Source organism: Tursiops truncatus, chromosome 10, assembly GCF_011762595.2.
Source record: "Tursiops truncatus isolate mTurTru1 chromosome 10, mTurTru1.mat.Y, whole genome shotgun sequence".
Classification (NCBI taxonomy): domain Eukaryota; kingdom Metazoa; phylum Chordata; class Mammalia; order Artiodactyla; family Delphinidae; genus Tursiops; species Tursiops truncatus.
The window spans coordinates 26137256-26281434 of NC_047043.1; the positions used below are offsets into that span (position 1 = coordinate 26137256).

Below are 144179 nucleotides of genomic sequence, written 5' to 3' on the forward strand. Positions count from 1 at the left end.
TGTGGAGAAAAGGGAACTCTCTTGCACTGTTGGTGGGAATGTAAATTGATACAGCCATTATGGAGAACAGTATGGAGAATATATTAAAAAACTAAAAATAGAACTACCATACAACCCAGCAATCCCACTACTGGGCATATACCCTGAGAAAACTATAATTCAAAAAGAGTCATGTACCAAAATGTTCATTGCGGCACTATTTACAATAACCAGAACATGGAAGCAACCCAAGTGTCCATAGACAGATGAATGGATAAAGAAGATGTGGCACATATATACAATGGAATATAACTCGGCCATAAAAAGAAACGAAATTGAGTTATTCGTGGTGAGGTGGATGGACATTACTTCATACAGAGTGAAGTAAGTCAGAAAGAGAAAAACAAATACTGTATGCTAACACACATAGATGGAATCTAAAAAAAAAAAAAAAAAAAGGTTCTAATGAACCTAGGGGCAGGACAGGAATAAAGACGCAGATGTAGTGAATGGACTTGAGGACATGGGCTGTGGGGGAAGGGTAAGCTGGGAGGAAGTGAGAGAGTGGCATGGACATATATACACTACCAAATGTAAAATAGATAGCTAGTGGGAAGCAGCTGCATAGCACAGGGAGATCAGCTCGGTGCTTTTTGACCTAGAGGGGTGGGATAGGAAGGGTGGGAGGGAGATGCAAGAGGGAGGGGATATGGGGATATATGTATATGTACAGCTGATTTACTTTGTTATACAGCAGAAACTAACACACCATTGTAAAGCAGTTATACTCCAATAAGGATGTAAAAAAAAAAAGAATACAGCTTGAGGGAAGAGGCTATCATTTTAATAGTTAGTACCTAACTAACGCTTTGAAAGAGATGAAGCGTCAAGTCTAGATGAGTGACATCTTAATATAGTCAAGAGTTTGATGTTTTGATCTTGAAATTATGATCAGTAACCTTTGATAACACATGCAAAAGGGAAGCAATGTCTAATAGCTGAGGCTGGAAAAAAACTTCATTTTTCAGAAAGAGGGAAGAAGAGGGGCTCTAGAAGTTACAGGTGGGGAATTACGCTATTGTTTCCTCAGAAAAATGATAGTTTAGGTTGTCAAAGTGGTTAGTCATGCAGTCTGGGAGGGAAAGAGGGGATATCCCAAGGCACCAGTGTGGCTTCAGGAAGAAGAGATCATTCCATGTTTCCTCATGTCCTTTGCTATAGATTTACTAGACTGAGTATCAGGCCCATAATGTATCTGGAGCTCATGGAGGCATTTCAAAACTTTCTCATTGGCTCCCCAGTCTGAGCTGAGTGATGCCATGGTATGTGGAGACGGCCTGCCTTCTGACTCAGGACATGGGCTTTGGAGTGGGACAGACATGAGTGATTGCAGATCCACTCCTTACTCTCTTGGATATTAAAAAATTACTTAACCTCCCTGACCCATAATTTTCCTGTATGAGACACTTGAGGGACTTCCCTTGCCGTCCAGTGGTTAAGACTCAACGTTTCCACTGCAAGGGGTGTGGGTTCAATCCCTGGTCTGGGAACGAAGATCCTGCATGCCATGCAGCCAAAAAATTAAAATTAAAAAAAAAAGAGAAAGAAACACTTGAAATATATTTCCATATAAGAGACACATTCATTATATGAAACACGTGCATAGCAATAATCATTGCATGGGCCTGTTCATGATGATTAAATGAGATAATACATAAGAAATGCTTATGACCTCCAGCATAAGGAAAGCAGTCAGTATGTTGTAGTTACTGTTACAACCACAGATTGGCAGCTATTTGAATAATTCTCTCCCAAAGAGGTTGACTGATGAATGGAAACCAATTTGAGGCAATTGTTTCAATACCTTGCTATGGGGCTCGTTCTTAGTCTTACTCTTTCTAATATTAAAGAAAAATGGTGACTCAGAAGAAGAATTAGAATATGTGTCCATTATTTTTCAGGTGCTAAACATTGGGGAGAAGAGTTAGTTCCTTGGATTACAGGAGGAGGATTCAAAAATGTTTTAACAGGCTAATACTCTGGAACAAATCCCCAAAGCTATAACTTAACAAAGATAAAAGTAGCAAAAACATTGTGTGAAGGGGAAGATCAGAGACTGATAGAGGTGAACATATGTACAGTTTGGGAATTCCCTGGCGGTCCAGTGGTTAGGACTCTGTGCTTTCACTGCCGAGGGCACGAGTTCAGTTTCTGGTGGTGGAACTAAGATCCTGCAAACCGCGCAGAGCAGCAAAAAAGAAAATATGTACCGTTTTCCCCTGCAGAAGGTCCTTGTGGTTTCTGGAACACAATGATCACCTCAGCATCATACCCAACAACTTACTGAGACTGACAAACCCAGAGAGTGAGGGAAATCCCAGGTTACATTAGTAAATTTCAGGGGTGACCTGCTTAAGACCTCACTGATAAATACAAATAACCCTAAAAGAAAGCAACCAGATTAAAGAAAATCCTGGACACCATGTCAAGGGAGAAGGAGTTGAGGAGACTGGGATAGTCATCCTAGAATAGAGAAAACTTAGGGATGTGAACCCTGTCTTCTAATATTTGGGGCTGGTTTTGGGGAAGAAGGTATAGACTGGGGGAGAAGTTGGCATTTGTCGATTTAATTTTACATTGCCAGCATATAGCGAAGTGGCTAGCCCAGATGTGCTCAAAACATTTTAGGTGAAATAACGCTCTTTTCCTGTAAAGATACAGGATAAAGATCAGTACAGAGATGTTACCAGGAGGCCGATTAAACTCAATGTGAGAAAAATTTTTTCCTAAAAATGTAAAGTGCTGGGAAAGGCAGCTTTGATTGTGAACTGACCATCCCTGCAAAATACAAGCAGAGCCTGGGCGACCTCTGTCAGGGGTGGTGTAACACAGCCTGTATAGCGCTGGGCGGGAGGTCCTTAATGAGGCCAAGGTATTGGGATTCTACTCCATGAGCTTAGCTTGACATTCTGTTGCAACTTTAGCAGGTTACTAATTGTAAAGAACTGGCATTGAGAGGAATATGTGGAAGATGCCATTATTTCTGCATCTGTATAAGTATTATCTGACTGGGGAATTACACACATTTACTGAGCCCATGTTTCCATGTACTGCCCATGTTATCTGATTTTTATTAGTAGAAATAACATCACAGTAATTATATTCAGTAGCCTTATTGGTCTGTCAGTCTCTGATTGTTTTGCTTCTGTCATTATCGCTTTTTTTCTATATTTAATTGGATTTCTGTAGGTAACTTTATAGAATTAAAAAAGGAAATTTATTTATTTAGGTTATGGATGAAGGGCACTTAGGCTTTCATTTGTCATCATTTTTGAGGGACGTTTGTTTGCTCCAGAAAAGTAATAAACCCTTTGCAGAGGATTTATCCAATGATCACACTCCAAACCAGTTTGGAGCCAGTTTCAAAACTCTTTAAGCTATTAGAGCTTTGTTGCTTTAAACAATAAACAGTAACGTTTATTTCTGGATTCTTTTGTGTAATCAAATCTTTCTGTTCCCCATACTACAGTAATACTGTGTCAATTTAACTCACAGAAAGGTATATATAAATACTTTTTTTTTTTTTGCGGTACTCGGGCCTCTCACTGTTGTGGCCTCTCCCGTTGTGGAGCACAGGCTCCGGACGCGCAGGCTCAGCGGCCATGGCTCACGGGCCCAGCCGCTCCGCGGCATGTGGGATCTTCCCGGACCGGGGCACGAACCCGTGTCCCCTGCATCGGCAGGCGGACTCTCAACCACTGCGCCACCAGGGAAGCCCCTATAAATGATTTTAAACAATGACAACAACAACAAAATCTTTAGACAATTTAATGAGCACACAATAATAGAAAAGTCATTCTTTCTAAATCTTTCCTTAATTGCTTTCACTATTTTTTCTAAAGAAATTATGAAGTGTGTTCTTTTCCTGTTGTATTGTAAAATATTTTTATTAACTCCACCATCACAACCTAAACAAAGAGTGAAAAAATATTTTAAGACCCAACTAAGCATGGACAGTCAGTTTTTAATCATCTCTCTCTCTCACCAGTTTCCTTCACAATTTTGGTCAATAGATGAAATACTGGAGTTTTTGGCATGAAAACTCTCTGTAAGCTTCCAGGGAATTGAAATGGAAATTGGCATTAGGTCGTATTTGCAACTTCTGAAGCTGATGCTTTTATGGGGCCCATTATTTCAATAAATATTTACCAAGGGCCTATTTTTTTTTTTTTTTTTGCAGCACATTATGCAGATATAAAGGCAAACCAGAGAAGGAAATCGCTTGGAAAGATTTTACTGTCTTATCAAAGGAGGTGAAATATTATAGGATGAGAAGAGTTTGTGATTTTGACTATGAAACTACATTAAATGGTATTTTATATTCTAATGTAAAGCCTTAAGTAACTTATCACTTTCTATCTAGAGTTTAAATGCCCGAGTTCAGACAAATTTTCCTTTTTTGCCTAGGAGTTTTGTTTTATTTCAAATAGAAGTCATGATTAGTGATTAGTAAATGAAATGCATGTGTGTGTTTATGTGTAGGGGTGAGGGTCTATTTGTTCTTCATCAGGTTCTACGATCCCAGAGTTTTCATTTCTTAGTAGGAGAAACTGTTCCCTATTCTGCCACTGGTGATTGTGTCTCATAAAGTCTCACCCTGAGCATCCCCAGATCTTGATTTACACACTCACTAGTGGAAGCCTACCTTCAGGGCCACATCTCTTATCACCCTTGGTCCAAGGAAAGAAAACAGCATTGGACAGTGAACCAAAGAGGAGGCTACTCCTGGCCTTGACACCAGTGTACTTACTATCTGGTCTTTCGACCTCCCTGGGTCTCAGAATCCAAGATCAGGATTCTGTGACTCACTGTGCCTGCCTGTTGCATGACAGATCAAGGAGAGAGCTGGCTCCGGCAGTAACGCAGCAACTAGTCAGTTATTGGAGATGCTAAAAAGGATCTGTTCCAGGACTTAACAGCTTTACCAGCTTTTCTGATTTTCACAGATCTTGAATGCAAGCCTGACCTTAGATCATTCTTAACTTGGTTTCTTGGGACAATGGCTCTTTTTTTTAAATCAGTGGGCTTGATGTTATTTTTGCAAATACTTTTCATTTCAGTTCTAGTATGGCGACAGTACTAGAAAATGAGGAATACAACTTTAAAGCATGTTATAATGTTGGCTGCAAAGTGACCTATTACCCAAGTGATTCCAACAACAACAAAAATGACTTTGGCTACAAAAAGAGGCCTTCCAAATCACATTCAACCTGAAGGGAAGCAGCATATCAGCTCAAGCCTTTGGAAATCAGGGTGTTTCAAAAATTTTCCCCAAACATTATTTAGTGAGTTTAATTATTGTTTCCAGCTAACATTTCTTTCTTCAATAGAAGAAGGGAGCAATTACTTTTGGAATGATTATTATATTAATATATTTTCTAGTACCACTGACTTACATTCAAGAATAAATGCAGTTGTTCCCGTGAAACGGTCACATTTCAGACACTTGGATGGAATTAGCAATTTTTTAATGTAACATGGCAGAAAGACTGAAAGGATGACCATCACTAACTTGGCCCTTTATTCTACATTTATTTTCTTTGGCTAATTAGATTGTACCTGTTTTGACAACTAACAATAATAATGCTTTAATTTTTTTTTATTTCTAAGTTAAAACTTTACTGATTTTTTTCCAGCTTTATCAACATACAATGGACATATGACAATGTATAATTTTAAGGCAAACAATGTGAATTCGATACACATATATGTATATTGTGGAATGTTTACCACAATAAGGTTAGTTACACCCTTCATTTAATGTAATTATCATTTTGTTGTTGTTATGGTGGGAACATTAAAGCTCTACTCATAGCAACTTTCAAGTCTATTATATAATATAATATAATATAATAATATAATACAATCATAATGCAACTATAATTTCACCATACATTAGATCACTGGAACTTATTCAACTTTTAACTGAAAAGGTTTTTTTTGCATCAACATATATATATACATATATATATATATATATATATATATATATATATATATACACACTGTAGTATATACTATATACGGTATATACATATATACTATAGTATATACTATATATGGTATATATATATATATAGTGATAATGCTTTAATTTCTATTGTGAGCTCTTATATTCTTAAAATCTCTTCACTGTGACTGAGGTATAGCTTCCTCATTTCTAGTAACATAATGTTATTAAGTAATAGCTGCTGCCTATTGAGACCTCCCCATGTTTCATGCCCTAAGCTAAGGACATTAAATAGTTTAGCTCACTTAATTTAATCTTCACAAGGTCTATGAAAAAGGCATTTCAGATGAGGAAACCAAGGCCCAAAGAGATTAAGCAACTTTGCCAAATTGTCACAGAACGAGTAAATGTTGCAGAAAAAGGATTTGAGCCCACCCTTGACTTCAACGCTGTCCCCTTAGCCTTATAGCCATTCTATGGGTGCTCAGCAAGGTCCAGAGTCAGCTTCTCTCTGACCTCCTAGTGCCAGTGGTTTGGACAATGGAAAAGCTAAATCAGATGCAGTAGAGACAGAAAAAAGAAACAGAGAAGAATAAAAGGAAGAGAAAAAAAGAAATCAAATGGAGGAAAGGGAACAAAGATGAATAGGGAAAGAAAGTTAGAAAATGGACAGAAAGGGAGGTAAACAGATAGAGCCAGGGGTGGGCTGTTGACTTTCTGTCTAGGAAGTGGTCCTCAATGTGGAGATGATCTTAATGCCCCAAAGACATTTGGAAATGTCTGGAAACATTTTTTAATTGTCACGATTGGGCGTGTAGGGGGTGATACTGGCATCCAGTGAGTAGAAACCAGGAATGCTGCTAAACGTTAAACAATGCATAGGACACCTTCCACAGCAAAGAATCATCAAAAGGTCAAAAGTGCTGAGGTTGAGAAACAGTAGTCTAGGGTTTGCTGGTCCAACCACTAAGATGGGACATTTTGGAATAACTTTGTAATTTTCTAAGAGATTTTAAATCATAATCCTCAAACAAGTCTAGGGCACATAAAAGAAAGAAGCCTTAGTACTGTCAATCTCTTTTTTTTTTTTCCTACAGGATTTGAAAGAAAAATATTCTATAGTGTAGTTTTAGAGTGATACAGTTTATATTTTTAATATAAATTGAAAATATGTATTATTCCATGTAAATTTCAATTCAACTAAATCCAGCCAGCTCTAAGGAAGCAGCCCTAGGTTGAACAGTTAGTTCTAACTGTTCTGTGTGAGGACTTTGGGAGGCCAGTATTGGAGCTGGAAGGAACATAAGGAATCATTATGCCAGGCCCTTCATTTTACAGAGGAGCAAGTTAGGGCTCAGGAAGATGAAATGCCTCGCCTGAGATCACAAGTGCTGGCTGGGACAAAACCCCGGTTCTTCCACCTTCTAATTCTTAGTTTTTCACCTTCACCTAATTTGCTTCTGTAGTTCATTACTAACTCTCACGTGCAAATGACTTTTTAAGCATCTTTCTCTTTAATTCCACGGGTCTACTGATTAAAAGCATCTAAAGACACAAGCACGTCCCCTAACACACACGTTAACATTGGCACACTCTCTTAAAAGCTTTGTGATGATGGATACAATATTTGCTCTTTCTTCTGTGGAGAGAAATATAAGAATAATGAAGTACTGCAGTTGATAGAACCAGATTACAGTTTTGCCATGACTGTAGTTCATGAGCTTTTATAACTCACAGTAACTGATGAAAATACTAATTGAGTGTTTCTCTTCATTTAATGCAGTTTTCAAATGTGTCTGACTTCCGTATCAGTGTAACTTAACCACAGAAGAATGAGCTCAACAATGAAAATCAAATACATGAATGAACTGTGCATTTCTCTGTGTCAGAGCTCTAAGTGTCTAGGTGTTATCCCTAAGTGTCTAGGTGTCATCCCATGTACTGCACTAGCCGCTGGATGATCTGGAAATGAGAAGAAATAGAAGTAGGATTCCTTTGTCCTTTGGGAATATGTATTTAATTAGAGAAGCAATGCATACGAGACTGAAACCCTCTTATATATGTAAATGCCTGACCCAGGGAAACGGGTAGGAGGGAAAGCTAGTACTAGTCAGAACATGATTGTATTCATAAAGAATTTCTAGGAGAATGTAGATGTGCAGCTAAAACTTAAGGGAAGCAAAAAACCAACCAAACAAACAAACATGAACAAAAAACAACTTAAGGGAAGCAGCAGAGAAGGAAAAACACAAAGAGAGGCGGAGGAGGAATGTGTACCAGGCATTGTGAAAATATAAAGACACCCCCTCCCAATGGCAACTGAGAAATCCTGTGAATGATACTGGAACGTGCCCTTGATTGATCTTTTCCCATGGTTATATCTGAAGGTGGAGCTCTAAAGCTAAGGAAATGATTCAAGATGACTAATTCAACTCGACACTCCTGAATTTGGGACCTGAATGAAGACTTCGTGTGTAAGCCAGAGGCAGCCAGAGCTGGGTGGGGCTCCAGCAGGGGGACTGCGCTCTTCCTGGATGCAGAAATGCATGTCCATGCCTCCAAAGTGCATTCAGTAGTTTGTTTCTTCATCCAGCTAACGATCTCACTCAGTGGCAGGAAAAAAGAAAAAAATATATATCTATTTTCCCGGTTGACCAGAAATGTGCATAGGATGGTGGATAATTGGCTTACTGATGTGGTCAAATATTTTTGTTCAGGGGTGTAACTCATTCAAACCTTATATATATGAGTTGATTTTTTAAAAAGCAGCAATAATACCACCTTTGGTTTCATAACACTACTTAATTACTTTAAAATTATTTTAGAGACATTGTAACAAAATCCTAAAACCTAGGTGTGAAATTTCATTATGTGGTTTATTAAAACTATGTTTAAAAAGAATGGTTTTGGTTAAAAAATATAGTCTACTAATTTACTATAATTTTGGGGGGGGGAGCTACCTCTAGTTGAACTAATGCAACAGAGGCCTGGTTATCTTTTTTGTTATGTAAGGAAATCAGGAGGAATGGCAAGGTTCAGGGACACCCTTGGGCCCATGCAGCGACTTGTATCATTAGGGAGTAGACCATTCTTTTGGAAAGCAAATCGGGCTCTACTTTTACTTACTGATTTATGTTTGCTTTTACCTCTTTGATTTTTTTCCCAGCAGTTCTCACGTGCCTATTCCCTGGATCATTACTTTTGAAATCTTTAAAAGAAGGTTGTTATAAGCCTTTGACATTCCCTATCCACAAGATCTCAGGTTAGGAATAAATTATATTAAAAATCATAGTTAGGCAGTCCAGTGGTTAAGACTCCACGCTTCCACTGCAGGGAGCACAGGTTCGATTCCTGATTGGGGAATTAAGATCCCACATGCCACATGGCGTGGCCAAAAAAAAAAAAAAAATCATATTTAAAAAGTTTTGTATAAAGGGGATTTGTTTAAATGTCTGATTAAAATCAGACATTTCAGATTAATCCCTGATACAAAATGAAATAAATAAAATGAATGAAATATGGTGAAGGAAGATAAATAGCAAATGCTGATAAAGAAAATATTTCTTCTCATTAGCATGTAGCTTGGGTTTCATAAGGAATGAAACTTCATATGGCTCTGAAAATTTGAACTTTGGCATAGTTTGCTATTAGACAATGGGAAAAATATAGCTTTCAATTTCTATGCAAATAATAACAATATTATACTTGGAGCATTCATGGGAAAAGAGAAAGAAAATTTACTGTAACAAATATTTTAAAAATATTTTGGGCCTTTTAATTCAACTGAAAAAGTCTACACCAGCTTCAAGGAATCAGATAAAAACTAACATAATAAACAATCTTTTTTTTTTTTTCCAAATTCTGGGACATTGGATAGGAACTAAATTTTCACTTCAACTTTCCAGATTATGGGTGTAAGTATTTACATACAGAGAAATAGTGAGAACATAACTGGTTAGATACAAAAGGCAGAGGAAATGATGGGAGCCTTGACACCCAGATGTGGTTACAAGTGAAAAAAATATTCTTGGAGTTGTCTTTGTAGCACTCACCCTTTTCTTGCTCATGAAGTAAATCATGAAGTAAATAAGGTGGTAGGGGCTTCCCTGGTGGTGCAGTGGTTGAGAGTCCGCCTGCCGATGCAGGGGACACGGGTTCGTGCCCCGGTCCGGGAAGATCCCACGTGCCGCGGAGCGGCTGGGCCCGTGAGCCATGGCCGCTGAGCCTGCGCGTCCGGAGCCTGTGCTCCGCAGCGGGAGAGGCCACGGCAGTGAGAGGCCCGCGTACCGAAAAAAAAAAAAAAAAAAAAAAAAAAAAAAATAGAGGTGGTAGAACTCAGTCCTTGTGATCTGATGATACATGGTTCATTCTGCAATTATGACAGATAGACAAGGGTAGAATGCAAGGAGAGACATTTTGCTTGAATGTTTTGGGCATATTACTAGACATAAAAGAACAAAATTAGATTCATGTTATGAATTTTGGGTAGGAATAGCACAGAAATTATGTGTTCTCATTGCATCCTATCAGGAGGCAAATGATGTCAGCCTCTGTCATGGTTGGTGCTATTAATGCTGATTGCTTGGCTCCAATGGTGTCTGCCACGTGTCTCTACTGTAAAATTGCTCCTTTTCCCTTATGAGGAGGGAACACGGGGCACGTGCAATTTGAGAGATATATGACAAAATAATTGCTCATATAATAAAAGAAAGATGGAGAAACTGTTCCATATTAAAGGAGATTAAAGAGATAGGACAACCGAATGCAGTGCATAATTTGATATTCTCTTTTTCTTTAAAAGAACTTATTGGTATAATTAGCAAAATCTAAATAAGGTTGTAGATTATAAATAGTATCCTATCAATACTAAGTTCCTGACTTTGAAAGTTGTGTTGTGGCTATATAAGAGAATACCTTCGCCTACTGTATATGAAATAGATAACCTAATAAGAACTTACTGTATAGCACAGGGAAATCTACTCAATACTCTATGATGACCTATATGGGAATAGAATCTAAAAAAGAGCAGATATATGTATATGTGTAACCGATTCGCTTTGCTGTACAGCAGAAACTAACATAACATTGTAAATCAACAATACTCCAATAAAAATTAATTTTTTAAAAAAAGAGAATACCTTTACACTTAGGAAACACACACTGAAGTATTCCAGGATGAAGCAGCATTATGCCTGCCGTTTGTTCTCAAATGGATATATAAAAAGCAAATGAGGTAGAATGTTAATATTTGTTCTTCTTTAGGTTTACAGAGGGAGGCTGAGTCAAGACTTTTGTGTCACCTTTGGATCTTCCCAAATAGTTGCAGGTGGAGGACCTAGAGGTATAGTGATGACAGGTTTCTTCTGGTGCACAAGGGGTACATATATTTCTCCTCTTCTTCCAAGACTTCAGAAGTTCACTAAGTCTGGAAAAGGAAGGCTTCTGATCCCTGGGAGAGGCTGACAATGTCAGGACATGCCTATTTTTGAGGGAAACTTACAGCAGACTCAGTACCTAGCTTAGACCCTCCTAAGACAGCACTGTTGGTGTCTCCCCTTCATGCTTGAGACTTCCACTCTATTGCATTAAACTCTCTGTCTGGACTTTAAGGCCTCCAAAATGTTTCTCCATGCCCTTCATAGGGCTTATTGTTTCTCTCAGTCCTTGTCAAGCAATTTTCATAATTGTACATCATTACATAATTGCACATTTCATAATTGTTACATCATTCCAATCCCCATTAGTGACTTTTGTTACTCTCTTCCCAATTTCAATATTATTTAGGAACCAGTCCAAGCTTTACCTTCTCCTTGAATCATCCCCCAGTAGTTAGTGCTCCTTGATTTCTCCAACTGCAGTTAAAGTCAGCAGCACGCAGTTTAGTGATTAATCATTATATATCTCATGGCATAGCCATCTCCTTGCACAAGATTAACACTTCCTTGAGGGTAGACAATACATCTTACCCCTACTGTATCCCATAAATGCCTCCTCTATTCTTTTGTGTACATGGCTTTCTGTATCCTTGCTATTTTAAATTTCAAAACACTCAAATGAGGTGGATGAAAGGTATCTTAAAAAACAATTATTTAATAGGAAGGAAAGCCATAAGGCTAAGAGAAGTGAAATGATCAATGGAGAATAAATTGCACAATAAAGATTCAAACTCAAATCTTGTTTCCTAGATCTTCCCTTAGGTAACACAAGTAAGAATGCAAGCTCCATGAGGGCAGGGACATCAGTTTGTTTTATTTGCTGATACATCCCCAGTGCCTAGAAGAGTGTCTGGAGCACAGTAGGTCCTCAGTAAACATTTACTGATTAACTGATGGGAGCTTTTGAGCCTAGATAATAATTTGCTCTTTATTTAAAAAGACCATATGGACAAATAAGTGTTGGTGAGGATGTTGAGGAAAGGGAACCCTCCTGCACTACTGGTGGGAATGCAAATTGGAGCAGCCACTATGGAAAACAGTTTCCTCCAAAAATTAAAAATAGAAATATCATATGATCCAGCAATTCCACTTCTGAGTATTTACATGAAGAAAATAAAAATACTAATTTGAAAACACATATGCACCCCCATGTTCATTATAGCATTATTTACAATAGCCAAGCTATGGAAGAAACCTAAGTGCTTATCAACAGATGAATGAATAAAGAAGATGTAGTATGTATATATGTATACACAATTGAATATTATTCAGCCGTAAAAAAAGAATGAAATCTTGCCATTTGTGACAACATGGATGGACCTAGAGGGTGTTATGAAAAAAGTCAGATGAAAAAGAAAAATACTTTATGATTCCCTTTTAATGTGGAATCTAAAATAACTAACTAAATAAACAGAAACAGACTTACAGATGCATAGAGAAAACAGGTGGTTGCCAGAGAGCAGCAGATGGAGGGGGGAGGGTGAAATAGGTGAAGGGGATTAAGAGGTACAAACTTCCAGTTATAAAATAAGTCATGGGGATATAGTGTACAAGATAGGAAATACTGCAATAATTTTAAATTATGGTAACTAGACTTATGGTGGTAACCATCTCATAATGTATATAAATGTCAAATCACTATGTTGTACACCTGAAACTAATATAACATTTGTACTTCAAAAAAAAAAAAAAGCTGTTTTCCCATATATTCAAGAAGGTGTCAGAAGAAGTTCAGTCTATTTAATGGCAGGAAGCAAACAAAAACACAAGGTATGTATAAAACAAAGAAAAATATGCATAAATATATATGAAGCACCTATTTCTCTCACGTTCTTAATTAGCTGATAAAATAAGACTTCAAAAACCAGGTTAGTAAAATTGCTATTTTTTGTGTTTACAAAACAAAGCATATTTTTAAGACACTAAAAGATCACTTATAAAAAAGGAAACTGATAATATATTTTGAGAAGTGAAGAATTCTTAAATGTGACTTTATCACCATATAAATTTGTATTATATTTACAGGGGTAGTAATTTAGAGTATTTTTTAAGAAATAAAGATACCACATGCAGTTGGAATGTACTGATCAAGTACCATGGAAACTAACATGAAGTTAAGTGGAAATCCCCTCAAATTTTCCAACTTAGAGTCATAAAAGTCTGTTTCACCAGAGGGTTTATGAATGAACCACATAATTTCGTGGCTCACAAGTAAGGCGTAGTCATGGCACCATCCCATCTGTTACATAGTTATGCAGGTTGGAGCCACAGACACATGAGGAAAGACTTGAAGGATAACATTTTGATCCTTTGGAGGAACCACTTCAGCTGGTTAAGGCAACCAAGGAGAGTAAACATTCTGTACAGGGGAGGACATTATGGAATGATTAATGGAGTAATCTGGGCTGAAGACATGCCTGCTGAAAGGAAATAAAACACATCTTTCCTAAAGCCATTGAACCTGCAGGGAGGAAACCTCATTGCCCAAGAGACTCTGTGAGTCAAGAATGACAACCTAATACATCTCTACTGTGGTCCCCGGATCTCACGTTGCTTCTAAATAATGACTCATGAGAATGGATTGATTTTCACTTGTTCTATGCATTTGGGACATGTAGATTCTTGTAATAAATACCACGTTCAAATAGGGTGGGCTGGTCCAGGTCTTGGTAAGTCATGGGATTACTCCATTAGTTAAGATGTGAGTGCTGGAAGTAGGAAAACCCCACCTTCATAGCCGCTCTGGTTGCGAACATCATCTCAGCTAGGTCGGAGAAAGGGAAACCGTCTTATGGCTGTGTCTAACCAAGCTGGTCACGAATAAATAAGGGGGAAAGAGCTGGGGAAGCAATAGCACATGTAAAAAGAAGGGTGTTTCTCTCTCTCTTCCGATTCTCTACAGGGGCTCCAGTTTCTCCTAGCTGTTCACATGCTCTTGGGTCTCCACCCTCCAAATGGAGGGTCTAGGAAAGGTCATTTTTGGGTTTTCTTCTAGCCCTGAATTCTGCAGAAAGACTCTGCAGTGGCTTTATTGAGTGATTTACTGCTGTTAGAAACTGGATAAATGTCAGGTAGTCCATAAGGACCAAGTCGTTAAGGGACAAAAATACCAGCAACATTTTTTTTCAGCACCTACTAGATACGAGGATCTGTGCTCCACACTCTGTATACGTTTCCCCTCATCCTGCCCCAAATCCAGCAAGCTGTGTCTCTTTACTCTCATTTTATAAATGAGGATAATATAATTCAGGGAAGAGACTGCGTGACTTACTAACTCTGGGGCTTAAGTATGTGAAGGGGCTCTTAAACGCGGTGCATACTACACAAGTGTTTGCTCTAACAGTTATTCAATGTTTTGTTAGAGCCAAGATCAAATTCCAAGTTTATTTGAGTCTAAAACCCATGCCTGTTCCCTGCCTGATGATGGGATAACACCCTTGAGCCAGTGTTCCAGCCCAAACACGACCCCAGTGAGTCATGGATGGAGGCATCGTTCAGAAGGGAGTGTCAGCACTACCTGTCAAGGGAGGATACAGCATGTTCCCAAACTAAGACCTATCAAATTTTTAAGCCATTATATTTCACATAACCCTTCTGGAAACTTTGAGTTAAATCTATGCTTCCGATAATACTATGACATTAAATATAGCATCCATATTTTAAGAAAATTTACACAGAAGCACACACAGTTTATTTGTCACCCTCAGTGTGCTCAGAATGTTGGAGTAAAAACTTTAAAGGTGGGTGATCTAAGGCACAGTGCAATGCAGCTATTTATTAAATGTTGTATGAAGTGCTCTCATGGACTTCACATAAGTAAATGGAGATTTGACAACAATTTTCCTGTGTCTAACCTAGATCTTTCCCCTCTCCTGAGCATCTTCAGCTTATCAGTTATCTGTACATTGGTTAGGAGCATCTCCTTCCACATTCCCTACTTGTCAAGTGCTTACCATTTAAAAAGTGTTATCCTAGATTTATTTTGCAGGTTTATAGAAGTTTGACTTAGACCGGAAAATAGATCTAGTATAGTGGCAGAATATGCTCAGTCTTGTCTCTGAATAATAGTCTATCTATACACCTATCAATTAATTATCTATCATCTCTATCTATCTATCTATCATCTATTATCCATCATCTATCTACCATTCATCTAGTATCTATCTATCTATCTATATCTAGATATCCATCAATCTATTCATATATTGTCTATCTATATCCATATCCATCATCTACATTAGATGATACATTAGCTGTCTGGTGATAACTAGTAGTTGAAGGGATTATGGAGAGAACAGCCATTTCCTCTCCAGTTGATGGGTGATAACTCCATCTTCCAGCAGAGGGCAGTAGAATACGCTCTCTTGCTTATCAAGGCCTTGGGAGCTATTGCTGATATTTGGAAAGGAAGTATACGTCTGAAGACAGTAATGTGAAAATTCTGGGTGCAAAAATTTAGAGGAACAGTAAGGGTTACATTAATTCCTGTTATGAGAATGAGAAATTATTTTTTATTGTAACTTTCTTCTTCTTCAGGGAATTGGTAATTGGTGCATGACTCAAAAACATTCATCATGACATAACCCTGTACTTTTCCTGTATCTTTGTGAATTATCTTCTATATTTGCATAATATTTCATCCATTTTGTATTTCCTTGTGAAATGAGTTATAGGGAAAATAAATATAATCCCTATGGTTACTAGTTTATTTAGTAAGGTAAATCTGTGCCTTATAGTTCCTAAAATATTTAGTAGTCAGATAAACCTGTGCCCTATAATTGCTTGTTTGTTTACTGGTTATTCAAGAAACATTTAAAAATAACTTTAAAAAAGTTTTGGGGGCAGAGATCGTCTTCCAGAGCCCCGCCTCTATAGATGATTTTATCCCAAACCTTGTGTATTTATGCCACTCCTGTAAGTGTGTGAAGATATGCAGGAAGTTCCCTCAGTTTTTTGATCTCACTGCCTGTTTGATCATATTTTCATTCCCTGCCACCTGCATGTACACATCTCCACCATCCACAAATATCCCCACCGCCCTCATCCCTTCTTCCACTGCGGTGATCACTGTCGGTGCCAAGTTTCGATTAGGAAGACAAAGTGCAAGGAGTTAAGAAAATGGAACTGTTCCCCTAGATCACATGTGTTCCCCTGGAACACGCCTTTTATAAAGGGCAGTAAACAGAAGCATGATTATCCCCTGCCCCAGAAGTAGACACTATTTTATCTCCCACGAATGTTTACAATACAAACAACCTCCAAGAGCTAGTTCAGACCAGAGTAGTCAGTGCAAAAGAGAGAAACACAGGAGACCCATGGAGAACAGTCTTCCGACAGATTTGTCTTTGTTTTAGTCAGCTTAAAACCTGGGCCACAATATTATTACATGGCCAAAATAAGACTGAAGTTCATCTGCTCCTTTGATTAGAAACAGTATACCTAGACATATCCTTAGTGGGTCTGTACAGGTGAGCTTTTGTGACTAGCTGGCCTCTGTACATTAGATCTGCAGAGTTTAGTCCTGCCTACAGACATGTTCTGAGGGGCTGGGAGGTTTGGGGTTTTATATACTCCCTTTTATTATTGCTGGAAGTTTGTTACACATTTTAGCAAACTTCAAGGCAGCATTTTCTGTTTATGTGGCATTTATGTGTTTATATAAAAAGATGAGAACAAGGTAGGATAAAATAAAATATACCCAGAAATAGGGGCTTCCCTGGTGGCGCAGTGGTTGAGAGTCCGCCTGCCCATGCAGGGGACACGGGTTCGTGCCCCGGTCTGGGAAGATCCCACGTGCCGCGGAGCGGCTGGGCCCATGAGCCATGGCCGCTGAGCCTGCGCATCCGGAGCCTGTGCTCCGCAACGGGAGAGGCCACAACAGTGAGAGGCCCGCGTACCAAAAAAACAAAACAAAACAAAAAACCTACCCAGAAATAAATTTCTCCTCAAAACTTAGTTAGTAAAATTGTCAGAGAGAACGGACTGGTGGTTGCCAAGGGGGTGGGGGGTAGGAGAGGGTTGTATTCAGAGTTTAGGGTTAGCAGATGCAAACTGGTATATATAGAATGGGTAAACAGCAAGGTCCTATTGTATAGCACAGGAAACTGTATTCAATATCCTGTGATAAACCATAATGGAAAAGAATATGAAAAGAATGTATATATGTATAACTGAATCACTTTGCTGTACAGCAGTAATTAACACAACACTGTAAATCAACTATACTTCAATTTTTAAAAATTGTCAAGGTGGTAGCTATTAAGGAATTGCCACAGAGAATCTGCTGGCTGAACTTTTAATTAGATATTAAATTGGGCATCCTTTTTGATGACTACTTTACTCTGCCAGTGCCTCTAAGTGGTTTTTAATCATATAAATAATATTTTAATTATTACTTTTAATTCTAGAACTCTAGTTAATTTGAAATTTAATGTTACAATATTTTCATACAACATATATTTCATTTCTTATGCAATAATTATTATGAATTTAAAAAATGAGAAATGATACACTTGTCAAACACACAAAACAGCCATTTCGGGGGGTTGCATGGATAAAAGTACTTTAAAATACCAAAGAAGACAGGACCAATGGCTTAATTAGGTAGGCATAGGGTTTTTTTTTTTTGAAAAAACCTCACACTTGAAAGATTCATTTTGTTTAAAACCATTGATCAAACCAAAGCAACATTCAAGTTCACATATTGATTTTACCCCATCTCTGTCCTCTTTTCTTAAAATAAACAATTGTATGCTAAATCTAGATGACTCTTACCTATTTGAATAGGAGTGGCTTTTTCCCATTTTATCTCTGAAGAAGGTAAGGTGGGCATTTTTATACTAATGTCATCCATATTTATATTCCTTGCTATCACAGGAACATTCGTAGTTTTAAAAATTAACACAGCATGAACTGGAGTTCTTTAGGCAAGTCTCAGTATTTTTTGCTTATTTTGTGCATCAGTTTTGGGAACAATCTCATTCATGTGACAATGTTAAACTTTACGGGAGCCCTGTGTTCTTGGGAAACAGCAATGGTTAAGAAATCCTCCCACTCTTCTATGTGCAGGGAAATGCCTTACTGCTAAGAAACATTTTTTCCCATATGACTTAGATAAGAGCCAGATGTCCCCTTGCTGACCTTTGGCAGTGCCAGACACACACCCTCCACATTCTCATTCCTTGTCTCATAAATGATGGGTTGAACTGTTTGTACCCACTGACTAATCTGAACAAAATACCTGACTTGATCAAACTAGAGTGAAGCTGGTCTCCTTCCCCCAAGCCCTTGAACTCTGAGTTACGCTCATTCTGAGCCAGTGTACAAGCCTTCCTTAACCACCCTTCTGAGAATCAGCTGACCCAAAGGAAAGACATTCCTGGATTAACTGTCCTGCCACTCCACTTATTTCCCCACACCAGATTCCTTCTAGCCTTGTTTACTCCCCATCCTTTATTAAAGAAAAATCCTTTCCTGCTGGACCGTTGAGATCCCGCAGATCTTCCAGTTGGGGGGTTCTCCCTACCGCAATAGGCCCCCTTCCCTTCCTGACCCCTTTGAATGACCCCTTTGAACGAAACTTCTCCTTAACTAAGCCCAGATTATTTTTTTTTTTTTTTTTTTTTTTTTTTGTGGTACGTGGGCCTCATGGCTCACGGGCCCAGCCGCTCCGCGGCACGTGGGATCTTCCCAGACCGGGGCACGAACCCGTGTCCCCTGCATGGGCAGGCGGACTCTCAACCACTGCGCCACCAGGGAAGCCCAACCCAGATTAGTTTTTGTTTAACACATGTTTAGTCTCCAATACTGTTCTTTTCACCTCTCTGAAAGGAAATTGTTAACCTTGTTTATATGGAAAATTAAGTTCAGTTCACAGACATGTTCAAAACACTTGACTGTAGATGGTGATGGATGTTAACTAGGTTTATTGTGGTGCTCATTTCACAATACAGACGACTATTCAATCATTATATTGTACACCTGAAACCAAGATAATGTTTTATGGTTTTTGTTTTTAATGGTGGGAGTATGGTTTATTAAGCTGTACCTTAGTACGGGCACTGGGGCTTGCCCATGGTCCTCTTAATGTACAAGGCCCGGACATTCTGCCAGTTTGTCTTGAGCAATGACACCAGGAAGTTGACAACTAAGTGGATGTTGAACACAAGCTCATCGCGTGTCATCTTCAGGTGGCCAACAGCCACTGCCAGACACAGCAGCTTCTTCACATGGAACTTGATTGTGGACTTCACTTCATCAACTTTGGCCACCATGTTCTCATTGTGGGTCAGCAAGGAAGGGAACTTGCCGGCCTTATTCAGGCCTGGGCCCAGGATTCGTGGGATCTGCTTAATCAGAGACTCTGAAGAGAAGAAGGCATCATCCTTCTTGGCCAGCTTCTTGACCAGTTGCTTATTCTTGTTGACTTTCTTCAGTGCCTCGATGTCTATACGCGGAATATTCACAGCCTTCGTCACATCACTACGTTGCTGGTCCCCCAGAACACATACGGAGAACTTGGGACGGGAGTGGATTTAAGCCGGACGGTGCCTGAGAGGCATTTGTCCTTCTGAGGGTCATAGTTCTTCAGGCAGATCTGAAGCTACACCGTCTCCAAAAACTTCCAGCACTCGAGCTGGTTCCCCTGCAGCACTTCCCGCACCACCTCGTAGAGGGAGTCGCCGGAGACTTTGCTGTTCATGGTGCCTCGCGCTGCGATAACCGGAAAAGAGCAATATAATGCTATTTGTCAATTATATCTCAGTGAAAAACAAAACAGAAACATGCTTGACTATACTTTACAAAAATGGTTGGAATACATATAAAATGTCAAGTTCACTTCCCAAGGAAGCCATATACTAAAGATAAAACATGACGTGGCAAATACCCAAACATCAGTTGACTGCCAGATCCACTATCAGCAGCTCCTTCCCGGAAATTCGAAACCTCAACTTCGAAGAAAGTGGCTCTGATGTGATCTTTATGTGGGTGTCTTCACGGAGGGCTTCAGCATCCCTGGTTTTTGCAAATGAAGCTTATCATGCTCACACCTGTTTCTGAGGGTCAGGGGGCCGGGCAGATACTAGCGTCGCCCCCTGGGATCTTGCCAACGTTCTTTGTCCACCTGATCCTACGGACATGCACCTGCTTTTTTTTTTATCAATAATAAGATTTTAAAACACTTATTTCCACACTCCCAAAATCACTCACCTGTTTCCAACGGGAAATGAGCCCTAAAAAGAAAGGAGATAAAGAGTTCTAAAGGGCAGATAGGAAGAGGTTTTGAGGACTGAAAACCCCAATTGGTTTCATCACTTTCTGGATCAAAAAACCCTCACTGGCTGGGGCTTCCCTGGTGGCGCAGTGGTTGAGAGTCTGCCTGCCGATGCAGGCGACACGGGTTCGTGCCCCGGTCCGGGAAGATCCCACATGCCGCGGAGCGGCTGGGCCCGTGAGCCATGGCCGCTGAGCCTGTGCGTGCGGAGCCTGTGCTCCGCAACGGGAGAGGCCACAACAGTGAGAGGCCTGCATACCGCAAAACAACAACAACAACAAAAACCCCCTCACTGGCTCTTTATTGCATTTAATAATGAAACACAGGATCTTCAGTTGGACCGCAGGTCTGGAACATTCCTGCAGTCTCATCCCCACTCCCACCCCTGACTCACCTGCTCCTAACTCACCCCATGGCAGCCACACTGACCTCTGACAGCTCCTACAGACGCCAAGCTCTGTCCCTCCTTGGGGGCTCAGCACACGCAGTTCCTCCACCAGGAATGCTCTCCCCTCCCGCTTTGGACTGGGTAAATACCATCATCCTTCAGGTCATATTCTTTTCCATTCCTGGGGTTTGCCTTATCTCTTCTTGTCTAAATTAAATCTTTGTCATTTTGTCTTCATCATCACACTTAACACAATTTGTCTATTTGTTCATTCATTTCAAAGGTGCCGAGGCTGAGAAACTCTAATCTGCTGAAAGAATGTCATGCGTAGTTCTTTTTCCAAGGATTCTTTTGAAAAACGTTTTTCCTCCCTTAATCTAAGTTTCAGAAATAGTTGTATTTCTGCCGACCAACTGTTTTGGCTTAGTCTCAGGCACAAACACAGTGAATTGAGTAAATGCTCAATTTCCATTTTGCTATTAGAGAAAGCTCAGAGTTAAATTTGTTACTTACCAGCAGTACCGTAAATATTCATAACTCTATTTTGTTTTAGCCTTATTTCTGGCTCTATTTTATACCTTTATCATTAATTTGCCTTTGTATTTCTTGCTGTTCCTAACATGTAGTATGTTATTATTTGTCTAAGTTTCTGAAAGCTGTATTAAATCTTATTTTTGAAGAATCTAGGGGTATACATGAATTAATGCATAAAATAAAATACCATATTTCTAGTCAAGGACTCACTAAAAAATAAGTACATAAAAAGAATTGCTGTATAGCCAGGAAATGAGCATTAATCTCTCAGGTCTAGGACTAGAAATTAATATGAATCTTAAAGAAACAAGACCAATGAAAACAAAAAGTTGAATAGGATTTAAAGTTCCAGGGCTGAAATTATTCAGAATCTTCTATTAAATGTTTAGCATATGACCTGCATATACTAAGTTCTCAATAAATATTTGTTGAATGAATAAATAGATGAATAAATTTGATTAGTTGCCATTCTGATAATGACTGTAAGAGGATTTTATAAGAAAAATTTCTCGGTTCAAGAAAGTCTTTGTTATTCACTATGATCTGTTGCTGATAATTAGAATTTTAGCTTGACCAATTTGTAAAGAAATGTGGAATTCCCAAAGTTACTGTTATTTGTTCTAGGAGTTATATGTCCATGTAACAATTAAATACATGCTTTCATACAGGGTAGCAGGCGTTAGAGGGAGAGCTTATATACAGTATGCTCTGAGCATAATACTGTTCTAAGGCAGTCACAGGCAATCTTCTCCAAAACTCTTTCAATAAAACCATGATAACAGTCTTCTGTCTCAAAGCCTTTATAATGGCTTTATAACCTCTAGGATAAAAGACTATAATTTTCAATGGAATTCTGTCATTCATTAAGAAAACAGAATTTATCTTCCACTGTAAATGGAAGTTAACTAATTAGAGAAAACATTTAGGAAGCCAGAAAGGAAAGGCAGCTTCTCCATACCCTCTCCATTACCCCAGAAAAAAGAAAACATCTTAACTGCTAGTAAATAGGCTTTAAAGAGATAATTAGGATAATGAGGAACAATAAGTATTTATACCCATTTCAGTGCTGTTTGAGGATATGATACTTTGTACCAAGAAGGCTTTGCTGTCCATGAGACAATAAGTTGTCAGTTTTATTTTGCATTGCTCTTTTATTCAAAATCTTGGTTTTAGCAACATGCTTACGGGGTTTATACATTGGAGACTGAATATGACAATGACTTTCTGTGTTAATGCAGGAGATATTTTGCACCTATCACTTTTCTTTCTGGCACTGTGAATCTGAAAACACTTCTGGGGCTCCCAGTAATTTATGATGGTCTCTTTTCTTAGAAAGAACCTTACATATTTTCTCTATAGACCTTGGACAAGTCCTTGAATTTGCCTCATTTGCCCATCATTCGTGTCTTACCAGTCATATGCCAGGTAGGCGCTGGGCTAGTTGCTGAGAGTACAATAATAGGCAAGATATATGGATTCCCACTTCAAAACCTAATGATGTTTAATACTAACAATTCCAATATTTGCAATAATATTAGCAGCTAACATCATTTGGGCCCTTAGTATGTCTCAGGCTCAGTTATTGTTTTACATGGACATTTTCATTTAACCCTTATAACAACCTAATGATGTGAATACTTTAATTATCCTCATGTTACAGTTATGGAAACTGGGGATTATCTGTCTGATAGGAAAGATAATTGAGCAAATTATTGTTAAAAAGTCTTTAATAAGTGACATGATAGGGATAAATGATGGTATGAGGGCACAAAGGAGAGAAAAGCAACCTGGTTTAGGGAATCAGAAAAGGCCTCTGTGGTAGGACCAATTCTAAAGATGAACTCCCATGATTTCCCACCCTAATCCCCGGGGACTCTGAATATAATGTGATATCACATTCATAAGCATATTAACTTGGGTGATCAAGGAATTTTTCAGAAGTAATTAATGCCACTAATCAGCTGAAGCTGAGTTAATCAAAAGGAAGATCACCTGGGTGGGCACCATCTAATCCTGTGAGCCCTTTGAAAGCAGTTTTCTCCGGCTGGTAGCTGAAGGAAAAGTCAGAGAGATACTTGTGATTTGATGTTCTGTCACTGGCTTTGAACATGGAGGGAGGCATGTGATAAAGACTTGAGAGCAGACCCTGGGAGCTCGGAGTGACCCCTGGATGACAGCCAGCAAAGAGATGGGGACCTTAGTGTACTACAACCACAAGGAAATGAATTTGGCCAACCATCTGAACGAGCTTGGGAGTGGATTCTTCCCATCCTGGCTGCTTTCTTGAATTCAGCCTTCTGAGAGTCTAAGCGGAGAATCCAGTTAAGCCTGGCTGGCTTGTGATCTATAGAAATGTGCACAAATAAATGGATGCTGTTTTAAGCCACTAAGTTTGTGGCAAAATGTTATGTAGCAATAGAAAACTCATAAAAGTTGCACCAAATTAGTGAATTCAAAGTTGATACCCCAAAGATAAACAGGAGCCGGCTTGTGAAGGAGCTTAGGTAGAACATAAGGTTTCAAGCTAAGAGAACTAATGAGCTAAACCTTAGATCATGGAGAGTTTCAGGAATTTATAAAAGGCTTGTGTGGCTGGACCATGGAGTGTGTATGTGGTTGGGAGGAGGAGGGAATGTGATGGGGGAAACAGAGATACTAGATAAAGCTGGAGGAGGCTGGAGAAGAGTGCAAACACCAGGTCAGAAGGATGTTGTAAATCTTCTAGAAGAGTTTGACTTTATTGTAAGGGCAACAGTAAGCCATGAAGTGTTTTATTTGTGATGTGCAAATCAGATTTGCTTTTCAGAATGATTTTCTGTGGTGTGGAGAATGGAATAAAAATGAGCAAGGCCAGAGGCTGGAAAAACAGTGGAGATATGGATTTGGAATTCATCAGTACTGTGTTAGGGTAGGCTAACAAATAGACCCTCCTACCCTCCACACCCACCGCCAATTTCAGTGGTTTAATGTAGTAGAAGTTTAGCTTGGAGAAATGTGCACTTCTCTTCCATATGGTCATTCAGGGATCCAGGTACTTTCCATCTTGTGTTTCTGGCAACTCTAAGACAGTGGTTCTTATCTAGGAGTGATTTTCTCCCCCTGGAGACATGTAACAATGTCTGGAGACAATTTTGATTGTCACAATTAGGAGAGATGTTACTGGCATCTAGTACATAGAAGCCAAGGATCTGTTAAACATCCTACAACACACAGGACAGCCCCTCACAATGAAGGTCCAGTAGAGCCAAGGTTGAGAATTCTTGCCCTAGGGCCTCATTGTCATCTCATGCAGCAGGAAGAAGAGGACATAACATGAAGGAAAGTAAGGACAGGGCTGGTTTTTATTGGTAAAATCTGGACATGGCAAATATCACTTCTATTCCTCCAATGGAGAGAACTTAATCATATAGCTACAAACAGCAGGAAATGCTGAGAAATTTAATCTAGGTTAGAGGTTAGCAAACTATAGGAATGCGTGCTCCAATCCATCCCAATGCCTATTTTTGTAAATAAAGATTTATTGGAACAGCCATGGCCATTTGCTTACATATTGTCTATGGCTACTTTCATGCTACAATGGCAGAGTAGTTGCAACAGAGATCATATGGCCTGCGTAGCCTAGAATATTTACTATCTGGCCCCTTACAGAGAAAGTTTGCCAACCCTCGGCATAGGTAAACACCCAGGACAAATGCCCAATGGACTTTCATCAGATGGCTATTGGTCTTTGCCACAAGAAAAGACATGATAGTTGAAATTATACAAGAAGATATTGCCCAGGGAGAATGGGTGTGGTAGGAAGATAAATGATACTAATATTTACGCATACCGTTAGCTTTTTTTTTTTTTTTTTGGTACGCGGGCCTCTCGCTGTTGTGGCCTCTCCCGTTGCGGAGCACAGGCTCCGGACACGCAGGCCCAGCGGTCATGGCTAACAGGCCCAGCCACTCCGCAGCATGTGGGATCTTCCCAGACCGGGGCACGAACCCGTGTCCCCTGCATCGGCAGGCAGACTCTCAACCACTGCGCCACCAGGGAAGCCCTACTTATTTTTATTTTTTTCTGCCTTTTATGGGGGGTTATTTCAAATTTTCTTAAGTGTCTTGGTCCTTTTGAATCCTCTGCGATGCACATGGGAAGTAGCTGAAATACAGTTTTTAAAAGTAGTAGGTATGAATGCCTTTGTGTCAATTTGGATATAAGAGAAATGTCACTTTATTTTATATATATTTGAGCCTTCATTTTAAACGTGGCAGAAATTTTATCTCAGTCCATTCAGGGTCCTCTTGGTTTGCATCTGTGTCCCAGAACTGGGTGGAGAAGGTTTATGTACCACCAAACTGTGTGGGGGACCATGTGGCCTGGATCGCCATCTGTGGACGCTGGCAGCTGCAGAGATGCCCACCTTTCTGTATTGCCTTTCTGAAACTATCTTTCTCATAACCCTTTGCCAGCAAGCTTCTAATTAGGTTCTGACAATGGGAGATACTGCTCAGAATTCGAAGGAAGAGGAGACAGAAAGATGCTCCAGGTATTTCCGATTCCTGTCCCCAACCCTCCAGCAGAATAGGAAGGTTATGGCTCTAGCCTCCAGCTTCTTTGCAATCCCAGCATTAGCCAAACTCTACCCCCTCAGAGGTACCACCAGCATTAATCTCAGACATTCAAGCAACAACTGTGGGGAGGGGGATGTCCTCTTCCAAGCTCCCAGATTCAGGTAACCTCACCTCTTTCCTTTTGTTCTCTCATCTATAGGGTGGTCACTACTTTTTCAAATTACTAGTATTTGGGTGATTCAGTGTCTCATTTTCTCCTCTTTCAACTTTCTAACACCTGTTTCACCTGTTATCTTTATTAAATCCTCTCTCTTTGAAATCCCTAAAAAGGTTTTTGTCCTCCTGACTGGACTCCAAGTGGTACATCTGAATATCCCATCTGGTCTTTGATTGACATGTGTGTCATGTTCCTCCTGTGTGTACGTGGGTCCAACCTGCATTGCCTGCTCGCTACCTGGGTTGCTTCTGGGTGGGCCTGAAATATCCTTTTTTTTTGCTGTATCTCTATGGGTTGCAGGAATAGCTGTTTCTTTGTTTTCTGCTCCCACACACATCATCCTGGTCTCTCCAGGCCATGTTGAGAGAATCTCCTTTGGAGAAACCCTGTGAGGTTGTCTGAGAACCATCTGCCTAGACACACCCCACATAGACAGCACCTCTGCTTCTGCATGATGCTGGGTGGTCTTCCTCCCTGGACCTTCCTCTGGGGTGAAGACGTGGTTCCCTCTATCACTAGATGCACCCCCAGGATGTGGCCCCTTCTCAGAGAGATGCAACGATAGCTACCCTTTCTTCAATTCTTCTTTAATCCTCTCCTTCTTTCACCAAACTGGGAACTGTTTTATGGGCTCCAATGTGTCTGTGTCTGTGTCTCCGTGTGTGTGTGTGTGTGTGTGTGTGTGTGTGTGTGTGTGTGTGTGTGTGTGTGTCTGTGCGGAGGAAGGAAAAAGGTCCGGACTGATATCCTTTTAAACCTCAAGTCCTCCTTAAGGCCTAGGATTTTGAAACTGAAAACTTGTATAAAAGTTCAATTCCTTTGTTGCCTGCATTCCCTTGGGTCAAGTTCCTTCCCTGAGGCAGTCTGGACAAAATGTTAGGTGCCCTCGAAAATGGAGCAGAGGTATAGGAATAACCAGAAATATAAATGGCATTGGTTAGTTTTCAAAATCACATCCTGCCCCAAATATTTTTAATTCGCCCAGAACCGTAAAGTCTCCTCTTCCTGGTTTCCACCTTTCCCTTCCCTTCCACCTTTACAACCCCTCCTTTGATTTCTCCCTCTCCCCTCTCCTCCCCTCAGTTCCCAGGACCTGGGTCTGGTTTGTGTTGGGACAACTCGCGCACATTTACATCAGGGCACTTACCATATTATAATGGCTGGGATCTTCATAGGAGACTGCGAGAAACTCATAAGAAAAATGCTTTATTCCTCGCTTTATCTTCAGTCTCTAAGACAGAGCCTGACATATAGGAAGGATTCAACAAACTGAGGAGAAACTGATATCTAGATAAAAACTATGGTTTGTCCCAACTCTAAGTATTAATGACAATAGCTAACACTCACATAGCACTAACCATGCCCCTATTCTGCTCTTAGCAATTTATATATATTAACTCTGATTCTGACAGTAGTTCTGTGAGTAGGTATCTATTATTATCCTTATTTTACAGATGGAGAAATGGAGACCCAGAGAGGTTCAGCGATTTGCCCAAGGCCACACAGAAGCAAACGAAAGATCCATGATTTGAACCCAGGTTATTTGGCTTTAGAGTCTACGCTCTTAGTCACTATGTCAGGCCACCTCTCATATATTGACCTGGCCTACGTAGGGAGATGGCATATTCATTGTGTAAAGGATGCTGATACATTTTAAAAATTGCACTGGTTGGGCTTCCCTGGTGGCGCAGTGGTTGAGAGTCCGCCCGCCGATGCAGGGGACACGGGTTCGTGCCCCGGTCCGGGAAGATCCCACCTGCCGCGGAGCGGCTGGGCCCATGAGCCATGGCCACTGAGCCTGCGCGTCCGGAGCCTGTGCTCCGCAACGCGGAGAGGCCACAACAGTGAGAGGCCCACATACTGCAAAAAAAAAAAAAAAAAAAAATTGCACTGGTCAAAAATGCCTCCAAAGAAGCCCAAAAGGAAGAAAATATAGGGTAATGAAATTTGAATGAAATTCAATGAAAATATAGGATAATTCATTGACACATTTACTTTAAAAGCGCCAGGTGACAAAAGTCAAATTCTTATCACTGTCACACTAGGGTCAGGATGCTCATAGGTGCTAGAGGGTCATGTTCTGTCTTAGACAGTGAAGAAAACACACCCTCAAAGAAGGGAAAGGAAAAAGGAACTGCAAAGCCAGAAAGAATTACCCATTTTTAAAGCATCTGAAAAGAAGGGTGCAGCAGAATAGACTAGGCATCTTCCCAGGAATCTGATCTTTCCAGAGAAGAAGATATAGAATAATTCAGTTTTCCTTTATTTTTCGAGAACCACCAAACTTAAGTCAAATGGTAACTCTAGTGAAATAGCCATAGAAGTGGCATTTAAATTGGTTATTGAAACAGCCTTAAAATGAACATTTCTTTTTATAGGAGTTTGACTCAATTTCTCCTAAGTTTAAGTACATTAATTTTGAGTATGAGAGGTTTGGACAAATTGTCTTGGCCAGTGGTAGTTAATCTGGAAAGCTTTTTCATTGCTTTATTATTGACTGTAACACTGAAAATCAGATTTTGGTGACCTACCTTCCTTAACTATAAACTATGATACTGATAACAATTATAACTTTACTTTTGTTGAAATTATGATACTTACCTACTTGTTTTTATCGTTTTATATTAAATGCATCTAGTTGCAACTAATGTGATAAAGTGGAAATATTTCCCTGTTCATTAAAATGTGTTATCCATGAATTACCATGGAAGAAGCCAGCCAGATTGAAGCAATGGGTATCAAAAAAAAAAAAAAAATCAAAAGTAAAAAGTCCTTTGGCCCACTTTGGACAAAGAACACACACACATTCATTTACTCATTTATTTAAAAAGTGTTGAGTACCTTATATACAAGGCAAAAGTAGGTATGTTAACAATGTCTATTAAATATGATAATAAATAATTACTCTAAACATGACCAGTCCATTAATTCACTTATGTCCTAATGGCTGGTTAAGTTAAATGATGGGTGCTGTCCATTTAAGGCTCTGAAGACACCCAAAATCCTGGTAAATAATATGCACTGTAGTTATAGTTATACTTCTGTTTCCAAGGCTAATAAATAATAACACCCCATTGAGGTGTTAAGAACCCCAACTAGTCACAACTATGGGTTGAGAAGTAAGCTGGTACTATAAGCCAGATCTAATTTTTTATCTGATTATGGGTAAACATTTGACATGGTATATAACTACATTAAGTACTTAGCAGATATGCATATGAAAATGCCATATTAAATACATATGTATTGTTAAAAGGAATAAAAGTCAATGTGGAAATTTCATTAAGGAAATATTAGTAGCCCACATTATGTGTATATAGCTTTCCTACTACTTATTAAACTGAAATATTCATTTTTGTTTCACATGTATATTTTACAGTATGAGAATTTTCATGTAAATGGAAACAATTTATTTTGTGATGAAATTTGGAACTGCAGCAGAATCTCAGCTTTATTCTATTTTATTTCAAAAAAATTTAAAGCCATGAATAACGGTAAAATTTAAAAAATGGAACTAGATAAACTCATGAAGTCACAATTCATTACTTTTACATTTTCTTTATTTTAAATTCTTCTACTGTGTAACTATAAAACCCCTTTATTATAGAATTCCTTACTAGTGTGTTTTGTTAACTGAATTTAGTCTAGAAAATTTAGATATTCATTGATTATGTTCCTCTTTTCTGTATAAGATTGAAGATAAAAGTCGAATGATTTTAAGAATTATTGTTAGGTAAAAATATTTTCTGTGATCTCTTGATGAAAATTCTTAAGCAATTTTCTCTCAATTAAAAAAATAATAATATTCCTCATCGGGTTATAATGTGGCAGAGACATTCTGAAAGTAATTGATATATGTTAACGAGAGGAGAATATTTTCATGCTAAACGATGTCTGGAGTCCACATATTTTTTAAATGATTTTTTTCATAGACGATGACCTACATCTTTATTTGCTTAGAACTTTGAAAACTGTTAACAGTAGAAAGGTTAATACAATGTGGTACCAGTCAGGTTTCTTGACACATTCAAGTTTTAATGGTCTGAACTTTCATTCAATTAGCCCTTGGCCTTTGCAGCCAGGAACCTCTTGTTTTCAGTATTATAACTACAGGACAATAAAGCTTAAGAACAAGCTATGAAAAAAGGAAGCATCTTAAAAGCAAAAGCCTTCTCTGATCATTGTTTTTGTTTTCTTTATTGAACACAGACCTGAATGCTTCTGTGCCTCTAACGGTTTAGAACACAGCTATCGGGCAGGTTGCAGAATCACAAAAGTAGAAAAAGAATAACGGCTGTCATTTTAACCATACAATCATTGGCCGCTAACACTTTGAGGGGCCTCCACTAGTTCCCTGGGCTCCTCTTCTGTCTCTGAGGGGCAGGGCTTCCTGGAAAGATCGCTGTTCCTATTCCCTTGCTTTTCCAGGCACGACAATACCACAGCTTTCCGTCAGGACCCCAAGTGGCAAAGCTACCCTTTCCTATATCCAGCCTGCCCTGACCCAGTATATGCAGTCTGTTTCCTTGAACAGTTAGGTTGGGGAAGTGAGGAGAATGGATAGGAGAGGTCATCTTTTTTCTCTTCAATATTCTGCTGAGTCTCTTCTTTAAAAAATGGACCTAGGGTGGGGTGGAATAGTCACACAAAGAGGGGACAGAGTTTTCTGGAATTTTTAAATACCACCAAGGCACTGGTAGTTAAGTGGGTTAGCGGTGACCGAAATTTTTAAATTGCTGTCAATTCACAGGACAGAGATTCATGACTGCCCTTTTCAGTTCCCAGAGCATTTATTGATGGATTGATTGCCAGATTGGTCTATTTAATGGAAAGAGGCACTGTTTTGTTATAGGGGATTAAGTCAAGAAAGACTGGCGCTGTATGCGCTGGTGGTGGAGTCCAGTTTGGTCATGCTTTCTGATCCCTAACTACAGAGTTGGATAAGAAAGTGCAACAGTTAGATGTGAAAAAGCATGTGCTGCCTCTCCAAAGTCCAGAAGTGCTTAAAAACTGTGATGTATATAATTCGGAACAATAAATTACGTGCACAAAAGGAGTTTATCATAACATAAAATTAAAAAGTGACAATTTCATCACACAGTTACACTGCTCTTTTCCTTTTTTTTTTTTGTCTTTTTTTTTTTTTTGGTTTTGTCCTTTTTTGTTTCATTTCCATTTTTGTTTTTTATGGAGGGTTGGGGGAGGGCAGAGATTTGGTCCACTGAAGATTAATCACCCTCAATGATATATATATTAGAAAAAATATCAGCAGCAAGACTCTCTGGAAATAGATTCTGTTTGATGTAGCTAGTCTGTCTTTTCTGTTTTGCCCTCTTTCACAGCAGCCTCTGAAGTTTTCCGCAGGGGGGCTTTCTCCGAGGTGCCATGTCCTTGGCCAGAATCCGCCGCTCCGCCATTTTTGTGAGTAGTGTGTTTTTCCAAGTAGTTTAGCATTTCACTGAGGACTGTTTGGAAAGTGCTTAGGGCTGCGCATATTGCTGGGGTCCCAAAGCCATGAGTGATCAAACTGGAAATGAGAAGCGGTAGGAAAAAGAGATGAGCAATTTGCAGTATGATACGGGGCAACAGATCCCCCCATTTAATCCAGAACAGTCCATTAAACAGGCATTTATTGTGATCTGAAACGGCGCCAAGCATTGTGGAAGGTAGACGCAAGTCAATGTATTGCTCTGAACAATAAGAAATTCAGGGACTATCTGGAAGAAAACGTCACTGATAGACTTGATAGGCACTAATAATTAGCAGCTCTGAGTGTTTAACGCACGACTTGACTCTGAGTCTCGATCTCATTAAGAAAGCCAGAAAATACAACTTTCTATTGTGTGGGAATCATCTCGTTTTTAAGAATGGCACGTATGCTTATATAAGCATATATCACACGAGAAGAGATCAAAATTGGCTGAGTGTGCCTGGGGTTTAGCTGCTCCTCTAACTTCATTCTTCTCTTCTTCAAGGTTATGGAGTTCTATCTGGGCACAAGGCCATCCCGCTGGAGACAACATTCCCAAGCTTTCCTTGCCGCTAAGTTTAGACACAGAGCTAATCCTTCCACTATAGACCACAGAGGAAGTGATGTTTGCAATTCCCACCTGCTTAAAAGGAAAGGGTGTGCCTTCTATTTCCTCTCAAAATAGCTATGGAGCTGTGCAGCTGAGGACAAAACAAGACGGCAGGAACCTACTCACCTCCAGTCTCCTAAATGAGAGAAAAATAAAATTCTATCTAATGCAAGCCACTCTTTTTGGGGGTTTCCGCAGCTGACTAATTCATTAATAATCATAACTAGTGAGCCAGCATAGGGAGGGGTGGAGCAACTTCAGCGTCGGTAGCCCTTCCAACCACAACAAATAGCATCTCTAGCTGAACAAATACATAAGTGTAGATTCATTCTTTCTGTGAACAAAACCCACCCAGATGGTTCATTTGCGTCCATTGTTTCTGAAGTGACACTGCCAGGTTCTCCCCATAACTCATATCTTGTAAAATATAGAAAAACACGACTGACATATATCATGCATATATTATATCTATCTATAAATAGCATGGCATATATACTGTATATTCAATATATGAAGCCATTAATTGCTTACAAGCCCTAGGTTGTTCAGTTATTGTGATATTAGCAGTTTTTAAAATTAATTAATTAATTAATTTTTATTTATTTATTTTGGCTGCGTTGAGTCTTTGTTGCTGCGTGCGGGCTTTCTCTAGCTGTGGCAAGCAGGGGCTACTCTTTGTTGCGGTGCATGGGCTTCTCATTGTGGTGGCTTCTCTTGCTGTGGATCACGGGCTCTAGGCAAGCAGGCTTCAGTAGTTGTGGCACTTGGGTTCTAGGGGGAGTGGGCTCAGTAGTTGTGGCGCACAGGCTTAGTTGCTCCGCAGCATGTGGGATCTTCCCGGACCAGGGATCAAACCCGTGTTCCCTGCATTGGCAGGCAGATTCTTGACCACTGCGCCACCAGGAAAGTCCCATTAGCAGTCTTAAAATCAAATAGTACCATCCTTCACAATCTGTTAACTAGCTAATTATCCTTCTTAGGGTATGTAATCTTTTTTTTTTTTTTTTGCGGTACGCAGGCCTCTCACTGTTGTGGCCTATCCCGTTGCGGAGCACAGGCTCCGCACGCGCAGGCTCAGCGGCCATGGCTCACGGGCCCAGCCGCTCCGCGGCATGTGGGATCTTCCCGGACCGGGGCACGAACCTGCGTCCCCTGCATTGGCAGGCAGACTCTCAACCATTGCGCCACCAGGGAAGCCCAGGGTATGTAATCTTTAGGGGCAAAAATTACAAGATCTTAAAATATTGCAGATGAGGGCTTTAGGATCTCCGGCAGCCTATTGATATGCCTCAGTGGTGATAATAGCAACATTAGCACATGGAGTTGTTGCTCTGTTAATATGCACATAAGACTCAAGACGATGCCAGACTTTTCGGAAGTGCTCCAATAAATGGTAGCTATCGTTGGCTGTGGAACGTTCACGCTGAGAGTAAACTTTTCTGCATGTCCTTTATACTTTATAGGTTGCCACCATCTTTCATCCAGACATTTTACAAAGCCTGCCCTATGCCTAAGTCATAATTAACATATGTTAAAAAGAAAAAAAGATTTCAGTCTCCAATTATTTAGAAAACAAGACTGGTCAATGTTTTGCCAACTAGGTATACCAAAGTTTGTAACAGAAGGCATCATCATAGTTCAAAGCATATGCATACGTTGCATTGCTGAGCAGGAAAACTGACTTCAGCTCTATGTCTCCAATGATACAAGTAGAGGGGAATCCAAATGTTTTAGGACTTAATCAGGGAGGAAGGACATAAATGGAATTAACTGAAGTGCTAGAAGAACTAATCATGGTGGCACCTGCAAAAAAGAACCAAATGAAGCCATCTATTAGTGTCTAGATGCTTGGCCCTGGGCAAAACCTGCCTCTTTTCCCTTGTTTTACTCCTGTTCAGGGCTCCTCGTACCATTAGATAATTTGTTTTTCCTCTCTATTGCCGTGTTCTCTCAGTTGTGACTCCCCTTTTCATCTAGGCTGAATATAGAGAATTTAGTTCCACTTGGGTACACATTAAGGTTAATAGCCAATATTTGAGTCCTGACCACATGCCAGGCCCTGTTCTGCTTTATTCTGTACCCTCTCACAAAATCCTGTCAACAACTGTAAGAAGTATTATTATTTCCATTTTACAGGTGAAGAAACTGATATCCAGAAATGTTAAATAATCTGCCTGAGAAATTCCGTACTGCCTCTGTGCTTATCTATGTTCCTCTCAGGCTGTGGGTGCGTTTTACACCTTCTCTGAGAAATCGCATTCTGTTGGCAGTTTTAGCTCAGCTTCTCTAACTTAACTTTGTTCTATGGGCAGACTTGTAGACCTGGAAGATCATTCCTACTCACTTTCCTGTCTAAGACCAGGGTTCTAAAAGGCCAGATACAAAGTAGATGTGTCTGTATAAATGTTTTACTTTTCCATGTTGAGAAGAGTGGTTGCCATAATGAAAAATTCTCAGGCTGGCATCCCTTCTTGACTGATGGCCTTCCTTCCTTCTAAAATATGTACCTGGTCTTTAGTAAACTGCACTGTCACCTTTGCACTGGATTGAGACCTCCTTGCACAGAGTTCTTCACACTGCCTTCAACCTTGGGCACTGTGTGATTTGTGGGAAGTTATGTAGCCTTGTAAGACGACAACAGTCTGACGAAAACATCTGCAAGTTTCTTTCCAGCACTAAGCTTCAATTCACTGGTATAATGCTTAGGGCACACTTCTTAAAACCAAGGACATGACAGAAGGTTATAGATGTTGAAAAAGCACTTATCTCAACAGATAAGTCTCAAACTGTGAAAACAGTCAACATAAGAAAAGTAAGGACTTGGGCTTCCCTGGTGGCGCAGTGGTTGAGAGTCCGCCTGCCGATGCAGGGGACACGGGTTTGTGCCCCGGTCCAGGAAGATCCCACATGCCGCGGAGCGGCTGGGCCCGTGAGCCATGGCCGCTGAGCCTGCGTGTCCGGAGCCTGTGCTCCGCAACGGGAGAGGCCACAACAGTGAGAGGCCCGCGTACCGCCAAAAAAAAAAAAAAAAAAAAAAAAAAAAGTAAGGACTCGAAGTGTTATCATTCTGCATAAAAGACATTATGTAAATGTTGTTAATGTCCTTGATTTCACATTACCTGCACATCAAAATTATGCATGGAACACTACATAGGATGATGCTAAAAGCAAGGTATAGCCTCTGTTCTAGCAGTTTTCGGTAAGGTTTATGAATCTAAATAATTAATCTAATATTATATGAGAACAGCACAGAACAAAATGTGAAATCACAGAATGATTAAAAGAATTTCTGGGAACATCATGTTTTTCTTTTAGCCCCAGCCATTCCAGAAAAATAGGTATATATCTCATTCACAGTGACATACAAAAAGGAGAAAAGGGATAATGCAGAGTCTACAGAAAAATAAGAGAAAAACAGAAAGAAGAGGCTGATTTTCAGTCCTAGACAGAAAATAAACTAAGGTCATCTATCTGTAAGGTAACACACTATAGTCAAATCTCTAAAATCTTTGATAAGGTCATTTTTTTGCCCTTAGAAAATATTTTTTAGCCACAGATTTAATCTTCAAGTTATATTTGGCATTTGCATCTATTTTCATCAGATTAATATCAGAGAGCATTTCACAAGTAAATATTACCTGGGCTAAACAGCAGCCATGATGGTTTGAAGTAGGTTGTCAAAATATAGAAGTCCTTCTAAATTTAAATTCATCTAAAAGTTTGTCCTCAAGTAGACAAGTTAGAGAGACAATCAGCATTGTTCTAGGTGTATCATCTTCATGCCACGTTTAAAACATTTTGCTGAACAGTGGCAGACAATACAAATGCTGTATCATATTTCTTAGTGTATTTGCATTTTCCAGCTCTCCTTCCTTCACCCTTTGTAATCATATGTTCTATTATTTTATTTTTGAAAGGCTTATCTCTTCTCTATCCTCAAACCTACGATGGTCATTCCTGCTTGTGTACCTTTGTTTGTCCTCCCTCTTTTTTTTTTTCAGCCAATCTAAAAATCACTCAACCTTCAAAGTATCTTGGATGATATTGGAAAAAAAGGAGTTAGTTTCCTGTTCCCTTGATTAAGATATTGAAAAAGATGTGCTCCTGCCAAAGGATAGAAACTTGCCAAAGTGATGAGAAAACTTAAATAGAATTCTGAGGAGAAAGGAGTAACATTCCCCACCAAAAGTGTAAAACTAGAGCCCAGAGAAGACAATGGGAAGAAAATAAGTGAGGGCAAGATCTCATCATCAAAGTGGGAGCTATATGCAGCCATGTCACTTAGAGCATAAGTGATCATCGAAGTATCCTAGATTTTAACATAGTGGCAAATAAGAGGTTATATGTATCTCCAACAATCTGTGGCTTGAGTTCTTACCATAAACTGGTAATCAAAAGTAAGAGTCTTGGACTTCCCTGGTGGTGCAAAGGTTAAGAATCCGCCTGCCAATGCAGGGGACACGGGTTTGATCCCTGGTCTGAGAAGATCCCACATGCCACGGAGCAACTAAGCCCGTGCACCACAACTACTGAGCCCGCGCACCCTAGAGCCCAAGTGCCACAACTACTGAGCCCGCGTGCTACAACTACTGAAGCCCGTGTGTCTGGAGCCCATGATCCACAACAAGAGAAGCCACCGCAGTGAGAAGCCGGCACACCGCATCAAAGACCAACCCCCACTCGCCACAACTAGAGAAAAGCCCACGCGCAGCAACGAAGACCCAACACAGGCAAAAGTAAAATATAAATAAATGAAATTAATTTTAAAAGAAAGTTAGAGTCTAATCTTAAGAAAAGAAAAATACGAAGGGTTGTTACAAAATGAAACCAAACCACCAGGCAACAGCAACAACTAAAACAAACAGGACTGAGGTAGAGCGCTCCTATTGTCAACCTACACTCTACCTGACATCGTCTGCTGCCAGCATCTGGGCATTTATCATTTCCAGGAGGCAGCAGCCTTGAGGATGAAGAGGTGGGACTCCCGTGTATGGAATAATTGACTTAGCAAAGACTAAAGTTTCCTCGGTTTCATTCAGGAGACTGTTGCCCAGGCCTATAGGATTTAGTTTGAAGTTCTGTTCCAAGAATGAGGAAGAGGAACAATGCAGAGAGAGGCCTGGGGGAGAGAGTGCTACGTTAGCAAGTGAAAGATTCAATGGTAATTAAGAAACTTCGCTTTCTTTTCAAAGAGTTTAATTTTTAAAACTGGCAATGGTATTAATGGAACTGCAACTTTTTTTTTCAAGTATAGGAAACTCCTATTTCAGGATAAAGAAAACAGAGGCATGTGTTTCTGAGACACTTGAGTGGTTAGGTAACCTTTGAAAACTCATGGAAAATGGGGAGGAAGTAGTGAAATGGAACAGAGTAACGTGCCTTAATAATTAAAGCAGGAGAAAAGAGACAGATTTTAGAAATTCTAGGTTATTAAATTACATTTAATTAGTCCTTAACGAATTTCTTAAAATGGGATATATTAAAAAATCAGGTATACCGACTTTAAATTTACATACGATAATATTAGCCCTTTTAGGTATATAGTTCGTTGAATTTTGACAAACCCATACAGTTGTGTAATGACCACCATTACCCAAAACATTTTCTCGTGATCCCTTTCGGTCAATGCACTTTCCCCACCCCCAGATCTTGGGAATCAGTGTTCTAATTTCTATCTCTATAGTTTTTACTTTTTCCCCCGAATGTCGTATAAATTGAATCATGAAGTCTATAGACTTTTATGACGGTCTGTTTTCACTTTGCCTAATAATTTTGAGATTCATCCATGTTTTGGTGTTTATCAATAGATTATTTCTTTTTATTGCTGGTAGGTGTTCCATTGAATGGGATTATTGCAATTTGTTCATGTAATGGGTTATTACTAATTTAAGGGCTAATATTTAAGAAATAGAAGTGATCGCTGAAATGCTGCATGGCTTCAGTAATAATTGAGTTAACAAGGGCTAAAGGGTCCTCAGTTTCCAGTGGAGTGCTGCAAGACTTTCCCATTAATCCCACTCTCCTCCCCATCTTAATTGACAACGTGATTGACAGCGTCATGGATTTGTAACTTAATGGCTGGTATTAAAACAGAGAGAAAAATTCCTGCACTGGTTAGCAGAACCAAAGTGCTGAAATACCTTCACGTGGTAAAAAGCTTAGTTGGTGGGCTAAATCAATGATGTGAAATTTAGGAAAGATTAAGGAAAACATATCTGTTTGCAGTATGTTGAGAGAGGGAGAGAGTTGACTCAAGCAATTCTTAGGGAAAAGGCACACCAAATCAGTAAGTCTAAACCATAAAGGGAGGATCAAAATGTGAGCTTCAGATCATAGCTCTTCAGGCTTAGAACTCCATTTACCTTGAACTATTCTCTCTCTGTCTAAGCAGATTCCAGCTCATTGATTTAATTTTCCTATTTCACCCTGAGGAGCAGGGTTCTGACAGACACCTGCTGAGAAAATCCAGACTGTTGAAGTTTACGCACCTGATGTTCTAGAAAATGTAACTTATATTTAACAGTCATCTTCTTAATTTTATTCGTGGTTTTAAAAACTCCTATTTTGCTAGACTCCCTAATTAACATTCTTCAGAGCATCTTTCTTCCACATAAACCATCTCTTCAAATTGCCTGTTTGCTGGATCCAGAGGTGAAGCTCTACTTTTGACTTTCCCCCTAAGTGTTAAAGTGTGTTCACATCTCAGCAGCTGGAGAGATACCACAGGGTAGAACCACCCTTTCTAGGGAGACGGTGTTTGTTTGAGTGTGCGTGCACATGTACATGTTGTTGACTTAACACTGTTTTTATTAACCTGAATACGTCCTATAGATATAGATTTTAACTTTTTAGAGGAAAATATATTGCAACAGTTCAAAATGTATTCTCTATCAGTGGGATTAAAAATGAAGAAATTGAGACAGAAATGAAACAGGCAATAGAGGATGGTAGAAAAGAGATTGCTATTTGAAAAAGAATAAATTATAATCCTTTCTCCTTTTTCCCTGTGTAATTTTGCTAATACGGTGTTATTAACAACCCATCTTTAACTCCAACAGTATTTATACTTACAAACTATTTGACATTAATGATGAGGAATTATAATAGAAATTTCACAAACTCCCTGTGACCTCTGGCTAAATGAATTTCTTTTGCTTGTGGACAAGGCCTTACGTATTTATCTTTAGACTCTCCAAAGCTTCAGTGCTTATATAGGTTAATATAGGATTCTGAATGAACATATACCAGAGGAACAAGAGCTGCTTAACTTTCCTTAATCTAAGTAAATATGGTTTACATTTCACCAGCTCTCTTGTCCGCTAGAGACAGGGTACAAAGCTGTTTCCATATTGCTCTAATTGTCCTTTGGAAATGTTTTATCATTACTTTAATTGATTTGTCTAAACGAATTCAAATTAAACCACTCAGGCAATTTTCTAAAACATAGCCTAAAGCAAATTCCTATGGAATCTTCCCCTGAATTCTTCCTATCTTGGCAAGAGTTGGGCCTGGCACATGAAAAGATGCTCAACATTGCTAATTATTAGAGCAATTCAAATCAAAACAACAATGAGACATCACCCCACACCTGTCAGAATGGCTATCATCAAAAAGTCTGCAAATAACAAATGCTGGTGATGATGTGGAGAAAAGGAAACCCTTATACACTATTGATGGGAATGTAAATTGGTGGAAAACCATATGGAGGTTTCTCAAAAAACTAAAAATAGAGCTATCAGTATGATCCAGCAATTCCACTCCTGGGTATATATCCAGAAAAGAAAAACGAGAGCACTGGTGCAAAAAGATACATGTACCCCAATGTTCATAGCATCATTATTTATAATTGCCAACATATGGAAGCAACCCAACTGTCCATCAAGAGACAAATGGACCAAGAAGATGTGGTATGTATTAGCCACACACACAAAATTAAAACCTCCCATTTGCAGCAATGTGGATGAACCTAGAGAATATCATGCTTAGTGAAATAAATTAGACAGAGAAAGACAAATACTGTATGAAATCACTTGTATGTGGAATCTAAAAAATAATACAAACGGATGACTATAGCAAAACAGAAACAGACTCACAGATACAGAAAACAAACTAGTGGTTGCCAGAGGGTACAGGGAAGGGGGGAGGGGCAAGTTAGGGTTATAGGATTAAGGGATAAAACTACTTTGTATAAAATAGATAAGCAACAAGGATATACTGTAGAGCACAGGGAATTACAGTCATTATCTTATAATAACATTTAATAAAGTATAATCTGTAAAAATACTGAATCACTGTGCTGTACACGTGAAACTAATATAATATTGTAAGTCAACTGTACTTGAATTTAAAAAGAAGAGTTGGGCCTGGGCTCAAACACATCCTTTCCACCTACTAAGGGAACACTGATTTAACAGGATTAAAAGGAAAATAAAAGTCTCATTCCTATTTGCCACTGAGGACTGCCTCACTCAGTTGTGTCTGACAACTAAGGATGGATTCTTCTAGCTTTCTTTTGGGATACAAAAAGCTGGAAGTAGTAGATACTATTATACTACAAGCTAGAAGACTGAAAATCAAGAGAAAATACTCTACCATCATCATTTAGATAATTAAAGCAAAAGCTGATTTTTCTTTGTCAAATTTCAACTTTCTATCTGGAGAAGTTTTTGGTTGTGTGTAAAGGTTGAAATAGTTTGGGCTATTGTTCCTATTATTTTGTTATGTTGCATCATTCCAGTGGGTGTTTGGTCTCATGTACCTTTGATTTTTCCGAATAGCATAGAGATGCCACTGTTATCAACCTCAGTTCTGCTTTCCGGCCTCTGGGAGGCATGCAGGCAGCAAGATTTAAAGGGAAGACAAGCCTCCTTTTCCTTCTCTCCTGGATTATTCAGAGACTGCAGGTTTAGGTCCAACTGTAGCCTGAGGCTCAGTCTGTACTCCTCACTACTCTTTTAGGTGGCAGATGGAAAAATGCCTTCTTCCACTCATGAGAACAGCCATGAGGGCAGGAGGCTGGGAGACAGACCCTGGAGAACACCAGCAAAGGATTGTGGGGCTTCTCTGCAAAACCTTAGTTCTTTTCAGAACCATGAGGGGAAGATGCTTCATCTCTCTGAAGTGGCACAACTCCTGAATATAGGTCATGGGAAGAGACCTCCGCCTGAGGAAAGCAGCTGGGTCTTAAGCACCCAGAACTTGATGGCATCTATCCTTTCTAGCCAAACTGGTTGAGGAAGCAGAGAAAAAGGAAACTGACTGATTGTGCTTATTTCCTACATAAATTATATTATCCCCTAGCCCCCAGGGCTTTTAACATGGAGTTTAATTGAGGTGCATAATTAAGGTATATGGTTCTCTGGTAGTGAGTAGCAACCCACTTGTTAGCAAGGCCTTGTCAGCACCCACAAATGTTCTACGGTTTCTTTAGCTGGTGGTTCTCAACCCTAGATACATGCAAGAATCACCCAGGGAGTTTATTTAAAAAAATGCCAACGTGCGGGTCCCACCCCGGAGATCCTGATTTAATTGGTTTGGGATGGGTCCAAAACATCAGTATTTTAGAAACAGTACTGAATAGTTTAAATGTAGCTAGGGAGTTAGGCATGTTCCCTTAGAGCCAAGAAATGACACCTAAATACCGGGTTGGCTAACCTCCCTGGGTAAAAGAGGAAGCTGAACTTTTCCAGCATTTCCCCCAAGAACTTCTGCAGAGCCTTAGTTCCATGGAATGTTAATAGGTATTCTGAGAAAAAAACAGTTTCTGTGATCAAGTTTTGGAGACAGGAAGCTAAGCATTCCTTCCACTCAAAAACAGTTTTGGGAGCTTATAATATGCCAACTGCGTTGGCGTACCTCTAGAGGAGTATGGTAGTCAGGGTTTCTTGAGCCCAAAAAAACACTTGACCATGACACACTTCCAAGGAGCAGCTCATGGGACTGTGAAACTCACTTTGGAGAAGTGCATTTATGACTGTCCTGAACCTCTGCCAGGTTGGGAGACGTGATTGCCTATCCATCACTCTAAGGTCACGTTTCTCCTGTTTTTCTCAGCCACTTACTCTGAGGTCCCAAAGGGATTGAGTCCTTGTGATTCCATTTTACTTCACTCCATCTCATTAGCAAAGGAAGCTAAGGGTATAATCATTGCACACACATTAGGAGAGACCAAAGTCAATCACATCCAAGTCAATTTTTTGAAGGTAAAGACATTTTTTTTGATATCTCCACCCTATTTTTTACATATGGAAATAGAGCTTTTGGGGATAAATTAACCATGTCCTTATATTTCTCCCTATCAGACAATTCGTATTTTCTTTGTAGAATAGGGGAAGGAAAATGCTAAGCTGAGGACTCGTGCTCTCTTAGATGAATTTAGTCAACTGTTGACTTCTGGGGAAATTTTTTTATTGAAGTAACCTTGGTTTATAACATTATGTAAGTTTCATGTGCACATTATATTTCTACTTCTGTATATACAACAGTGTGCTCACCACCAAATATATAGTTTCCATCAGCTGTTGACTTTTTTAAATGAACAAGTTGCTAAAACACATAGAGAGGAAGTGAGATCACATGGAAACACAGCATAAATGATTGACTGAGCAGTAAATGGAGAATGGAATAAGGAAGCTTAGAAGGAGCCTTCAAGATCATCCAGCTTAACTGTTGTCAATTTACAGATGAACCTGCAGAGGCCAGACTGGTAAATGTCTTCTCTAAATCCACACTTCCAGCCGGAAACCAAGAGGAGACTGAGCTAGACGCCCTGACATCCATTCTGAGTATTTCCCATGATTTCGTGCTGTCTCTCCCCCAACCCACAGATCAACAAAGATAGAAATTATTTAAATACAAATTTACCAAATTATTCACATGTAATTGTTAGGGGACAATGTTTGCAAATTTTTGTTAGAAACAGTTGCTTCTGGTTTCTCTTGTTTGAATTACCAGTCTCCTATGTGCTGAACCTAAAACTCCATTAAAGTCATCAAATCACCTGCAATAGATGTTTTTATGTTCGTATCTCCTGCAGCATTTGGTTTGGGGCCACGCACTTTGTGAAGGACAATAAATACTGGCAACTGATTTACACTTTAATTTCTTGCTTAACGTTAAGTAAAGGTAAGTAATTTAATGTAGATTCATGCAAGAAGGGCATCATGGTCCCACTTATCTGCTAAGGAAGTGAAAACTGTTGCCTGTTTTATTTTATAGTCTACATTTTTTTCTATTGAAAGTTTTACTTCAAGGGAAAGAGGTTTTTTTCTCTTATGTAAATACAGGCTGTCCTTTTTTATTTAAGTAGTGAATAAGACCACTTACAGGTATGTTTTTCTTTGAAGTGGAGAATGTAAGTGCACTTTTGGAGTCTAGGTTAAAGTTTTAAAGTTTAATTTCAGCCTTACATAAAGGAGCTTCAGTGTGGAAAACATAGGATTTTTTTTCCTTCACAATTCAGGCCTATTATTTCCAACATTCTTAAATAAAATGGTCTTCGAAGTCCCCTTGAACTGGCAGAACATCCTGAAGGGGTCAATAATTCTGTTTCTTAAATCTAAGCCTAGGCATGTAATTTATTTTACGATGTTTTCTTTTGGGATTAGAGATTTAATTGAAATTTCTTTATTTCTCTTCTGACACTAAAAATGCTTTCACAAGATTAATAAAATCCTCCACTCCTGGTTACCTTCCCCACCATTTTCCCATCCCAAGAAAATGAAAAAATAAAAACAAAAAACAAAAACTATACACATCTTAGGCTCCTTGGAGAAGACGTGTCCACATTTAAATAGAGACACACATCCTATCTTCAGTGTGTTGTCAAGCACACAGCACTCAGAAGATTCTAGTTGAGTTGACTGGAATGCACGTCATACGTAGAGAAAGAGAAGGGGGATGAACAGCCCAGGAAGAGAAAATTCAGAGAGACATGAGCGCTGCCTCTAGAAACCGGGAGGGAAACAGGATTAAACTGACTCTATAGGGCCCCCAAGGAGTGGGAATGTTAGGGAGACAGATCTTGGCCCAACGGAGGGAAGGCATTGCTAATAGAGTTGTCAGAGATAGAAGGGATGCCGAGGCATGAAAAGAGCAGCCTATCACTGGAAGTTATCGAGCCTGGGATGGGTGACAACTTGACAGGGATGTTGGAGGGAAGATTCAAATGTTGGAGGAGAGTGGGGAACTTAAGGGGCCTTCCAACACTGAGAATCAATGAGGAGAATGTAATCACCAGCAAACACAGACATCGGGGACAGCCTATGCATTTCTTATTTCCAAAGCGTTATGGGAGTTGTAGGAGGGTCTATTTCTCAGAAGATGTGATGTCAGTATACTTTGTGACTCAAATAGAAGAATTTAAGCACATTGAATCCCCAGCCCATGGTCCAAAGAAAACACCAAGGCCCTGGGAATGAACCAGAGGAGAATATATCCAAGACAAAACAGAGTTAGTATTGTATTCTACATTTAGTAACATATAGGTATTGGGCACATACTATGTGCTAAGTACTGTGGATAGACAGAGGAAATCCTACAAGGACCTACTGTATAACACAGGGAACTCTACTCAATATTTTGCAATAACCTATAAGGGAAAAGAATCTGGAAAAAAAAAGATACATATGTATGTAAAACTGAATCACTGTGCTGTACACCTGAAACTGACACGGTATTGTAAATCAACTATATTTCAATAAAAAAATATTTACAGTAAAAAAAAAGGGGGGGAAATCCTTTCCCAATTATCCCAGGTAATTACCCGCACTCTACTTAACACTCTTATAATCTCTCTATGTCATATTTTAAGTCTTTGTATGTAACTGTCTTCCACTTCAGAAGTACTTAAAGATGGGACAATCCTTTGGCCATCTTTGCACCACCTGCCCTTAGCACAGTAAAATACAAGAAACAGTAAAATATCACGCTCCCAAGGTGGGTGTTGAGAAAGAAAACAACCTCATTTTCCCAACAGGTTGTTTTCTCTGAACTGAGCATTAAAAATAGTCTAGCTTCCTCCCCTTACTTACGTTGTTCAACGTGCTTTTGCTTGACTTTAGATTCAAGGATATTAGGAGAACATAAGACACAAAGAAGGGCAAAGTTATTAAGATTTCTTGAGATCTCAAAGAAGGGAATCCTAACATTTCAGAAAATTAGGGCTCTGGTTTCCTCTGAGCTGAGTCTGTTCTGTCCGTGAAGTCCCACGCCACCTTGGTCTAATTGTCATCACCATTCTGGGGAACTGTGTCTGTGGGGACTTCCGCAGATTTCAATCAATCGTCTTCCCCTTTCCAGTAGATGCTGTGGTGTCTGCTCTGGTCTCTAAAGCAATATACACTTTGGATGGTACTCAGTAAATTATAAATAATGGATAAACCTGCCTCCTGTCATTTTGATAGAAACAAGCAGCTTTCCAGGCTGTGAGTCGATCACGAGAAGGGTCACTACTCTCCCCACCGTTGCCCAGAGCACCCTGATATGTCAGTTACCACAGAAAACTGGAAGTAGTTATCTGGGCTTTACAAGGCCAGATCATTCCCTAGCTCTACCTAGACATATTCAATCTGCTGAAAGTAAGCCGTGGTTCTCCAGGTACCAAATCAGCCACCCTGGAAGATGTAATTCAAGTGGTTTGCACTGGGAAGGAGATTCTGACGAAATAAAATAGTAGCACAAGTGGATGCTACTAGTCAGAGTCGTCTCTATGCTCATCCAGTCACACTCTCTCCTTACTTCTTTCCCAGACAGCACTCAGCAAAAACAGTGGAAAATCAGACTCTGCTAATGGACTGTTTGCAACATCAGATGTGATATGTTTCCTTTCTAACACATTTTTCTCTTGAGCTGATGCTTCTATCAAATTAAAGTTACCACCGTCAGTAGGAAATTATGAAAGAGACACCTTCCATGCTAACACATTGTTACCCAGCTTATTAGCAGGATAATAGATGTAGAATCTCTTTAATTCATTAGAGTATAAGACAGAACTTTACATAATTCTCAATGTCACTTTAAAAATGAATTAGAGGTTTCCCTGGTGGCGCAGTGGTTGAGAGTCCGCCTGCCGATGCAGGGGACACGGGTTCGTGCCCTGGTCCGGGAAGATCCCACATGCCACGGAGCGGCTAGGCCCGTGAGCCATGGCCGCTGAGCCTGCGTGTCTGGCGCCTGTGCTCCGCAATGGGAGAGGCCACAACACTGAGAGGCCCGCGTACCAAAAAAAAAAAAAAAAAAAAAAAAAAGAATTAGAAATGTTTTTCTTCCAAGGGAAAAGAAGCTAATAGTCTTGGAATATCCTAGGACTGTGAGCTGTCTAGACTTAAAGCTGTCTAATTATCAGAATCAACTTCAGATTTTGCAAATTATACAGATGCCTGAGTCCAATCCTAGACTTGACCTATTGAATTAGATCTTTAAAAGTGTACTTCAGGCCTCAAGATTTTTTTTTTTGGCAACGCCGTGCAGCTTGCAGGATCTTAGTCCCCCAACCAGGGATCGAACCCGTGTCCTCGGCAGTGAAATCACAGAATCCTAGCCACTGGACAGCCTGGGAATTCCCTTTTGTCTTCTTTTTTTGGCTTTTTTTTTGGCCTCAAGACTTTTAAAAAGCTCTAAGGGAAATTCCACTATGAACCCAGGTTTAAGAGCTACACTTCTAAAGTGTGAGGTATTTTTCCAAGGTCAGGCAACAAGCTGATTTTACAGTCCTATTAAGATATTTTATTGAGGCTACTTTTAATAAATACACAGTAAAAACCAAAAGAAACACACACTTAAATTCGGTTTACATCAGGAGACTTAAACTTGGATTTTAATTGGAAATGTCAACCATGTTTAAAACTTTTGTTTAAAAGAATATTGTTTAAGACATGCAAAAAAAATAAAGGTGGACACATCTTACACCATATACAAAAATTAACTCAAAATGGATCAAAGATCTAAACATAAGACCTAAAACTCTTAGAAGAAAACACAGTTGGGGGAAAGCTTCATGACACTAGATATGGCAAGGATTTCCTGGATATAACATCAAAAACACAGGCAACAAAAATAAAAATAGGCAAATTGAACTATATCAAAAACCTCTGTGCATCAAAGAACACAACAGAATAAAAAGTCAACCTACAGAGTGGGAGAAAATATTTACAAATTGTATATCTAATACGGGGTTAATATCCAGAATATATAAAGAACTCCCACAACTCAACAACAAAAAGCAAATAACCAGATTTACAAATGGGCAAAGGATGTGAATAAAGAGCTCTTCTAAGATGCCATAGAAATGGCCAACAAGCATATTAAAAGATGCTTAACATCATATTCATTAAGGAAATGCAAATCAAAACTTCAATGAGATATCACCTCACACTCATTAGGATAGCTACTATCTGCCCCGCAAATAAAATCACAACAGTAAATAACAAGAGGTAGAGGTATTAGAACCCTGTGCCCTGTTGGTGGGAATGTAAAATGGTGCAGGCACATTGGAAAACAATATGACATTTTCTCAAAAATTAAAAATAGAATGACCATAGACATAGTGATGCTACTTATGGACATATATCCAAAAAAAATTGAAAGCAGGATCTTCAAAAGATATTTGTACACCCATGTTCAGAGCAGCACTATTCACAATAGCCAAGAGGTAGAAGCAACCCAAGTCTCCACTAATGGATGACTGGATAAGCGAAATGTGGTATACATGTACAATAGAATATTATTCAGTCTTAGAGGAAAGGAAATTTAGCATGTACTACAACATAGATGAACCTTGAAAACATTATGCTAAGTGAAATAAGTCAATCACAAAAAGACAAATACTGTATGAGTTTACTTATTTGAAGTATTTAGTCAAATTCATAGGGACAGAAAGTAGAATGGTGGTTGCCAAGGGCTGGGGGGAAGGGGAAATTCGTTGTTTAATGGCTATAGAGTTTCAGATTTGCAAAACGAAAAAAATCCTGGAGACTGGTTGCCCAACCATGTGAATATACTTAACATTACTGAACTGTACACTTAGAAGTGATTAAGATGGTAAATGCTGTTGTGTTTTTTTAACCACAATTTTTAAAAAAGATATAATTAAGGAAATTTGCTGTAAAGTGAATTTTGGTTAAGTGATTTTTAACGTCATACTACCCGCCATTGTGAAATCCAGAAGATTTCATCTAAATAAATAATCAGAATGTAGTTAAAGCAAAATATATGAAAAAATCTGACAAACATTACAAAAGCATAATAAATGGGAGTCGTAACTTTCTGATAGCTAACTACTCAACACATCAATAATAATACCAAAGTTTTATAGGTGATACATTTATAAGTAGATATACCATGTAATGGTAAATGTGTTAAGATATGGCTGTACATTTCAAATTGTTGTGACTGAGAATCTGCAGGCATATATCTTCTCAAGAGCTTTATACCCAAAATGTAATCTCTCTTTTTTACGGAGAATGAGGAGGAACAATTTACCATATATTTAGCTTTTCTCTAGGAAACATCAGACTAGCTTCTCTGGGTAATCCTAGACTAGCTTGTTACTATATTTTGCATGGGGAGGAACCAAAGAGCATATAAAGCACATGTAGGAAACATTCAGCTCAAGTTTAGAAATGAAAGTTTTCTCTAAAGAGTTCTGTGGCATTAAGTTGGCAGATGACTCAGGTATCAACAAATTAGCAGATTGTGCGTACGCTAAACAGACAAATCGTTTGCCTATTTATTTTACACTGTAGCTGATATCCAATTTACCCATTGATGCCGTAGTCTGTTTTGAGCCTTGAAAAAGGACAGCTCACTGTCCAATAAAGGCTATGACCTCTGTGATTGGAAATGACCTAGCAGACATGACAGAGAGCCCCAGTTCTCTGTATTCCAACAGTAAGTTCCTTCTTGGAGTAAATCTGTAACTCAACAAACCTCCTTAAATCCAGAATTGAACTTGTATAAAAATTATTAAGCTGTGAATTGAACTTCTGTAAAAACTATTAATCTCTTAAGTATGTATACAAATAAAAATGTGGAAAAAATTTGTACAGATATGATAGTAGGGCAGTTTGTACTTTTTAAACTTGGATCAGTGGTGCAGTAAACAGTATATCATTTATTGAATGCTTACTCTGTATTCATTTTCTCATTTTAGCTCACTACCACCATGTAATGGAGCGGTTCTTATTCCATTAAAAGCTAGGGAAAGAAAAGCTTGAGAAGAGTACATACATTACCCCAAATAACCCAGCTCAGATGTATTAATGTATTAAATACATTAAGGGATGTATTTGAAGACCGTTCTCTTGACTCCAAAGCCTTTTGCTCTTAACTTTTAAGCACTACGCTTTCTCCCAGTTTTAGTACACTCACCTTCACTAACCCAATTGAATGGTAGAAGAAAAGTCCTGGGAACTTATCCTACATTTGGTGCATTTTTAGAAGACAAATCCTTTAATCTTCAGAGAGGTGTCTATTACACCTTGAGGAGTATTGTGACATGATGAAAAATTAAGTATTTTATTTAAAAGTCTCTGATGTTGCAGATAAAATTCCAACTTACTTAAATATCCATTATTTTGTATAACAGAATATCTTCCTCAAAAGCATTATAATCATTGAGAGGTATTGAAAGCATTTTGAAATTTAATTATGTTGGTCTTTCCTTAGCATTGATTTTTTAAACTAAATGATAATAATAAAAAGAGGATAAGTAAAATTTTTTATTGATGAGAAATGTCATGTAGGCATTAGAATTCTAGAGTTTAACATTTGGAAGGCACCTGAAAAATTATCATGTTCGTTTCCACATTGCAACCAGGGCATAAATTAACCAAGAAAAATAGTCTATTCTCTTCCAAAGAATTTCAGAAAATGAAATTTAAGATATACTTTCAATAATACATCCTGGGTTCTTTAAAATATGCTTGTGTGGTCTAACTTAAGAACCATGCGCGGTTTCTAACTGCAGAGAAATCATTAGCGTACTCCTGGAAAATCGGTCTAGGATGTCCCATTAGTTTCTATCACATCGTCTGCCTATTCAACGATTCACATAATCAAGGTAAAGAACTGTTTAAAGGATTTCAGGATCCTGATCTAAAAGTGCTATTGTTTGAAATAATAGTGCTCACAGTCACAGGTTCTTTGAAATCACACAAAGTTATAAATTTTCTGATCCAAAGTGCTTCATGCTTTAGTTACTCTTACAATTTGATCTTAGGTGCTTGGAATTTCAAAAATTTCAGGCAGTCACCATATATATATATATATGTTTTATCTCTAAATGGAACTGTGATAGGACTACACACATGTCTGGGTTAATAAAGACGGTTTTAACAATTTAAAAGAGAGTCTGAACAAATTGAAAAACGATTCTTACCTGAAATGTGTTAAGTGTCTCTGGATGTCAAGGTCTAGAATTGGAGTGGGTCTGGAGGATCCCAGCGGTGATCTATCTTGGCTCAAGAGGTCTTGAAATTCTTTACAAATTTGTCTAAAATAAAAGATTCAAAATTAAAGTTGAACTCTTGAGACGGGGCTTTAATTTCATCCCATGATATTTTTCCAAAGGCTTGTTTTCTCTTTTAAAAGAGGACTAGATAAATATCATAAAGCAACCTCTGAAGTTCCATCTACAACATACAGATGAGGTTACAATGAGTTACAATAGCAACTATGCTCTCAAGTTGATCATGCTCTCAAGATGATCATGAAAACTTACAAGTGAGTAACAGTCCAGGAACACTGACAAAACCAATGTTCATTTTTAAGGTGAATATTCATAGATTAACCTCAGTATAAGGGAAAAATCTATAAAACAGGATCACAATTAATAATTCCTTTAAAAAAATTAAAATGTGATTCTGGGGGTGGGGTATCATGTCTGTAAACAAGTTTAAATCAAGCTATAGGCTTATTTCAGAGCCATGATTCAAGTAGACTTTGGGAAATCCCTTTCCCCAATATTTCATTATAATTCAGACTCTTCTGGACTAAATTTGTGTTTTTAATAATTGAAGTAGACAATCACCCAAATTTAGTCTACTAGCCTCATGCTGTCTCAGAAAAATGATTACATTGTGCTCCACGTAAGATAGTTTCTTGCAAAAAAGTATCAGCAAGGGCATTTTTCTGCTGCTTTTCTTAATTTAAATGATTATGATTTCTGATCATTGGTTTCATATTACCATGATTGTTTGATAACAGTAAAGCCCTTGTGATACATAGTCCAAAAGATATAATTCTGAAGAAGCAAACATATGAAGGAACCATGTGTGTGTGTGTTTTTTTAACAACAAAACACTAGATTAATGCAGAAGCTGAAGAGTGAAGTAAAAGACTGCTGAGGAATTACTCAAAAGAATCCATCAGCTAAGTGAAACCACTCCACATTCAAGGCATACTATGATAGTGATTAGGTTTTCTGTCTGGATTTACAATGGGCAGTCACAAAATGTAATAATGTAGCCCTGACTATAATTACCTATGGAGCCAAAATCAAGTACAGAAGGGTCAAATTATTCCAAGTGAAAGCCACTGCGTGGGCCCAGCCACAAAGTCCTCTCCAAAGCATTTGTGTCATTAAGCAAAAAACTACTACAAAGTGACAAAATGTCTTGAAGCCCAAATAACGTACCATTGAGTTAAAATCAGAGGAGGCTTGTTTATTATAAGGTACCCCATATTTATCGAATTCTTCTGGAGATCATTTGAGACTTTTTTTTTTTTACAAGCAATGAGTCTCAGTTTTAATGCCAGTGTTCAAATATCATCATTTCACAGAATTTGCCTTACTCATTTTGAACAGAAGTGAAAGTAAAAGAGGGTCATAGGGAAAGGAAAAGCCAAACAACAAACAGGTAAGTCTTTACCTGCTCTAAATCAAACAGGATCCTCCACACCACCTGTTAATGTTTGGTTGAGTCTCAGATGTAGCATCTAAACGCATGTTTTAACAGTGCATGTGTGTACTTCCACTGAAAATATTTTATCTGAACTTCTCACTTTTTCTGTTCTGAGTTAGACTCAGTTGGCTGACTTTCAGGTGTATTGCCTATTTTTAATTAACGAGTAGCAACTTAAATGTTGATATTATTTGTTGGCATCAAACGATGACATTTGGTGGGGCATCGTTATCTGTTGCCCTTTATGTTATTTAATAGTTAGATATATTGTTATCTTCGTTTTTAGAAAATGTCTTACTAAATTTTAAAATACAGACTCTTGCTATCACTTTTCAGACTAGCAATGTGAATTACTACATGGTAGGTCATCAGTATGATGCATTATTACAAAGGAATATTGGAGTTGTTTAACGACTGGTCTCTTAATTTTCTATCAGATTAAAATGTATTAAAAATTTAAATGGAGGTTAAAACATTGCTTTAGTTCGTGTGTTATGATATGGGAATTTCTCGGATAATTGAATAAACTAATTTAAAGTTGGCAAATCAACTTCTTTACTGTTTAAACAACAGAGCAAGTTACAATAAACTTAAAGTTGAGGAAGAAATGAGGAAAAGGCAAGTGTGGAAAAATTTAACTTATGCTAAGCAATTCAACTACTCCACATATGAAGCTGTATCAGGAGAAGTTTCAGAATTTTCAACCTTGATATTTGATTCTTCTGCTTAATTCACTGACTTTGGACAGCCTTCAGACTTAAAAACAGATGACAATTTTGTAGATTTCCTTTAGGCAATTATCATCATCACATTATGACAGTTACAGAGTTATTATTTTTATGCTTAGTTTTATTCTTATTTAAATTTTTATCTATGAAGCTACAGTAAGAAATACTCTTATTTCTCCAAACAAAATGTCACATTATGAATTACGTAACACAAGATGATCTTCGATGAATCATAAATTCTAACTTTATCACTTACGTCATTGTCCTTAAGGATTTAATTTTTTAGCTGATGTCTGAATTTAAAGTTCTGTTTCTCCTTTTGACTATTAATGTTATGGTAAAAATTAAAACTCGCTAACTATTCCTCTTTACCCTAATGCAGATCAAGTGTTAATCATATTTAGTTCTAAATTCAATGAAGAGGTTTAAATGTGTTTTTCATAAATCAAATAAATGTTTTGTCCAGTACATTTTTAGATTTCAAAAACTGTCTAACTCAGTTTCTATTACCCCCCTTAAATAATTATCTAATTACACGAAAATGTTTGGTTAATCAACAAAGCACTGGGAATAAAGAGGAATTAGGAGGGTAACGGCACTTAATCAATGAGCCTTTCTTACAATTGTATACTCGGCAATATAATTAAATACAACAGAATCTGTTATTCATAGAGGTAAAAAAGAAATATGTAAGCCATTGTGCCCATGTGGATCAGCAATTGGATCTCTCATCTAAAGAATTTTGAATTTTGTATATATTTTTGATACAATTGTCACAGTCCTGTGAAAAAGAAAGGTGAACTGATTAGAATGTAATGAATATCCAGGTAGATTACTTAATTTCAACACTGAGCATTTTAATCGAAAACAGCCAATGCTTTACCATTGGAAAATTTAGAAACTACTCAGAACACATGTTGGATCCATTAATATGTTGCAGAAAGGCATTTATTCCCACACACCCCTTAATTTATCTACTTATATTGATGACTACTTGTATTGAGTATGTTTGCTATGACTGCATAGTCTCCGATTCTTCAATTCTTGTTTCACATGATCTAATAAGAAGATGGAATGGATATAAATAACCACAAAAACAAAACATTTAGTCTGTCTCCTAATTTCTGGATGTTTATAGTCTATTTACTCTTACTTAAAGTAAGGTAATTGGAATTAGTGAATTCAATTCTTGCTTGACATTTAATGGTCTGCAAATGTCCAGCTACGGGAAGAGGGATCAAAGAGAATTACATGTTCTTGAAATATTTCATGAAATCAAAGTTCAAAATATCACCTAAAATAATATACATTACTTAGATCCCATGTAAAAGGGAAGTACTACTCCCTAGTTGAATCCACTACTATAAAATAGACGTCTCCATACAACTTTGACAAATATGAAAGTACTTCTCCCAAGTTCTTCTAACATTTACTTCTGTGAAAACAAAATCTCAACATCAGTTTGAATGCACTGACTCCCAAACACTTAGACAGAGTGATGGGAATTCCCAAGAAAATGGGAGCTTGTGTTTGGAAATGTAATGGTGGCCTTGCTGTGGATGGTGGGAGTGAACAGTTCTAGAATCTGGAGGAAGGAAGACAAGAAGGATTTCTCTGGATCAGGGGGTGAAAGTCTTAGAAAATGCATGATAAAACCACAACTGAGTAATTTTGAGGTAGGAAACATGAAGGCGTTTCCTCTTGGATAATTAGTATTTGGGGATAATAGTATCATTCAGAGGTATCACATGGGTATGCATGTTGGGAAATTTGTAAAATCCTACCAGCTAGAATGATATGCTTTGGGAACACCTAGGAGATACTACCTAACTTCTAGCACTGTCTATTTCTCCTGATCTGTAATAATTTGTTATAGTCTCTGAGATTACATTAAGGATACAAACGAACGAACTACTTGTACTTTCAGTTCCTTCTGGTAAAATTGAAATATGGAGAATGAAGACCCCTCTGGGTCAAAAACTGTTTGGAAGAGGGAAAAAGTAGAAGCAAAGTAGAAGTGAAGACCACTCCGCCCCCCCAGGGAGATAAACTGCACAAAAAATCTAGGTTTAGGTCTTTCTACTAGCAAGTGTTCAGCAGCTTCCCTAGCACAAAGCTCCTCTCAAAATTTTAAATCCAAGTGTTACATCCCTTATAATGTTCTTTCTCTAACTCTTACTTCTGTCTTTCTGCTATTCCTTTCCCCTTTATCTCCTTGTTTTGTCTTTTCTTTTGCCACCACCTTTCATTTCCCTTTTCTTTGGGGCAAGGTGAGAGAATTATCTAGTACTCTCATAAGAGCAATGAATAAATATATCTGAAACCCAAACAGTGACAGCCACAAGCAGCACAAACCCCAAATAATGGACTTAACGTGTCCTGGGCAAAAGCCTGGTGGGTGGTAGGTATGCCACACAAAACCTTAAATTTGTAAGAAGATCCATGTTACTTTAGATGTAGTAGAAGGAGGAATATTTATTTTTGGTTTTGTGCATTTTGAGACATTTACATTTTAGCCAACATATCGTAAAGTCATTTTAAAAAATCAGTTTCTAAGAAGCAATGTTTCTAACACGATCTATCACATACTTTCTCTTTACAAGTTTTCCCCAAATAAGAAACTAATGTATAAATGATAATTTAACCACCTGGGACTCTTAGTTCTAAAATCTGAATATAGAGTTAGGAAATTAAATAAGATTATTAATGGTTTATCTGTAGCAATAACTTGTTTCAATAAAGAGAAGAGAGCAAGAATTAGCTACCACTTGAAAGATTTTCATCTAAATTTTTTTTTGTCCATGCAGCGCAGCATGCGGGATCTTAGCTCCCCGACCAGGGATCGAACCCTCAACCCCTGCAGTGGAAGCATGGAGTCCCAACATGCACTGTTTTTAGAAGTCCTCTTCTAAAAATTTGAACGTGATTTGAGTAGTACTTAAGGTTCTGCTGGGTTTTCACATAGTAAATGGTAGTTCTTTCATTAATTATCAAAGAACTTTCAAGTTTGAGGGAGTTTGAAGTTATCTTATGAAAGCTTCCCCTTTTCCACATCATTTCCCTCATTATTTTAATTCACATTTTAATTGAACTTTTTACAATTTTCAGGAGCTTTCTCACACATTCTATCTTTTCTTTTCGACAATATCACTACAGGGGCTGTGGCAGTTCTGGGATTATTTGTTTAATTATATACAAGGAAAAATGGGGGCACTGATGCCAATCCTTGATCCCAGAGGTCTCTCTGTTACCTCTCATGCATCTGGGTCCTCAATGTTTCACATTCTCTGAGAACTTATAGCATTTTAAGATCTTTCTCCTCATTTATTAAGGCACAGTGAGTGGCTTAGACCGAATTGCATAGCAACCAACCAGCATATTTGCCTGGAATCTACATCTCCTAAACATGTTAGGCATTCCTACTATTCCGAAGAGGTTTTCTAAGAACTTTTGTCAGTGTCGGTGCAAATCTTGCTATGGGTGCAATGTTGGGGAAGTCCTTGTTTAATACATCTAGCTGCTGGTGTGTGAGACCCCCCTTAGAGACCAGGTGCTTTCTAAACTGTTTCCCTCATTCAAAGAAAATGAAAAAAAAAAAAAAAAAAAAAAACAGGATGAACGCACACAGAGTCTTCCCCATTCTGCTTACTTGGTCGCTAGGATCATCTTTTTTCTTGCTGTCTGTTCTTTCTGTTCCATATGTTGTCTGGCAAGATGTTCTCCTACTGCTTTGGCTGGAAACTCTGTTTCACAAGTGTAGCCAAAATCTCTAGCCAAGTGTAACGCCTCCCCTGTTGGCAGACAATAAAAGTCAGTTTCTCACTAATTTCCTTGGCAGACAATAAAAGTCAGTTTCTCACTAATGTCCAAATTCAACAAGAGGAACACCTTCTCTTTCCTCAAGCCTCATTCCTGGTTGTGGTCATGTGAATCATTTTTCCTATTCATTCTAAATAATCCAAGGAAAGGAGCTTTGGGGGTGGGGTGGGGTTAAGAAACATGCAGAAACAGAAGCTACTTACCCGGCAGGGGTATGTGGGAAATTGAGGGGGAAAATCAGAAGCACAGTCCAGGAGTTTGGATTCCCCTGGAGGCTCTGACCATTAGACCAGATGGACATCTGAGATCTTACACATGAATGCCCTGGGGGAAAAGCTCTATGGGCATGTCATTTTGTTGCTGCCCAACCTACAACCTATTCTCAATGTATCCTAAATATTCAGATATCTTTTCCAGGAGGCCTATCAAAACACTGGCAAAAGGTCCACATAAATTTTCAAAGAAGTGGGAACACTTTGGAAAGGGAAATAATTGAATTATATCAATTTCACAACATTATGTTGCTAAAGAGATTATACTGCCTAATTACAGTACTAGCGTTATCAGGCTTCATGGTGAGCCTCAGTACCTTTTAGTACTATGTATAGTACTTCTTCAGTACCTTATAAAAAATACAGTGCTTCCTAAGTACAGTATAATGATAAATAACTTTTGTTCCTTCACAAAATCTGAAAGACATGGGGTAAAAATGACTTATTGGCAAGGCAAGATTTGGCCATGGACTCCAGTTTGGAAAACAACAGTATTTTTAAAGCTCAATCAAGCCAATACTTACTTGACCATTAAAACTTTAAAAAAGCAAGCTCTCACTACCTATATATTGAGCACCTACTTCATTCAAGGCAAAGTGCTAGGGAGGAGTAAAGGCAGATATAAAAGGGCACCAAAGACTGTTCCTGTTTCTAGGAAGATGACAGTCATATCAATGATAGTAGTCACAACAACAACAAATCCAGAAACACCTCAGTAGCACTTTATAAGTTATATTGCATCTACATAAGCATTACCTATAGTCTGTACATGTTCACTGACATTATATTGATATTATATATCAATATATGTGTTGATATATAATATCAACATATATATGTGTGTATATATATACTTTTTCCCCTCTACTGTTTGTGCAATAGTAGGAGAAGTGAAACAGTGCAAACAGGAGGATGGCAGCGTGCCTCTTAAATTTTGTGTTAAAACCTGATTCTTGAGGATCTGGCCCATTTTAGGCAAACCTCTCACCGTGTGGTAGTTTTAAAAACAGTTTGAATGGAACAGCTGCTATTTACATTTACACTGACAGCCAGATCCTTCCTTCCCTTAGCTCTGTTTACTGCTTTCTCCTGCTTGCGACGTAACATTGTTACTGGATGTATAGCGATGCTACATCAAAAGAAGTGGCAAGTGAAGACACTCTGATGTGTGGTTAAAATGAGTAGACCGTGCCACAAGAGCTTTGTGTGCGAGGACCAGGAATGAATTAATTAATGGATCCATGGATTAAAAGACACACGACATTCAGGAACAATGACAAATCTACAGTTCAATCCTGTACCACAGATATCTTAGAGTCAACGGGTTTAAGAAAAATAGAAAACTTTGGAGCAGAAAAGCATGTGAATAAGACTCTAGGGGATTTGACTGATTTGTGAAAATAAAGAACTACGAGCTTCTCTGTCTCTGTGGGGAGACGAAGTACCCACGTGAACAAGTAGGTGCAGTAATCTGGGGTGACAGGGTGATCCCTGGAGGGCTAGATCCCATAGAGCAAACATGGCAGCAGCTGTCTCATTTCTGTGCACGATGAGGTGGGGTGCCCCGTGGTGGTTGTTTTCCGGAGAGGATTTAAGCTCTTCCTTTATTTCAATGCACTGTGCCACCTGACAAACCAGGACCACCCCACCTCTGCTTCTTTACACCACTGAAGCAACACAGTAACTTTGGCAAATACGTCCATTGTACTTCATGTCATTCCAAAAATTACTGTTTTAGAAGTAGGATACATGCGGGATAGTTTGAGAGCTTGGACAGAATATTCTAAGTGCAAGGCTTTAGGCTCTCTATGCCAAGTAGTGACACCCCCCTTCCAAAAAAGGGGAAAACACTAAGCATTTTTCAATAGTAACAGCAGCAGTTAATGACTCATGTTGAGGACCTCTCTCTCAAAAAACCAACACAAGCAAAGTTACAGAATACGGGAAGAGCATAAAAAGAGACTTTGCTCTTTTTCAGGGCATCCATTTTTCACACTCAAAAGCAAAAGGTAAGAAACTAAAGGTAAATATTAGGAAACACTTACATGGCAATTATTGGTGAAGCCCAGAAATGGAAAGTTAGTGGAAAACATGTTTTCTGAGGAAAGTGGATTGATCATTTTACTGAGATCCCGGGTTCCCACATTATTTTACCTGAAACAGGTCTAAATGCATTTTTAAAATAGAAATGAACACACCTAATTTCAACATTTTATCCGGTCATTAAGGATTTTTTCTCCTTTTAGAATTATTGTATTTTAGAAGAAAATGTACTTTAGACAACTGTAAATCAATATCTAAAACTAATTTGTACTAAGGGATACTTTTACATTGTTATTCGCTAGACAATTCTCACCAACTGTCACTAAATTCATTGCCTTAGAAAGAATTCAGGTTTAACTTCTTACTGTAATACCCAATATTATTAAATGAAAGCAACAATTCGTATGTGTTAAATTCCAGTCACATATCTGTGATTTCAATTTTAATTACATGTATGGAAAATAGCACATTCAAATCTCTCTCTGGGATTATTCTGAGAAGCACCTATTAGATAGCAAATTTGAGAATATTTTCAAATCTGGATGAGATATTTAAAAAGTTATAAAATAATATCAAGCTTCAATAAACCCTAGAGCTGAAGGACAGGTTTAATGTACCTGTTACAGGCTTCCAGAAAGATTCTAAAAGGAGTGCACTCTGTAACACTATATATCATATAATCTACACTATAGGTAAGTGCCTTATAATGTGGTAGTTTCCCTATTTAACGAGGATTTTGTTTAAATACCAACACTTTGTTCCTCAAAGTGATAGTTTTGTTCCCCATTCCATACTCTGTGCTTAGTACAGTGCCCAGTTCATAATAGGTACTTAGTAAACATTTGTTAAATGGAAAAGCTTTCAAATATTTTATTGGTTAATTATAACAATAATCTTGCGAGGCACCCCTTCCAAAGAATATAAGTGAAAAACTAGAGCAAAAGAGAATTGCTAGAGAGAATGAAATATATAAAAAACCCGTTGAGTATATCATTGTATCAGTGGAGCCATTTAGTAAAATAGATTATGCTTGAAGACAGTGCTTTTCAATCCTTGCTATTCCCATAACCTGGGAGTTTGTTTAATATGTGTGTGTACATATGTGTACATACACACACACACACACACACACACACCAGGGTTTCACCCCCTGTCATTCAATCTCTGGAGCCACGGCATCTGCATTTTTTGGAAGCTCCTGACCTCATCTCAAACCAGGGTTGTCCTAAGGTGAAGGGAAAGCATTATGTGGGGATGAAATATACACCTTCCCCCAAAACAAGGATTCTGTGGCTTATATAAATAAAAAAGAAAACAGGGCTTCCCTGGTGGCGCAGTGGTTGAGAGTCCGCCTGCTGATGCAGGGAACACGGGTTCGTGCCCCGGTCCGGGAAGATCCCACGTGCCGCGGAGCGGCTGGGCCCGTGAGCCATGGCCGCTGAGCCTGCGCGTCCGGAGCCTGTGCTCCGCAATGGGAGAGGCCACAACAGTGAGAGGCCCGCGTACCGCAAAAAAAACCCAGTTACCATGGAGTTAATATTAAACTGTAAAGACCTCTGTCTATCTGGGTTCTTGCATACTGAGTTCTGCCTTATTGGCTGATATAATACACACTCTAGAAACAAAAATGGCTATGTGGTGGGGTAAAGGAGAGACACTGTTAGGGGACCAAAGTCATCAGTCGATTAAAAAAGTATATTTGTTTAAGGAGATTTAGTGTAAGATGAAACTTGCTTTTCATAACAGTAGGGGAAAATGGATTATCAATAAAAGATGTTGGGACAACGGGCTGGCCATCCAGGGGAAAAAAACATGTAAAATTAGATCTATATCATACATCCAACAACAACAAAAAGTCCAGATGGATCAAAGATTTAAACATAAAATATAGATCCACAAAGTAATTAGAAGGTAACATGGGAGAAATATTTTATAATCTTGGGATAAAAAAGGACTTTCAAAATATTACAATAAAAATGAAAGGCCATGGAATAAAATATATGAGAAATATGATTATATCAATATAAAAAAGTTCTGCATGACATAGATCTGAACAAATAAGCAACCAAACAAAAAACTCATAATAGTAAACAGACAAACCAGAGCCAGGGGTGGAGACGCTTTGCAACTCATATCAGAGGCACACGGCCCGTTTTCCTTATATACGATGAGCACTTACAAATGAATGAGAAAAATGTAAAACATTACCCTATTGGTACAAAGTAAGTGAACAGACAAAAAAGCTCATAAAATTCTCCTAAGAATATACTCAACCTCCTTCATAATAGAGGTAGTTTATTTTTTTTTCCACTCAAATGAGCAAAGATCAAAAAATTGATAGCACCCTGCTTGGGCTAGAGTATAGGGAAGTACTAACATATCGATGCTTCTTACCCCCATCACTGATAGAATTATAAATTTACAACCACTGTAAAGAGCCATCTTCCAATAATCTTTTTTTTTTTAACATCTTTATTGGGGTATAATTGCTTTACAATGGTGTGTTAGTTTCTGCTTTATAACAAAGTGAATCAGTTATGCATATACATATGTTCCCATATCTCTTCCCTCCAATAATCTTTTAAAATTACAAATGCAAATATCTTTTGACCCTGCAACACATTCTTAGGAATTTATTGAACAGATATACTTGCATATCTGAAGAATTATTTATGTAAGTGTGAGGTTGCTTATTGTAGCATTATCAGTAATAGCCAAAGATTAAAAACACCTATATGATATTTAGTAGGTCACTGGTTAACTAAATTATGATGCACTCAAACAACGGAATACTGTGCATGTTTAAAAGAATGAACAACTTGTAAAAACTGAAAATAAAACTAAGATAATGTGTGAAAAATGTGCAGAACAGTGTGTATAGAGTGCTATAATTTTTAAAATAAAAACCAAAACTATGCATACACATATATATCCTTGGAAGGAAACAGAGAAACCAGTAACATTTGTTTCTTCCAGGAGGGGATCTAAATGGGGAATAGAGTGAAAAGGAGACATTTCACTATATATCCTTTGTAACTTTTGAATTTTTACCATCTAACGAATTACCTACTTAAAACTATATTAATTAAAAAGCAAAACTGCTCTCTGACTCAGTTCTTAGAAAGATTTCATCTAAACTCAAATACTTGTTGTAAATTAAAACCTAAGCAATTCCAAAACTTTCATTACTATTCAGTAGGAGTTAGACATCATTAGGAATAATTACAATCTACCATTTTATTAGAACACCTACCCATTTTGACAAATGTAAACAATGGAGAAAAGCAGAAACTGAGTTTTGAGAAGCGCATTAGTTGGCATGAACTTTGAAAGAGAGCATAGTAGAAAAAAGAAAAAACCTAGGAAAGTAATGCAGAGACGTGCTTCTGAGGAAGCTTCGTGATTTGCAGGAGTGAGTAGCATGCTGGACCAAAGGGGCAAAGGCAGGACTGAGCCGAACAGGCTTGGATACATTTGTTTTTTTGTGCCAGAATAGGAGTAGGAATCCAAGCACACCACAAGCACACAGTCAGACACAAGGGCATATGTGCAATAGCCTATTTCCTCTACCCTCTACATGTAAACACGTTTCTCCCTGAAAATGAATGAAACCGTAAGATACAGGTCAGGGGAGCACTATTAGGAAGTAAGCAAATGATTTAAGAAGATTCCTCTGAGATGATGTCTATTTATCCATAATATTGTAAGATACTGAGATCAATTATTGAAAATTCTGATAGACATGAGTTCTCAGATATTAGACAACAATATCGAATTGTTACCTAATGATCAATTATCAAAGCAGGGTCTCTCGATAGAAACCATTCCATGACTTAGAATAAGAAATTTACAGATAATACCTATAAGTCTGAAAAAAAAAGGCATTTTTCCAAGAAAGACCTTAAAATGACTAACACAGACTGCACTCGCATTTACTTATTGAGTCCAATTCCACTGGCAGCTCTGAAACGCAAAGCTGTGCCCGAGAAGACATTGTCAATGCTAGAGTGTTTGTGTGCAAAAGGGGACACCAGGGTCCCCTAGTGATTAGGCTCTTCCAGGTCATCGTGTGACTAAAGTGAGCACCAGTTAGAACTATTATAACAATATAACAAGGGGTCAATGTATTACCCTTTTAATATCACATACAGTTTTAGAAGAAAGCTGGAAACCTTTATCCCAGAGGAGGGACTTAGGTGGAAATGTGATATCTGGAATGGCTGGTGAAGGAGTTATGTTGGGACGATGGTCCTTTCAGACCTACAGCCATGCTGTGCGTCCTCAGAGATTAGCCCTAAGCTCCACACACCCAGAGAAACCCACTCTGGTACCTGTGTGAAGACAAGGGGAATAGCACCTTTGTCCTAAATTCCGTGAGAAGAGCAAATAATGCTGAGTGTGCCCTGTGCGTGTATTATCACTGATACTTGGCAAAAGGATTTTGGCGTCTGAATCCTACAAGCCTCAAGTAGCGAACAATACCTCTTCCTAAATTAAAAAGCCATGGACAAATCGTACGAAGAAAACTTGCTCCCTAATATCTCGTTTATAGGAAAGCATTCATTGTCAAGTTGATCGTTCTTTTCCCTGGTTTCTTGGAAATGCAATCATATAGGCTCAGGATTAAAGACAAAGGGGAAATAGCACCAAGTGATAACATTCCTGTCTCCTACCTTAGGTTGATTTGGCTGAAGTGGAAGGAAAAGGTTTTGTAGGATAGTCTCCTAACTAACTAACTAGATTGGCACCCTTTTGAAAGTACAAGAGACACTATTGATAATTATTCCAGAAAAACAGAAAGAACCAAGATTTAATGTCATCCTAACTTTGGGGGATTAAGTGGCAGCAGATGGTGCATCAGGATGTTAAAAACAGCTTGTACTATTGGATGCAAAAAAGCCCCACAAGCTTGCCCAGGATTCCTAGCAGCACGGATGTCCAATCCATGGTGAAAAACAGGCTCAGGAATTGATAACTCTTTCTATTCCTTAGTTATATTGTTATAACTGTTGTAACTCTAACTATAAATATATAGTTAAATTCAGAAGTAGTTTAGCAATGCAACTGTTCAGAATCCATGCCACTAACATAAATCCGAGTGGAAAACACATGGTGATGTTGCAAACCAGAAGACCTGGATTCTCCTCCTTGCTGCTCCCGTGATCCTGTGCAAAATGGCTAATCTCACTGTACCTTAGTTTTCTCATTTGAGAATAAAGATAACTAAAATTTATCGACACCAACTTTGTGCTGGGCACCCTGTGAACTGCTTTATAAACATTCTGATTTCGCTCCGGCAACAACCTTATGAGGAGGGTACTATTATTAACACCCCTTTATAGGTAAGGACACTGATGCTCAGAGAGGTTGTGAGTCTTTCCCTAGAGCACACAGCTAGTAAGTGGTAGAAGTGGGTTCAAACAAGGTTATTTGGCTCCAGAAGCATACTCTTTAACCACGTGCGCTATGTCCCACTGCCTTAGACTACTCAATCTTCCATTTCCCTCCAGGGTTAAAGTTTTATGATCCTGAGTAAATTCTGCTATTAAGTAACACTATTGTTTAGGGAGAAAGAGACAAGAGAACAGGTACTAATTTTTATTAAGTGTCTCTTTGCCCCACTGTGTCAAGTGTTTAATGTAGCAAATGTATTTAATTCTACAAAAGACACACAAGACAGATGTGGCAGAAATGGGAGCTGGACCGTCCAAGATTTGTCCTTTCTTTTATACTACAGAGTTGTTGCTGAGAAGATTCTGCCCAGCTAGACACTACATTTTCTGGTATATCTCATGCCTCTGGAATTAGGCATAGCCATGGGACTAGTTGTCATGGAATGTATACGGTAGCAACGTGGGCCAATTCCTGGCCAAGTGGATTGGAAGCTGTGTCCTTTCACCATCGTGTCTTTCCTTATTGTGAGCTGAATGCCTAGGGCTCTCAGGACCTAGAGGAGGGCATAGCTAGAGGTGGAAGTACTCTGGTCCCTGAATGAGACTAAGAGGAAGGAAGGGCCCGGGGGAGAAACACTCACGTCATCTGTGAAGAGTGAGAAATAAGCTTCTATTGTGTTAAGCCACTGAAAATTTGGAAATTAACTGTTATAACAGCTAGCATTACCCTAAACATCACAGATAGTGTGATCCTTATCTGTAAGTTAGGAAAATGAAGCTCAGTCAGGTTAAGCAACCTGCCCAAAGTCAGTCAAATGTCAAAAGTGTTATTACTGGGGGCAGAGGTGGAGGCACTAGGCCAAGGGATGAGGTGAGGTGTGCAGGACAGGGGCTGGGAGCTTACTTTAAAAAGAAAGGAAAGAAAGAAGGAAGGAAGGAAGGAAGGAAGGAAGGAAGGAAGGAAGGAAGGAAGGAAGGAGGGAGGGAAAACTAAAGAAGGAGGCAAAAGGGACTAAAGGTTTAGATTTGAAAAGAGTGAATAGATACCACACACAATATGTGTAAATGGTCCCCTTTCTTTTGCTGATGCATATTTATACCCTTCACTGCCCCATACTGTTTTTTAAATATATATATAAACAGAACTTGATATCTGGTCATGACAAACTGAAAGCCAAGGCATTTATGTTTAAGGACTTAACTATGTTTTTGGAACTCCTGGTGCTGCCTGAGAATGCTCTATGAGCCTTTGCAAGTCCCAGGAAAGCACCCCACTCAAGGGAACAAAACTTCCCTCCAGCAGCACTCCATAACTTTGGCCATCTTGGAAAACCTCAAGTGAGGTGGGAGAGATAGACGGGAATGACTCCTCATTCCTGCCATAATTGACCCCTTATACTTGTTTTAACAACCACCAACATTGCAAAGATTGTTCTGGAATAAAATATAGAGGAAGCAGCTAATTGGTGATTCATAAATAATAAATATATAGCAAGAGTATTAGAACTAGAACAATAATATTGGCCAAACTCTTTGAATGTTTTCCAGATATAGCATTTCTCCCACTCTGGAAGAGTCTGGGATTATCCCAAGATCTCAGGAAGATCAGCGAATCGGGTTAAGCAATTCTAATCCCCTGAATTTTCCAGAAAATGACAACTCTCTAATGTTATAGATACCAGAGTGGACAAAGGAGAAGTCATAGCAATGTGATTAACAAGGGAAAATAAAAAGAACTCCAGGCTTATGATAAAGTGGGTACAAGAAGTTGTACCAACCATTAGTTATATATCTAAACCCCATTAAATGAAGACATATGGGTAAAAAAGGAATATGATCCAGTATTACATTCAGTGGACTCTGAATTCAAATACTCATATCTCATTGTAGGTCAAATATATCTGTGCTACGTGGACCGAAAAAAAATCCCCACTCTAAATATGTGCCTTACTAAAATGTTCACTTTCCAAACAACTTTATCTGGTGAAAAAAGTTAGTCAGTCTTGAGTTCTTCATCCCACTGATTATTAGGCGCAATGCTATTTGTAACAGAAATGTTGTGAATAATTTAAATATTATAAATTTGCATGAAATAGCCCTCTCATAAATTCCTAAAATAGTCCCTAAAATAATGACTCTAAGATGTTGATTTGACAACGATGCTAGAATGGCACTATTAGTAGAGTGACTCCATTTAAAAGAAATACAGGGGGGGCTTCCCTGGTGGCGCAGTGGTTGAGAATCTGCCTGCCAATGCAGAGGACACAGGTTCGAGCCCTGGTCTGGGAGGATCCCACAACTAGCCCCGTGAGCCACAATTACTGAGCCTGCGAGTCTGGAGCCTGTGCTCCGCAACAAGAGAGGCCGCGATAGTGAGGGGTCGGCGCACCGCGATGAAGAGTGGCCCCCGCTTGCCGCAACTAGAGAAAGCCCTCGCACAGAAACGAAGAACCAACACGGCCATAAATAAATAAATAAATAAAAATTTAAAATAAAAAAGGCAAAATTCCTTAAAAAAAAAAAAAAAGAAAGAAATACAGGGGGAAATGATTATAAAATAATTTAAAACAAAATGATTGAAAACCCAAGGCAAATGTGGAAACCTAGGAATATCACGATGAAACCACTGTGAGGTTAGTGACAAGGGTAGTTTTTGAAAATCATACCTTCATTTGCTAATTTCATTCCCTGTTATAAGGTACCTTACTGTTCACTGATTGAATCTTGACAAAGGGTAAATCATGTCTGCATGGAGAGTCTAGCAGGGTCCCCATACACTACTCTTTCTTTGGGATTTTTATCAAAACAGCATCAATGGCAAGGCTGTATTCAAAGCATCCCCACAAAGGGGCCGAGACAAGTACTAAAAAGTCGCAGAAGGTCGACCTTAAGGAGATTTATTTCCAAGTGTGGTCGAGGAGGAATAAAGCCAGTCAGAATTATCTTGTTCTCAAGTGCTGTACCAAAATGGGGAAGGATTGAACCATTGCTGGACTGAACCCCAGCAATGTCTTGGGCCATCAGGAAGATAAAAAGTTTCTAAATGATGAAAACAATTAGTATTCTTTCCTACAGAACCTTAGGTTTATAAGAAAGCTGATGGACCATTTTTGACAGTTGGAAATCTCATTTTAGAATTTCTGGAAAAAACTAATCTAAAATGTCACTGGCTCCCGCAAAAATGTTTGATTGAGGGGCAAAAATATTACCAAAGACATGGTCAATTCAAGGTCTATGAATACCAACCAGTAACCATGGTAAAGTTTTAATTTACCAGCTAAAATGGTATAAGCAAAACAAGCTTGAAATAACTGAATTAAATCCATGTTAGCACAAAGAGGACAAAGGTCACACATATTAGGTTCTCCTCTTGTCCTAAGACCACTTGTAGTTTTTTAAACCATGGGTCATGACCCATGACTCAACAATGAGTCTTGAAATAAATTTAGTGGGCTTACACTCAGCATTTAAAAGTAGTGGGTTTACAATCAGCATTTTAAAAGAATACAAAAATATGAAATAGAATAAAAATACCATAGAACATAGTACATAGTAGTGAAACTTAAGACGCATGTGTGTGTGTGAGAGAGAGAGAATGCACACATTTGAGGGTCATAATGTAACATGTGGGGAGTTGAGGAATGTAAAAGGTCCCTTTGCCCCTAAATCTCATTTCCTCAGTTCCATCAGAATGCCTGGAATTCAACAATAAAATATTTATTTCTCTACACCATGAATATTTGGGGGATTTCAAAAGCATCCAGTTAAAGTGAGATGTATCTGAGAAGGATACAATCTCAAGTTCCATCAGCCAAGGCTGATGTGACACCTCTGTGAGCAGAGGTGAACACAAGCGAAGCACTTTTGTGATAGGAGAGTTTTGCTGGAAGAGTAGACGGCAAGACCACGAGATTGTCCTAGGATTTCACGTTTTAACCTATATCCTTTCTGTGAGCGTCCATCAATGATTCCCACACAGGGTGCTCTGGTGTTTTGGGCTAACATAAAAATCAATAAGAAGAATTCTGAATATACCCTTTTAGGGTTCTTCAGGTTTTACTGGATAGACATTCACAGACACCTTGGATCAAGGTCTCTCTTAGGGCCTTTACTTTTCACACCAGTTACATGAAAAGTATCTCAAGGAACATTTAAGTCAATGATCCTTAAACCTCATTATACATCAGGGGGTGTTTTTGAAAATGTAGATACCTATGCCATACCCCCGGAGACTGCATTTCAAGTGGTTTGGGAATGGGGCCCAGGCCCATGATTTTACTGTGGAATTGGGTTTGAGAACCAATCATGTTCTACGATTCATGTGATTCTTGAATCCACTCTTATATTTTGAACAGATTTTGTTCTTTTGTTAGATAGCTATAATTTTCATGATGTTTTCACTTAAATTAAGCAGGAATCTGTCTCTCTTTAGAATCAATCCATGAGTCATTTTTTTCTACTTTGCTCTTCCTTGAGTATGCCCAGCCCCCATGGATGGATTATGGGTCAACTCCCTTTACCATATGCCAGCTCTTAGTATTAGTACACACAGCAAACAGCACAAGATATATAACATAGTAACAGTTAACACTTATTAAATGTTCATGACCAATAATACTATTGTGGTTGTTATCATTATTACAATTAGGGAGTAAAGCAAAGATACCTGTTAATAGCAAAATCAGGGACTTCCCTGGTGGCCCAGTGGGTAAGACTCTGCACTCCCAATGCAGAGGGCCCGGGTTTGATCCCTGGTCAGGGAACTAGGTCCCACATACATGCCGCAACTAAAGATCCCGTGTGTCACAACTAAGACCTGGTGCAGCCTAAATAAATAAATAAATATTTTTTTTTAAAAATATCAAAATCACCAAAGCAATTTTGCCAAGACCAAGGTCAAGAACACACTACTTCACAGAGTTGTTCAGTAAGTAGTGTGTGTTGATAATTTGGAAAAAGGCAAGATGTTTGTTTGTATGTTTCACTTACCTTTTACTTCCTACAGTGTCTTATGGTCAAGTGAGAAACCAATGCAAGAAAAGTGTCATAGGTGTGTTCAGATAAGTCTTGGCAAAAAGGCTTCTTCGTTCATATTTGAAACAATAGCATTCTAGGTTATGGAAGAACTCTCCTTTGAATTCAAAAGCTCCTCCACAAAGTTTAAAAGGTCTCCAATAATACCTCTTCTTAGAAGACTGAATGAGAATATGTAAAGTTTAGTTCTTACAGAAGAAACACAAGGGAAAAGGTAAATTGGAAAACAAAAACTTCTGGGAGTATGTTTCCACGTCTGCGTCTACCCCACTGGCGAACCTTAACCTTTCTGTGAGTCAGCTTACCCACACATAAAGCCGTGGAACTTCACTGTACTTTAAGAGATGTCTATCGGATTAATACAATGTGCTCTCAGGCTTGGTGCCATGCCTTGAGTCCTGTGAACTCTCTATAAAGGATGATTATTTATCCTGTAGATCATGTTGCACTGAATAACAATGAGTTAAACCAGATTTATCTGAATGCTAAAATAAACAATAATAAAAATGACAATTGCAGAGTTTTTTTGTTGCTGTTATGTGGGGAATACTTGTCTAAGTACCTAAATCTTCTATTGTTATCTTCTCTCCTATTACTGCCAAGATTAGTAAATCAGATGATAGTTTATGAATCAATATCTAAGCCTTATATTAAGTCTAATTTAATCTTCATTATCATGATTAGTTGGGAAATTCACCTGTAACTATCGTAACAGTATAGACAAAAATGAAACAGCATAATCAAACAAACGTGAATTTCAAAGAATTGCTAACCTTCCATCATTACCTTGCGGAGCTAAAAAGTCATACCTTCAACTAAGGAAGTGAGGAGGGTAACGTTGGCTGCTTTCCGTCTTCCGGCTGGCAAGTTCAGGCCAAGCCTATCCAGTTTCTCCCTCAGGCAGCGACCCCCATTCTTGGATTTTGCTCTGTCCGAAAACAAACAAAAGCTAGGTTTTGAAGGTTGACATTCGGAGTAAAATGATGAGAAGACTTGACCACATGGGGTATTCAACATGGGACAGAAAATGTAAGGGCTGAGGGTTGGGGAGCGTGGTACCAGTACAGTTAGAAGACCGCAGTGCCAGAAAACACCTTTTTCTTACCTTCTCAAAATGCCTCCCAAGAGTGAAGCATTGAGGCATTCAGGTGGTGAGAGGCGTCTCTTCACCTCAGCAATGGTCACCTTGTATTTGGAAGTAGAACTGAGAAGGGACAAACGACCAGGGACAGAGCAAAACAAGTCTGTGGGGTTGACCACGCAGGTGCCACCTTTGGAGGGAAATGTATATTATATATTAGTGACTGTGTGAGCAGATAACAACATAAAACACATGTGATAAACTTACTATCACAACACTACATAGGATTTGGAAACACCTGGCACAATCTTCCTTATACATATATCACCTGGATCATCTCAGAAAGCTGCTCTGAAGATGTCCTTTCAAATAACACTCAAGGTTTGTCTTTCAAATATCACACAGAAAATATTTGTGAGGGTATAAAAATTAAAATATTTTAGCCAAAATTAGCATCCTATGGAGTGTTGGCTGGCCCACCAAATTTAATTTTGACATCATCCACAACAAGAAACACTTCAATTAGGTAAATACCCACAAAGGGTAGATATTATATATCCATGGCTCTGTGTGTGTGTGTTTTTGTATGTGCATGCATATACACAATGGATAGGTTTTTTTTTTAATCCATGACTTACTATATAGAGAAAAGTTTTGAAGCTCTTTTCTAAAATGTTTGAGAAGCGCCATCTCTCTCCCCTCGATCATCTAACAACTATAGGCACCAGAGTCATTCAATCCCCAGGTACCACTAAAAATCATGTGCCCATTGCCAGAAACTCCCAACCCATGTGAGTGGATAATTGGTCAAATTTCTCTACATATGTCAGCCGTCAGGATCAGCACACACAATCAAACACAGCACCAGACTTAGAACATAGTAAGAGTAACACATTAAATGTTAATGGCCAATAATGTTACTGTATTTGTTATTATCGTTATTACTAGTAGAGAACAAAGCAAAGTTAACTGCTGTTAGCAAAATCACTAAAGCAATTTCGCCCTGCTGGGGCTCCTGGAGCAGAAGCCTTCTGTCTCCAAGGTCCAGAAAGCCCCCTGGAGCTTTTCTCTCCTCCAGGAATAACAGAGAACATCCCCTAACCTCAGGCAGCTGAAGTAGACTTGAGGACCCAAAGTGATCATCAGTGGGGAGGGTTTCCTACTGCCGGATCCTCCCTTAACGCAAAAATCCTGAGCCAGTGTCCACGCTGCTAATGCAGTGGCTGTACAGCCTCAGGATCCAAGGCTCCTCCCTGTGCCCTGAATATCTGAGGGCAGAGCTTTGGAGGTTCAGTGGCAAGTTCAAATTCAAAGGTTGCTTTTCTGAGCATACATTGTATTTCTTCAGTTATGGGTAATCTTAAGACCCATCTCCAGAAAACGGTCAAGTTCTATGAGGGAAATGAGAAAAAAGTAGGTGGAGGAAGAAAAATGGGCAAGAGAGTGTTGTCCAATATTTTTACTCAAAGGGTAGTTCTCAACTGGCAGCACTGGCATCTCCTTGGCAGCGTGTTAGAAATGCAGAATCTCAGGCCCAACCACAGACCTTCTGAGTCAGAGTCTGCATTTGAACGAGTCCCTCAGGTGATTCATATGCTCACTACTTTTTTTGTAACATCTTTATTGGAGTATAATTGCTTTACAATGGTGTGTTAGTTTCTGCTTTACAACAAAATGAATCAGTTATATATATATATATATATATATGTTCCCATATCTCTTCCCTCTTGCGTCTCCCTCCCTCCCACCCTCCCTATCCCACCGCTCCAGGTGGTCACAAAGCACCGAGCTGATCTCCCTGTGCTATGCGGCTGCTTCCCACTAGCTATCTACCTTACGTTTGGTAGTGTATATATGCCCATGCCTCTCTCTCGCTTTGTCACAGCTTACCCTTCCCCCTCCCCATATCCTCAAGTTCATTCTCTAGCAGGTCTGTGTCTTTATTCCTGTCCTACCCCTAGGTTCTTCATGACATTTTTTTTCTTAAATTCCATATATATGTGTTAGCATACGGTATTTGTCTCTCTCTTTCTGACTTACTTCACTCTGTATGACAGACTCTAGGTCTATCCACCTCATTACAAATAGCTCAATTTCGTTTCTTTTTATGGCTGAGTAATATTCCATTGTATATATGTGCCACATCTTCTTTATCCATTCATCCGAGGATGGACACTTAGGTTGTTTCCATGTCCTGGCTATTGTAAACAGAGCTGCAATGAACATTTTGGTACATGGCTCTTTTTGAATTATGGTTTTCTCAGGGTATATGCCCAGTAGTGGGACTGCTGGGTTGTATGGTAGTTCTATTTGTAGTTTTGCTCATTACGCTTTGAGAAGCACTGGTGTAGGAGTCACCACCTGCCTTCCCTTCCTTGAGTGAGCAGCTCAGATGGAATGTTATGTCCATCAGGTCTGTGGCATTCAGATTCAGGTGTGTTTTCTAGGCACCAGGGCTAAGGAATCTGGGAGGACGTTTAAAAGGACAAAGGGGCCCTGGACCTGGGTGCAGAGAACAGGCTAACTTTGCCCCACTCTTAAAGTGTTTCTACCCCTGTGCTTTCTGGAATTCCTCCTGCTGTCCTACAGTTATCCAAGATTCCCCTGAAAGTGCTAGGACCCGGGTCTTTCTCCCTAAGCATTCCGAGGCTGGAGATCACCCTGAATGCCCCCTACTCCAAAACACAGGACCGGATATTGAGAACATCCAAGCAGCCAGCTCTCTACAGGCTGGAAGACGAGTCCTGTACACTTGGCTAAATTCCCAATGCTGGTGTCTGGAAACCTGCCCTCAGTTTGAAGCCTGAAAGGTCATAGTCTCAATGATCGAATTGAAATTCTTCTTGGCAGTTAAACTTGTGGCCAACATAGCGAAAAAATATACAAATGCCTGCCTCAGGAGCTGGAAAAACAAATTCAACTGTGCTTCCCCACCTCACAATCTCAGAGAGAATTTTTAAACAAATAATAATAATAATAATTTCTGCAGATTTCTGGTCTAGAAACTACCACTATACTTTCACTGATACTCTCACTTTTTACCCCTAGATGCAAAATGTATTTTAAAAGTAAACTCAAGTGACCTGTCAAAAGTTGAGATGAACAGGAAAGTAAGCTAGATATCAGTGAATCTGGGTTTTATTGTTGTGTTGTAAGAATCATGACCCTGTTAGCTTTAGGACTTAGGCAATAGTGAGGTCACCTGAAGCAAAAATATTAAGAAAATAAGGGAGTTCCCTGGTGGTCCAGTGGTTAGGACTCTGAGTTTCCACTGCTGGGGGCCTGGCTTCAACTCCTGGTCAGGGAACTAAGTTCCTACAAGCCGCACGCACAGCCGAAAAAAAAAAAAAAAAGAAAGAAAAGAAAAGAAAAAGAAAGGAAATAAATAATAATGTTTTTACTCAAAATTCACACATTTTCTCCTGAAAATGGGCTTTCAACTATGGTCACCATGAATCATCAGCAAATTTATATTCTTACATAAATCTTCCTCTCTTGCATGCTAGCCAGTACACACACAGTGGAGAACACAAGACTCTGACCCAACCGGTCTCAAGTTCATTATCCGTGTACGTGTTGTTTTCCAGGAAAGGAAAGGGCACAATTTTAGAACTTTCCTATCTCTGTTAATCTGCAGTAGGTTAAAAATCAAATTTAGGGAGTTGCAGAAGATTATAATTTTTGTAAAAGAAGGAGTTATATTGGGCTTTCTCCAACTGGAAAACTGCCCCCTTTGGGCAAAGTGAACCCCCTGTGCTGAAAGCCAGCTGTTCTCAGGGAAGTCACTGAGTCTGCCAGCTAGCCAAGAGAGAACTCTCTGGGCCCTGGGTCTTCTCTCCTGCATCCAGGTTAGCCTTCTGGCTTATGCTCAAATAAGCATTTATTAGGTAAGTCACACAGGCTGCATATTAAGAATATGTTTTATGCACACACAAATCGCCTGGAGGATTTATTTTGTATTCAGGATTAGCCATCAACTCTAGAGTCTTTTATTTTTTATGTCACAGCATCTTTAAAGGGAATTTCTGTTACTTTGATACTTGGCATTGCTGCAGCCTTGGGGAACTCTCTTGTCCTGGTTAAAGATTTGGCAACTTGTAGAGTTTACAGCAGCATGTGGGGAACCTGATGTCTTTCTTCCCAGTGGTTTATTTTTTAAGGAGAAAGAAAAGAGTAATAGGTCAACATAACCAGCGTTTTGCATTTGGAATGAAGGTGGGACGTCTCTAAGGGGCTCCAGACTACAGATGGCAATGATGAGATTTCAGAAAAGGAAAGTCATGAAAGGGTCAACTACGTCAAGCCATTTAGAGTGTTCCTCCCCAGTGTCACTAGCTGAAGTTCCTCTTGGTGCCTGTGTTGCATGTCAGCTCTTATTGAAATTATGCAATATTCATTCTAGACCCAGCACTCCAGTTAGGGGTGTCTCTGGTGCCACAGCTAGGGTTCTCATGCCAAACTTCTCTAGAGTACACCCCTTTTCCATTCATAGTGCACAGACGCAATACTTCCATGGGATTTACTATTTTAAAAATCGACATTTGGAGATAGAGCTTCCTACTTCCAGTGATGCTGCAAACTCAGATGGGTAGCTATAGTAACAGCATAAGAAATCATCTACTCAAGGTCACTTGTTAGGACGTGGCTATCATAAAAGGGATAACTTTGCCACAACTACAGTGAAAAGTCAACCAAAGCCTGTGTGGGGAACAAAACCAGCACAAAATACAGAGATGCAGATCCTCCAGCGGCCAGACTTTGTCAGATCCCGTGAGGCCAAAAAAGCACGGGGATGGGGCTGCACCCGCCTTGGCGTGCTGGGGACGGTGTGGGGGAGGGAAAGAGGTAAAAGGTTGGCCAACTAGTGACCCATGCGACCTTAGGCGGGTAATTCTGGGCCTCCGTCTGCCCATCTCAAAAATGGGGATGCTCACACCTGCTCCATTTATTTCCCTTATTTATTGTGAGGAGGTACAACGGAAAACGGACGCACGCGTGCTCGTTAACCCGAGTTAAGGCCACTCAACCTTACCATTGTGTTGAACAACCGCCGCGGCGCTGGGCGCAAGCTGCAGAGCGCGACAAGACCCGCCCACTTTTTACGCAGCTACGGAATCGGAAAGCCAGGCGCCTCTGCCTGGGTCCGCTTTTCCTCTTCTCCTTCCAGGCAATTAGGGCAGAGGTAAGAATCCGGGCCCTCTCCCAGGAACTGCGGCTCCCCTGGAACCCCTAAAGCTGCCTCTAAGCTACTCTTCCCCTCCGGGTGCCTTCCCGCCTCGGAGCAGAGCTGAGGACGGCTAGAGGCCCCGCACGCTACGCAGGTGCGATCAATACTTCCCGCGGGCTTCCGGGCGCGGGCCCGTGCGCGCAGCCTCTCCAAAGCCGCAGCGCCGCCCCACTCGCCGCCGCCTCGGTGTTGACATCATTAGACCAAATCTGGAGAGCAAAATAAATGCTCTGTTCGCCTTACAGCCAAACAGATGTTTACAATTCAAATGAAAGAAATACAAATGGCAGGGATTTTTTTTCTCCCCTTCTTCATCTCCAGTGATCGCTCGTTTTTTTCTGACACATTAAAAAATGTGTAAGTGATTACAGGAGTTTCCTGTCCCTGTTTGTTCTGCGGCTGCATTTCTGTGAGGTGCGCGTGTAAACGGGGTAGGATAGGAGCATTCTCGGCTGCTTTCTCTCTAGCCTCTCGCCCTTCTCAGTCCCAATTACCCACCCCTCGCCCCACGTAATCCCCTCCCTCCACGCAAAGCAGATGTTAATTGTAATCAAACAGTAAAGGGATAAGGGGCCTAACTGCAATCAAATAGGCCTCGGATGCCGCATCCGCAGCTAGTTGCACTGTTTGGGGGAAGGATAGGTCGTTACAGGTATTACTGGGTTACCAAGTCTGAATGCGCTTATCCAGGTCGAGATTCCACGCAGAACAAAAGAAAGGGAGGTCTGCACGGAGAGACCTTCTGGTTTAAGGTAGTGGTCGGTGTGTAACGTGTGTGCAGAGAGTGCTTTGGCTTTTGGTGATGTCCAAAGCAATAAAGAAATTAGAGAGACATCAGTAGGCTATGGAAAAGTAGCTCCCCTGCCCCTAAAATAGATTTCCAACAAACCATGCCTCTAGATCCTTCGGTACATGAATTTTATACTTCATATAAAGGAGACTGAATTCTGCATCTGCAGCATCTGTGTTTGGGCACTAAGACGGCAGGCGAAGCCCCAGGTGTATTTCTGACAGTATTTTCACAGTGAATGAGCCACAGGGATGAGTTTTGGTGATTTAAGTAAACAGAGATTCCAGGGGCTCTGACAAAAGAAAAGGAATAGGGCTTCTCACTCCCCCCCCCCCCCGCTTTAATCTTACTCCTTCCAGGAGCTGCTGAAAGAGTCAAAGTCTCTCTCTAACTCCAGTTCCAAAGCCCAGGGCCCTCGCGAAACCCGAAAATACAAAGGAAATCTCATCCTTCTGCTCAAGCCGCCTGTGGGCAGCCGTGAAGGCTGCAGACGGGAAGAGTGGTCGGGTCCATCCACCCGGTTAATGGCAGACTGGGCGACTGATGGTAAGCCCCCTTTCACGGAAGCTTTTTTTTTTTAAATTAAATCAGATCTGACAGTGTTTGCACCGCAGCGTAAATGCCTCCGCTGGTGTGCCAGTCACCTCTAAGCGATCTGACGCACTCCAGCTCTCTTAAAACGTGCAGAGTTCAGATCATATTAATTCCCCCAAAATGTTTTGATTCAAAGTAGTTTGTATTTTGTGTAGCCACGGGCAATCCAGTAAGCGCTCCTTCCTTCCCGTGGCCGGGTCCGCTCCCTCTCCGCGTGGCCCAGAGGCTATGGCGGTATTTAAGCTTCTGAAATTAGCCTGGGGCTGCAAGGCAGAGTGATCACAAAGCGAAACAAGGGCGCTTCCCCTCTTCACTTTTTTCTTTTTTTTTTCTTCCTTTTTTTTTTTTTGAGTTTGCCATCCCGATTTCACAAAAAAAAAAGACCAGGGCCAAAATGTCCCTTTCCACCCAAATATGAAAAAGCTGGGTCTTCTCATCTCATCTCCATCCTCTTCTGAAAGCCATGGGCCAACTGAACCCCTACTCCTGCATTTCCAATCTGGATCCTCTCACTATTAGTTTCATCATCATCATCATCGTCGTCATCAACATTGTTGTCCTACTATTAAATTCTCAGAGCGAGAAATGAAAGGGATGAGCATCTGACAAAGGGGAAGGGGCCATAAGGGAGCCTCGGAAAATTCAAGGGGAAAAGAAGAGTGGGTTTTCCTTTCTTTTTCTTCTTCTCCTTTTTTTTTTTTTAATGATTAAAAACACAGACGACTCCTGTAAATAGAAGCCTCATTTCTTCAAGAGATGCCTTTTGAAACCCAGTATCTGAATATTCAACGAAGGCAAAGCTCCACTCTGTACGTACAACATTAATATGATCTCTGCAGAATTTGCTACTCAGAAATATTAACATATCAAAGCCAGTGCCGGAGGCGAGAGAAGCTATCGATACGCGAGCACAGGGTAAAGTAAAGATTATTGGTTCTGATGGTTGGAGTGGCGGAGCTGCGGGCAAAATCGCGCACACCATTAACCGAGAGTGAGCGCTCGGGGAGCTGCACCTCCGACGCGGTGGCAAATATTTTATCTAGGTGGTAATTACCTCGCCGCTGACCCTCTTCCGCGTTCTTTGGCTATAGGGCTTCATTATAGGCAAAGACAGTGTAACTGCCACTTACCAGAGTGAGTCAGGGAAATGGTATTTTGTTCTTTGCAAACAGAAGTGGCCAAATTTAAAGAACTGAGACACACACCTCCCCCCGACAAGCACACATACCACACTGCAAACAGGACAGCCTCTCCCTGATGAATTCGTGTAGGGCATTTAGGGCACTGTCCTTTTTTCTAAAAGAGCATCCAGGGGTCTTGAGAAGTGAAATCTATTTTTTTCCTCCCACAGTAAATTCTGGAAATCATTAGAAATGTAAGTTCATCCGAGAGCTCAGCAGGAGAGGAAAAATGGCAAAAAGTTTTGCTTTTCAAGAAATCATGTTTCATATGGTGAGTCACCTGTAAAGCATGGATTAGAAGAGAAACAGACTTTTCCATCTGAGCTATTGCACAATATGGCGACATAGCAGAGCTTGAGTTAAAGCCCTCCCGATTTTTGATGAACAAAGGTGACTCGAGCTATTGATGTTAGAATCCTGTGTGCTACCAGTGACAATAGAGAGAAGGGACTTCCTTAGCGTTTCTTCAAAAACGGGGAGTCCTGAGTTGAAAGAGCTGGGCAGGCGGCAGGACAAACATCACCTTTTAATGCAAGACTTCCTTGCTATCCATTTGCAAATTGTCCTGAACATTGATCCTTTCAGAGTAAACAGACACACAGAGACACACACCCTGGTCTCCGAGGCTCAACTAAATTAATTGGCCTTTCTCTAAGACACGTGGAAATGGAATAAGCTCAGCAGCTAAATTCTGAATGCCTTTGCATGGAGGGGGGAAGGCTTAGGCTTTAGTCAAACAATACAGTCGTAAACCCCAAGTTACCTCCCCTCTCTCCTTGGAGCCACGCCGTTCTTCTAAAAGATCAATGTTTGGTTTAAAATAAATTCGGCTCCTATTTTTAGGTGAATGACGCCGAATTCTACAAGAGCAATCAAACGTTACCTAAGGAAGCCCATTTCCATGGCCCTGAGAGGACAGGCACGCAGTTTCCATCTTGTAGTGACTGGAGAGCTTTGGCCTTTCCTGGGCGGGTGGTGAGGGCTATCCCCTAAATCTCTTAACGAAAATTCAACGGATTGCACAGCCGCCTCCCTTCCAGCTCTCCGCCTCGGCCTCATAATTCTCATCCCCTGCCAGCTATTGTACGATCGGATGTAATTGCCAAGCATTTGAGAAGGTGATGTTGGAGCCACTGCGGAACTGAACGCAAAAACGCAGTAGCGCGAGCCGGGCTCTGGGAGGAGACAGCTCCGGGCTCTAATTAGTGGCGCTGTCCTTCAGCACCACCGACATCTCCGGGAGCCCTGAGTACTTGGCCTCACCTTTAGTGTGAGCACCCCAACAGACCCGGATCAGCACGTCACCTGGTCCCTCTTTCACTGTGTATTTTAATCCCTCTCTCCAATAATATGTATATTTTATTTCAATTTTCACTAGTCTGGGCCTATTTCATGTCATTTCAAAATGGCTGAGTATTGGCCTGTCTGACAAGCTTAATACGGCTCATTTTTTAAAATCTCTGTGGAGCAACAGTAGTAGTTTAAAAAATAATAATTTTCAAATCGCCATGGGGTGAAACAAAAGATTTAAATAGCCATTTAATGGAAGTTCCAAATATCCACTCTGACAATAGTCAGTTTCCCAAAGGAAAACTCTGTTTTCTTCCCACCTCAATTTAAACGGAGTTTCACATTGGACATTGGGTTGTAAAACCTGCAGTTTAAACATGGAATAATCCGTTGCTTCCTATAGATGCATTTTTTTCTTTGGAAAAACACTGGAGTCTTTTAACAAGCTTTGAAAGGGGTGGAGAGGGACTGAAGGACATTTATTTGGTGCCATCAGAAATGACTCTGTTTTTAGTGGTTCGGTTACTAGAGACAACTGCGGCCCTGGAGCTGGAATTAGTCCTAGTGAATAGGCCACATCTTATTAATTCGTATGAAGTTGGGGTAACAGCTGGTCCGCCTTGCCTCGTGTGCTCCTCGGGTTACTCAGCTTGCTAGGAAAATAAGCTTCAGAGGCTCTGGGTACAGTGAAGTGGGGAAGCCAGCAAAATTGGCACTGCCTTGAGGCCCTTAAAATGTCATAGTTCAAAACCTTTTGTCAAAATGGAATATTTGAGATGCAGCTCCCATCAGCGTCTGAGCCAAAATCAACAGCTCTCCACTCTTGCCTACCCCCCACCTTCCAATTCCATGGGTAACTCTGGATTCAGATGTTTCCCTCAACAGATGGGAACAAGAAAGCTTTATCCGGTACAGTTAACACCACCTCCTCCTCTCACCCTCCCTTAAAGAAAGAAATGTTCTGGACACTTAGAAAAATGAGGGCAGCTACAATATTGGTGTTTCATTAGCCTTCCCTGAAGCCCAATGAATTTAACCTCTCAAAGCCTCAAGCTAACATCATTACCTCAAACACCCAGGCTGTGGCTGGCACATTTAGGGGTAAAAGAGACCAGAAATTCTGCTCGAGGATGTGGTGATGGGAAAAGGGAGTGTGAGAAGGATTTTTTCCCTTTTTTTTTTGCCTCTAACTTTGGTTCTGTCACTGCTCCATTGAGGAAGAGCAAATCTCTTCTATCACAGCCTTTTGGACACAGGCTGGTTCAAGCCTCAGTGGAGGAAGGGAAACTTTTTAATGTGGGTATGCCTGTGTGGGACAAGAGTAATTGACCAAGAGTCATTGTTTCCTCTATCATCAGATGGGGATCTGATGTTTAAAAGCATCACTGGACTTTGAAGGCAAAGTAACAGATGAGAGAAGAATGTTTAGTTTTAATATGTTGTTACTTACCTCTTCTTATCACTCCACCTTGGCCATTGAGAACGAGCCCACACTGGGCTTCCACAGAGCCCTTAATAAAAGAAAAAGAAAGAAAATCACTCATATAGATACTAATAGATACATTAGTTAAGTCTTTCAACCTGTCCCACCCCGAACCCCATCTCCCCATAACCCCAAAGTAGACATTTAAATGCAACCACTGAGCTGAAGCAAGTTTGGAAGCACACACAATTTTAAGGGGAAAAAGTGTCAGAAAAACCACAATCTAAAAGTTGTATCAATTTTAAGGTATGCATTTCACAGCACCATACAATATTACACTTCAAAGCACAGGAGCGCCTTTTATCTTGGCATAAGAGAATGAGAAACGCTTTGAGTCTCCATCAAGGCACACAGCATATATATAGACAGTTTCCACGGCATTTTCTGCGTGGAGCAAATGACGCCAGAAGCGTCAAGTCTGGCACTGTGGGTTTCTTGGGAGCTCATAGGAGCTATTTCAAGTGCAGGATTCAGGAGATCTTAGGAGGGTTCTGTTTTACCCCAGATGTAGGAGCATCCTATCATGCTACCCAAAGTGTGTCTTATGGAGGAAACACCTTCAGTGTCACTCACTGTAGACCTTCAGCCTCCTAATGGATTGAGGGATCATTTGAGCTGGGAAGGAGGAAAAGGTCTGCTGATTTTTGATTAAGAAAAATAAAAATTTCTCTCTCTCTGTCTTCTTTCTTTTTTCTGAGTCGAAATGTGTTAAAGGCTCATTTTCCTTTACAAACAAACGAGGTATTGGACTTGAAAGAGGCCTTGAAGGGTGTTAACCTACCCAACAGCCCGTGAAGAGTTAAGTAAATGCGGAGAGAGTCGGTGCATAATAAAAACCCACTTTACAAAACAACCTTTACAGCCCTGGCTCCCTTTCGCTTCCCCATTTTCACCATATTGAGGCAGGCCTGTAAGACCCCCCTTTTCAACCTACTCACGAGTTCTTTCTTATTTTAACTGTTCTGCCTTAAAGTGATTATCAAATCAATATGAAAAAAAAAAGTTGGAGACTGAGCATAAATTAAAGCGGTGATGGGAAAAGGTGTGACAGTTTCCTTTGTTGGCCATAGCAAATCTTTTTAGGGGACTCAAAGATGGAACTGAAGCCACAAGACTGTTTGCATCTGTTAGGCAGACTTAGACCGCCCTCCAAACCATTGGACTTTCACTTAAAATTCTGTGCAGGGAAAAGTATATTTACATTTGTTGCATTTGAAATGAGGCATATGCTGATGAATGTTTTAAAAAGGAAGAAATAAAAGGAGAGAGACGGGTTTCTCCCACACATCCCCTCCCCATTTCTCTTTTTAAAAGTAGCTATGACTTTTTTTCTTTTTCTTTTTCATTCTGACAACTAAGTCCAGGAGGAGTGGAAGAAAATAACTTGCCAAACTTACAACTCGCTTCTATATCTGTATCAAAAATGTATATACACCCTTCTGTAGACATAGATGCATAAATATATACCATTCTCCTCTATTTCTTCTAGTGTCTTGGAGTGTTTCTCTCATGATGAATTTTCCCTCACTATGAGCAAAAAATGGCAAAAAGGAGGTTAAGAATGTTAAAAGACATAGGATGAAAGTAAAGTTTTCAAAATGTCTGAAATGGAAAAGGTAGAGGCCAGAAGTTCTCCAAGGAAGTGAATCACTTTCCCTCCCTGTCTCTGGCGCACCGTTAAGATGTTTATTTTCTTAGAGGAAATGAATCTTTGTCTCTTCACTTAACAAACTTTTCCCCCTCATAAGTAAAACATGTTGTTTGGTCGGATGACATTGCATAAATGACCAGTTGAATGGCACTAAGTCGAAAATTGGATAAACTACGGTGTTCTTTTGCACGGGATTCGCTCTTTGTCTCGTGCTTGCAAATGTTCTAATCCCCTCTTTTGAAAAATGCCCGGCTTTGTGCCTAGCACAGGAAAAAAATTTGTACAGATACAAAAAAATCAGCGGCAGACGTGGCTATTAAAAGGAGTAAATAGGTTTTAGTTGAGCTAAGCATTGAATGGCAGATTTTTTTCCTCTTGAGACATAAGGAGATCCTTGTGAAAAATGTAAAAATGCCCTGAGCGTATAAAATTATTTCGTGAATGTAAATGTAGAAAGCAAGGTTTATGGAGCCAAACCTTTTTTCTCGTGCGCGGATTTTGTGGCTTGGGCTCTTTGTTGGGACTGTAAGGGCTTTCGCTTTAATTTTTAAATAATCCCTTGCTCAGAGGTAAGTGAGGGGGAAAGATTTTCTGTGCGCAACGAGGGATCTCTTATGTCTCCGACTCGTGCTCTTCCAGTATCTCTCCTTTCATTGTGGGGACCTTGGAGAAAGTGGCCACCTTCGTGTGGACTCGCAGGCAGAGCTGTACTTTCAGCCAAAAGAATGCACAAACTCGTGTCTTCTGGGTTCTGTTTGGGACATGTGTGGACTTATTTGTTTGAAATGTGGCTGTGACAGTATGTCTGCATAATCATATATTCTATTGTTGGCAAACAATGTGCAAAAATACATTAAGAGAGAAAGTAGGAGAGATCATTTGATTGAGTCATGGCCTTCACCATATCTGAATTCCTTCCTTCCTTCCTTCCTTCCTTCCTTCCTTCCTCTCTTTCTCCCTTTATTACTTTCTCCCTCGCTCCCTCCCTACCTTTTCTCCTTTCTTCCTCCCTTCCTATTCATTTTCTCTCCCCCTCTCTCTTCCCTTGTTTCCTTTCCTTCTTTCTAAGGAGTTGCATCTTTTGTAAAAATTAATGGCTTGGAGAGTGAAAACAAAGTTGTGACTCGTTCAGCCAGGTGACGGGATTGGGTGGTCCTCGGGCAGCGAGAATCAGGCTCATGCCCACACCCCGGCCAATTGCATTGTGCAGAGCCTTTCATTGGGGTAAATTTTTGAGGCTTACATTTGCGATTCTTTACTGTCCACAACGATCTAGGATATTTGGTGAAATTTTAGCTGGCGCTCAGGGTCCCCCAAATGTTCTGAGAACAAACCAGCCCCCTCAATTCATAGTACGCGCCCCACAAGCTCAGTCTGGGACAAATGCCTGGAACACGCGGGTAGACGCAGCAAAGCTCCGAGACTGAGGGTACGATTGGTCATCAACTCATCGGGTCTTACGCTGAGTCCAGTTGGCTCAACCCCAGCCTACGTGATCTCCCCCACCCCATGCCTCAGGGACAGAAATGTGGATTCACAAAAGACCTCAGTGCAGAACGCCGGAAAGTGGGGGGGCCCGCAGCTAGCTGGACTCCCGAGCGTCCAGGTGAAATGCCTGCTCCAATGAGAGGGACAGAGTGGCACACGCCTCCTTTAATTGTTTTGATAACTTTCCCTAAGTGGTGTGTATGTGTGCGTGTGTGTGTGTGTGTGTGTGTGTGTGTGTGAGAGAGAGAGAGAGAGAGAGAGAGAGAGAGAGAGAGAGAGAGAGGTGGCGCGGGGAGACGGCTTACAGTCGGATTATTAACGGCGCGGGAGGGGGAGGGAGAGGAGGGGAGGGCGCAAATTCGCCGCATGCTTATTTACCTGCAAGTCGTCGGCTCCCGCGGCGGCCAGCCCCAGGCTGGGCCCTGGCAGGAGTCTTTGATCTGGGTGCATTCCATACTGAGAGCCATGGCTCATGAGGGACAGGTCGTGGCGGCGGTAGGCATCGAGGCAGCCCAGCTCCCGCCTCTGCTCGTCCAGGCAGGACGACTTGAGCGCCCGCGCATTGTGCAGGTTAATAAAGTCGGTGGGCTCCCCGTGGTGGATCTGCTGGTAGTACTGTTGCGAGTGGTGGAGCGAGTTCAGAGAGTAGGCGTCGGGAGTGACGGCCGGGTGGCTGTGCTGAAACTCGTAATGGAAGGACTGGTGGTGGAGCGGGGTGTACTGGTGGTTAGTGGAGAAGTAGGGGGACGCAAACTCGGTGCCGGTGGTGGAGTAAGTTAGAGGGGAAGAGGAGGAATAGGCGACAGTGGAATTGGCTACGGACTCCAGACAGCCAAGCTGCATCAAACGGTAGCTGTTTGATCCGTCGTGACGTATCTGGAAGGAAGAGGGGGAAAAGGGAGAGCAGAAAAACTTGAGGTTTGTCATTTTGCAACCGAGGCGCGGCTGTCCCGGAGCCGGGAGCTTTTCTCCGGCTCTCCGAGGGGCGCGAGCGCGCAGGGCTCGTGCCGAGCCGCGGCCGGGCTGCGCGCCTTCGCCGGGGAGCCTGTGCGAGCAGGCGGACTGGGGGTGGGCGGCCTCGTCCTCACAGTCGAGAGCTCGGAAAAATATCCCCCACCCTATATAGGTGCGGGTGACACACACGCGCGCGCGCGCACACACACACACACACACACACACACACACACGCACAGCCCCTGCCCAACTTGCACAGGGAGCCGGACCCGGGAGCCAGATTTGCCACTGACTCCGGGGCTGCGGGCAGCAGAACGAGAGCGTCCGCAGGCGCAGCGCCTCGCCACTCCAACCCGCTGCCAACGACGAGATGCCGCGGCTGTGCACGCTGGGATGTTCTGCCAGAGCTGCTCAAAATCTTTTATCTATATATTAAAAAAAAATCCAGTCTGTGCAAATCGCCCAACTTGCTCATTTTCTTAACCATTTGGGGCAGGGAATCCGACTCCCCCCTTTCTGCTTTAGTCTCCTAGAATAAGCCCATTCCAAAAGGGGTGCGTGTTCCCCACCCCCTTGTCCACCTACCGCCCCCCACCCCATCAATCTCTTTGCCTTTCTGAGTATCTTTTTCCCATCTCTATCTCTCTTCTCACCCCCTCCTCCCTTTCTTTATTATTAGGATTATGTTTTTCCCCTCATTATGCCAAATGTTTCTTAACGTGGCAGAGAGTTGCCCTTCCTGGCGACAGATGTCATAACGAACTTTCTCCCTTTTCCTTCCTTAACTTCCCCCGAAAGCCAGATTATAATTAAACGTAACGGTCCGATATAAATTAGAGACAGGGGAAGCTGCCACCGCCGCCGCCACGCCGCCGCCGCCACACACACGCGCGCTCAAAAAAAAAAAAAAAAAAAGTAATAATACCTCGGCATCGTGGACTAGTCCCGGAAAGGTAGTTGACATGTTGGGTTTCTCCGAAAGCTTACGATGCAATTTCCCCCTCCAAAAAAAGAATCGGGAAAAAAATCCAAACTTCTTGTATTTTCCAATTTTTTTTAAGGAAAAAAAATGTTCTATAGATAGAGATCTAAATTGTAATGGCTTTGCCCAGATCAGATATCTCCTTGCCTCGTACCCACTTAAAAACCTGTAGGAACAAAATTTTCCCTCTGCACAAAAGCAGCTCCCTGGAACAGATTTTGTACTTGCTGAGTATTTCTTTGGCTGATGTCGTAGGTCCCTTGGTAATATAGAAGTTTTGAAAATTAAGCATCAGCACTGAGAACTGGGCGGACAATAGGCAGAAGAGATTTATCCCAGGAGACAAGGAATAAATATTGTATCTTCGCCTAATAAGGAACTGGAGGTTCTTTCAACATTTTTATCCATTTTTTCCAACCTTTATCATGCTTTTCTATACCGACTGAGGTGGGGACTCATCTCTGCAGAGAGCATTTGCACACATTTTATTGTGAAGATAAAGATCTAGCCCCGATGTGTGTATATTAGAGATAGAAATATATATTAATTAAAGCTTCCTTTTACACAAGTAAGTGTTCATGCCTATTGGTTCCACTCCCTGGATGCTGAAAGCTGCTTTTTCCAACGAGTACCCAAATCAATTTCACCCAGACTTGGGGGTATCTGCCTTTGACCAAGTGGGAACAATACTCCTCTTTCCATATTTACATGAATTTGGGTTCTTTTCCCTTTTTTGAAAGGCAACACCTGGCAGTAGCTTACACTTTCAGCAGCTTTAAAACAAATAACCATGATGGACAGTCCCAAGTTTCCATCATAAAGAAAGAGTGTAACTGGCCATATATTTAAGAAAAATATAAGAGAATAAAGACTTGTGACAAGATTCTACATTTAGGTGAAACGTTGTCTTCCACTCCTCAACCCAACCTATTTTCCCCCTCTTTTTGTGTTTTACTACTTCTTTTTCGAAAAGACTGCTGAATGTTGTATGGACCATTTAGCAGGGGCACCAGGTATTTGAATACCATTACCCCCCCCAGACCCTTAAATGTTTGAAAGTAATATTTTACAAAGAGAGGGCATGAAGGAGGCAGTGCACACTTATCTCTGTCTCCTCGGTGGATTTCTCGACTTCCAAACAGTATTTGAGTTTCACTTCATTCAAAATTCATCTTCCCGCATCAAGTGGTCTAGCGCCTAGAGCGGGTAGCAGTGGCTACAGGCCCGCAATACTGAGGCTCTGCTGAGTCCGCTCACCAGCCCTGCCTGCCTCCTAAGAACCGGCTGGCCCCAGACTCATCTCAGAGATAGAAGGGGTAATTTCGTCTTAATTGCCATTGCATTTGGTTGGCTTTTGAGTGTTTAAGCTGAGAAGGTGTCTTAATAACAAGCCGCAGGCAAACAGGCAGGCATGTGGCTTTTTTTTTTCTTTTTCTTTTTTTTTAGGTCGGGGTTTGGGAGGGTTTATTAGGATCTGCTCATGCAGGCTAACTGGGGCTGTCACTCAGCACTCTTTGCTTTATATAAATGGACAAAGCCACACGACAAGAATTGAAATGCACTGTCTGAGATGGAGATCCGCGGTGCTTCAGTCCTGCGCAGGGATCAGCTGCCAGCACTTGCTCCCCTTTTCAGGGTGCGCAAGTGCCCCCCTCCCAACTTCTCGAAATTCCATATTTTGGTCTAATGAAGTCAGCTCAACAAAGATGAAAAGGAAGGATGACCAACTTGATCTTTAAGTAGGAGGGGTGAGATAAAGGCCGTTGCCACTGAGAGGCTGACTCCCAAAATGCTTGCAGTGGAATCTTTTGTTTGCCAGGACGGAGAGAGGCCTCTATATTCCACCCACAGACAAAATACGCGTCCGTGGCAGCCGGGGCCTGCCCCCAACACCTTACACCAGGAGCGCCCGCCCCTGCGGAGGTACAAACCTCCCCCCAGAAGAATGTGCAGGTTATCTAGAGAATGGCCAGACGCGCTTTTCCTGGTGGCTCTTGTTGGTTTCCCAGTACATCCCAGCTCAAATGGGAAAGGACAGCCCCTTCTCAGACAAGCCGCAAACCCCTCCCTCAACTCCCCTACTGTCAGATACATCTTCATTGAAGGCGAAGGGACCTTCTTTGCCCGGCTTAGGTCCAGGCAGCAGACGCAAAACCCTCTCCCTCGGGAACGACCAGGAGGCTCAGGACGTCTTGGCCGCCTGCTCTGACTGCTGTCCCAGCGCATTTGGCCTCTGCGTTTGGCCCTGTTGGGGCGAAGGTCCACACGCGGCCCCCGCACTTCTGGTACTCCCGGTAATGAGCTCTGGCCTGGAGCTGAGTACATCCAGAGAATGACCTCCATTTGTCCCGGCCATCTGAACCCTTCTGGACATCACCGAAGAACTGACAAACGTACCTCTCCCTTCCATTCCCTAACCCCACCCAGTTTTCCTGAGTGACTTCTAGGTACCAAGACAAAAGGCGTCCAGGCTTCATTTACTGTGCTTCTTGACCGCCCCCCCCCCCCACGCCGTGGTATCAGAGGAAAGTAAAGATCACGAGGGATGAGAAAAAAAACTTGTATTTAAAGGAGATGAAGCGGGGAGGGTAAACAGCATCTCCTTTAGCTTAGGAGTCTACTTTGCCAGGGCCTATGGCTTCTTTGGAAAGCTCTCCTCCCATCCCAGTGCCCCAGCTTCCCACACCAGCGTCTAAACTGTAGGGAAACCCCATTTGGCCAACTGCTCCCTCTCGCCTCATCCCAACTTTAAAAAAAAAAAAAGAAAGAAAGAAAAAGAAAAAAAGCTGTTTGTCCGTGAAAGAGAAGTTGGGGAAATCATAAGCGCCATATGTACATACTGGTCAGCAGCTCCCTTCCATCTGCTCTGGGGTTGCTTGGCGCGCCCCTTTTCTAAAGAAACTCATTGAGGCAGGTGTGTGCTGTGCTTGGTGTCTGTGTGTGTGTGTGATGAGCGCGCGCGGGGTTTGTTTCTGTCAGACAGTCCCCCCCACCACCTTCCCTTCCCATCCAATTAATAGTCTTGAGCAATTAATAAGTGCCATCCTGCTTGACCCAAAGGCTGGGCTTTTCAGCAAAGCTAATTCCCCTTTCTCTGCTTTGGCCCTTTCCGGGAGAGCGACTGGCCACACATTCTCCAGCGGGAGGTGTAATTGAATTAACTGGCCACGGTGAGTTGGAGACACAGTGACAATCGCCTGGGGCTCCCTCCCTGGGGAAACCGGTAGTGAGCATCCCAGCCTGAGCCGAAGCCGGACCCGCTCCGGTGCACTCAAGATAGCTCATAAAAGCACAGAGCAACCCTGCCAGCCCGGCACCCTAGAAGCTGGAGAGGGTCTCTCTTAGCACCCAGCGCTTCTGCTCTGCCTTCTGAGTCCACGCTCCACTCCAGGAGGGATTGTTCCACCGCAGCCACTTTAGGAATCAGCAGAGAAATCTTTATATCTAACGGGTTTGTTTTGGTTAGGATCCAGAGCTAGAGAAGAGAGTTTCTGAATGGTTTCCTACAGTTCAGACTCTGGTGTAGAAAGCTCAGGTCCCTTCCTGGGCTTCTAGGCTGGTACCGTACTGGTCACCCCAGTTTTCATCCAGTCCCAAACATCTCCATAGAAAGGATCTGCCACTCAGTGCGTGTTTGAGTTTTGTGGACAAGTAACAACAAGCAAGTGCCTATCCCTAGTTATTAAACATGTGTTTCTCCTCCTCCTGTTTCTTCTTATTCCTACTTGGGATTTCTTTTGCTCTTCCAAATGGATTTTCTATGGACTTTGTTCTCCTGTTGCTTGAACAGACTTTTCCTACAGAATTGCTTGCATAATTCTAAGTGAAGTAGAGTGGTTAAGGACTGTAATTATTTGGGCATTTTCAACCAAAAATACTTCCTTGGATATACACATACATCAACCACAGTATCTTCTTTCCCTCCCTCTGTTCTTCCTCGTTTCTTTTGTTTCTTCCTTCCTCTTTAGAGGAAGGTAGAGATGAGATTGAATCCATTAAACTTATGCCTTAAGGGAGCATGTGTGTACATTGTCTAAGAATGACATTTAGTGTGTTCTGCTCCAGCGGGGCACACAGTTCCAGAGCCCAGACATGAGCTTGCACAATAGGAGACAATTTTCATGATCGCGAAGACCCTGGCTTCGGAAGGGTACTTGTACAGGAGGACAGTGGAACACTGAAAAATCCACTATGTTCTTTCCACAAAGTGACCAAGAAGTGTAGATCTGTTCATCAGTACTTCTCCTAACCCTTCCAAGCCTCCAAGCCCCTTTCACTCCTTATTCCGGATGCACATAAAGAGCAGAGGTGACTTTAGAGATTCAAAAAAAAAAAAAAGTAAACAACTGCTGTGTCCTATCTTAGTGCTGTTTATTCTGGTTCTATCTGCCCTCACTTCTTTGTGAATCTCCATGAGCACTTCCACCCTGGTTAGTCTTCTAAGACAAACTCAGCCTGGGGTTTCCAAGAGCCAACCTCACAGGGAGCCCTCGGGGGCCCTCGCTCAAGAAGCCCCAGTTTCACAGTTACTCAAGCTTTTAATGACCTGGCAACCTCTTCTTATTCAAGGACCTACTCTGGTGTGATTCTCCTAGCATCTACCAGTAGTAACCGTGGGAGAGTGGGTGGGTGGTGTCAATCCTTCAGGTGGTGGAAAGGGAAACATGCTGGGTCCACCAGGCAGTATCCTAATCCCTGGTTCATTCAGTTTTCCTGATTAGCCAAGGTGGACAGAGAAGAGTGCTCCAAATCAGGCAGATTCTGGGCAGGAGGCAGAAATCGAAAACTTGACCCAGTTACAGGACCAGGATATTAAGGGAGAAAAGTCATGGCAACGTGGGTATGTAGGTGCTCGGGGTCAGACTCCGTCTCTCCCCCCAGCCAAAAATGAATAACTTGCCTTTCTTACTTCAGTTAGCCTCAGCTGGTGCCAACTCTGGGTGTCTTTCTAAAGGTCCCTCCCCTTTCCTTTCCAGTTAGGCTTTGCTAACTCTTCTTCCTCTTGGTATTCCCCACCCGCATCCCCATTCTTCCTTCAACAACAGAAGGGTCACTTTTTGAAAAACGTTACCTTAATTGCAAATGAGAAATGGCAGACCAGTCTTAAAAAGAGCTGTGGGATATTTAGGGGAAATTAACATTTCTGATAGACTCCCCAGTCATTTCAGTTTAAGAGTTGTCATTGATTTTTTTAAACTCCGTTTTCTTTTTCTTTCTTTCTTGTTTCTTTTTCCCCCTCGGTAAAACCTCCTCCGGCAGGACCCTACCGCCCCGCCCTCTGGGCTGATCGTCAAAAGCCTAATGCGGATCTGTATTCCGCCTTAGCCTTGCAGCCCACAGGCAACATGGATTCCGTAATCGTACAGAGAAAATGCATTTGCAAGCAATTAAAACGCCTCGCGAACGTATTAGTCGAAAATTAAACAGAAGAACTCTCCCGTCTGAAGTCTTCCCTTTGATAACAGTGAAACTTGGAGCGGAGGCCCTCATCCGAGAGGGCGGACTCCTCGCCCTTCTGCAGCAGCTGCCTGGTTGGACCGGGGCTCCCACCCTCTCCCGGCAGCGCAGCCGGGGCGCCTGTAGCGCCTGCCTTGTCGTCCCCGCGTGGTCTGGGGGCGCTCAACCCCAGGCAGCGGGGCGAGCCCGGGAGGGCGCGGCGCCTGGAGACCTCTGGGCTGGCTGTGCTGTTTGTGACAGGAAGCTGAGGCCTAGCTCTCCCAAGGGAAACGTGCCTCTTTTAGCTAAGAAATGCATGAGTTCGGAAAGGACCGCGCTGCGTGCTCTCTCCTCCCTCGGTGGTTTAGCCTTGCAGCGCACTAGGGGTTTTGGGAAGTCGGCCGGCGGCCGTTTCAGTAAATGGAGCCTTCGTTTACTAAGCACTTTTACAAGTGTTGACTCCTCTGATGCCGAGAACACTCCCTCTCCCCATTACTTTCTTTTTATAGAGCAAAGAATAACAGTAAAGTGACAGCAACAGCTAACACTGAGCACTTAAACGTGTCAGATCCGTTCCGAGCTCTTTACGAGCATGGTGTCATTGTATCCTTACAGCATACCTAGGAGTTAAGTATTCTGGGGTAGGTAGAGTGTGTATTAGTGTCAGTATGAGGTAGGTATGAGTGCAAACGGGGACCCTGAAGCCCTGGACCCTCCCTCGCCCAGCAGGTAGGCAAGCAGTGAAAGTGGGGGTCAAAGAGGTTTCAGTGATAGCCTAGGTCACACGAGCTTTTAACTCAGTGATTTTTGGCATCAAATCCAGACTTTTTTCCCCCCTACTACATCTTCTGGCTTCTACTGCATCTAAACTTTTCCAGGTTTTAATTTCCTCCTTTTATCCCACATCTCCATTCCTTTCTAGATGCCTAACAGAACATACCCACATTGAGGCCCGGCCCAGGTTTCTTTTGCAGTAAGGGAGGGTCATCTTGACACCTCTGGCTGCAAATCCAGGCTCCTTGATCTGACTGCTCAGTTTCCTGGTGACGGACTGCGTGTGGGGCTTCCAGAGGCTGCCCGCCCTACCCAGGCAGGTCGGGTTCTGGCTCTGTCCCCGGTAGGCAGGGGCAGAGGCCGGCCGGCTCCGCACAGATGCTCTGAGGCTGCGGCGCACACCCGGAGCCAGGCCACAGGGGCGGCTGGCGGTACCCGCCAGGCTCCTCTTACACGCGCTTCCCAGTCCCACGTAGGCTGTGGCTTTGTGGATCCACTGCTGGCCTCCGGGACCCCCTCGTAACCGAGATGCAGCAATAGGACTGTTGGATTTGGAACCACAGAACCTGAGCTTCAATCCTGAGTTCTACCTGAGCAAGTCACTTAATTTTCTCACTTGTAAAATGGAAAAAAAAAAGTTACTAACACTTAGCTCCTCTGGCTGTTGTGAGGCTTAAGTCGAAAAATTGCCCATCTATTATCTATTATCTATTATCTATCTATCTATCATCTCTGTGATTAGCCTGGACTGAAGGGAGCATTTAATAAATGTTGGGTATTATTATTTGGAAGGAGGGGATTGTTAAGAAGGCCCCAGAAGAGAGCCTTTATTAGTAGGACATCCTTGCTTCCCTAGGGTCCATTTTTGCAGAACTTGGACAGATGGCACCAAAGAAAACCCGGCTGGGAGGGACTTCAGAGGTCACAGGATCCCACCCTTTGCTGACATATGATGTATAAAGTCACACAACTAAGCGAGCGACAAGGCCAGAGCCAGAGCTAGAACTCAGACGCTTGCATCCACTCAGTCCAAAGCCCCTCATTCAGGATCCAGGGAATGGACCACTCGCTACCCGCACCCTCCCGCTTCTTTTATGGCTAATTTGTATTTCCTCCTGACTTAATTAACATTTTGGTCTTTAAATTTTTTTTTGAATTTTGTTTCTTCTCTTTCTTCTCACTTTCTCTCTCCCCCCTCTTCATCCCCCCCTTCCTCCCCCTCTCCCCCCACTTTTGCCCCAGGGTCCCCATATGCCTTCCTGGGATTCTGCTGTTTTAGCTCCCTCCCCGCTAATCTTCAAAGGCTTCTGTCTCACCTTTGGCTCAATATCCTGGGCATCTTCTCAGTGACATGGTTGAGGGAGGGGGAGCGTGTGTGCTTCTCCATCTGCAATACTTTGAGTCCTGGTCACCCTAGCACATGTCATATCACCTACCTTCTAACCACCCCCTGTGGGTCTGCCTGGTTGCTGACCCCAAGCCCCTGCCTCTGCTTCTTCTCCCTCCTAGTGGCCTTGGGGAGCTTTGAGGCAATCAGGCAACCAAGGCCTCCTCTTTTTTTTTTTTTTTTTAAACTAAAAGAGCTTTGTCTTCCTCTTCTGTCAATTACCCCAGCAGCCTCTCAGAGGTCCCATTTATTTTTCCATTGACCTTTTCTTCCTTATGTACTGGAACAATGCCTTATTATTTTATTTATCTTAATCTCTGGTGCAATCGCCCTTTTATTCTTCAACTTGGCTGCGCTAGTGTTTGCTTTTACACTTTCTCGACTCCATTATGTAATCTTGCCGAATCTCCACGCTCTGTGCATGCTGTTTAAACCTCATGTCTGTCTTTTACTTACCCTTGAATAGTTCTGTTTTGAAACTCCAGGTCCACCCATATTTACCGTATTCCTTTTTTCCCAACTATCTGTCTGCTGCCTGGAATGCCCAGGGATATTGTCCAGAAATGTGTACCAGTTCTGCTTTATTGCACATCTTACCCAACAAGACGTTCCGTTAAAAACATTTTTTTTTCTACTTGGGCCCTGCCATTTTTGGTGGCCTGTGGTAACGCCCCTTCCTCCAAAGTCTTTTCTGGTTACAGGGTTCATGTGGTCCTTGGAGAATTGTTAAGATACATTTCTCTCTTTTGATTTCCCTTTGAGCAAGTAGAGGATGATGAAGAATACGTAGATCGTGCCACCGGTTAGCTCTGTGGCTTCAGAAAAGTTACTTAACCATTTAGCTCTCACAACCAGGTGACACTAAATGCAGGTATGTGTATATGGAACCACGTCGTAACTGATAGTGTGCTTTAAAATGATTGGTTATGATTTATTTCTGCAAATAACCTTCTTGCTGGCAGGTCAAGTTGCCTCATTAGGTTTGTATCAACCTTAATCGTGATGAGCAGTACTGTGTCTCTTCCACGACCATCCTTTCCAACACTAAATTCTGGTTTGTCTGTCTTCACAGAAATGTCTACATTGCTACTAATTTCCATGTCAGAGACTGTGTTCTAGAAGTCTAGAATCAGAAGGGGACACTTCATTCTGGATTCACAGAAAGCCTTGAGGGAACCTATAGACACAATCTATTTATTTATTTTTTAATAAATTTTTATTTTTTTGGGGTACGCGGGCCTCTCACAGCTGTGGCCTTTCCCATTGCAGAGCACAGGCTCCGGACGCACAGGCTCAGCGGCCATGGCTCACGGGCCCAGCTGCTCTGCGGCACGTGGGATCTTCCCAGACCGGGGCACGAACCCGTGTCCCCCGCATCGGCAGGCAGACTCTCAACCACTGTGCCACCAGGGAAGCCCTATAGACACACTAAATCTCCTCTGTCTCTTAATGTTTTCTGCAAAGGATGGAGATTGCCGTCCCAGAAACAGCCTATCGCCATTCCTGCCCTTTGGTAATCCTCTCTCCATCAATTTCCTTTTCTTCTCTCAACCACTCACTCCCTTTCTCTCTCTCTGTCTTCAGGTAGAGAGTCTTAACTGAAGGAAGAAATAAGCACAGAAAAGAAGACAGCCCACTTGGAGCTTTTTCCCCTGAGGGATATCCTGCTAACCTGGCTGGGAGTAGATCATGTCACGGAATGTCCACTTTAAGAAGTTCAGTGAAGTGGGACAGTATGGGTTAATGTTTTGTGATCTTCAGATGTGAAAATGACACCTCTCAAGCCTTCCCTTTTGGAGGAATTAGAGATTAAACCTAGCATTGAGATTTCTCTCTGGTACAAGACCCTGGAAACACGTATAGACTGTGATGTATTAAATATGTGTCATATATTAGAAATATCTGTAATGAATGCAGACATTCTGATAAATAATACAGTGTACGGTTCTTTGTATGATTGAACACTATCTACTTCTCATATATTTATATGCCAGCCGTTAAAGAGAACAGGTTTCTTTCCCTAGTTAAATACGTTGAAACAGCATTAGTCTTTCAGGAGTGTGTTCCAATTTGAATGCTAAGATTTAGATGGTGACAAAACTAAGCGCATGTAGTTTCTCTGCTTTGGTACATTCAGTTTTGACTTAGAGGAAGAAGCTCTTCCATTAATTATCTGGACTCTGGTGGTAGAGGAGGTGTAGTAATGCAGGATGTTAGAGAGACATCATTTCAATGGACTTTTCATTGACGAGGTCCAGTGTATCTCAGATACAGCTGGCAGCAAAATTCAAAATTCTTGAGATGAAGAAATTGTACACCTTGACCATGTGCTTGTTTACCACTGTTGTATAGATTATGGTGACCAAAATAACCCAAGTTTTAAAGAAGTCTAGGATTTCAAATTATTCACGCTAACATTTTTTTCTCCCTTTACAAAATTAGCAAACCAAAGATAACTCCAAAATCTGTGTTTTTCCCAGAGAACATGGAACCTAACTCATACTTCCACAGATAAGTAAGACTACTGGCTTAGTAGGAAATAAGTGTAGAAAGGTAATCTTATCTCTTCCCAAGATGGTATATCAAACATGAGACTGAGGCTGTGTTATGACTCTTACTTGGTTGGAAAGAATGTCAGTAGGGTGACTTGAAATGACAGAGTTAGTGTTTTATGACACCATAAAATCTATTTTTAAGAAGTGATTCATTGACTGGGCATTAAGAAATGCTAAAAAGCAGAAAGATGTTTCACCCATTTTATTTAACTCATGCAACTCCACACCAATGCAGAAAATTGGGCCATCTTCACACCTGATTACAGAACTCTACCATGAAGTCAGTACATTACATTATAGGGGAAAGAAACATAAAGAAAAAGAAAGACCAAAGAAAATCCAGAGCTCCATTACTAGCAGTGAAATTTGCAAAATCTTTTGGATTCTCCTGGGAAATATCTCCAGTCAGTGTGACTCTAGCAAATAGATACAATCAATTTCAGATTGTCTGAAATAATTGTGCTGTCTTATGCAGTAATAACTAGGCACATGTGGCTATTGTGCACTGTTATGGACTGAATTGTGTCCCCAGAATTCATATATTGAAGACTTAACCCCCGATGTGACTATATTTGAAGATGGCCCCTTTAAGGAGGTAATTAAGGTTGGGATTTCCCTGGTGGTCCAGTGGTTAAGACTCTGAGTTTCTGCTGCCGGGGGCCCTGGGTTCAATCCCTGGTCAGGGAACTAGATCCCATATGCCGCAACTAAGACCCGGCACAGCCAAGTAAGTAAATAAATATTTAAAAAAAAAAAAAAGGTTAAATGAGGTCATAAGAATGGAGCCCTAATCCAATATGACTCATGTCCTTATAAGAAGAGGGAGAGACACCAGAAATGTGTACCTGCAAAGAAAAGGCCGTGTAAGGACATGATAAGAACTCAGCCATCTGTATGCCAGAGAGGCTCCTGGAGAAACCAAACCTGCTGACACCTTGATCTTGGACTTCCAGCCTCCAGAACTGTAAGAAAATTAATTTCTGTTCTTTAAGCCACTCAGTCACTGACATTTTGTTGTGGCAGACTTTGCAGACTAACACAGGCACTCTGAGAATAAAAAAACAAAAAACAAACTGACCCTCCCCCCCCCCCTACCCCCCCCCCCACCCCGGCCCAATGTCCAAGAGTTGGACTAGTATTATCAGTTAGGCCCTGGTGTTGCTACAGGCTGGCCTGACACTCACAGTCAGATCTTGATGTTTGGTTGAACACAAACCATCTCACAGAACATCAACATCAGACAGGGCCACTCTGTGACCATGATGGATCAAGACAGAAACAAGACTACTTTATAAGCGTGTCCAAACACAGAACACAAAAGTGCTCGACATACACCTCTCTCTTTTTTTTTTTTTTTTTTCTGTATGCGGGCCTCTCACTGTTGTGACCTCTCCCGTTGCAGAGCACAGGCTCCAGACACGCAGGCTCAGCGGCCATGGCTCACGGGCCCAGCCGCGGCATGTGGGATCTGTGGCATGTGGGATCTTCCCAGACCGGGGCACGAACCCGTGTCCCCTGCATCGGCAGGCGGACTCCCAACCACTGCGCCACCAGGGAAGCCCACCTCTCTTGGTTAATATTGGTGACTGCTGCTTCTTCACCAATATAGCTTTATCTTCAGTTTTTCCTCTCTATAAAAAGTTTACTGATATACCCAATCATAAAGTTCTCCCTCTTTCTGAGAGCACTTAATCTAGTGTGAACATTTGCTCCCTTGGACCATCCCTGAAATCACCCAACCAAGACCCAGATCCTATCAGTTCTTTCTAACACACTTTATTGGGTGTTCCGTGATTCCTCATGATGTGTGTCCTCCCTTATTACAACATGTTATAAACCCAGTTTCTTCAGCTACAGACATGTGTTTGGTGGTTTTTGACTAGAAGGCACTGGCAATTGGAAATGAAGCTAGTCCAAATTGAGATGTGCTGTAAGTGTAAAATACACACCTGATTTTCAAATACTTAGTATGAAAAAGATAATGTAAAATATCTCAATTTTTGTACTAATTATAAAGATAATATTTTGGATATATTGATAAATATATTATTAACAGTAAGTTTACTTGTTTCTTTTAAAAATGTGGCTACTAAATATTTAAAATTACTTATGTGTCTTGCATTTTATTTCTTTTGAAGAGCGTTGGTTTATAATGTCCCAAGGAATGTCAATCATTGACAATTCTGACCATGGGCAGCTTACTGTTGTTTTTTTTTTCTTTTAAAGGAGTTTATTAGTCAAATTACAACATGCTTCAATGTGGTAACAAACAAGTCCAAAATCTCTGTGGTTTAACACAACAAAAGTTTATTTCGCTCAAGCACACAATCCATTGTGGGTTTGGAGACCTCGCCAGGGCGGCTATCCTCCATTTCCATAGCCTCAGGGATCTAGTGAGATCTTTATCTCTGCATTATCAGGAGGTGAAGGTTGGGGAGGGCTCTGCAGGTTCCGGTACAAGTAAATTATCCTTTGTTCCAGAAGTATGTTGGCCAGATCTAGTCATGTGGCTCTGGTTAACTACAGGGCAGGGAGAGTGTAATCTCCCTATTTGCCCAGAAGAAGGGGAGAATTGAAAATGAGAAACAATAGTCATTAATATCTGCCATAAGGGGAGAAATGTAAATAGGAATACAAGTTCTAGGTCTTAGTTTAACACAAACTTGTGACATAGTTGATATATACTTAAAGTATTTTATTTAGGAGACCTAGACTCAGAGGACATCCGCAATGATGTTGAACACACAGTCAGAAAAATCCTTAAATTTTCCAACTCACATTTCTGTGATAACATTTTAATGTTTCGAGGCCCTTAAATGAACACAGCATGTGGTTACCAATAGCTCACAGTTCCTTACATCTTTTTTCTTATAACTGGATGAGCCTTATATATCTATTTTTTCTAGATGAACCTTAAAACAAAGTTCAAACTTTGTTTGAAAGCAGTGTACAATTGAATTAAATTAAAAAGGAGAAGTTTTTCAAGATCATTGATATTTTTAAGTTCATGGATTAGGCTCTGTGTCTGTATCTATCTATATTTATATCTACTCTATTTCCCTGTCTCGCTATATACTTTCAGATATATACACACACACTCATGTATATACACATGTATTCACACACACACTCCACTCGCATGTATTACTTTACTCAACAAGGTTTCATAACATTAAAAACAAATGTGATCCTGGAGATTTCAGTAGTTAGAATCTTCCCGTCTGCAGGAGGGATTCCTAAAACGCAGGCGAACTTGCCTTTCTTATCTTCAAAGGTCTCCTCCCAGCATTAGAAAAGTTGTTTGTAGTAAGCCCAGGGGAGGGAGGAGGGTCTAACAAGCTTTCTCCTCCTCTTTTGTGGATGAACTGAGCAGGCTTCTAGTATGACTGATTTTACCAATATACATCAGTAGGTTAATTTCCAGAGGAGGCAAGCCTATGGCTGTGTGGAGCGTGGGCGGGGGGAGTCAGCACTCGATCTCACTCTCCCGCCCCTTCGTCCTCTTCTCTCTCCTGGGTCTGCCACTGCCCGCCTACACTGCTAGCCCCCAGCACACAGCCTAAGAGAAAGGAGCTGTCCGTTCAGTACCAGGGCCACGTGCAACCTGCCCGCCAAAACACAAAGAACTGAAATATTAATTAAAAAAAGCCAATCTGCTCAATCCTCCGCCCGCAGGCAGGCTCTAACGGAAAACCGCATATGCTTTCCCTTTCTCCTCAATAAATCTTCATCTGGGCATTAAAATACCTAAAAGGATTAGTCATTAAATGCTTGTACATTTGGCTTAATTCACAAGAAACTGTGTGTCACAGGGTTACATCAGAACTGCAGTTTAAACTAATTTGCAGTATTTGTGTAAATGCTTTATTTCTTCTGCTGATTGTTACAGAGGATAATATTAATATCCCAAGTGTCCAGAGGGAGAAGGTTAACACACCGGCACGGAAATGAGCTGGATGCTGACTGATGTATAAAAATATCAAAGCTTCTTTTAAGGTAAAACACAAAAAAGAATAAATGGGAGTGTGGCTTTTCCTCCTCAAGCTGCATTTATTATTATTATTTATTATTTGATCCTCAGGTAATAAGGAAAAGACGTTTTTTGAAAACGAGTTTTGCACTTCAGTTGGGTATGCTGTCCTACAAAAACGCGTTCAAAAGCTGTCTGTATGGAAACAGTGAAACAACTCTTCAAAGGATTTAATTGCAGAATCATTTTTTTCTGAGGAGTTTCTGTTGTAACAACAACATCCAGTCCAGTTATGTGAGTCATCCTTTCCTCCCAACCCCGCCAAGCATTTCTCTGTCCACTGAACTACTGGAGCATGTATTGTCTGTTTTATGCATCTACATCTGGCCCTGATAATTTACTTTCTGGTGCTCTTACTTATTTTTGTACAAGGTTTTTACAATTTTTCTGGACAGTAAGTCCACAGGCAAAAAGGGATAAAGCTCTATCACTAGCTAGAAGAAAATAGTCTTATTTATTAAGTGCATATTTATTGATTACCGACTCTGTGTGAGTACTCTGATGATTTTTACTTATGATATACTTTCCAAATATATCATATCTTTTTTATTTTATTAGTTTTTTAATTTAATTTTTTATTTTTTGACATCTTCATTGGAGTATAATTGCTTTACAAAACATTGTGTTCGTTTCTGCTGTATAAAAAGTGAATCAGCTATACCTATACATATGTCCTCATATCCCCTCCCTCTTGCTTCTCCCTCCCACCCTCCCTCTAGCTGGTCACAAAGCACAGAACTGATCTCCCAGTGCGATGCAGCTGCTTCCCACTAGCTATGTATTTTACATTTGGTAGTGTATATACGTCAATGCTACTCTCTCACTTTGTCCCAGCTTACCCTTCCACCTCCCCGTGTCTTCAAGTCCCTTCTCTATGTCTGTGTCTTTATTCCTGTCCTGCCCCTAGGTTCATCAGAACCATTTTTTCTTTTATAGATTCCATGTATATGTGTAGCATACGGTATTTGTTTTTCTCTGACTTACTTCACTCTGTATGACAGACTCTAGGTCCATCCACCTCACTACAGATAACTCAATTTCGTTTCTTTTTATGGCTGAGTAATATTCCATTGTATATATGTGCCACATCGTCTTTATCCATCCATCTGTCAATGGACACTCAGGTTGCTTCCATGTCCTGGCTATTGTAAATAGTGCTGCAGTGAATATTGTGGTACATGACTCTTTTTGAATTATGGTTTTCTCAGGGTATATGCCCAGTAGTGGGATTCTGGGGTCATATGGTAGTTCTATTTTTAGTTTTTTAAGGAACCTCCATACTGTTCTCCATAGTGGCTGTACCAATTTATATTCCCACCAACGGTGCGAGAGGGTTCCCTTTTCTCCACACCCTCTCCAGCATTCATTGCCAAACTTATCTTTTGATTATATATTTTGGACATATCTTAAATTAATGAAAGAAGCCCTTCATTTGGGTTAATGCTTGCTTTCTTTTGCCAGAATGCTCATGGAATACAAGCTAATGTATTTATTAAAATATGCACTTAATAATTAAATTTTACATTAATTTTTAGTGGAATTAATTTTTAAGAATATAATGAGAGATTTGAATACGAAGTTAACACTTGATTGCCCAAACTTTATCTATTGGCAATAAGTAGTCTCAGACTGGTAAAGAGTCCATTTCAATCCAGGTTTTTTCCTTGTCCATGATGTGCTAGATGATGTGAACAGGTATGTTTCCTCTACCAACTTGGAAGGTTAGCAGTAAATACTCTATTGACATATTGTACAGGGGGTGAAAAAAGATGATAAATGGACAATTTGAGACATTCCTTGGAAAAGAAGAAGTTTTTAGGTGATTCCAAACAACAGCATTTACAATTAAGCCAATGTGCATTACTCTTCATGATAGATGAGTGAATATCTGTATATTGTGCTAAAAAGAGCACTTACAGGGAGTTTTTTCTATTCTTGGTTTAGTCACCAATTTTTACATGTATAGCAAATCTCTTGATCTCTGATATGTCAGGCTGGTATATTGGCCATTTTTAAGATTTCTTCATGCTCTGACCTTCTACGGTCTAAATGAACATATTCAACTCCTGAAATTTTCATTCCACGTCCCATCATGACATTCTTATCTAAGTTAAAAATTGTCTTCTTTGAGTCACTCTTTTTAGTTTGTTTTTAATAAAGAGATAACGAAATGGAGATTTTAATTAACAAAGCTGAATCACCACAATTATTTCAGCTTTCACTTATTTTCTCTGACAATTTACTGTTTGTTATTTTTTTACTCCTTTAGCTTGTATTATTGCTGAATAATTAATTGTTTGTCAAAACATAAATGATAATTATTGGTCATTACTTGATGTTTTTATCATCAAAGTTTTGTTTTACTTTGAAGAGATTAGTTATACAAAATTAAACTGATTCTGATATCCATTGTTATTTTTGACTCTATTTAGATGTAAGTTTAACATGTTACTTCTCAATAATTTAATTAAATTCAAATAAAAAACAATTACATAATTAGCAAGGGCCCATTATATTTATATCCAATACTTTATTAAATAGTGAGGAAGGCATTAAGAAGTGTATACAAATAATTTTTAGTGTTTGGGGAATTTACAATCTAGTTGGGGAAACAGTATTCATATAAAACAGTTAATTAAGAGTACAAAACCATATATAATGAAAGGCAAATGTGGTAACAGAATGTGACGTCATGAAGTGGGACAGAGAATGGTGTAGGTTAGTTTTCTGGGACTTGATGAAGAGGGACATTCTTAAACAACATGGTCACAGCCCAGGCTTTGATTCATGGCATTAAAAATCAAGTTACAGAATCATAATAATTTATTCACATTTTCAACCTCTAACTCTTCTTTGACAGATAAAAATTTTCCCCCAGTTTTATATTAGAACATGGCTATATTTTGTCCTTCAGATAAAGGCTTTTTTCCCCCAAGAAACTCTCATGTTTTCTTTGCTCTGAGGAAGGAAATGATACTCACATTCAAAGCATAAACCTGAACTTCCCATGGGACTGCTTGGATGATAACTGGATAAGAGAATTACATTAGGGCAGAAGTGCAGGTCATACCATATCAAACCAAAAGTATGAGGCGAGAGTCAATTTTAGTGAATTTTGTTTGTATCTGATCATTTTTAGGTCAGCTCTACAATTTGTCTTCCCTAAATAAGGATAATATACTTGTCAATGAATATTAAATTGAGTTTCTTTTAAAGTAATGAACTAGCAGAGGGTCACAGACTCAGACATTAGACTTGATCTGGAACAAATTGTGATGAATAATTCCTAATTAAAATAATGACAAAAGGCTTCCCTGGTGGCGCAGTTGTTAAAGAACCCACCTGCCAATGCAGGGGACATGGGTTTGAGCCCTGGTCTGGGAAGATCCCACATGCCACGGAGCAACTAAGCCTCTGAGCCACAACTACTGAGCCTGCACTCTAGAGCCTGCAAGCCATAACTACTGAGCCCACGTGCCACATCTATTGAAGCCCGCGTGTCTAGAACCCGTGCTCTGCAACAAGAGAAGCCAGCTCAATGAGGAGCCCGTGCATCGCAACGAAGAGTAGCCCCCCGCTCACTGCAACTAGAGAAAGCCTGCATGCAGCAACGAAGACACAACACAGCCAAAAATAAAAATAAATAAAATAAATAAATTTATTTTAAAAAATAATGCCAAAATATGTGAACCATAGAATTGATTATACAAACTTTTAAGCTAAGGACATCACTTTTTAACAAATGCATCATTTCTAATGCACTGGTAATTCTAGGGAGGGAAGTTTGCGGGAACCTTATCTACAAGACTATTTAATATCATCTGTTGCCTACAAAAATACATAGCATTTACATCTAATTTGTATTTTTAACAATTATTTTGAGAAAGTTCCCGCTATGACAAACGCTTTTTGCTAATATATTCTGTTACATTTGCTACATATTTCCAAACTCTGAAAAGAGAATTTAGGGTAAAAGATGCCTTAATTAAAAATATCTACTACATGCTATATAATAGTTTTGTTTAAATAATGTTTGAACTATAGTCTTAGATCTCAAAATAAGTGGTATGTTCAGTATCCCAGACCCAGAATACATATGTAAAAACCTAGAACCTGAGTCAAAAATATAATAAATATAACAATATATCATATGGAGTTTTAAAAGCTTGTCTGCAAAATTTTTTACACTCTTTCCATCAAGAAGTGTTTGTGTGTGTGTGTATATGTGTGTGTTTTGCTTAGTTTTGAATCTAGGCTAACTTTAGTGATTCTTTTTTTTTTTTTTTTTTTTAGTGATTCTTTTTAACTAATAGAATGCTGTGGGAGTGATACTGCGTGACTTTCGAAACTGGGAAAGCATTCACTCCGTGGGCTAGGACACTTGTTTTGGGACTTTTTGTTAATATTTTCTTGTTCAGGCCAAGAATTCCTACTGTGCCCCCAAAATGTTAAAGCTGGGAAGAATGATTGCTAGAATTTTGTAATAGTCTCCAGGCAACATTCTTAAGTGGTTTAAGACGATCATTTCTCTTCTGTGTCTTCCTATTGTTATATATTTGTGTGTCTGCCTTTCCTTATTTTTTTTTTTAATTTTATTTTTTGGCTGTGCCTCAAGGCATGCGGGATCTTAGTTCCCTGACAAGGGATTGAACCCGTGCCTCTTGCAGTGGAAACGCGGAGTCCTAACCACCAGGGAATTCCCATCTCTGCCTTTCCTTTAATACCCTCCACTAGATATATTAAGGCCCTTATATCACCCTTGGTCTAGGTGAAGGTGAACAAAAGAAATGGCGGTCTCCATGAGGTTAAATACTAGTTTAACTGACTCAGGCCAATGGCTGACCATGGTGGGTGCCTACCATGGTGTCCCACACCAACTGTCATGCTTGGGAAATAAACAGACATATCTTTGCCTTACTCAGACCCCACAGAAATGTATTTCTTTTCTTTTTAAAACTATTATTATTTTGGCAGCGCCTGCCGCGAGGCACGCGGGATCTTAGTTCCCCAACCAGGGATCCAACCGGAACCCCCTGCAGTGGAAGCGTTAAGTCTTAACCACGGGACCACGAGGGAAGAGCCTGTATTTCTTAATAACGATTGATTTGGCACATACTATGTGCCAGATACTACGCTAACTACGTATATTATCTTTTATATTTATCACCAAAATTCTAGGAAGTATTCATTATTGTTGTCCACAATTTATAGATGAGGAAACTGGCTTCAAGGAGTTAAGTCACTTGCCCAAGGTGACCCATATTAGTCAGGGCAGGAGCCCTTACCATCCCAGTGAGGTCAAGACTGCCTCTGCTTGTGGAACCCTGGAGTCTATCTTGAACCTTTGTTACCACCTCCAACATGGATCTTCCACACTCTTGAGTTTTGTTCTGTTAGCTCAGGGAATCAAACCTGTGACAGCTATGGCTGATTGACCAGTCCCAGTTCATGTGTACTGCTTCGCTGTAAAAGAGGCCAAATAAACAAGTATCTAGATGTTTAATTCCCCCACCCTGGGAGACAGGTTTTTTCTTCTACCAAAACCCATTCAGTGAGGAATTCTCAAAGCCAAATCTGGCCTCTGTACCCCGACACCGAATTAAATCTCGGGGACAGAGTTTTGGGTTAAGTAGAAAAGAGTAGCTTTCTTGCTTTGTGAGGCTAAGGGGACCACAGAGGGCTAATGCCCTCAAAACTGTGTCCCAACCCGTCGGGGTGTGGGAGGGATGGGGGCGGGTACCTGTGAGGAATCTTATAGTCCAGGGGTGTGTTGCAGATAAGGATCAGGGCGCTGTGCAGGGCCCGCATCCCTTCAATCCAGAGATCATCTGGCCTCAGGTGATGATGGGCAAACTGTGACCTCTGGAATGAAGAATGCTTCATCAAGTAGTTAACCTCTTCCATTGGGTGGGGTTTTAGTTCTGCAGAAGAGCTCAAAGATAACATTATGTGTATCCCTTGAGGCAGAACCAGGACCCTGCCCCTTAGGCTGCACTATTGTTTCTTGACGCTCCTCCCTTGTCTTTGCATCCCCTTGCTTCCCTGATTAACAGCGGTTTGAACTTGCCCTTTGGAACTCAGAGAAGGGGACACTGAAAGGCTTTTGTGCCCAGGAGCCCCACAGGGTCCTGCTCGGTTTCAGAAACATGGGAATGGGATTCAAATACTGGGAGTCATACATGTTAACTTCACATAGGTATCCATTTTCATCTATATCATATATATAAAATGTCCAGGTGATACAAAAAAAATGCTGTATCTTAGGGAAATTACAGACTGACGTTCTCCCGGCTCTAAACCTAATACTGATCTTCAATAACAAGATAAATTTGAAGAAGACCAAAAACATAACACTGGTGTAGAGTAAATGAAATCACTTAATACTTACACGAGCATCAAGGTCCAAGCAAAAAGAGAAATATAAATCATGCACCCCAAGTCTTCCTTAGGTGGTCCGCACATGGTTAATAAAGCTTTATACGTTTCACCTTAAATCTCCAAATCATGGATTTAACCAACTGTGTAGCTTTAGTTTTAGGTAATACGCACTATGCATCTTATACGGATTAAAGGCACATTTCGACAGCTATGCCTCTTGAAAGGGCCTAATTATCAGCACAACAGCAAATTTTTGTTTCCCAACTGAAAATAATTTATGAAAATGTAGTTTTCCCCATGTTATCCTATAGATTTGGGACTGAAGCTGAAACCGTGCACCTCAGATGGGGACTTGAACCCACGTGGCCGGGACTTGAACCTGGTCAAAACCCACACTCTTCCAACTGAGATCACACACCTGGTTTCAGGACGTAATGAAGCTCAGGTTCTTGATGTCTCATCGAAGAAAGAATTCAGTGAGAGACAAAGTGATAGCTAAGAAGTGGATTTATTTAGAGAGAAACACGCTCCACAGACAGTGTGAGCCGTCTTAGAAGGTGAGAAAAGGCCCCAGGGTATGGGGTTGTCAGTTTTTATAGGAGTGGGTAATTTCATAGTCTAATGAGTGGGAGGAGTATTTCAGCTATTTTAGGAAGGGTCGGGGATTTCCAGGAATTGGGTCACCACCTACTTTTGATCCTTACCTTCAGTCTTTGAACAGTCATGGCACCTGTGGGTGTGTCATTTAGCTTGCTGATGTGTTACAGAGAGGGTATACTGAGGCTCAAGGTCTAGTGGAAGTCGACTTGTCCGCCATCTTGGGCTCGTTTGTTCCAATCAATTTATGTCATGTCCTCGGGCTATGTCATTCTTTCAAAAGTTGTGCCCTGCCTCCTTCCCTCCTGTTTCAAAACCAAGGACTTGGACTCCATTTTGATGCTCATTTTCCTTTTGGTCTGCTTGAGGGGAAATTACCAGTACTATTTTTTTCTATCTGAAGAAAGCAAAACTTGAATTATATGCCCCAACTCCTTGCAATCTTGGCTATGATCTCACAATACTAAGAAAATCTGGTTTCTTTCAAATAAGGTAGACAATGCTGAGATTTTTAAATTTTATTTTGAGCCAACTCTGAAATATACAGAGAGAAGCCTAGATGTGGACATGATATGTCAGAAAAATTTCATGTTTAATTTTTATGTGGAGTAACAAGAAACTGCTTTTGAATAATGACGCAGGAGTGATTTGCTGGTTGGAGAGACAATATGCTTCAAACACATGTTATTTAAGATTGGAACAATTTTCAGAGTCCGGTCTTAAATAATTTCTGAGAATGTCCTGTGGAAGGAAAATGAATTAGAAAGGATCTGATAAGGAAATTCATTTGCATCCCATGTGCAGCAGAGAACGTGTTGAATGACATTTAAAAGAGGATTAAAGCTGATTTCTTACAAGCTCTGGGATAATCAGATTTCTAAGCTACAGCAGAATGAGGACTTCCAATTCACTTACAAAGTAACTGATGTCCTTGACCAGAACCCTCGCAGTGCATTGGCTTCTGGACATACGGTCCCAGCATCTTTTTATCTCCTTCAGGACTTTGCTTCTTTCTAATATTTTTTCATAACATAGGGCTAAAGATGTATTGTTGTTTTGTGTTGCTGCTGTTATTGATATGCAAATTCTAACAAGGTATTTTATAGTTAAGACAAATGAGGCCATACCATGGTTCCACGGGCTCCATGACATTTCTTGAACAGCGTAGATCCTTCCGTTAAGAAATATTAATTGAAAGACATAAGCACACTGTTGAATGGAGCATATTTCTTGAGTGAGTAATAATGTTACCATTTTCATGTTGTCAATGCAATGAGTACTTTTGAGATCATGCCACTCTCCTTCTAGAAGCCCTGGATGCTGGGGTCTATTGGATTTCCGAGGGAATAGCCTAATGTTCCCATTATATGTTCCCTCTGTATTTGTCAAATTTGACTCTGTTCATTTTAAAGTGAAAAATGCATCTTGAGTGTGATTTCTGGCTATCTGCTTTACAATGAGGATCTTTCCCCCACATTCCTTTTTTTCTTATTTTTAATTGAGATATAACTGAAATATAACATTGTTTAAATTTAAGGTGTATGATTGATACTGAGCAGGACCCTGTGGGGCTCCTGGGCACAAAAGCCTTCCTGTGTCCCCCTTATTTTTAAAAATTAATTAATTTATTTATTTTTGGCTGCGCTGGGTTTTCGTTGCTGTGCACGTACTTTAGTTGCAGCAAGTGGAGGCTACTCTTCATTGTGGTACGCGGGCTTCTCGTTGCCGTGGCTTCTCTTGTTGCGGAGCATGGGCTCTATAGGCATGTGGGCTTCAGTAGTTGTGGCTGGCGGGCTCTAGGTCACAGGCTCTGTAGTTGTGGCGCACGCGCTTAGTTGCTCCGAGGCATGTGGGATCTTCCCGGACCAGCACTGGAACCCGTGTCCCCTGCATTGGCAGGCGGATTCTTTACCACTGCGCCACCAGGGAAGACCCCTCCCCTATTTCTTGATGACAGGAAATAGGCTTCATTCAGCCTCAGTGACCTTCCCTGAGTTTCAATGGGCAGGTTCAAACAGTTGCTAATTAGGGAAGGGAGGGGATGCAGAGGCAAGAGAGGAACAGTCAAAAGAAACAATAGTGCAGCCTTGGGCACGGTCCTGATTCCCCCTCAAGGGATATACATAACAATATCTCAGCTGTTTTGCAGATACTGAAACCCCTACCAGGTGGGAGAAATTAACAGTATGCTGCCCACAGGCTGGAACCAGAAGGTTGATGATGCTGACTCCCGATGACCTCACCACCAACCAATCAGAAGAAGGTCCATGTGCTGATCATGCCCGCTTTGAACCATGACTATAAAACTCCTCACCACCCCCTCCAGGTTGGGACACACAGTTTTGAGGTCAGTAGCCCTCTGTGGCCCTCTTTGCCTGGCAAAGCAATAAAGCTATTCTTTTCTACTTCACCCTGTCTCTGAGATTTAATTCAATGTCCGGGTACAGAGGCTGGATTCGGCTTCACAATCTGTTGGTATGATACTTTGATATATTGGAATACGATTACCACGCTAGTGTTAGCTAACACGTCTATCACATCACCTAATTATCATCCTCTTTTTGTGGTGAGGACACTTAAGGTCTAGTCTCTCAGCAACTTTGAAGTGTCTACCAGGATTGTTGATTCTAATCACTGCTGTGCTTTGGATCTTCAGAACTTATTTATCTACTAGTTGCCAGTGTGCACCCTTAAACAACAGCTCCCTAATTCTCCAACCCCTGCCCCCCACAGCCTCTGGTCACCACCACGCCACCCTTTTTTTCAACTTTGGCTTTTTCAGATTCCATGGATAAATGTTTGTCTTTGTCTGACTTATCTCCCTTAGCATAATGCCCTAGAGGTCCATCCACGTTGTCACAAATGGCAGGACTTCCTCCCCACACTATTCTTTCTTTTAAAATTCCCACCTTCTCTATCAGTTGGCAATAGGATTATTGCTCAGCGCACATGCACTCCCTTCTCCTCTCACTGAGGGTAGAGGATGCTTTACTGCCCCGTTTCATATCGGCTTTGGCCATGTGACTTGCTTTGGCCCAAGGAGTGTTCTAGAAGTCTAAAATACACTTTCACAGTGTTGCTTTGCTCCTGCACTTCTGCCATGGCCATGAGAATCTGTCCCAGTGGCTGCTGGCCCTCAGTCTGACCCCAGAATCAGACCCACGGGACAGGTCTGAACTAGCTCTTGCCCTAGACCCAAACCCAGTTGAATCTGGCTGAGATCAGCAAAACTTGAACTCCCATGAACAAGAAAAATGAGTATTTGTTGATATCAGACACCAAGAGTATGAGATTATTTGTTATGCAGTATTTTTGTGGCAATAGCTGATTCTACAGATGGGTAAATTCATTGATTTAACATTTTGTGATAGGTACATCAAGACGAGGAAAAAGGATTCCCAGAGCATAGGTGAATCGTTAAGACACTGGGCCTGTCACTTTATTATTTTGAGAGTAAATGGCTTATTTTATTTATTATGGATAATACTTTAAACTAATTGAGCGCTTGCTGTATACCCTGCACTGTGCTAGATGCTTTACGTGGAGTATCTTATTTAATCTTCACAATAACTCTCAGAGGTGGGCCAGGTCATTGCTATTTTAGAACTAAGGAAATGAAGGCATAGAGAGGTTCAGTAACTTTACCACAATCATTAGCTGGTAAGTGGTGGATCCAAGATTCAAACCGGCAAGTGGGTGTAAGACCATACTCTTGACGTTGACATAATAAGGAAACATCTCTTTAGATGAGACAAACAGTCCACTGTGTCCAGTGCTGGCAGACTAATAAGAACATAAAATGGTGTTTTGTGTGAAAACAACATGGTCTTCATTTACTTTTACTTAAAACAAAAGCAAAGCAAGCAGACAAACGAAAAACCTCAGAGACATTTAACCTGATTTCCTTTCTCTATAGGTTTATCATTTTGATCTCTTTCCAACATATCTAACTTCTAGTTTATGCCACTCCTTGATGCAATCTGTATCATAAATTTACTATTCACAAAGGTGATTGGTTTATCCTAATAACATCTTTAAATTTCATGGCTTAGGTCCTGGTTTTGAAATTTTTTGATTTGGTGACAAAGTCTAATTGACCTTATTCGTAGCTTTTTTTTTTTTTTTTTTTGCGGTATGCGGGCCTCTCACTGTTGTGGCCTCCCCCGTTGCGGAGCACAGGCTCCGGACGCACAGGCTCAGCGGCCACGGCTCACGGGCCCAGCTGCTCTGCGGCATGTGGGATCCTCCCGGACCGGGGCACGAACCCGTGTCCCCTGCATCGGCAGGCGGACTCTCAACCACTGCGCCACTGGGGAAGCCCCTATTCGTAGCTTTTATATAAATTACAAACCTTGACAACTTTTCAAATTTTACTTTCCTGAGATTCTCCCATCTCTCTAGTTACTTCAGTTACTTGTATTAAATTTCCTCCAGACCCTTTCTTCAGGGAGTAGTCCTTGTTTTGCACCAGCGTTAACTAGCACTTTCACTCTGGTTTCACACTATGTTCTGGAAAATCTCCAGAACGATTCTAAACCTTCAGGCCTTGGCCTTCTCATCTTTAGGAATGTGTACTTTTTAAACCTTCCAGAACACTCAGCAGTGCTTGGGCCACATTTCACCAATGATACTTTACTTTTCCTAAAATAAGTTTTCTGTCGAGTTATAGTGAGTCAAGTTTGAGGTTCTCTTTCTGGTAAGGATGCCCAGATTGAATGGCTTGTTGGCTGGATAATGCAAATATTGTGGGAGTATTCATACATATTACAGCTGCTTTTGAAACACCTCTGACAAATGCCATGTCATAAGAGGATTGTCAGCACGTCCTCGCCAGAGTATATGTTTGGTGGGGACAGCGAGTTGTAGAGTGAAAGTGAAAAGTGTGTTGTGTTTCTGCTTGGCTATGATCTTTCAGCCACCACAGAGACAAGGGAGGACACACAAATATCATGCCAGTAGGTAGGTGGGATTCCTGTTTACTCAGGCCAATCAAAGCAATGATGTACAGTCTACAGCAGAGCAAAATCCAGCCTAGAGATTGGGTTGAGGCTGGCATTTGGTTCAGGATAGAATCTGTTAATTATGATTTATTTGGTTTCCCCTTGCTTCAAGTGGGAATGTATTGCATGGTTTACACAGGGATGAAGTAGGCCTTCCAAAGTGTATCTGTAGAAAGTAGCAAGATACACACAGACACGTACACACTCACACGTGTGCATATACATACCTGGCTTGTGTTCCCTGCCAACTAGGCTACTAACATAGATGTTTATTCCCTTTGGCTAACTTTTCACAAGCTTGTGATTTGGGGTCTGAGGGCTCAAGGCGAGTCATGCGACAATGTCATCACTCCAGGTAGCTTTTATTTTCACCTCTTTTCTTGGCTTATTGCAAGTACAAGCAGAACAGACTAATACGTTTGAAAAATCAGTTTTCGTCCATCTTCATGGCTAATATGATGTTTACATTTAATATCTTATCATCTTAAGAAAGGCTGACGGCCTTATGTGAAAAGACGGGGGGTGCGACTGCCGTTACATGGCAATTTGCCATGGAATGGAGGCTAGTGCGATAGGTCAAGGTTTTTACCTCATCCACCAGTGGAAATGCACAGGGATATAACCGAAAGGAAGAAAGGAGAAAGTATATGCCTTCTATCCAAAAAAGGAAGGGCTGCGGAGGTTGGAGAAATGATTCTCAGCATGGTTTTTAGGACTGTTGTCACTTTAATTGGCAGCGGTTTGGGGTGGAGCTGGAAGTCGCACACATATAATGATGGCTTCTGTGCAAGATTATGTAAAAGCATTCTTGAACAGGTTTCTGTTTCTAGGAGCAGCAGGGGCCTTGGATCATCCTTTCTCTGTCACTCAGGTTTATGACTAACTAGAGAGGAAAACTCTGTAGGAACTGAAGGGACATTCTTCTCCCTGCCCCAACTCTCCAGGGAGATGTTCAAAGAGAAGAAAGTCAAAACCACTGGATATCTACTACTTATTTTTATAACTGTAGCTAATTTCTGCCTGTGACCATCGACGTTATATCCTTCCTTTCATCTTCCTGTATGCACCCCTGGACAATACTCTGAAAAGAAGAGCAGAGGGTGCTTTGATGGGTAAATGAAAACCGTCCACTAAACAGTAGACTCAGCCGCAGGTTTGAAAGAAGGTAATATAATGTCTGGAGGAAGGGTAAATCACTAACAAACAGAAGTAGCAAGCCACTTCCTCAAAATTTCAATCAACAACCCCCATTTCTGAGCAGCTTGACTGCAGTTCAAGAGCTCATTTGAAACCAGGAGAACCTGGCCCTCTGGATTAAGAACTAATTTCATAGTTCTTCTTCTTTTTTTAAACCTCTTTCTTTGTTTTCCTAAATCTCTCCAGACTTTGCTGAACTTCAAATCTCCACTGTCATTCTAGCAGCTTATATTCAGAAGCTTCCCTCCAGGCTAAGAAATCATCAGAAGGTGGCCAAACATCTTCTTTCCTCAAAAAAATAATGATTGTATTTCTTTTCATTTAATGTTCACTTACATTATATGATAAGAAGTTACTAACCAAGTTACCACCCTTTTACCCTTTAGTATCCAGGATGAAGTATAAAATTTAAATTCAACTGTGTTCATGACTTTTATTTTTCAATATCTGAAATATTTGCAATAGTAGATATTTGAAATATCTGCAATAGTAATTAAATAAGGTAATTCATGAAGGCAATGCCAAAGTAGTAATGTCTTTCCTTAAAAAAATAGTAAAATAAGCAAAAAAGAAAGTCTTAAGTTTTATTCTACTTAGTAGTCAAATCTCTTTCTTTATAGCAGAAAGCTATATAATTGGGATAGATCTATTTTTTAAAATATATACATTTACTTATTTATGGCTGCGTTGGGTCTTAGTTGTGGCACACGGGATCTTTCGTTGTGGCGCACAGGCTTCTCTCTAGTTGTGGCACGAGGGCTCCAGAGCATGTGAGTTTTCTAGCTGTGGCACATGGTCTTAGTTGCCCTGTGACATGTGGGGTTCTAGTTCCCCGACCAGGGACCGAACCCACATCCCCTGCATTGGAAGGCGGATTCTTAACCACTGGACCACCAGGGAAGTCCCAGGGATAGAATTTTTTTAATTAATTAATTAATTAGTTTATTTATTTTTGGCTGTGTTGGGTCTTCCTTGCTGTGCACAGGCTTTCTCTAGTTGTGGCGAGTGAGGGCTGCTCTTTGTTGCGGTGCGTGGGCTTCTCATTGCGGTGGCTTCTCCTGGTACGGAGCACTGGCCCTAGGCATGCGGGCTTCAGTTGTTGTGGCACACAGCCTCAGTAGGTGGCACATGGGCTCTAGAGCTCAGGCTCAGTGGTTGTGGCGTGCAGGATTAGTTGCTCCGCAGCGTGTGGGATCTTCCTGGACCAGGGCTTGAACCCATGTCCCCTGTATTGGCAGGCGGATTCTTAACCACTGACCCACCAGGAAAGTTCCCCAGGGATAGATATTTTAAATTGCTTTGGAAAATACTGTGGTTATGATATGACAAATGGTTTCCATGGTAAATTATGAAAATACTTTACAAAATAATAATATATATAATGTACTAGAGGAAGGGAATTTCCATGTGCTATTTCCGTACTGTGTATGTATTAGGTAGGTACTGTATATTTTGGTGTGTTATCTAATTTTTTTTCTTTAGTGGTTGAAGATCTAATTCAAATTACATTTAAATTTTGTCCTCCTCTTTCTATGTCTTCTTAGAGAAAAAAAAGTGAATTCCAGTTTAAGTCTGTAGCAAAGATGAACTATCATTATTTCTGGGTAATTTTCACCTGTTAATATTTCTCATTCACAAGGAGCATTTTCTTCAAACTATCTTTCAAACTATTTTAAGTAAGATGTTAACCTTTGGAAACCAATTGTTTCCAAAAGGTTTATATGCTAATTACAAACAGCTCCTATCTATTAATTCTAGAAAGACTTTAGAGGACTTTCTTAGGCAATGCTTCATGAATCTGAGACATTTGATAAAATGAAAAAGTATCTAGTACAGACTTTTTGTTGCTTACTTTCTTTTGGTTCACTCATTAAATATATATTTAACAGGCTCTTACTATGTTCCAGAATAGTGCAGAAAAGGGGGTTAGAGACTGCTGAAGGCTGGTGAGGAAGGGTTGAAATGTTAGATAGGGAGGGCTGAAGGACTCCCCTGGCTGTCCAGTGGTTAGGGCTCTGTGCTTCCACTGCAGGGGGCATGGGTTTGATCCCTGTTCTGGGAACTAAGATCCCGCAAAAAATGAGGCCAAAAAAAAGGGAGGACTGAGACAATTTCATTGAGTTGACATTTGAGTAAGACCTGAAGGGAGTGAGGGAGCAAGCCACCTGGGAGAGGAATGTTGTGGGCAGAGGAAATAGCAAGAAAAAGATCTGAATAGGAGTGTACCTGGAGTGTCCAAGGGACAGCAAGGGGACCACTGTGGCTGGTGGGGAGATAGCAAGGGGGAATGGAGGAGATCAGAGAAACTTTAAGGGGCTTGATAATTTTGATGAGGCTCCATGTCCCCGCTCCCCCCCACCCCCTTGTGCTCTTACTTTGAGTGAGGTATGAAAAGATTGAAGAATTCTGACCTCTTTGACATAGTAGAGTCACTCTGGCTGCTGTGCCGAGCATTTTCTCAAGGAAAGCACACCAAAAGAAGTGAGCTATTGTAATGATTCAGGTGAGTGATGATGGTGTCTCGAGCCAGAATGGTGAAAGTGGTAAAAAATGATGTAGTTGAGGATATATTTTAAAGTTGTATCTCACAGGATTTGATGACAGATTGCGATGTGAGAGAAAGAGAGAAATCAAGAATGACTCCAAAGTTTTTGGCTTGAGCTACTGGAATTGCTGAGTGATAATTAGGATGGAAAGCTTGAGAGAGAAACAGATCGAGGGAGAAGTTTATGACTTTGATTTGAGGAATGACTGGGTTTGAGAAGCCTATCAGACTTCAGAGGGGAGGTGTTAAGGAGGCAACTGGATATACAACTTTGGTTATTAGGAGGTAAGTTGGTCCTCAAGGTATACATTTGGTATAAATTTTGGGGTGGTCAACATTCTAGTAATTTTAAAACCCATGGGCATGGCTCTGATAAATAAAAAGATAGACAAAAAGAAGGTCAAAGCTTGCGCCTTGGTGTCCACCATTTTGGAAAATGAGAGGAAACCAGCAAAGGAGGTTGAGAAGGAATGCAGTCAGCCACTAGGAGAACCAGTGGAGTATGTGTCTTGGAAGACAAATAACAAAAGTGTTTTAAGGAAGCCCCTTGCTGCTGAGAGATTCAGTAGGATGAGTACTGAGAATTGCCAACCTTAACAGCAGGTGGAGGTCGTTGGTGACTTTGATAAGTGTAGATTCAGTTAAAAAAAAAAGTGAGAGGTCTGATTGGATTCCAAAATGAAATAGAGCAGCAGGAAGAGGCAGAAGTGGAGTCAAGTGAGAGTTTTCTTTTCAGGATGAGAGATATAATAACATGTTTGTACACTGATGGAAAAGATCCAGTAGAGAGGGAGAACGTGATGATTCTATAGAGAATGAGGAAAATTACGGAAGGAATGATTATCCTTGCATTGGTGTGAGAGGATGGAATCTATTGTACACGTGGGTGGGTCGACTTGCTCAGGAGCATGGACAGTTCATCCTTAACAGTAGCAGGAAGAAATATATGGGTACAGGTGCTGATAGGAAGCATATGGGAGCTTGTGGCTGTTTACTTTTGAAGCAAGTATGAAGCAGGGGGTGTTGGAGGATTGAGGATAGAACATGAATTCTGAAATAACATCTACAAGTGTTGCTTGAGCGAACCAGGAAAATACAGTATGATTGCCAGGCAGCTTTGAGGACCCTCTAGAAGTTCATGGTCATACATTAGAAGTGAGATCAAGTCAGCATGCTTTTCTCCAGCCTGGATAAACCGTCCAGGTCAATTATTAAAGATGTTAATGTTTTTTCATGCTAAATGTCATGCACTGGTGATATAAAAATGACTAGGGAAGAGTACCTGCCCTGGAGGAGCTCACAGTCTACTGAATTTGAAAGACCTTTAAACTAATAGCAGAGAAAAAGTATTGTGACAATTTCTATAGTAGTTGTACAAAATGTGCTCATGACTTACTTTACACTGGATGGAACTCAGCCTTTTACATACCAATCGGTCATAGCAAAGTGAATAACAAAAGATCTTCAGAGAATACTTATTCACTTTGATATTTGGCACGTCTGTGTGAAATGTACCCGTGGTACTTGTAAATTGTTGTGAGATACATGCTTTAGGGAAATTGTTAGAATTACAAAAAATCAGAGCTGGAATGCAACATATGACTCAGTCTCTTATTTCTGCAAATGAAGAAGCTGGGTCTCAGAGAGGGAAGGTAAACTGGTTAAAAGGACAAGCCTGGTGACTGTCAACCCAGAGTTCTTTCTGTTTCACCACCCACTACCTCTGGACCAGGACTTCACTCAACCCAAGACTCTAAGATAGTTTTTACTTGTTATTCTAACTGGACCTGGTACTGGACTTTTCTATTTTGCAAGGCTTTCCACCCTTCCACAGTTTGAGAACAGAAATTGCTCTGGTTTATTTCAGAAGTTAAACTTGAAATCATGAAAGCAACCCAGAAGTGAAAATGAGACCAAAGAGAAAGTAGGAAACTCTTCCGGACAGTCACTACAACGGATTTAAATTTTCTCTAAATTTCTGTTCTTCCTTAGCATAACACATATTATTTGAGGATTTATTACTTATCATCAGGCATTGTGAGCATATGGAAAAATATAGAAGAAGATCCTCACGTTTGAGAAAATTAAAATCCATGGGCTCAGTGAGAGAACCTGCTTATCCCTCCATTCCGTCCCCCTTCCTTTTGTAGACTTCTCCATTCATAGTCCAGACTTACAGACACTCCTAAGTGAAAGGAAGCATTATCTGTAGTGAACCCAGTAACTTTCTCATTAAATCTCAAAAAATATCAGCTAGGTTTAGGTTAACAACACATCATAGAAGAGAGGAAAGTCTTTTTTTTTTACCTAAAGGTCATAGTAAAGACACATAGTCCAGCCAGCCCAATTACTCTATTAGTTAATTATTAAACAATTAAATCAACATATGTTTAACAATTAAATCAACACTTGAGTGTCCATTACATGCTCTCAACTGTTTTAGAAGCGCAAAGATATGTATCAATTATCCACGCATAATGTGTAATATATAAAACATGAAAACTGATGGTTGATAATGAGTCTAAGTTGATAAAGAATATTTCTTAGAGCTTCCCTGGTGGCGCAGTGGTTGAGAATCCGCCTGCCGATGCAGGGGACACGGGTTCGTGCGCCGGACCGGGAAGATCCCACATGCCGCGGAGCGGCTGGGTCCGTGAGCCAAGGCCTCTGAGCCTGCGCGGCCGGAGGCTGTGCTCCGCAACGGGAGAAGCCACAACAGTGAGAAGCACGCATACCGCAAAAAAAAAAAAAAAAAAAAAAAGAATATTTCTTAAAATTTTCTGTTTCTATACTCAAATAAGAATATTTGATTTCTATTTTTGAGTCATAATAAAGTGAACTCAAGTTGGAAATATATATGTGTATATATATATAGACGTATACAAACACACACACACACACACACACACACACATGGCAAAGGAGTAGTGACAATGCAGTCAATGACTTCGTTTGGTGTTTGGGGGTGGAGGCTGTTGGAAATTAAAGGGACAAGTCCAGAATGAAGTACACGAAAATCCCTTTTGAATGATCATAAACAGCTGAATGTGATGTTTACTATTATTTTTATTATTATTAATTTTAGGTTTGTGTTTCCCTAGTTACAGACAAAACAAGAAAATTGGAAAACCACATCCATATTGCACCATTAGTCTTGCTTTTCCTACTGGTGAACAATCTTCCCTAGTTCTCCATCCTTTAATTGGTCCTTAGAGAGTCCTCTCAAACCTTTACAATGACATTCAGTGAACATTTCTGAGTCGTGCCAAGCCAGAATCTCTGTGATAGCTCACAAATTACAGATTGAACTAAAGCTGTATTACTTCCTTTTGCGATGTTTAATGCATGAGTTTTCTTATTCGGCATGGCTAAGCTGATGACATACAATCTTTTCTTCTTAAAGCTTCATGAATTTCTGGGACTATGGTTTAATATATGTTCTTTAAAAATGATTACATGACTAACCTTTCCTTCTATTGTTTCCTCTGCACATGGTTTAAAGCCAAATGATTACGCACGAATGGTATATTTCTGAAAAAGTAGAAAGAGTCTGTACAGGTGGATTTGAAATACTTAAAAGTCACTGATTCTGCTTTGACAGTTCTACACAAAGAAAACTGAATTTTGGAATATTTGCAGATCTCTTCACCATCTCATAAAATGAAAGAAAAGGTATATTTTGGTGGTTATTTTACATCAGCTTGAAAATATTTTCAGTATTGACTAGATAAGCTTGAGATGTAGGAGAAAACTTTAATAACTTTTTTGATAAAGAAGAAGGAAACAAATTTTCAAGAGTTACTCATCGGTGATTATTATTTTCTATCTGAGTTTCTCTGTATTCCAAAATTATGGAACATATTGTGCATAAAAATCTAATCAATGTTATTTTGAAAACAATTATGGACTTATTAAATAATGTACTTTCATCCCCCTTCCACTTCTTGGATTTTTTAGCATTTATGATTTTTGGACATATCTTATATGCATTAATTTTTGTGTTTCTGACTTTCTCTAATGGCTAGAATGAGAAGTCCTGGAGGCCAGGGATTTGGTCTATTTTGTTGACTGCTGTATCTGAACAATACATAGAACAGAGGCCAGGGAGGAGGTGAGGTTGGCCCTGTCTGAACAATACATAATAGATTATCCATTGGACAAGAGAAATTTTTCCAGGAGATAAGAGTTACTAGACAGAAAATATAACAGTCTATTGTATTTGACTTATGGTTTCCTAACCCCTCGTGTGGGGAGGCACATACAGTCGCACATGTGTGTTTTTGTTCCTGTTGATTTTAAGAACAGTATCAGCTGTTCCTGATTTTAAGAACAGTATCAGCTGCAACTAGAAAACCACTCCCTCCTCGCCACTTCTAGCTACTGCATCTAGTGCCCATTCCAGATGATATGTTTTCCTTGAGGTTCGGTCCAGGTATGGCTCCACGTGGTTTGACAATGAATAAATTACACATTTAACTGTCCCTAACACTCTCTTGGGCAGGAAGAACAAGAAATCTCTGTCTTGGCAGGGGAGATGGCTTCTTGGTTAGCTCAACAGAAGACTCTGCCTGGCTCCTTGTTTCCCAGGACCACAGCAGGAGGTAGAGAGGGATTTCTCTTGTAGGAGCTGCACCACTTTAGCCTCTTACCTCTATCAGGAGTTGTTTGTTGGGGGGTGGGGTAACAGGTAGAGCATGAGTTACCTAAGCCCAGGGAATAAGCAATGAAGGACAAGCCTCTGTTTGTCAGACTTGGACTTTTTTGCTTTTTGACAATACAAACGCTGTAACAGTCTAATCAGTTGCTACTTTATTGAAATTCTTTTCCACATTACCAGCTATTCAGGATTTTCTCATGTAGTCACGGTCCTTGAATACAGACTGCTATCAAAATCCTCACCCTTGCCTCCCTTTGTAATTCCTGCTCCTTAGCAATTGGCTTCAGAACTCTGCCCATTTCTCTCATCCTCCTAACACTGGCTTTAGTCTTTGCTTGTTCCTTAGATCACCAGGAAAGGACAAGTTTCCCCCAGGTTTGTTGTATGTGGATGGTGGTGTTTAATCTATCTATCTATCTATCTATCCATCTATCACCTATCTATCCATCTATCACCTATCATCTATCTATCTATCATCTATCTATTATCTATCTATTATCCATCTATCTATCAAAATGAAATATATTTAAAATATAACGCTGTGTAACTTAAGGTGTATAGTGTGTTGATTTGATACATTTATATGTTGTAACATGATTGCCATTGTAGCAACTCTATCATGTCATATAATGATCATTTCTTTTTTGTGGAAATAATAGTTGGTTGGAAAAATTAATATCTAGACTCTCAGCAAGTGTGATGGTTGTCATAGAATATTGTTGTCTATATTCACTATACTGTGCATTGGATCTCTAGGACCTCCTTATCTTCTAGTGATGCCAAAAACTCCAGCTTTGTGCACCGGTGCTGAACTGAATCTTGGACACAGAGTTTTGGGTGAAGTAGAAAAGAATAGCTTTATTGCTTTGCCAGGCAAAGGAGGACACAGGAGGCTCATGAGCTCAAAACTGTGTGTCCCAACCTGGGGGGCATTTGGTGAGGAGTTTTATAGCAATGGTTCAAGGGTGAGATTGCTGATAGTGATTACAGTGTGCGCAGGGCCTGCATTCCTTTAATCTGGCCTCAGGTGATCTCCTGATGCGCTTCTGTGGTTCTTGAGGTTATCAAACAGTGACCTTCTCTATGGAATGAAGAATGCTTCTTCAGGTGGTTAACATCTTCCATTTGTTGGGGGTTTTAGTTCTGTAGAAGAGCTCAAAGATATTGTTATGTGTATCCCTTGAGGCAGAACCAGGACCCTGTCCCAAGGTTGCACTCTTGTTTCTTGACCACTCCTCCCTTGTCTCTGCGTCCCCTCCCTTCCCTGATTAGCAACTGTTTGAACCTGCCCTTTGGAACTTGGGGAAGTTCGTGGAGACTGAAGCCTATTTTCAAAAAAGAAATGGAGAACACAGAAAGGCTTCCATGCCTAGGAGCCCCCCAGGGTCCTGCTTGGCTTCGCTAGTTGCAAGTTTGTACCCTTAAACAACATCTCTCCTATTCCTAGCCTCCTGTCCCTACCCTCACCCCTCGTAACCACCATTTTACTCTGTTTTTATGAATTTGGCTTTTTAGAATTCCACATATAAGTGATATCATGCAATAGTTTTTTTTTGTCCATGTGGATGGTGTTTATAGTGTAGATAATTATTACTATTTTTTTAAACCTCACAATAACGAAATTATTTTATTTATTGACAGTTAATAGGGAGTTTTTTTTTATTAGAGTATAGTTGCTTTACAATGTTGTGTTAGTTTCTGCTGTACAATGAAGTGAATCAGCTTTATGTGTACATATATCCCCTCCCTCTTGGAGCTCCCTCCCACCCCCCCACCCCCATCCCACCCATCTAGGTCATCACAGAGCACTGAGATGAGCTCCCTGTGCTGTATAGCAGGTTCCCACTGGCTATCTCTTTCACACATGGTAGTGCCTATATGTCTATCCTAATCTCACAATTCGTCCCACTCCCCCTCCACCCTTACCTCTCCCACCCACATGTCCACATGTCCACGTGTCCATTCTCTACGTCTGCATCTCTATTTTGTCAGGCTAGAGCACATTGCAGGAGGGGTTTGGGGAAGCCTGTCAGATCATGCTCCCCCTTTCTCTAGCTCTTCCCATATCACAACTCAATTTTCCGCAAGTTCTACCATCCCACACCTAATTTTTGCTTATACTTTATTTGACTCGAAGCTACCTAATGGGCTTTTGCAAATTCTGAAAAATGCATGATAATATAACCCTTAGCAGTCTTAGGTTTCTTGCTCCTGGCAAAATAAGATCTCTTGCAACAAAAACTCTTGCTGTTACCGTCTTTCTTTTCAACGGATATATCAGTCTGAAGAGCCTCCCTTCAAATATATATTCATAACCCCTCACAGAAGTAGCCAGCAAAATCTAATTTTATGATATTTTTCTATCATATCTCTCAAATTTCCAGTCTAGGTATGAGTTGCAAGATACAAAATTCTACAAAATAGGTAAAGATAAGGTTATCATGAAGCTAATTATACTTTTTTTCTGGGCATAGTAAAAGAAGAAAAACTTCCTAATTCTTGTGATGAAACAAGTATAAATTGGTATAAAAACCTGAAAAAATTATACCAAAAAGAAAACTATAGCTTATCAATGCCAAACTTGTAAATCAGATATTAGCAAACAGATTACAAGGACACTTAAAAGTTCATTATGACCCAGTGGGGTTTTCTTCAGGATTGTATGGGTAGTTCAACAAGAGGAAAACCGTTAATATAATTCAAAATATTAATAGAGCTAAGGAGAATAAATATATTACCATTTGATAAGAAAAAAGGCATTTAAAAAAAATAAAAAAAAGAAAAAAAAAGAAAAAAGATAAAAGGCATTTGACAAAATTCAATAGTTTAGTATTAAAAGTACACAATCAATTACATTTGGGCTTATAAGCCTTCTCAGACTAAGTTTTGTATATCATGTGAATTAGAGATCAAGATTTGGACTTAGCTGGCATTAACTGGGTAAGACTCTGAGTTTCCACCTCAGGGGGTGAGGGTTCGATCCCTGGTAGGGGCAGTAAAATCCTACATGCCACATGGCACGACCAAAAAATTAAAAAAAAGAAAAAAAGAGAGAGAGAGTAGGATTCACTTTTTTTCCCCATATAGATACCCACGTCTCAGTGCCATGTATTGAAAAGGTCATCGTTTCCTTACAGAACTGAAACAATCTCCTAATTGGTTTTCTTGCTTCCAGTTTTGCTTCCTCTAGGGTCTGTTCTCCAGGTAGCAATCAGGGTGATTTTTAAAAAATTGTGCATTGTATGATATGATTTCCACGCTCAAAACTCGCCGATAGCTTCCTATCACACTTTAAATAAAATTAAAGAATCTAATGACCCCCAAGAATCCACAGTGTCTGGTTTATACATAACCTGACTCCACCTTTGACCTGAAGTTCCGCCAATCTTTCCATCACTCATTCTGCTGTAGCCACACACACACTGGACCCTTGCTGTCCCTTGATCTCTTTGAATATGTTCTACTTTAATAGTGTTTCCCTCTACTCAGAGTGTTCATCTCTAAGTATTTGCATAGCTCACTCTACTGCAGCACCTCCAATGTCATTTCCCCAGAGTGGCGTCTTTTGAAAGATTGTTGTAAATGGTCTATAGTAGAACCATTTCTCTATTCCTATGCTGCTTTATTTTTCTTCATGACACATTTCACTACCTGACATTATTATTTAAATTTATTTATTTTTATTTTAAAATATTTTGGTCATGCCACGCAGCTTGCAGGATCTTTGTTCCCCAACCAGGGATTGAACCTGAGCCCCCAGCAGTGAAGGTGCCGGGTCCTAACCACTGGACCACCAGGGAATTCCCACTACCTGACATTATAGTTGTTTATTTGTTTATTGCAATAAACCACATTAGAAGGTAAACTCCATAAGGGCAGGGACTTTGTTTTATTTACCTCCGCCTCCCAACACTAAAATAGCACCAGATATCATTAGGGATTCAATCAATATTTGTTAAATGAATTATTGAATAAATGGAAAAATAGAAATTGATGTTAATGATGTTGAAACTCATGAGAATGCAGAGAGAAGAGGGCTGAAATTACACTTCTTTTTTTCCTTTGAATTATTTTGTACTGTGATACTGCTGCTTCCTACATGTGCTTTCGTTGTTCTTCATATAGCAATGTACAGAAAGATTTGAGTTCAAATATTGACTTCTATGTACCATTTCTATGATCTTTGAGGCTCTCTGAGCCCCAATTTCCTATAAAATGGGAATAAATAAATAAAATGTGTCATTATTGTTAGTATTATAAATAACTCATGTAAAACACCTTCCCAAAGATGTATATAGAGGCTTGCAAAAACTATAACGATTTTTATTATTATATTGTTTCCTATTTATAAACTAAATGGAATATCACTGATTTTTTAAAAAATCTCTTTACCTCCTGCAAAGTTGCTAGTAGGATTTTTGCATATATTAATAGTACAACAAATGCTTGCTGAATAAATGAATAGATGCAGACAGGCTCTTAAGAACTAAAATTACAGGAGGAATCTGCCTACTTCTTTCTCTGTGTGTCTCATGTTGATTTATTGATTAATAATGGAATTAATGTGTCGTTGGGCTAAGTAGAAAAATCTCTAGAGAAGAAAAACAATCCCTATTTTACATGGACTCTTAGTCCTTACAAAATATCTTTGACTTCTTATTTCTCTTCTAACTTTAGAGGCAGACCTTTTGATTCCTCAGTATGCACAATTGTATATTTCAGTTATTTTTTCAATGGGCAAAATACTTCTCCCCCTTCCCTTTTCACTTCTGAAACCTCACAAGCTGTTAAAATGTCCATCCCTTCTGCTCCATTTCCTCACCAAAATCCTATCACATACCATATGAATTTTTAACCCTAACACCTGTCTACCCACATGGTTCCAGAGGGGTAAATTAAAAAAAAAATTAAAAAAAAAAAGCCCTATGCAACTAGCCCACAAAGTCTATAAAGGATAGTTTGTCAACATGGATTGTCTACTGTGAATGTAACCACAGGGACCAGAAGAACACAAATGTTATGTATAAAAGAGTCACAATTTTTCCACTTTTCTTGGTTCCTGACCAATGATCTTGCTACACTTCAATTTGTATAGCTTCAAAAACCTTGGGTTTAAGGCTTTTGCCTCATTATCCAGGTGCCAAGCAGTCCTCCAGGCTGCAGAGAAAGCTGTTCTGTGAGATCTGCTTCTGCCTTAGGGTGTGGTGTATGACAGAAAAGAACAAGAAGGAAGTGTGTTATTGCCAATTTTAATCTGATTCGTTAATTACACAAAAGCTTGATGTTATAATTTTCTTATTTGTGTATTGGGAGTGAGTAGGAAAACCTTTAAAGAAACCTTCTGTGTGAAGCTCTTAACTCTGTGAATATTAGAATTTCTATATACTGGGAATCAGTTAACCCTTCTGTAGCGGCACCTGGAATGATTGACAAGCTTCTCCTCCAAGCAGCATTTACTGTCCCATACTTCTCCATGTTAACCTCATTTTCTTTTTTGCATCTGATGATCCAGTTGGGAACCAAGGGGAAATGATATGTGAGAGTAGCCCACTCTGGCAGGGAAGAGTATGACTGACATTGTTCAAAATCTGGTACATGGTGATCAAAAAAAAGCAGATCAACTTTTTGTTGGTTTTATCATTGTTTTAAGGTTTTCTATAGACAACATAATCTCTTATTGCTGGCACCCTGGGTGGATCTCTCATACTTCCTACTCTTCCTTGACATGCTACTGATAGCAGTGAATTTCTCAAGAGATATTGAAATATATCATTGGGAGGTCAATTCCATAATGAGAAGATGAGTATTTTGATAAGAAGAAGAGAAAGACCTCTCAATAGCTCTCCATGTTATGTATATTATTTAGGGAATTGCATTTAGCTGTTCCCTCCCCCCCACCCTTGGCTCATTCTTTTTTTTTCCCCAAAATTTCATGGCTAAGGGGCTTGTTGGTAAAGAAAGAAAAAAATGATGCGAATTATATATGATACAATGGTTTCTTATTACTAAGATGCTGACAGGACTTCCTTGGTGGCACAGTGGTAAAGAATCCACCTGCCAATGCAGGGGACACAGGTTCGAGCCCTGGTCCGGGAAGATCCCACATGCCACAGAGCAACTAAGCCTGTGCGCCACAACTACTGAAGCCTGTGCACCTAGAGCCCATGCTCCACAACAAGAGAAGCCACTGCAATGAGAAGCCCGCACCCAACGATGAAGAGTAGCCCCGCTTGCCGTAACTAGAGAAACCCCCATGGAGCAATGAAGACCCAACGCAGCCAAAAATAAATAAATAAATAAACAAATAAATAACAGAAAAATATTATGTGACTTTAAAAGAAAGAAAATTCTGATTTTCTACATATGGAAGATAGGTTTTAATATCTATTTAGACATAAATTTTATATTTTATCACACTTGGATATGCATATAAAAGTATATAAATAAAATGAATTGTTCAAGATATTTATAAAGTTTTTTTCATGCTCAGAGTCTAGTCTACTTGGGATCACTTAAACTTAGGTTTTTCAAGGTCAGTATTTTTCTAAACAATACTGTTCTTTGTGTCATCAAGAGTTTTGATGATTTAGTAACCTTGTGCAATGACAACCTACCTGAGTTCAGTTTCCCTGCAGGCAAAGTGAGGATAATAACACCTCATTCTAGTTACAAAAATGCAGCGAGATACTGTATGTTACAGTACTCATGTGACTCTTAGAAAACAGTAAGTGCTCAGTAAACGGTTGCGATGATAATAGGGATCGTGATCTGATATGGAAGAGCAATATTTGTAATAGAAAAATCATCAATCAATCTTAGAATTATAGACAAAAAAATCATGAAGGAACTTTTACAAAGTCACATTTGAGAATATTGTATTATTCAGAGTATCTGAATATATCAAACACACAAAAGTTGAACAATTCATCACCAATCGATACTCACAATATTGTGGCAAGTGCCCTGACCAGGGATTGAACTCGTGCATGCCACTGCAGTGGAAGCGCAGAGTCCTAACCACTTTGAGAGCTTTGCTCTCCTATATTCTTAAACTTCTAACCGTTCCTTCTCCCGTTGTACTTTGTACTACTCTTCTAAGTGCCACCAAATTGATATGCTTTAAAGCCAATTTATTAGTCCACAATGACTCTCTTTCTAAGATGGAAAGAATAGTGAAATTAAGTTTAAATCCTAGGTCTAGCATCTACTAGTGTGAAAAGTTGAATGTGTTAGTTCACTTCGCTAAGCTTACTTTTACTTAGTAAAAATGGTGATATTACTCATAACATTTTAAGGGGGATTAAATGTGAATGAACTTGGTGAATGATAGGTACTACCTAAATGTTTTTTTTCCTTTTTTCATTCTCCCTTTCATTTCTCAGACTCCCTACTTCAGACCTTATTTTCTTTTGCCAAAATTACTGCAACTGTCTCCAAATTGACTTCTCTGTTTTAAGTCATTCTAGTTTAATTCATTTAAACGGTTCTACTAGACTATTCTGCACAGAATTAAAAAAATATTTCTTGAGTAAAAAAGTAATATTATGAGATGTACTTTAGAAAATTTAAAGTTCAAATCCACTCAGTCTGTCAGTTAAAATGGTCCCAATAGGGTCTCAAATTATGTCTTCTGCCATAATTTCACCATTCTCCTAAAAGAACAGTTTACTATGATAGACTAATTTGTTGTGAAATTAAATTCTATATGCACAGACTTTTCTGGCCCTTGACTCATCCCTGGAATGTCTTCCTTGTTCTTTTTTGTTTATTTTAGTTTTTCTTCTTTCCAGTACAATTTTCCTTTGTGAAGTCACCCAGGGCTACTCCAGCCTACGGAGATCTTGTCTCCTCTAGATTCCTATGGTGCCCTCTGTCTGTACCAATGATTTGATGGTAAAAGTATCTGAAAGTGTATTGTCATGCATTTATATAATAGGAATGTATTAAGTAAGGTTGTAATAAGCAACCTCAAAATCCCAGTAGCTTTACAAAGCAGAAGTTTAGGTCTTGCTCATGTAGCAATTCATAGAGAGTACTTTGGAGGTGGCCTTTCCTGTAGTGATTCAGAGTCCCCACTCCTTCCATCTCGGGACTCCACCATCCCCTAGAGCCACGCTGTCCAAAATTGTCATCACGAGCCCGCATGTGGCTAGTGAGCATTTGAAATGTGATCTATGCGTAAACTGAGATGTATTGCAAGTGTGGCATACACATGGATTTTGAAAACTTAGTGTGATAAAAAATGTAAAAAATCGAATTAATAATTTTTAATTGATTACATGTGGAAATGACAATATTTGGTATGTATTAGATTATATAAAATACAGTATTAAAATTAATTTTACTTTTTCTTTTGTGTGTGTGTGTGTATGATGACTAGAAAATTTTAAATTTCACATGTAACCATATTGCATTTCTATTAGATTGCACTGTTCCAGAGCTCCCTTTGATCTTCTGTAGCTGGTGAAAGACAGAGGAAGAAAAAGAGTGCAGATGTTTGTAAGCTTTTATGAGCCAGGCCTGCAAGAGACATATATCACTTCTGTCCCAATCCCATGGCCAGAACTGAGACATGTGGCCTCACTTTTCTGAAGGAGGGCTGGGACATGAAGATGAGTGTGTTCTCAAGAGAAATAGAAAATAGATTTTAGCAATCACATAGGCTGTCTTTTCTGCATGTATTTGTGTGTGTGTGTGTGTGTGTGTGTGTGTGTGTGTGTGTGTGTGTATGTGAATAAATGTTTTGTTACGTGTGTTAGATACCACCTCTTTAAATCTTAACATTTTTAAGAATTTCCCTACTGGGCTTTGTAAGTCACTTAAGCACACAGAGTGTCACTAAATATCTTTAGACTGATCTGAAAATCAGTGGAAACAAGGAAGCAGAGATGAGAATACCTGAATTGGGAGATAATGAAGATATTGACCTTATTGAAATGGGTGGATGTGTATGAATGTGTGTAGGTTGGGGGATGAGGGGGGAGGGGAGATACAAATGGAAGAATAACTAGAAATTTGACAGAGGAAAAAGTTTTATGGAAGGCAATGAATACCAGGCAAGGAATATAGACTCAATGCTATTGACTATAAAACGATTGAATCAAGGAGTGCAGGGTGATGGTGAGAACATTATTGAAGAAAGTTGAAGCTGTGTGCCTGATGCATTGGAGTGGGGAAAAGCTTTGAATCAGGGAGGCCTGGGAGAAGGCTACTGAAGATGTATTGAGGTCGAGTCAGGCTATTTAAAATATGTATTAGGAGGCAGAAAGGGAAAGGTGCTGTGTTACTAACCTGCTATCTCCCTCTCTTAGACTTTGCTGCTCCTCTTTTCTAAACAAAGACATTATTTTTTTTTACATGGTGTGCAACAGACTTCTGTTTGTTGATTCTTCACATGCAAATTGCCTCTTGTTTTCCAGCCAGTCTGCTCATTTCAAAGCCGACACAGGATAGGTGGGAGGCTTATGGCATTACACCCTCAAATAACAAGGAAATGCTAAAGTTGCTTCATTTTTAGAAAAACTCCATGTGGTGTGCCATGAAGTCAAGCTGTGACTGTTTGGTGTCAGTCTCTTTTGTCATACCGATTGTTTCAGAAACTTTCTCCCTCTGAAGAGGGTAGTGGAAGTGCATATACCTGAGAAAGGAGCCACCATGGGGTCTGGGGATGCCCATGTGGGTTGGCGGGAGTGTCAGTAACAGTCATGGGTACTTGGGTGTTAACCCATCTGCATTGTTTTAAAAGGAGTTGTTATCTTTTATCGTTTGGTGATGTCTAGAGGGGAGACAGTGGAAAATCTGCCCACTAACTTAGCAGTGGCAACAATGTGTGTATATGCACGTGTGTGTGTGTGCGTGCGCACAGGTCCACATGCATGTGTGTGCACTTTAATAAAGGATTTTCTACACTCCATAGTCATTTTGGTTAAGGCTAAGTCGGTTGAAGTGCCTATGGATGTGGACTGAATGTATAACTATTTTTTGCTATATTGTGATTAGATAACCCTATGTCAAAGCATCCAAATAAGCTTTGTGTTTTATGTTTTTTTTTTGTCATTGAAATATACACCTTAATACTCTGCTTTTAAATAGCACTTTCCACTGTTATAAACATTGTGGCATCTACCATGTCATTTGATCTTTGTATCCATTCTTCGAGGTAAAGAGAATATAATGATTCCCATTTAACAGGCTGAATACATGAGGATCCAAACAGGAAAAGTGGTTTACTCTGGTTTATGCTACATAATTGGTGGTAGAGCTGAGGCTGTGGGTATGTATGTTCTTGCTTCATTTTTAGAGGCAGACAAGAGGAAGCAGGTGTAGTCGAGTCTTAATTGGAATGTGGAAGAAATGCTTCAGAGCCATCTGGGATGTTTGTTAAAAATTCAGGTTTCTTAGCTCAAAGGAGATCTACTGAGGCACAGTCCTCAGAAGCAGTGCCTGAGCATCTGTCTGTAGCAACCATCCCGGGTGATTTTATGCATGCCTAAGTTTGAGAACCACTGGAAAGTGGAGTGTCATTAAGCCTTGAAATTTAGTAGTTCTACATGTGGATTGCAACTGTTCTACTAAGCTGTTTGACACTGAGCTTCAGTTTTCTTGCATTTAAAATAGGAGTAATATCACATCCAACTACAGAATAACGTACAAGAATTGCAGTGGAAAAATGACTTCTGAAAAACATGGTGAATGTATCAGTAGCGTTATGCCAAATGTGGGTTTGCCCTATTGCTGACGGATATAAACAAACTCACATCCTTTTATGTTACCCACATGAAACTAAAGAAAGAAAAGAAAAATTAGTAAAGATCAATAAAGAAACATAAAAAAATAAACTTGGCTCTAGGTCATGCAAAATTATTTGGGTAACTTAAGCCATTTGAAAACCATGGGCTCCAAGTTTAGAAAGAAACATAAAATTGAATTTTGGAGTTTAGGTTTTCTCTAGCACAATATAACGCTGATCTGTTGCTTGGTTAATTTTTTTTTAAAAAAATTCAATTCCCCTGGCAATCCTAGAAGCAGGGCATGAATAATTTCCAAAGGAAAAAAAATCTTTGTTGTTTAATCTTTGTATAGCTTTCCATTCAGTTGGAAAAATTACTAAAATTTCCCTTGAAAAACAGTGACTGAAATGTTCTAAAAAAAATTCAAAGAACTTTTTTGAAAATATCAGCTTCAAAACAAAATTTCTCAAGGTTTTCATAAAACCAAAACACCAAAACCCTGATGGATGCTCTCTTATCTCTGGCCCTTATGTTGTCAGCTAATCTGATACTTTGAATCTTTTGGGGAAAGGAATTTTAAGTATCGTGGAACCACATTTCCCAGTGCTTCAGCTTAATGCTGGGATTGGGCCAAACACTAATGGCAACTTTTTTATATCTGCCAGGCAGAAAAGTTAATAAGAATAATAAACATTTTTAGAACCTGTGGTTTGGGCCAGACACTGTACCAAGCACTTAGAAAACATAAGATGAATAAAATAAGGTTCCTACTCTGTAAACACTGACAGTTTCATATTTACAGGCTGTAGAAAGGAAATTGAGATGCTGGGGAATCTATATCAGCATCTCTTATTACTTTAGAATTCTTTAAGTGCTCTAAGCATGGAACTGTCAACTTATTTTGGGGGAACTTCAGGAATGAAAGATTTCCTGTAATATCCATTACGCAAAGAGATTTTGGTGAGTGGTTTAGATCTGGTCACCTGAAGAATCAAGAATTGAGGAGAGTTTTTAGTTCTGACTTTGACAACCTGTGTCAGCAAAGACCAATCTTTTTGACATTTCACCCAAACTTAAGAAAAAGAAATTATGTAGAAACATGTCAATCATGTTGAGATGCATTTTTGCTGAATCAGCTGGCTAGTGCAATACTCAAGAAAGGGAAACCATTTTAATTGACTGATCGTGTGATTGATGAAAGTTGAGAAGGTTTATTTAGAAAACGAAGTACACATAAGTGGGAGAAAGATTACTTTGCATATTCTGGATGACATATCACCTCATTTGAAGGAGATTCTAATGGAAGCTGCTGGGTTAATCACTATCGTAACTGGTTCTGCCTGTGGAAAAAAAATTCAAGTATATATATTTAATTCCTCAAATTTGCATTTCAGTTGTGTCATCATGGTTTCTTTTATACTACACTTGATAAGGGAAGGGAATAAACATTTGCTCAGCTGATAACAGACAAACCCATCTCAAAAATAAATCATGCAAAAAAAAAAATCGTGCAACCTGGCCTCTAAATCAAGAAATAGAATTTAAAAAAAAAAAAAAAGAAATAGAACTGAGCCGTGACTTGTGCATAAGATGTCACATCTCTGGTCCTTCTGCTTCTAATGGACACATGTGCCGTGACTGTTTCACAGGAATACTGGAGGGGCTTAAATAAATGACGGAAAGTTCTTTGAAAACTGTGAAAGTAGCATGCAAACTTTGCCTGTATTTGTACAGTTCTTAAAAGTTGGCATGAAGTTGCATAGTTGCATATCATAGCTCTGTTTGAAGGGAAAATATCGCCAACAATGGAATCAAATGAACTAAAACATTGAAAAAAAATTGACCTCCCACAAAGCCAAATTTCACGATCCCATGAAGAACTGCTTGCGGATTGTTTTTCAGACCTCAGGTGGTCTAAGCAGGTTCCATGAAGCATTATTTCCCAGAGTTGCTCTGGGTTAAAGGGTCAAAATGGCACACTTCCCTTCAAAATTCACAATGAACATAAAAATATTATTCTGATAAGTCCTGCAAAGAGAAAAACCATTGTGTTTATTTTTGTTTAGCCTAACACTTCTTAAACTTATTTAATGAGAGAACACCCCCACCTTTTTTTTGGCAAAGGGTAGTATCTATTCATATCTGTTTTTTTTGTTTGCTTGGGGTTTTGGGGTTTTTTTGTTTTGTTTTTTCTTTTAGCTTGGATATAGGTTCGTCCAAGGAGTTCTGAAAAGTTAGTTAATTTAGGTGGAATAATTTAGGCTTGGGAATTACTTAACAGGCAATCCCGTATGGATGCCTTTTTTTCAAGTTACACCTATTACCATCCTACAGGATTTGTGGTGTACAGAGCGCACCCCAAGAAATACTGGTCTATGGGAATGGTAATCCCTATCCATTCCAGAAATCGGGCATGCTGAAGGTCTTTGAGATCCTCACTGATGACTTGCTTTTAGTTTAGAGGTCTTATCTGTTACCAGAAGAAGCTTCTGCCCACAAACCCTCTCAATCCTCCTGATATTATCAATCACCTGTTGAATCAATGCTGACCACATCGAAAGGCACAACAATGGGCAGGATGTTCATTCCTTTCGTTACTAAAGTCTTTGTACAAGCGACATTCGGTTTACTTTCCCCTCTCCATTAGTTTTTGTCTACCAGATCCTTTTTAAACCTTGTTATCTTGTCTTTCATTCCTTCAATAGATATTTGAGCACCTACTTTATGCTTGAAACCCTGCTAGGCCCTGGAAGGCCTGTGGACACAGCGGTGAATAAGAATAATGTTTTATTTGCTCTCAAGAAGCTTCTTGTCTGCTTTTAGCCTTCTAGTTCTTCTGCCTGGCTTCCACCCCACTGCAAGCTCTAACACTGATACTTTATCCACTCCTCAACTATGATTTACATAATTGATTTCTGGCTTTCAGCCCCTTCATACTACACACTTGGTTACCCAGCTTGGCATAGACAACTAATTTCTCAGACCTTCTCTAGACCCAGCGTCCTCTCAAGCAGGCCTATTGAGGACCCTAGTTTTGCCTCAAGCCTTTGAATTTGTCCTGGCTACTCAACCACAGGGGGAATGATGAAGTGGTTGAAGGCTGTATAACTTCATCAAACAAGTTTTTGGAATCTACTTCTGATCTTTTCAAATAGGCAGAATATCTAAGATGATCTAGGAGTACTAATAGGAGATTTTTGGTGGTTTTAAAGCAGTTTTTGTGCACAGAAAAGATTCTGTTTCCTTAGTCTTTTAAATTGCTACTAAGTTTATTAAAGCATTAAACTCAAAATCTTGTTTTTCTTAAGCTTTTTGATATTCATTTATATTTTATATGTATTTTCATATGAATTTTAGTAATCATTTTTAAGGGGGCTTTTGATCAATGTTCAATCAACTTAGAAAAGAATAAACAACTTTAGTAATCAGTCCATTTTCACAGTTCATTGGTTTAATTTCCTTAAACCTTTAAAACTGTATTCATGCAACTAACGATTAACATACTAAGTGAAGTAAGTCAGAAAGAGAAAGACAAATACCATATGATATCACTTATATGTGGAATCTAAAATATGGCACAAATGAACCTATCTACAAAACAGAAACAGACTCACAGACATAGAGATCAGACTTGTGGTTGCCAAGGGGGAGAAGGGGAAGGAGAGGGATGGACTGGGAGTTTGGGGCTGGTAGGTATAAATTATTACATTTAGAATGGAAAAACAACAAGGTCCTAATGTATAGCACAGGGAACTATATCCAATCTCCTGAGATAAACCATAATGGAAAAGAATACAAAAAAAGAATGTTTACATGTGTATAACTGAGTCACTTTGCTGTACAGCAGAAACTAACACATTATAAATCAACTATACTTCAATAAAAAAATAGAGAATAAAACTGTATAAATTCAATATATTCAACTTTCATTTATAAATACTTCAAATATTTAACCTAACAAGTAAAACTTTCCAGGTACTGAACTCTGATCTATCTAACAACTAAAATTTATAGATATATTGAACCACATACTCTTAATCATTTCAAGAATGTTTACAAATGTAATTAGATGATCCTATAGCTTTCAATTTGAAATCAGAAAGCTGAAATCAATTAACGTAATTACATATTTTGCGTATTTAATTATATATCCACAATTACATATTCAATCACAAGGCTGAATCTTAAAAGATATTTATCTAATTTTACAAATAGTTTAAATACCAACTCTGCAGATTAAGTTTTGCCCAAAATTATTAACAAGGTTGGGATTTACTTAATAAATGTACTTAATTAAAACAAGAGCTCTCAGAGTTAAAAGACGCTTATCCACTAGTGAACAATTTTATTTTTCATGAAAGTTGTGGCTATCAACATAGAACCAGAGAATTCTGGCCAGGACACAAAACCTAGGATTATAGAGCTACAGGGTAATTCTTATTACAGTACTGACAGATGTGTTGAGTCCTTGTTTGTGGTCTCCATGACAATAGAAGCTTCATGTGCTACAAAGGGGTTAGTCCTATAGTCTGTAATCCTGGGTACAAGTCATCCTATTAATTGATTTTTCTGCCTGAATTGAATAAAGAGAAGTCTATCATTTCTTCCACTGCTGGTTTGAGCGTGAACTCTTATAAGACAAATCTGGGGCTCCAAAGACACCCTACTGTTATTCCACTGGGTAGTTCACACCCTTGTATAAATGTTTTAAAACATGCTTTAATTTAAAAAAATTTTGTAAAATACACATAACATAAAATTTAACATTTTTAAGTGCACGGATCAGTGGTATTCACATTATTGTGCTACCCTAGCCACCATCCACCTCCAGAGCTCTTCATCTTGCAAAACTGAAACTCCGTACCTGTGAAACAATAAATCCCCATTCTCTCCTTTCCCCAGCCGCTGGCAACTACCATTCTATCTTCTGTCTCCACAAGTTTGACTACCTAGATACCTCACCCAAGTGGAATCATACAGTAATTGTTCTTTTGTGACTGTCTTATTTCACTTAGCATAATATCCTCAAAGTTCATCCATGTTGGAGCAGATGTCATTTTGTTTACCCATTTATCTGTCAGTAGATACCTAGGTTGCTTTCATCCTTTGGCTATTGTGAATAGTGCTGCTATGAACATAGATGTATAAATATCTCCTTGAGTCTCTGCTTTCAGTTTTGGGGGGGGTATATATCCCGAATTGGAATTGCTGAATCATATAGTCATTCAATTTTTAAGTGTTTAACAAATGGCCTTACTGTTTTAACCTCTTTTAATTTTATGTCCTGATTAGGTAAAAAGAACGCTGCTCACCTCTTGCACCCCAACAAAGTTTCTGCTAACTTTTTAAGCCTTTTTTTTGTGGCCGCGCCCCGCAGCTTGCGGGATCTTAGTTCCACGACCAGGGATTGAACCCGGGCCACAGCAGTGAAAGTGCTGAGTCCTAACCACTGGACCACCAGGGAACTCCATCTGCTAACTTTTTAAAACACTAATTCTTGTACTGACTGACCGAACTCTTTCAATAGTGTTCACTGAGTATAGAACCATATTAACTGGGTCCTCATGCTTTGCTTTCATTTAGAACTGGGAAAAAAGCTTGAGCCTGATGCTTACAGTGTGACTTATGGACCAAATGCATGGATATTAGCTGAGAGAGTTCTAGAAATGGAGATTCTCAGGTCCCACCCCAGAGCTAATGAATCAGAATCTGCATTTTAACCAGATCCCCAGGTGATCGTTATATACATTAAAGTACTAGAGGAGCACTGACTTAGATGATTTCTCTTGCCCACCCCTCCTTTTTTAAAAAAAATTTGTAGACTTAGGGTGATCTCAGATATTATTATCTACTGTTTGTTGAGCAATTTTTCCTCTTTTATTGGGTGGTTGCCAGAGCTCAATGGATTAAGACTAAAAGAAAAAATCTTTTGATCACAGGTCATAACAATGGTGAGGTCTGAAACATTCTAAGATTCAGGATGTCTGGGAAATCAATTATTTAGATGATATTAGGCTCAGGGTCAGAGTAAAAAAAATTACCAAAATACAATAAACTTTTCAAGGGTAGAAATCATGTCTTACATCCTCAGTCTAGTACTATATGTGGCACATAATAGATGTTGAATAAATGTTTGTTGAATCCAGTTTTTGCAGAACTAACAAAAACCAAGTCTGAGCTCTAGGCATGGGGGTCTGTAGTCATAATAGTCGACTGGAACAGTTATCGAGTGTCATAAGCAGTACCATTAACCCTTCTAGAGACTGAGACCTTTTTGAGGGTAGATCTGGGCATTTATATCTAGCTGTACTTTGACCTAAAGCAGCTCTTCCATAGGAGTCTGGAGAATTTTAAGTTCTGACAGTGAAGCTGGACTCTAAATAGAAAAAGGTAGTCTTTGGTCTTTAGGAAATCACTTTTTAAAACAGCAAATGGTTGCTGAGAAAGGTGACCTAGCTTTGAGAAAACCCAATACATAAATATCAGAACTGCCAAAAGAGATCAATGTTACTGTCATGAAACTGCCTTAAATTTCCATCCCCAAACCTTATTTTAAAATAGTTTTATTTTAAAATGTTCTCTTCTTTAGGAAGAACATAAACTCTTTCAGGAAACAGCTCTGGGAACTCTGTACTAGGACAGGTTGGGAACTCAAGTTATTACTAGAATGTTTCTGAAAGAAGATCTATTGCGCATACAATTCAAGGTCATCTAGCTACTAATTCTAATAAAAGAAAACATAGCTAGGGTTTGTAATGTGTCCTTTTAATAAGGAAAAAAGAGTAGTGTTTTTCTTAAAGGTTCTGATGTTAGATGTTAAAACGAAGCTTATACAGTAAGCAGAGAGATTCAAGGGCAAAGAGGAAGCTAGGACTGGAAAAGAAGAGTCTCTTTAAGTGATTCAAGTAGTAGGTAAGATAGAAGAGAATCCAACTTTTGATTAACCTGGAAAGAGGTTGGTGATTTGCCTCAACAGTAGGGCTGAGTATCTCAAGGAAGTGTTGATACTTCAGAGAATATTGATTCCAGCCACCCAAAGTTTAACGATGTGGTACTTCAATGACTTTTAAACTATCATGTAGGAAATTTGACTTCAAGTTAGAATTCAGGATAAATCATAAAGAAAAGTTAAGAATCAGAAAAAGGTAATAGTTATAGGAATATCCTTTTAATTTTTTTCTCTAAAATATGATATTGAAATGCATTAATTCAACCAATAGTCACTGAATACCCAAAAAACTGTTCTAAGGGCTATGGGAGATTAAAATAGAGGATTAATGTTCAAAACCTATAACTTAAGGCAGTGTATAAGAGCTACAGTTGTGCTAAAAACAGAACACTACCTGAGTATGGCAGGGGGGAGATCACTTCCTGCTGGGATAATGATGGAAGAGGTGACATCGAAACTGAGCTTTCATTGAAGGATTTTTGTAGCTAGATAGAGGAGGTGGTAAAGCCCTTTAGATAAAAGGATTGAACGAGCAAAGGCTTACAGTAAGCATTTATTTAGCCCCTACTAGTACCAGGCTCTATACTCTGACACTTTTTTTTTTTAAAAAAAGATGAATGTGATACAGAAGTGTAATGAGAAAAAACATATGTGAGAAGTAGTGAACAGACCAGGTTTGACATAGCAAATGTTTCTCATACAGGGGAAGTATGGGAGATAGACCTGAGAAAGAAATTGAGGGCCGGTGATAGATATCCTTGAATACCTGGCTAAATCTGACTATTGAAATAGCTAAATATAAAGAACAGAGGAAGTTATATTCTGGAGAGTTAAATGGAAAATCATTCCTAGTTTTAATTTGAATCTCAAAGCACATATTGGAGGGACCACCACCTGGTGGCAGAGTACTTACATTGCATCATCTGTTATTAAGAGATGAATAAAGATTCTGAATGCTGAAACTACAAACCTTTATTTATAAAATGGTAAAGAACATGACCAAAAGATGAGATGATTATTGTACAAAAGTCGTCTCTACCAGATTCCTTTCTAAATAGAAAAATCCCTGGGAGCATCTAAGATGATTTTTTCCCTACAAATCCTGATATATTTTTAAGTAGAAAAATGGTGAGAATAATCCCTATTTATTTGTCCAAATTATTTTGACAACTAACAATTATAATTCCACCAACTGTCTAATGACAACATTAGGAAAAAGATTTAACAATTTTATTTTGGGGACATTTTAATCTTAAAACATTATTTGGCTCTATCCTTTAGCTGTATCTTGATTTGGTGGTGGTTACACATGTGATAAAATTGCGTAGAACTACACACACACACACACGCACACACACACATAAAACTGGAGAAATCTGACTATCTGAAATAGCTAAGATCTGAATAGGGTCTGTGGACTGTACCAGTGTAAAATCAATTCCTGGTTTTGATATTGTGGTATAGTTATTTAAGATATTACCATTGGGAGAAACTGGGTGAAGGTTCATGGTACTTTTCTTTATGATTTTTCTGTAACTTCCTGTGTATCCATAATTATTTAAAAATAAAAGGTTAATTATAAATATTTAGCTCAACTTCTACAAACTTCAACTGCAGAAATAAAGTATAAATCGGTTTAGTACTTAATGAACATTTGTAACTTTTTATAAATTCTATCAAAGAAAGAATATACCTTAGAAATTAAAGGGACATTAGGTATGAACATTATATCCATTTTCTTTCTTAATTAAAAACGTACTCATCCAGACTGATGCATTTTGTTCTCACTTATTACTTATAGGTTTCTTTTTTTCTCTTTGAAATAAGTTTATACATTGAATGACATATTATTATTGCAGAACAAATCAGACAATTAAGAGAAGTATATGGAAGTATTATCACTTGGGCCCACTCAAATGTTATTTTTTTTTTCATCCGTCCACCCATCATCCATCCATTCAACAATTACGAACAAGTCTCTGCTCTGGATGTTATTTGATAATATAGATTAGTGAATGCTATAGCCTGTTGTGCCTTTTCTAATTTGCACAAGGACTCTCTGAAGGTTAGCGTTGGCTCAGAAGATAGATATATACAAGGAACTTACATTAGTGACTACTTCAAAATATTGCATTAAATGAATTTTTCTATATGTCTGACATATAAAAAACACTATGGAAATATTAGCTATTATTATTATCATCATCATCAACTGCTAGAATTTCTTATAAGTATTTGACCCAAAGGAAAGTAGCAGGGCATGATGATCACAGAATATAGAATTATAAAACCTCTGTTTTTCATTCAACAAACAATTTTGAGTGCCTTTGACATGCCAGGCACTGTTCTTGGGAAGGGGACTGGGAAAAAAACAGATGCCCCTCATACAGTTTACATGTATGAGTATTTTGAAAAAAAAAATCACCAAGATGAACTAATGAAATTTATTTTCATTTAATGGTTTTTAACTAGGTTCATTGTGCTAGATGGCAATGGAGAGGGTGGGAGATAAGACAGACAAGGAAGTTGAAGGCTATCTCTGTTCTCAAGAGTCTGTGGTATTAATAAAGAAGACATACTTTCACAAAGAAATAGCAGGACAAGATAATAAAGTGTCAAAATACATTATACAGATAAAACATTTAGAGGGGGAAGAAATTGTTGAGGCCTGTGGATATCAAGCAAATTTTTCTGGAATAAAGAGGACCTGAGCTGGGACTTCAAGGATGTATACATTCATATGCTGCTGTGAAATGACTTTTTGGATATGTCTTTGCAAGGCAAAGACTGGTTAGCTGCTCTCCAAATCTGCTTTCACTTCCTTTTGAAAATACAGCAAAAGTTACATATAACACTTCCAGGCTTGGTCTCTGGAAACTCCATTGCTGTTCCATTTGCCTTCTTTCCTCCAAATGCTGGTGAGAACTTAGGGCAATCGTGGGAAGCCACATGCTGAAGTCTGCAGAGACCCCATGAGCCTGCATCCCTAAACCACGACATGGCGTCATCATACCCCCCGCTCCACATCAACTGCTGTTCTTTACTTGAATGAAAAATCATCTTTCTCACCTGTTTATAGGTTTGCCTGTTACAGCAGTTGGCTTTAATATACTATATACCATGACCAGATTGACTTTTATTATTATTATTATTTTTTTTAGCACGTTTGACAGTGTGTCAATCCATAAAATACAACATGCAAACTCTGGATCAGCTGACAGTATTCAATCTATGGTGAGGTTATGGTGGGGTTGGGGTGGAGCTCCTGTCTGATCGTTAACCGATTCTGATAAATTCAGAACTGGAGATTCGGGGCATGAATCTTTTGCTGAGATAGGGATACAAACGAGAGAAAAGGAGGTATTAAATGACCTGCCTAGTATCTTACCGGGGTATATGGGCGTGGTTGTGAGCCTGCAGGAGAGCATGCACAACTCCTAACACCTAGGTTGCTTCACTTTCCATTATTTCAAGTAGTTGTTGAATTTAGTCTAAATTCTCTTTTCAATCATGTGCCCGTGGCACAAACAGAAAAGCAATTTAGTTATCATCATTTTAAAATGACTATATTTAAAACCTATTATCCCCTCTACTTTATCTTCCCTGATTACAATCCAGCCTCCGTTCAATTCCTTGATGAAATTTGTCAAATAAAGCTTACCAGTAGATAAATACAAATGTTTGTAAGTTTTCCTTTTGGTGCGAGTCTAGTTCTGTCGTTGACTTTATAGACTTCAGGTGGTCACGTGAATTTTTTTCACACATCATAGCTCATGACATGGCTGAATGAAGAGCATTTCATGGAAGATGGGCTATCATGTGGATTCACATGCAGGTGCCAGGTGACCATAACTGGGCAGGTTGTCACAGCCGGAACACAAGCGAACAGATGAGAACAGTGGCAACAGAAGTGTAGACTCAGGACTTTAAATTAGACCCCTTATGTTTCCATTGCCTCCTGTCAATACTGACTCTTGACCTTTGGAAGACACTGAGCCTAAAGGAAGGGGAAGAGTAGTCTGAATGCTGGGTAGAGAATATGGGGGAGAAAGAGGTAAGTTTCAGCACATGTCTTGGTCTTTCAGTTAATTTTATATGATTGACCCCTTTTTGTCTGGAGGTGCTTCTTTGTTTAGACATAGACACAGTGTCTTCTGTTTTAAAATGACTCAGGCAATTCTTTCCCCCCAGATATCAACAAAGTTAAGGAGAGATTCTAATATCCCTTGAGCCCTTGTCAATATCCTTGGGACTATCTGAGAAGTCTTTATAATAATTAAAGAAACTATGAAGGAAACGTTCTTTAGAGATTATTTGCAACTACAGATGCTAACTAAGAAGGTTTCGTTTTTGAGTTCTTCTAGGAATGCAGTGGAAAGTACTATGAACTTAGGCTATGGAAGCATTTGTGTTTTGGATGTCAGATGGGTTCCTAAGACAGAGTTCCAGGTCTTGCTGCCTTTCAGTGTGTCACCTAGAGAGCTGATGGACAGACAGATGCACCGTATTCCTCATGTTTTTGTTCTGAGAAAAAGTACTGCCAAAACCACATCCTGTTACAATGCTGCGTCTAAGAGGATGCCTGGCACCAAAGCATTAAATTAGGAAGTGCCCCTTCCAGTAGTCAGACCCCTCACTTGCTGTGATAATGCTGTTAGATCTAGCCAAGGATCTAGCTCTGCCAGGTGGACCACAAAAAGGAGGGATGCTCTTCTTTTCACACAAACAGAAAAGATGCCTGTGCTAAGCTCCTTCACACTAGAAATTCACTCTTGCACATCTAATATCTCTCAATGATTCCTCCAAGGATTTAATTTCTTTAGACCTTAAGAGATCTTTGAGGAGATAAAGAGCACCGATTATCAGGCAGTCACTTGAAAAACAAGAGACAAAGGCAGAGGCGTCAGAACACACACCGGTGTCTGCACACATCAATGGCTTTGTTATGATAGTAGATCACAGTAATTTTCAAATGTTATAATTTGGTAAATTGGATCTTCAAATAGGTGAGGAAGTTCACCTTAAAAAAAAAAAACAATACTTTCACACAGAGACTGATTGCTCTTTTGTGTAGTTTCTCTTCTCGGAGTGTTTGTTGTGTGTGTTTCATGCTCTGCCCTTTGTTTTCCAGCCCCATAGAAAGTGTGCTCCTTTCTTCTGGCTTCTTATCACAGCTCTGCTCACCGAGGCAGAGCCGCCCCTGGAACTGTTCAATACATCTGACAGGCAGCTATCCTCCAGTGTACCTGCAAGATCCCCAGACATACTCCCTCCTCCTTGTTTCTAAGACATGGCCGGAGTTAATGAAAATTTATTAATGTTTACTGGTTTCAATTTGATATCATCAAAGGCAAGCATATTTTTCTGAAACATAGAACTATTTTCCTTCCTTCATTAGCAAAATTAAACAATCGACTTATAACTAATTTATTTGCTAAATCCTTTTAAGATTTTCACCTTTGACTTTTAAATAAAGGTATACACGTGTGCTATATTTTCAAGACAAATAGGTAATATTAATTTCATCACAAATTATAATAAAATATATAGTTGGGACTGC

At 39.9% G+C, this 144179-nt stretch overlaps 1 protein-coding gene and 1 pseudogene across 1 annotated transcript; both read right to left on the bottom strand.

The window, feature by feature from the left end:
• Positions 1 to 19472: 19472 nt before the first annotated feature.
• On the bottom strand, positions 19473 to 20125 carry LOC101332367 (large ribosomal subunit protein uL1 pseudogene; annotated as a pseudogene).
• Positions 20126 to 31700: 11575 nt separating this feature from the next.
• TFAP2D (transcription factor AP-2 delta) lies at positions 31701 to 86366 on the bottom strand. Its single transcript, XM_033863678.2, has 8 exons — positions 86328 to 86366; positions 84827 to 85324; positions 81277 to 81337; positions 70769 to 70934; positions 70473 to 70591; positions 56752 to 56893; positions 50850 to 50963; positions 31701 to 31920 (listed from the first exon to the last, which is right to left on the bottom strand). Exons 1-8 carry the CDS (start codon positions 86364 to 86366, stop codon positions 31701 to 31703), a joined length of 1359 nt encoding a protein of 452 aa, XP_033719569.1.
• Positions 86367 to 144179: the final 57813 nt, after the last annotated feature.

Coding starts and splice junctions, on each gene's coding strand:
- TFAP2D (XM_033863678.2), bottom strand. CDS start 86,366: ATGTCAACTACCTTTCCGGGACTAGTCCACGATGCCGAG. Junction 70,592..70,768: donor TTGGGAGGCATTTTGAGAAG/GTAAGAAAAAGG, acceptor GTTTTCGGACAG/AGCAAAATCCAAGAATGGGG. Junction 50,964..56,751: donor AAGATGATCCTAGCGACCAA/GTAAGCAGAATG, acceptor CTTTTATTTTAG/ACAAATTTGTAAAGAATTTC.